Source organism: Melitaea cinxia, chromosome 7, assembly GCF_905220565.1.
Source record: "Melitaea cinxia chromosome 7, ilMelCinx1.1, whole genome shotgun sequence".
Classification (NCBI taxonomy): Eukaryota; Metazoa; Arthropoda; class Insecta; order Lepidoptera; family Nymphalidae; genus Melitaea; species Melitaea cinxia.
In genome coordinates this window covers 12,506,029-12,650,207 of record NC_059400.1, presented here as the reverse complement: position 1 = coordinate 12,650,207, position 144,179 = coordinate 12,506,029, and the positions used below count along the sequence as shown (strand labels likewise).

The 144,179-nt window shown below is 32.1% G+C and overlaps 4 protein-coding genes across 6 annotated transcripts; 2 read left to right on the top strand and 2 right to left on the bottom strand.

Annotated features, from left to right (window-relative positions):
• Positions 1-9,387: 9,387 nt before the first annotated feature.
• On the top strand, positions 9,388-26,898 carry LOC123655002 (corticotropin-releasing factor-binding protein). 2 transcript variants are annotated; one of them, XM_045590851.1, is made up of 5 exons: positions 9,388-9,483; positions 15,364-15,559; positions 17,281-17,459; positions 20,307-20,415; positions 25,949-26,898. In XM_045590851.1, exons 1-5 carry the CDS (start codon positions 9,403-9,405, stop codon positions 26,098-26,100), a joined length of 717 nt encoding a protein of 238 aa, XP_045446807.1. In that variant the 5' UTR covers positions 9,388-9,402; the 3' UTR covers positions 26,101-26,898. The 2 variants fall into 2 exon arrangements, 1 of the variants encoding a protein (XP_045446807.1); XR_006743301.1 differs by lacking the exons at positions 9,388-9,483; positions 15,364-15,559; positions 17,281-17,459; positions 20,307-20,415 and adding exons at positions 23,521-23,547; positions 25,640-25,695 and having other exon boundaries at positions 25,949-26,003.
• Positions 26,899-36,227: 9,329 nt separating this feature from the next.
• On the bottom strand, positions 36,228-97,455 carry LOC123655381 (acetylcholinesterase-like). Its single transcript, XM_045591195.1, has 7 exons — positions 97,279-97,455; positions 66,417-67,724; positions 54,925-55,067; positions 53,171-53,323; positions 39,662-39,825; positions 37,613-37,770; positions 36,228-36,436 (listed from the first exon to the last, which is right to left on the bottom strand). Exons 2-7 carry the CDS (start codon positions 67,594-67,596, stop codon positions 36,324-36,326), a joined length of 1,911 nt encoding a protein of 636 aa, XP_045447151.1. The 5' UTR covers positions 67,597-67,724; positions 97,279-97,455; the 3' UTR covers positions 36,228-36,323.
• Positions 79,392-106,961, top strand: LOC123654869. Its single transcript, XM_045590731.1, has 2 exons — positions 79,392-80,751; positions 106,852-106,961. Exons 1-2 carry the CDS (start codon positions 79,392-79,394, stop codon positions 106,959-106,961), a joined length of 1,470 nt encoding a protein of 489 aa, XP_045446687.1.
• An 8,572-nt stretch (positions 106,962-115,533) lies between these two features.
• LOC123655380 (zinc finger protein 37-like) lies at positions 115,534-131,350 on the bottom strand. 2 transcript variants are annotated; one of them, XM_045591194.1, is made up of 7 exons: positions 131,180-131,350; positions 129,236-129,427; positions 128,423-129,071; positions 126,856-127,046; positions 125,280-125,363; positions 123,497-123,926; positions 122,837-123,412 (listed from the first exon to the last, which is right to left on the bottom strand). In XM_045591194.1, exons 1-7 carry the CDS (start codon positions 131,318-131,320, stop codon positions 123,261-123,263), a joined length of 1,839 nt encoding a protein of 612 aa, XP_045447150.1. In that variant the 5' UTR covers positions 131,321-131,350; the 3' UTR covers positions 122,837-123,260. The 2 variants fall into 2 exon arrangements, with proteins under 2 accessions (XP_045447149.1, XP_045447150.1); XM_045591193.1 differs by lacking the exons at positions 122,837-123,412; positions 123,497-123,926 and adding an exon at positions 115,534-117,943.
• Between the last annotated feature and the right edge of the window lie 12,829 nt (positions 131,351-144,179).

Genomic DNA, 144,179 nt, shown 5'->3' with positions numbered 1-144,179 from the left:
TAAGTAATTATAAGTATTTTTTTAATAGTTCCTATAAATGTATATTTAGATATATATTTTATGTCCTTTTCTTTTAAATTCCCTATTATTTATATATTGTTAGTAATCAAATTTAAAACTTAACAATTAAAATGTGTTAATAATAGTGATGACCGCACAGAAGTGTTTTTATTTGTTATTGAACTTTGACCAGTATCTTCTTGGTGATAATAATAGATAGCTATGTAAGCTACAACAAAGAACCAAAAATTTTAGTTTATCAAGACCAAAATGTAGACTATATTATAAGATAAAACATATATTATATACATAACACTTGATTATAAATGTTTTATATACTTTTAAAGAACCAAAATGTAGTTTCACGTAGAAAATAATTGTTTTCCTTAAGTTAATTCGCCGATATATACCGATTAGTTGACCGAGTATTTGACAGGCGTTTGAACAATGATTATAGCTTAATTCGCGTTTCAGAAACCCAAAATGGCGGTTAACATACGATTCCAAATTCAAATTTGACAGCTATGTCAACTGACAGTATGATTAAATTAAGTAGTTAACCATGCTTTTAGCAACTCATTTCATGCTTAACAAGTGATTTGACAGATGATTTGTTAATTTCTGCATTGATCAGCCTTTCAGAAACCGGGCGTTAACGTTAATGACGAAGCGTGTTAGCAAAAGTTGAGTACTTTAGTCTGTTATATTGTATGCTAGATAAGTTTCAGCTTAACGTCTTAAAAGTTCTAAAGCAGTCAAACTTCAAACATTTTAATTTATTTTATTTTACTCTTAGCTCATCAAATAGGTATGCACTGCGTGGTGTCATCACCAATTCGCCTTTCTGAGTTGGTATGGTTGGTATATTATACCTAAATTTTTAACTGAGGTAGGGCACAGCAAGAAATTTCCTGCTCAAAATATGGAGCAGCCCGACTGGGGTAGTTCCTCGCCATTACAGAAGACCACAGCTAAATAATATTCTTTTCAAGCAGTATTGTGTTGTTGAGTAAGGTGACCGGAGCTCCTGGGAGGGATTTCGGATAGGGTCGGAAACGCGATGCTCTTTGTGTTGTAGACATTTGTAGGCTACGGTAATCGCTTACCATCTGGCGAACCGTACGCTTGTTTGTCAACACCGGGGTTGACGGCTTAACAGGCTCATCGAGGCATGGTGGGGAAACCTAGAAGGACTGCACAAACACCTAAACCACGGCAAACATCTGTATGGCCAATACTAATGTTTGTCATGTGCGGGGATCGAACCCGTAGCCGCTAGAGCAACAGCCAAAACTAGTGCTGTGACCGTTGCGCCAACGGTCACAGCCCTAGTTTTGGCTGTTGCTCTAGCGGCTATATGACCATATAGATTAACATTTTTTTTGCATCAGACAATGGCGCTACTAATACGAGTACATACAAAAAAACACCCTCACCGTATATATCTATATTAAAAATTGAAAGAAAACTTTCGTTTCTTTTTCAAAATTCGAGATTATTGAAATATTTTTATAATTCCTTAAAGTAGTAGCGACTAGCCCGTTGGCGCAGTTTGTAGTGACCCTGCTTTCTGCTCCGAGGGTTGTGGGTTCGATTCCCACCCCGAGTCTGGGTGTAATATAAATATTTATTTATATATTTATATATGTATTATTTATAAGCATGTTTATCGAAAAAAAAAAATATGTAGCTATATACCAGTCGGCTGTTACCTATAACACAAGCATTAAGTTGCTTACTTTAGGAACAGACGACCGTGTGTGTGTTGTGTAGATATTTATTTATTTATTTATTTATTTATAATTCCTTAAAGTTACACATACATTTTAATGTATGTTTATCATTTAACACAGGCTATACAAATTGTCTCATACCATATGAGCGAAAGAAAAGCGAAAAAAGGCAAGTAACGTTAAAAGTTACGATAATGTCGGTTTTTGTTTCGTATATTTAAAGAAATAATTTGCCAAGAAATATTTTTCTGCCATAAATGTAATCTATCACTATATACATCACACGTCACAAAGTGGCTTTATCTAGTGTTCTACGAAATCAAACGAAGTATTTACGTTACTGTTTCTACGTGACATTGGCGGAAACAACCGTGCTCCTCTGGCACAACTGAAAGCCATTAAACCAATCAATCAATCAATTACGAAACCGTTGAAGACAGTTGTTGTTTTATTTGTGTTAAGTTATAAAAGTATTATTTTAGATTTACGGCTGCCGTGTAAGTTTTAATAAGAGTATAAAAGAAGAATAAAATAATTAAAATAAAACAAAATTTTAGTTTCTTTTTTCAATTACGAATACATATCACACATCCATAAATAATTTGAATCACAGTAAATTTTATTTGCGACATTTGAGGTTAGAGAGAGTGAGACTTTTGAGGCCAGTCTATCCAAATTCACATTTTTTGAGTTAGAATTTCTTATTGAATTTTGATATACATATATAACATCCCCAAAGATTTAGCAAAGAGGTAGTTCATCATGGAAACGGTCGAAACGAGGCAGATATTTTTGAATAAAATAAACTTATTTATATTCATGGCTTTTTAGTTAAAAGTACAATGTGTACTAATGATAAAACCTTCTTTATAATTCTACACGATTTTGATTAGACAGACAACAATAAATAATATATAGTTTTAGTTTATCATGATTCAGCCTGTACTATCCAGCTGTTGGGTATAAGCCTCTTTCTCCATATACGAGAAGAATGGGAGCTTGATAAACCACGCTGCTGCTCTGCGGCTTGACGGATATATTTTCTACTGTGATAAACGATTGCTATCAGGAGTAAAATATATACATATTAAGAACCGGGGCGGACAGTTTAACGTCCTCTCCGAGGCACGGTGAGGGACAAGGATAGACATCGAAGCTGGAGAGGAATATTTTTACAAATAGAAATATCCATATTATATAAAGTTTTAATTTGTGTAATAGTAAAATAATGCCATCCAATTGTATTTATTTTTTCATATCAATGACGTTCTGTATATTTGAAACTTAACAATTTTACTATAAGCATAGATAAACTATGTCTGATATAACAATTACTTTAAATATTAAGCGACTACTATTTTATTCAGATCCCATTGCCTCTTGCAAAATGTTTGTCCATTTTATATGTGAAAAGGTTCACAGAAATACGGGAATGTTGAAGGTCATTACTAAATTCCTATTTTGGAATAATTTTTATCTGACAAATATGTCTCGCGGTGTTCACCCACATCAAATATTTGTAACCACTTCGATTAGTAGCATGATATTTAAGAGCCTTAGTTTTGAAAGTACTACATTTTGGTTACAAACGTTTATTTTAAATGTAAAGTTATATCATATTTTTACGTAACACATAATCTGGTATTCTTAATTGAATACAAAAGTATTGAATAAATTTTTTAACCGTATGCCAAAAAGGAGGAGTTCCTCAATTCGATTGTAAAACCCGCTAAATATTATGGGTAGAAGTTTTTGATTGATTTACTTTCACATGTTAGAACAAATTTTAAAAACATTCTTAAAATTAGATTAAAAAAATAGGATAACCTGATTTATTATTATTATTTTTTAATTTATTATATTTTATTTTATTATATTAAGACATTATAATTTTATAGCGAAACTCTTTCGACTATAAAAAAAAACCAAGGCATTTATTTATTTATTTAGGATCACCGTTCACAGTAATTGTTAACACTAATTACACAATAACGTAAACCTAAACTTAATAAATTCTTTAGAGCTAAGTGTTATAATTTATTAAGGTGAACACCACATGCAAAAAGAATCGTTACATTCCAATATATATAAAAAAAAACATATTTAAAATGTATAAAAATCAACAGTCACCAATCATACATAAGAAGTAGCGATCTTAACAACAATTCGTCCATGTCTCGCACAATTCCCGTCTGAGCTTGATAAATGAGTCGGCAAAGACGTCGATTTTAGTTTCGTTAAGGAGTCTGGATAACCTCGGTACCAATGAGTTGGCACCCAGAATTGTTTTGTGAAAGGGCGGGCACAGCGGAGTAATAGGAGTACGAGGATAAGTTCTCGGCACATGGAGTTGGAACCTCTCAAGCAGCTGTGGACAATTTATGGCGTTTTGTAAAATTTTGAAAAGAAAAGAACAATCAAGTAAAATTCTGCGGTTTTCCAATGAGATCATTTTAAAAAAAATTAATCGTTTTTTATAGGACAGCGTTTCCCTTGAAAGTTTGTTCCAAAATGCCAAGTATGAGACAAATCGCTTTTGTATGCGCTCCAATTTCAAACTATGAACTGCAAAATGAGGCCTTCAAACAACACTACAAGTACTCAGTCAAACTTCGAACTAAACTATTGTAAAGAATAATTCTTGTAATATTATTTTTTAATACTCTTACATTACGAATCAAAAAACCTAACATGCGATTAGCTCTTTTGGAGATATACTCAATCCGTGATCCGTGAAGGTTAACTTCCTGTCAAACAAAACACCCAAGTCCTTAATAATATTTGTCTTTTGTATCATATTCCCCCCAATATAATACTCCGATTCGACTGTATTAATTTTCCTTGAGAACCTCATATGATAACACTTTTTAGTATTTATTTCCATATAATTAAGCTGGCACCACACGACCAAACGGTCTATGTCGCTTTGTAACAATTCATCGTCATCGTCATCGATGGAGTCAATAGTTTTAAGGATCTTCAGATCGTCGGTATACATAAATGGAGTGGAGTGAAGGAAGCAACCTGGAATGTCATTAACAAAGATGTCAAACAGAAGCGGACCAAGATGAGAGCCCTGTGGTACTCCTGAAGTTATCTCGTAGGAAGATGAGTGGTAGCCATTGACAACTACATAGAAGCTACGATGTTGTAAATACGACTTGATCCAAGGAAGAAGCGATCCACGAATTCCATAGGCAGATAATTTGCGTATAAGTATGTCATGCGAAACTCTGTCAAATGCCTTACTGAAATCAGTATATAGGACATCAATTTCCCTATTTCTGTCCATTGCCTCAACAAGGGTGTCAGTGAATAGAGCTAGGCTTGTGCACGTCGACCTTGATTTTACGAAGCCATTCTGATGGTCGAAAAGATGGTGACTTAAATTATTAAATAAGAAAGGGTACACAAGTAAGGCATTTGCAATAAGAAACACGAAATTTATTAATTTTTTTGAGGATTCATTTTTTTAATATTTAATATTTAAACAGATTTACGTCAGGTAAGTAAACATTAATTTTCTTACATTAATATGAAACATGCAAATATTTAATAATAGAGTAAACAGTAATATCGAAGATTCCTTTGATGTATCGAAAATGAGACGTTTACACTAAGACTAACAAGTTTGCCAATAAAACTTCTGTTTGCCTAATTGTTTTGTTGACAAATTTAGTTCTCATTTAGCAAACGTTACGTTACCTATCGCTTGTACAAATATTATAAACATTTGATTATATAAGACATGTAGTACAGATAAGAATTAAAATTTAAGTTGCTTTTGAATGTACGTATTAACTCATACATACAAGTACACACTTGACTTCCTATCAGAACGTATAAGTTTTGCGGGAAAATAATTATTTTTTTAGTAAACGCGCAGCAAGCTAGCGTAGAATCCGTTTGATGGAAAGCGATTACCGTAGCCTATGAATGCCTGCAACCGTAACACCGGTGCATCTAACTTACTTATTTAAATCACGACCATTATATTAGAATGGTTAACCGTTTAATGGAAATTACCGTTCAATTATAATATAACAACGTTTATGCAGATATAACCATAAGAATTAAATTGTTATGTAAAGTGTAGTTCGATTAAAAAGTTAACACAAACATGCTGTAAATTCCAAAAGTTATTTTAGATCAACAATAATTTTTAGTCGGCATTTCTCTGTGAAAGGCAAGAAAAGACTTTATTCTATCTTAATCTCCAGGAAAGAAGTACAATATAAATAAATGTTTAAGTGAGTCCTTTCATAATATAATATAAAAGAGTATTTCTTATATTCTCCCCACATGCCTTTCGCCTACTTTACCCTTACTATAAAAGTGACTTATAAAAATCCTATTTTGCTGGTTTTCACAAAGGAGCTTTTAAACAAGAATGACCAGCGAAAAAATTCGTTATTGTCTATTCAACAAATATTTTAGATCCTTAGAATATTATTTAAATAACACATTTTCTGATCACGTTTTCGCATTAACTTTAGCTGCTACCAAAGTGTTTAAAGATAAATCGAATAAGCTTTGAAAATTAATTTTTAATAAATCCATTAAATTTAGTTTTAAGCATTTAAGAAGTCTTATTTTTCAAAATGTGCACAAAAAAAAAACAAAAACTGAATAAAAAAAGAAAAACATCATTGTTGTTTTATTAAAATATTAAGGGTATAATTGTAACTAATGATATACTAATTTCAAAATTTAAAAAAATCTATTAAGTAAAAGTAAAAACGTCCCACGACATTTAAGTACACACGCATAATAAACGATAGTTGACAGCTCTAATTGACTGGAAGAATATTAGACACATTTAGAAGCTAAATCATATTTTCCAAAGTCTTTCTAGTACTTTGCAGAAGGTTCTCAATGAACGAAAATTAAGAAAATTTGCGCAGAAAATTGTATATTTCATAAATGTAACGATTGTTTCAAATGTACTGAGACAAGACAGGCGAATGTTGCTATATAATATAGTACTCGTAGTATTAAATAATATTTTATCCGCCATATATGCTATTGTAAGAAGATAATTCTCTATCTATGTTTCCGAATCATATTCTTATATTCTACTAGCTGTGCTCGCGACTTTGTTCGCGTGGAAATGTGACTTTACATATTCAACGTGATTCTTTAAATTGGCATAATTCTTTTTAATTTATGAACCGATTGACATAAAATAAACACCAAATGTTAATCTAAACTTGCCACAATGTATTAGTAAAAACGACATCTAAATCGAATTAGCCATTTCTGAGATTAGCGTACACAAACGCACAGACAAACAGACAAAAATTCTGACAATCATTGTTTTGGGTGCTATCTTCGTTGATAAAGGTCCCAATAATATTTTTTCTCATATATCTTAAATGTATATACAGCGTTTTTATTATATTTATTGTATTGATTTCCGAACGCCATAATGTATGACCGTCAGATCAGTTGTCAAATACACTTCTTTGCTGAGAGATCGAATTATAGTCAAGCGTAACACTGATGAGTACATTGTGTCTGTTCTATTATTCACAGAACAGAAATTAATAAAAGTCTTCATTATTCATTCTAATTCCTTATCTAAAAATCGTACAAATCTGTTTCGTTTTGTTTGCATTATAAATATTAAAACTACTGACTTTTTTTATTTTTTTTATTTTTTTATTAATGATATTATTTTTACTTTCCTTAAGTTTGTGTATCATCTTATGGCAAAATAAATGTTTTCACTTAATACTAATAAGCGAAAAATAAATAAAAACTTAACGAATAAGTAAAAGAAGTATGATGACATAAACTCGAGTAGATAAATTTTATTATCTTATATGGGACGTGTCGAGAGGGTTTCTGTAGGGATCCCCTTCTTAAGGGTCCTAATAGATACTGCTTGAAGATTCCAGAGATAGGATGACCTTTCATACTTGTTTTTACGAAGTGTCTACTACAAATAATTTGAAAAGAAAAGACAGATCGCAAGATTATAGAAGTTTTAATTACCCGCTTATCTACCTTAATTTTATAAAATACTATGCAATTTGAACGGCTTTACGCACTTTGAGTATAATTGATATACCATATGACTTAGCTTATTTATAAAAAATAACAAAAATTCTCCCAGCATACGCGTTTCAGAAGTTGAAGTGTCCAAAATAATACAAAAATAAAAAATTCAACATCTAAAATTTAATAGGTATCTACTTCTTTTAATGTCTCTGGTTCAGAAAATTATTTTCTGCTGACGATGATTGCATCACAACGATTGACGTTCTGGTTTTTTTTTCTACAGTGTTTTGCTTGATTTTTTCTTGCATGAATAACCGCACTGAACATGGAATAGAACTAAAATAGCCTAGTACTGTATTTTTTTAATAAAACAAGGTCGGCAAACAAGGCTCATTTAAAGGTAAGCGATAACCGTAGCCTAAAGACGCCTATAACACCCGAAGCAATACAAGTGTGTTTCTGACAACCCCCCCTCAGGAGCTCTGGTCACCGTACTCACCACAGGAACGACATTGCTTGAAAGAAGTATTATTTAAAATGTAAGATTTTATTTTTGTGTCACCCACACATTAGGAATTCTAAACATTTTTGAATATCATATCAAAAATTGACCGCTCCAGCGGGGTTCGAACCCGCGTCTCCGACTGACCGTGTCGGCGCTCTAGCCAATTAAGCTATGGCACGATCTACCCGCTAGATCAAAATTTTTGATATGATGATTTTATTTCGGTTCGCTTAAAACGCGGAGACGCGGTATAAGCGAACCGAATATATATATATATATATATATATATATATATATATATATATATATATATATATATATATATATATATATATATATATATATATATATGTGTGTGTGTGTAATATTTACGACTGAATACTGTGTGTACGTCAATGATACTTAAAAAACCTCTATATTAATTTATTTATTTATCTGAACCATATTTGGTGCTTAAAAACAATTATTTAGACCTTCATGTTATATTTTAGCAAAGAATGTTTTGTTCAAAACGAACTAACATAATAATTTTGATTTCGTACCCAGGCATGGAGAGGATTACGGAACCCAGGACAAGCACCAGCTTGGTTTTCCAGAGTTCGTCGCTACCCCGTGCCCGCACACCGCATCATTGATCCCAGCGAAGGTACTTTAAATTTAATTATTTTCAAATTTTAAATATGTCACGAAATATTATTGCAAATATATGGTATTTCTGCAAATATATACAGGTGTGACATAATCATATAAAACACATTTCAAAGAAAGGTCTTTAAATTATTCTAACGATATTTCGGGGTTCGAATAATCGATAAATAGTATTTTAAGAAATAGAGTCAGTTAGAGTTGCTAGTTTTGAGTTAAAAACTACAAAAGAATGTTCTGGAGTATACTACCGCTGTGAGCTATATACTTACTTACAATTACAGAATTTTAGTATATGTACATAAGTTAAAATTTTATTTAACCGTACTGATTATAAACAAAAAAAAATATATCAAGCGTAAAAGTTTATTAGTAGGACTAAAAAAAATCGCATGAATTTAGATATTTAAAGATAAATATCTGTATCTTTAAATAGATTGCTTCCTCGTGACGTCCGAAGAAGGGGAGCTATTTTTCAAGTCGCCGTCTGACGAGCCAACGGTGTGCGGTATATACATGATAGCAGAGCCTGATAAGCGAATTCAGGTCATATTTAACTATCTAGATGTACCATGCGACAACGGCGGCTTAGTAGCGGTAAGTTGCACGCTAAACTGGTGTAAAAATAAATTTAAACATTATTGAGGGTAAAGTCAGGTTTTTATCCGAATTGTTTTGCTGTTTTGAAAAAAAAAGAAATGAACGAGGAAAACGTTAAAATAGAGATTAGTATTTTAAAGTGAATTTAGAGCAGTAGAGAGTTGATATAAGTAACAACTAATTTAAAATAGCTGATAAACAATACGAGTAAATCGTTAAAAACAGCTGCCATTATAAAATAAATATTCTTGATAAATTAAAGTAAAAAGCTTTTTAAAAAACAAGCTTTTATTATTTATTTATTATTAAGTTTTCCTTTAAAACTTTTACTGTCTACAAATTATACCTAACATCATTACACAATTTATATGTTATAAAAAGTTCATCATGTGATTTAAGTACTCGTATTTATTTAGTTTGAAAATTATAAAAATTAAAATCACTTCGATAAAGTTATTTAATTTACTTTTTTTATCTACGTAAGCTAATTTTGCGTATTTTTTTTTTTTTTTTTTGTTATCATCAAGCATAAAAAATATTAGTTCGCCATCTTTACAACTATGTCATATTGGATTCAGAGTTACGTCACTTTACTCAATTTACTCTACACAAGCCCTTTCGTTTGGTATCAATGTTGTAGAAGTGCATTAAAAATAATTATTATTATTATATTCTTTATTGCACACCATTAAAAGATACAAACAATAGTAGTACAATTAGAGGAAGATGTACAAAGGCGGTCTTATCGCTAAAAGAGCAATTTCTTCCAGACAACCTTTGGGTACAGGACAGGGCATAGAAAAGCAGTTTGGAAGTGTACAAATAATTGTTATATAAATTAGAATAAATTACAATAGAATATAAAATTATACGTATACATATACATATACACACATACATACTCACATACACACATACAACACATATATCTAATATATAAAATTCTCGTGTCGCGGTGTTAGTAGTTAAACTCCTCCGAAACGGCTTGACCAATTCTCATGAAATTTTGTGTGCGTATTGGGTAGGTTTGAGAATCGAACAACATCTATTTTTCATCCCCCTAAATGTTAAGGGTAGTCCACCCCTAAATTTTATTTTTATTTTTATGATACAACATTAAAAAATACACACAACACTAAATTTTCAACCCCTATATTTTATTTATTAACTACAAACTTTAATTTTCTTGGCAAGGTTTTTATTTTTATTTGTCATGACTTAGAATTAAAAAAAAATTATATTACTCTTAATTTTCCACCTACGATCTACGATCAACCCTTATTTTTTTCCATCGCAATTTTTATTTTTCATTGTTTTTAATAATATCCTTTAATTATTATTTTTTCTCTATTCAATTTGATCTGCCTTCGCCGGTCGATAACTGATCAACTATCAATCGATCAGTTATCCCCGCTAGATGTCTACCGTTGTCACCTCTCATACAGCAAAATTCACGGAGTAGGGATGAGAATGATACTTTCATTGTCTACAACGCTTTCGATTTTAAGTAAATCCCCGCACACTTAAAGTAGATAGTTTATTGGCAAAACAACGTTTGCCGGGTCAGCTAGTATAAATATAAACAATCCATAGACATTTATATCATCAGGGTGAAAGACGAAAAAGACAATCATGGCGAATTTAGCGACAAATAGTGAGCCTTAAGATACTTTTTGAAGCTAAAGAGTGATTGAGCTTGTCTTATAGAGAGATGAAGAGAATTCCAGAGCTTAATAGTTGTTACGGAAAAGGAGTTGGAGTAGAACGAAGAAGTGTGATGTGGAATCTTAAGAACCAGATTTGAGTTAGATCGACGGGACCGATCATGGGTGTCGCAAAGAAACGCAAAGCGTTCTTTGAGGTAGTGAGGTATGTCAGGATGGAATAATACACAATATAACAACGAGAGGATATGAGTTACCTGCAAAGATGGATTGGGAGCCACTTGATGTGCTTACGAAAGTTAGACATGGTCATATTTGCGGAGACCAAATATGAACCGTATGCAAAGGTTCTGGAGGTGCTCAAGCTTATTTAATTGCTGCTCATTGAGGTCAAGATAACAGGTATCAGCATAGACAAGAATTGGTAGAAGGAGTGACTGAAAATAACTAGTCCGCCATGTTTAGAAGTCCACCATATTGGATTTAGAGTAACGTTAATTTGTTTTCCGAGTTAATCTCAACAAACCCTTTAATTTGATACCTAGAGTATAGAAGTACATTAAGGAGGCAGTCACAGGGCTGTCAATTTGTAATTTGAATAATAAAATACCTGTAGGATTATAATGCATGATGTTCAACAAAAGGCATGGGCATTTTAGAGCCCACGGATGTTAATTTTAAATAAAAAATATGGGTCTCAAATTGACAATTTTTTTTTTAATACTACGTTGTATTACTTGACGATGAAAATTGAGCACAATACGTACGTTATTATATCCAGAACAATACTTTATTTTTAGTGGATTATATGCTTGTCGTGTTTGTGATGTAGCTTAACATTATAGTCTCTCATAAAACTGGTCATAAGTTAGACTGTAAAGCAACACGTTATGGCTTACAAAATAATTATTCAAACCATGCATTTGACTAGTTGTTACTAATTACGCATTTCACTTATAAGTTTACATTATACTTTTTGGAGAATGATTGATATTCATAATAATTAGATCATAATTTTAAAAATATATAAAATACTTAATAATCATAATAAATTTATTATTTATTTATTTTATACTTTATTGTACACCACAAATATATTACAAACAAAGCACAAAGATAGTTACAGACAGTGAAGTACAATGGGCGGACTTATGGCTAATTAGCCATTTCTTCCAGACAACCCATAATTTACTTAATAATTACTTAATAATCTTGAAATGAAAATCGAGTTTACCAAGCCCAGGATGCTAGCAATTTGACTTTCATTTCATTTTCAAATATTTTTATTGTAAACATAATTAGTTTCCTCATTTATATTCATGAAAATACAAAGAAAATAAACTCAGGACGTACGTTAAACCAAAAAAAAAATCTATTAAATATTTTTTCCAAAATCTTACAAGGGATTTCTTTATTAAATAAACCTAACATTTGCGGCGGTAATCTGTGTAAGGAAGAATTTTCATGAGTAAAAGTAGCTTATGGAAAATATATAAAATACGTCAAAAAGTAAGCGACGTTCTTCATTATCAATATTGTTACCTTTGATTCTGAAACATACACTCGTTATTAGTTTTTTATTTGAACGGCATCATTCACTTTGCTATAAAAATAATTTTAACTTGCACTAACATGCACACACCTACACGAACACACATTCACATCTTCATGTCATGCACTCACCTCTAACTGCAGTGGATAAGACGGAACATAGCCGTTTACTTTTTTAAATATAGTGTCTAGTGTATACATTATATTGAAACATACTATTGTATCATAACGCTGTTGGATTGCCTAATAAAATAAATAAATAAATAAACTTTTCTATGGACCAAACGCTCTTGTTACAAATTAAACAAAACGCTGATAAAAATATTTTTAACACGATGAAAAAATGTTTGAAAAGCATAAGTAAAAAATGATAAATTTCTTATATTGTTATAAAAAATATAATCATTTTATTAATAAACGAGATTTATTAATTTTCGTTATTAGTTTACTTTAATAGGTGTTATGTTACTCCTGATCAAGCGTTTCCAATAAAGGCGCTCTTTTTTTTTTTTTTTTTATTGATAGTCAAACGTTACTTCGCTACATGCATTGGCTGCCAAAAAATTAAGTACGAGGCGCACAATAACTGTGTTGAAAATTTTTCATCTCACCCGGTTTAAGTTAAATGAGGAGTATAGTTAAAGAGTACTTACTTGATCTTTTTGAAGTTTTCGACTTCAATAACAGTTTTACAAAAATTTTGTCCGTATATATTTACTACAATTTTTAACTTAAACGTATTAAAGTTCAAATACACACTATTTTCACAGAGAAAGAGTAGTATAACTAATTTCTTTCTTTTTCTTTTTTTTAAAAAGATGTTAGTGCTTTTTTTTCAGAACATTACGAGAAGTATAAATATGTAATTGCTATAATTTTTCCCATTAACGAGAACGATATAGTATGCTTGCTCCAATACGCTGTCAAACTGTAGTTTGGTAAATTTTATTCTGCTAGATACATGTATCTCACAATATTTTTACAACAAACGCATGATGATGTTAAAAATGAAGTAGAGCCTAGATTCGTATGATTTATTTTTGTGTTACCCACACACGAGGAGATCGATCGGGTCGCTTAGACCGAATATAAAATCATCATATCAAAAATTTCGATCTAGCGGTTACATCGTTTCATAGCTTAATTAGCTAAAGCACCGACACCGTAAGTCGGAGATGCAGGTTCGATCCCCGCTGGAACGGTCGATTTTTGATATGATATTAAAAATTGTTTAGAGCCTAGATCTTGAGATCAAATCCATTTGGCAAAAGATTAACCCTACTCCCACATTATCACGGCTCAGCAATTATTACCTACAACATAAATAAAATTAGTCTCAAGTTGTCATTTATATGATTGACAAAGTCAGAAAGTCGTTACAGACGATAATATAATTTATTTAGTTGTAATTCAATTGAAGGAAGTGAGATAATGGAATGTTACTTTAAGGTAACAAGATTGCAGTAGCTGACTTGATAACTTGACACTACAAAAGAAGTTAAAAGTTTTTAATTATATCTCAAGGAATAGAATCTGCATTAACTTAGCTAATTATTTGTTTCTTAGAAATCCTGAACAGTTAGTTATAACAATTTTACGCTCAAAGTTGCATAACTTTTTTTTAATATTGTAAGTGTTGAACTGTATTAATGTAGTATAATATCTAAAGTTTAAATATTTTAACTATTTATAATTTTTTGTGCTTTTAATCATTGTATTCGAAAGTGTTATGTACACTTGTGACATGCATATCAGATACTTTGTTATTGTATATTGTTTAATTTTGAATTTTTTAAATTTATGTTGTAAGTGTGCTTGTGAAATAAATAAATAACTAGTATTGGAGTTGAGTCAAACTCAACACACACACACACACACACTCACACACACACACACAAATGGAAAATCTATTCAAATAAGTAAAGTCGAAATAATAAAGAGTGTTACGGGTTGTCTTATACAATAATTAAAACATTAAACATTATATATAAATAGCAGTGATAAATCCGCAACTTTATTTCGCAACTTTATTTTTAAGAACAGTTACTATCTGTCACGTCTGTCTGTCAGTTCTTTGTTTCGCCCCGCTACCAACTTGATTATTCTCATACTAGCTACCCAGATAATTTTTTAATCTTATACTACCCACCAGACACCCCTTTTACAAGTAGCCTGGACATAGGTAATTAACGACAAGTAAAGAAAAATACTCATAGCTTAAGGGGAAGGAAACAGAAGGAGATTGATTGCTCAGCCGTTAAATCATACACCTCTTAACTATGAACCGTTGTATTGGTACGCGTGACTTTGTACTGAGCTATCTGACTAAGTCAATATTTTTTGATTAAATAAAAATGTGTTCTTTACACCATATGGTACAAAAATAGAAAATATATTTTTTTTTAATTGTTCTTTCAGATAATTACTAAGACTAGCTAAGACTTTACAAAAGTGATTATAAATATATCTCAGTCAATAATAAAATAGGTGATAAATAATAAAACTTAAAATAAATTTTCTTTCTTTGCACTTTAAATTAAACCTTTCATTAATTTTATGTATTGAGATGATCAAAGCAGTTACTTAACGCTAACAATGTATGTAGGTATATACTAACCGAAATGATTAAAAGGTTTATATATGAAATCAATCTTTTTCATAGTGGATTGATGGCTGGGAGCTGAATGGGCAAGTCTGGCCAGCTGATTCGTGGGATGATGACAGAGTTGTCGAGTCTTGTGACAGTCGACCCCAACGCAAATTGGTCTCCCGACAGAACGCTGCCTTAGTACAATATCGTGTACCGGCTCGCGGCAAAGGATTCGCGATCACTATAAGACATTTAAGGAATGCAAGGCGTAAGTACTTCTTATCACAAATTCTTTACGTAATGATTAAAAAATATATTATATATAACATAAAATAGAATAAAGTAAAAAAAGCAACAAAGAATACTTTTTTATTATTAAAAATAATCCATTGTGAATCTTTACCAATTAAAGTTCATGCATAATTAAATATTTAATTACTGTAAATTTCAGCTGTGCGCTCACCTCTTCTATTTTTTATTACGTCTCGAGAATTATTTGAAGCCCATGTAAATTGGAATTATTGGCTAAAATAAATTAAAAAAAAAATGTTACTGCTCTGAAATACAGTTTTGTAAAGATGAGTTTAACGTAACGTTTTCATCAAAACAAAAAATATTTGCAACGCTTATAGAAGGGTAGATTTAAACAATCACGTAAACTTTTACATCTCAATATAATTATTGTGTGTATAATATGTAATTTTAAATGGGATTATTTAAATTTCGTGGAGTTTTTACGAGTACTTTTTGAATTATCACTAATAATTCGATAGAACTAAGATTCGAGAAATAGTCGATGTAAATTATAGTGTTTTTTTTTTCGTTTGCGAGCAAATAAAATTATCAATCTAAATAATTCAAATCGAGAAAGGAGTATATGACATTTTATGATGCATGCGAATATTTGGCATCAAGTTTTAGTTTTAATTAAGAGTATCTTTATGTGACGTACAAATATTAGTTTTTTAAATAACAAACTTCAAATCACTATACATATTATTAGATAAATAAATGAGTATTATAAAACCCGCTTCGTTGTTTTAAAAATACATTGTATATTAAAAAAGATTTTATAATTTTTAAAATATGTTAATATTATTTGACGTCTCTTGTACAAATATAAATTTAAAAAATAAGTTTTTTTTTGTTTTTTTTTTTTTATACGTTTTCTTTCATTTTACGGAAAACAGGAAACAAAAATAAATAAAATAATGCTTTATTTTCTTCTTTGTTTGGCGTTGCTGAGGATTATCTTTTAATTAAAAGATTATACTGATTAGTAATTGTTCGCCCTTAAGTGGCTTAAGAGGGTCAGTACCAAGTAATTTCAATATATCTATACGAATTTTATAATAGGGAAAATTTGTCCGTGTTGCTATAATTAAACAATTAAGGCAATATTAAAAATATTGAGGCATTTATTAAGTCGTGCTATTTAGAAGCATCACAAACTCTAAGGAATTGTGATTTAAATAAAATAATTATTTGAGTCACGTTTGATACTACGTTATTGTGTCAATATTAAAATTGCAAGAAATATCATTCAAAATCATTCAAAATTATATCGCTACTAAAATCCTCATTGTTCGATACAAGACAGTGTAGTAAGCAGAGAAAGCTCTAAGAAAATAAAGAACTGGCGATGCTCCGCCCAACCACCATTTTAAGTTTTATATTACGCGAACTAATCCAAGCTTAAAGCCAAAATTGGTTTATTTATTATAAAAGCTAATATAACCTTAGCTCATAAAACCGTATTCATACTTAAATTAGAACCCTCCATAAAGTACTGATTCTTGTAATATCATAAATTTTTTCCTGTTTATCTTAATTCATAAAACACTGTTTAAAAAGCGACAAGGGGTTTATATTATTTTTGTTTACAATGACAAAATCAACATTTTAAATTTAAATGGAACACTTTTTCTAGATAACTTTAACAAGTGGTATTAATTACAAAATTTACTTATAAATGTCTTATTTTACTAGCATGCAACTTGATGCTGTTCGGATCTGAAGGTGTATACACGTTGCGTAACCACGGCGAAACTGGGAACTGCTCCATGCTTGCTGTTTCTCCAACCGCGGTCCGCGTTCTGGACCTTAACATCGGGCAGTCTATTAAAAAAGGAACGCTATTGAATGTGGAAACTGGAACCATTTCTCGTGTAAGAACGAAATTTTAGTAAATTTGAAAACTTATTTCCTTGAACCTGCACTGATATAAAATCTTTTTACGTTATTTTGTTTACGTTCTAGAGTATATTACTTAAAATTATATAAAAGACCTAAACTCAACTGTTAAGATCTGATCAGTAATAATAAAAGCGCGTGGATCATCCATTATTCTAATATATTCCGTTTTTACTTTCGGAATACATAAGTGCCTACAAATTTGTCGCTTCTTCGTTTTACTCCCGAGAATTTAAAAGAGGGAAAACTGAAAATATTTATATTTCTATAATTACGGTAGAAAATTTTAAATAATAATTATTCAAAATAAAACCTTAATATCTGATCTATATGTTATCTGGATGAATACATGTAATCTGAACCAAATAGCTTGTACTGAAATAAACATAAATATATAAAATATATATCTACAATACACATTTTAAGGTGTCAATAAATAAATCAATTTCCTTCCTTAATAATTTTATTATATACATTAAGATGTGAAGAAAAATTGTCATTCCTATCAGTGTAGGAACAAAATACAATCTAAGATGTAAATTAATCATTTTGAGCAGCGTGGTGGATTAAGCCCTTCCCTTCTCCAACATAGAGAAAACGGCGTATGTCCAGCTGTGGGGTGTTACAGGCTAAATCGTGATAATAGTTTTTACTACAAATTTGATATTTATCGAATAAGTAAAAATATGTAATCTTTTTCGGTGAAAATTACATTTGACACCTTTTACGGACCTTTTTTTATTGACTGTAATATGAATCAAATTGATTTTGTTATTTCCAAATGCATGAGAAATTATTCGTTATTAAATATTGGTAGATAAATATTTATTAAAACTTGTAACTATAAATAATTTATGTAAATACCTATGTACTTAAATAAATCAATCAATCATTACAGCCTATACAGTCCACTGCTGGACATAGGCCTCCACAAGTTTACGCCAAAAATAACGTGAACTCATGTGTTTTGCCCATAGTCACCACGCTGGGCAGGCGGGTTGGTGACCGCAGTACTGGTTTTGTCGCACCGAAGACGCTGCTGCCCGTCTTCGGGCAGCAGCGTATAAAAATCAAGCGGTAATAAATATATAATAATAATCAGCGTAAATAAATCAAGTATTTTACTAAAGTCGTAAATTTGAAAGTTTGTTAATGTGACTGGATTTTACTGAAATAATCCGTATTATTGAATGTTCCCAAAAAAGTCCACGGATCTATAACTGAATTAAATTTAACTAAATCAGCTTGTAACGTTTGCTCGTAACGTTTTAAAGGTCTCTTTCGCCAGATGTGTATATAGATCGGACAGAGATTAAATTGTTAGCCACACTGGTAAAAAAAAACTTAAATTAATTTGTATTTTATTCATACATAAATATTTATAACTCTCTATTTCCTTTTCTAAATTATATATCAAACGTGCAAGAGTAGATTTTTTGTGGTGTAATGAAAGTTCCTTTCAGCTTCCACTTGCATTATATTGTTTGAGAAGATTATCTTATTTGCAAAAGAAAATTTAATCATCCCGGTTCCCTCATCCCTACTCTTTATAGAAGCGCTTAGCAGCCCATATTTAATAATTATTTGTAAAAGTTAGAAAGACGCTTATAATGTATGTTGTAAACCAAAAAAAAAATTGTAAAAATGTTTTCGATAAAGAAAGTATCAAGATCTTGATCGGTTATCTAAACAGGGTACATTAAATGTCATCACAACTGAGTGAAGCGCTAGTAATTTGAACCTCTCACCTGATTATTATAATATGTATAATATAACTGATGTTTTTCTCTAACTCTTGAAATTTATTGTTTTATTGTGTTTTATTTGTCTCGGTTATTATCCCCCAATAATATTTGTCCTCATAATAATATCTTTCACACAAAACATGACAGACAGCGATCCGTTACATTTTTATTATATGTATTGATGAGGATGCGTTGGCGCAACGGTTACAGCACTGGTTTGTGGCTGTTGCGCTGGTGGTTGCGAGTTCGATAGCCGACATGAAAAACTATTGGCCATACAGATGTTTGCCGTGGTCTGGGTGTTTGTGCAGTCCTTGTGGGTTTTCTTACCCGTGCCTTGGAGAGCACGTTAAGCCGTTGGTCCCGGTTGTTATCATGTTCAGCCGATAGCGATCTTTACTCATAGTAGGGAATATATCCGCTAACCATGGTGGTGGATTAAGCTCTGATCCTTCTCCTACATGGGGAAAGAGCCATGCCCAGCAGTGGGATATTACAGGCCGAAGCGATTGTGTGGTCTTCTGAATTAAAATGACTTATTGATGCAGGTCTTTTAGATTATTTAGTGCTTAAAGTATGTACCTTTGTGTACCTTTTTTATAATATAAAACCTATTTGTGTATTTAATTAATTTTTTGAAAACTTAATGACTAAAACAACGGCTTGTTGGTTCTCATTCTCAGCATAAAATTCTTTACTTAAATATACTTTAAAATCACTTCACTATACAAAGCAGACAATATTTTTTAATAAATATAGTCAATCTGAAAAAATAACCACTAATTCAGAACGAACAGACGGTGAGAAGAACGGGCAAGAAAAACCCGAGTCTTTTTTTTTCTTTTTTTTTATCCTAAGATCCTCAGGTTATAGTTTTAGGGAAACAGAACTTTCAGAATTATTTTTTAAAAAACAGCCAATACAACTAACAAATAATAATATACCTCATCTCCACATCTTTGCTGCATTAGTATACCTATTTTTGTAGGTACTATATTCTAAATTTCTATACAGGTACAGATTACATCTGCCTGCTTGAATAAATTAACCCTTGTTTACATACGTTCGTTTGTCCAGTGCACAAAGCGTGGCCTTGTGGACTACGCGGATATTGGGGGAGCCAGCGGCCTTGACCACACCAAAATGGAAATCTACGACAGTATATGTGGTCTAGACTCGAACGAAGGTAATATTGAAAAACGATAATATTTAGACTATTTAGTTTGGGGTATTTATATTCCTCATGTTACAGTTTAATTGTTCTCGTTTTATTTGCGTAAAGATAATGAGAGGTTTGCTTCATGTTGGTCGTATATATATATATATCATGTCTATTTACATTCTTCTGTTTACGATATATAATAAGTAAGTATTTTAAACTCATTAGGGATTATAGTTAAGTTTTACAAGTGTTCATTAAATAATAATAGTTATAAGTAGGTAATTGTTTCGGCATGTTCATCCCGATAAATACAAGTAATACTATATAAAAAAATAAATATTGAAATATTGAAAATAATATTTAGTCAAGCACAACGAAAACGTGAATTATTTGTTGCTCTACGTATACCTAAACCACATCGACAACTCTACGTTTTAGAGAACTAAGAACAAGGATAATTGTGTGTTAACTTGTTAAGTAATGATAAAAATTATTATCACTTAATTATTACATATATTGTATATATATCTAATTATAAATACATTTTGAACAACAACGCACTCGCTTGAATCTGCTTCTAGACTGCGATGTAAATTATCTGTTGTGGCGTAGCAAAGATGTCGTGCCGTTATAGTGTAAAGTTACACTACGTTCGTGACACTACGAAGTGTATGTTTTAACAAGCATAAAGTACGCACTACGCTTGACATATAACAAAGACTGACTGATGGTTCACGTCTAAATGGAAGTAAACGAATAAAATAGCTTGAACAAAGGGAATTCTTATACTTTTAACTGAGATCGTTATACATTTTTTACACATTATTTTGAAAAAGTAAAACAATTTTAATTTCAATCTAAAAATAAAAGGAATGAAGATTTTATTTTCATTTTATAAGTAATTATTTAAATTCAAAATTATTTGTCGAATGTATTCTACATGCACTCGCGGCTTAAGTCCAATATAATTATATTAATTTAAACTGTTTTTGTTATCCCAGTTTTTGAATCAATAATTTTCTGATAAATTTTTCTCTCACCCAAATGAAAATGGCAATAACAAAATGAAATCATGACTTATGCACCTCTCGTAAAAGTATAATTAACCTCTCATCTTTCAATAAAAAAAAAAAAATAACCAATTCCTTCACAAAGGAGATCCTCACGACATCCTTTTGATTGATGTACCTTTGTGACCGCTTCGATAAGAAGTTATTGACTTTCTGAAACATGATTGATGTCACATGTGCTTTCCCTTTGATCTACCCACGCTGGGCAGTCCGATTTATCGATGGCCCAATAACAACAGGTCGAGAGAATTTAAATTTTCAGAGAGATTAGTATTAGATTAGTGTTCGTTTTTTTTTTTTTCATAATAGGAAATTGTCTCAGTTCGTATAATTTAAGCCATTTTTGTCACTGCATTTCATCGTTATAGTAAATTTATGCACCGATGTACAATGGGTTGATGTTCCGCTGAAGCACGTGTCATAATTTCTTCTAATAATTAGATTAAAGATTCTGTTCTATGTATCCAGTTGCTTTTAACACTTCTGTAAAAAATAATGCATGATGATATGCAATAATGTATATATTTTTTAATAAGAACAGTATAATCAGATTTTTTTAATTTATATATATATAAATAAATTTCGTGTCGCGATGTATGTGTGCGATAAGCTCCGAAACTACTAAACCAATTATTATTTTTATTAATTTTTGTAAGCATCTGTAATTTGGTCCAACTTGTTGTCAAATTGGACTTCTTAGATGGCGCTGCTATCGGCATGTAAGCAATCAAATTTGGTAGCTGTTTTTCGGGCAGGACAACGTTTGCCAGGTCCGCTAGTCATTATATAGTTTTCATTCGAATCCAATAGACATTTACCAATAATTGCTATGATGATACAACATTAGAATTAATGCCTAATGTCGCGTTATGTAGTCAAAAAAATACTTTCGTAATTTGTCAACGTCAACACAAACAAGAAATAATAAATATTTAAGTTATACAATAAAATACAACAAACTGTCTTATCTTTTAACAGCGATCTCTTCCTAACAACCAAGTTGAAGGAGCAGGCAAAAGGTGAAGAGAGTATATAGATTACAGAGTAAAAAAACTATATACACACAACTAAACAACCACTCATCGTATCACAAAGACTTAACACGTCTTTAGCGGTGCAAAAATTGTTTGGGCTATATGCAAAAAAATTGTTTGGGCTATATGTGGGCACACTGACAAGACCCTTAATATTTCGACGTCATTTCATTATTTAAAATCAGTCTTTAGTAGCCTGTCAGAATATCTTACTTTTATTTTATTATAGAAGAAAACGTGATCGCTTTATTATTTCATAATTTTCATTGTTAACGTCAACTTCAAGCTTTGCGAGACCTAAAAGCTTGTAAATTGAATCAACTCAAATAAAATTATGTTGCTATGCACATTATTCCAAAGTCAATATGTTATTATGTATTGGTAATTTTTGGGGTGTCACGTCTTCTTAAAATTAATAAAGATCTTTCCTTTAAGCAAAATTTTCAGGAAATATTCCATTAGTAAATATTAAACTACAAAAAATGATATTAATATATAAACATGACTTAGACGCGTTAAGCTACATTATTTATATACTTAGTAGTAAATCTATACAAATAAATAAAATGAGTGTCTGTTTGTAATATTAAAATAACTGCTTTTACTCAATGCAAGTGGATACACGGTACATATACCAAAATAACATTTTTTATAAATTTTGTCTGTCTGTCTGTCTGTTTGTTCTAGCTAATCTCTGAAACAGCTGGACCAATTTTAATGGCACTTTCACTAGTAGACAGCTGATTTAATAACGAGTAACCTGTATTTTAGAAATGTTTCTTAATGCTATGTTGTGTGAACAATAGCTTTTTTTGTTGAATTCCACGTGGATGAAGTCGCGGGCACAGCTAGCTTATGAATAATATATAACATTCTTGTTTGAGAAATGAGGTCGGACAAATGCCTTTTACGTCTGATGCCTCTTCGTAGTAAATTCTCTTTGTCTAAAGACAATATCATTGTCAAAGGTATTGACCATTTCTATTAGGTATTTCTAAGACGAGTGTAACTATAGGATCCATTTATTATTTTCCGTGTGCGCATCAACATTTGTAGGCACTATTTATTTTTAACCGACTTCAAAAAAGGAGGAGGTTACTCAAAAATATTGTATATATATATATATATATATATATATATATATATACACAGTCCGATGTACCGGTACGGGTACCGGGTACCGATTTTGATAATTCTTTTTTGTTGGAAAGGAGATATCCCTGGTGTGGTACCATGATAAGGAAACCAGGATCTGATGACGGAATCCCAGAGAAATCGAGGGAAACTCAAAATCCGCATAACTTTTTACTGGGTGTACCGATTTTGATAATTTTTAATTTAATCGAAAGCCGATGTTTATCATGTGGTCACATTTAAATTGCATCGAGATCTGATTAGAACTTTTGGAGTAATCTTTGATAATGCGTATTTACTTGACTAATTTTTCATCTACCAACGTTGTATTACTTGTAGATATAATTTGAAGTCGATTTTTTTTCGTTTGCGTGCAAACACAATTATATTTGTTTAAGTTAGAATCCACGATTTTATTCATTAGGTTATTTAAAAAATTTGTTTAGGTGATGTAAACTTCTTACACGCGAAGAACAAAAACAAAAAAATATAAAATTTTACAATTAATGCTCACAACGGTACAAACTCGTAAACTTTATTATACTTTTAATAATTACTGTTTAGTATTATAACAGAATTCTATTAAAATACTCTATTTAATATTTTGAATTTTATTTCTATTCCTCAATTGTATCTATCTATATGTTCGTAGTCTACTCTTTTTAATTTTACGATATTGTCAAGACAATGTTTTTATAGATGACAATTAAAAAAAATTGATACGTGCACAATAGAAAATATTGCAGTGCCAAGTTTGTCTGGGTCATTATAGTAGTCACCATAAAATTGTGTCCAAATTTTGTACGTCACTCAAGAGCTACATTCACAATAGTAATACAATTTGGGAAACTATTTTGGAATGATACGTGGACGAAAATACAATCAGAATTCTGTATGAAGGCGTTTATTTCACATTTCCAAAACACGGTGAATGAATACGGTATGCGTGAAAATGCGTTTCAAACAACGTTTTGAATTAACATTCGGGTATCTCTGTAGCGGAAATGTACTGTTTCACACAACAATTGTCAGTTTTAATTGAATTTAGTTACTAACATAGTCTTACATTAATAAATTAGTGAGAAATCTAATTTTTATAAGTATATCTCTCAAATTGTATTACAAACAAAGAATGGTGTAAAAAATGAGTTTATCTTAAGAGGAGTGATTAATTTTCTGTATATTTTTAACTATCAAATGTACTTTTTAACCGACTTCCAAAAAAGGAGGAGGTTCTCAATTCGACTGTATTTTTTTTTAATGTATGTTACATCAGAACTTTTGCCCGTGTGGACCGATTTCGACAAATTTTCTTTTAATCGAAAGGTGGTGCGTGCCAATTGGTCCCATTTAAATTTATTTGAGATCTAACAACTACTTTTCGAGCTATATCTCATAATGCATTTTTACTTGACGCTTTTTTCGTCGACCTACGTTGTATTATACCGCATAACTTTCTACTGGATGTACCGATTTTGATAATTCTTTTTTTGTTGGAAAGGAGATATCCCAAGTTTAGTACCATGATAAGGAAACCAGGATCTAATGATGGAATCTTAGAGAAATCGAGGGAAACTCTTGAAAATCCGCAATAACTTTTTACTAGGTGTACCGATTTTGATAATTCTTTTTTTGTTGGAAAGGAGATATCCCTAGTTTAGTACCTTGATAAGAAAACCAGGATCTGATGATGGGATCTCAGAGAAATCGAGGGAACTTCTTGAAAATCCGCAATAACTTTTTATTAGGTGTACCGATTTTAATGATTTTTAATTTAATCGAAAGCCGATGTTTATCATGTGGTCACATTTAAATTTCATCGAGATCTGATAACTACTTTTAGAGTAATCTTTGATATTGCGTTGTTACTTGACTATTTTTTCGTCGATCTACGTTGTATTACTCGTCGATGTAATTGAAGTCGGTTTTTTTTTCGTTTGAGAGCAAACACAATTATACGAGTAACGTGTTTATTTTATCAGAATATAAATGTTTTAATTTTCTATTTAGTAGAAGGGTCTCATTTAAAAAAAGAAGAAAGACAGAATAAGAACTGAATCTACCAGGTGAACTAATACGGATCGACTTATTCTAAAACATTTAAATTTTGCTCTCGACCGACAAGATTGGATTTTTTACAGAATTTAAATTAAAAAAAATATCTTTACTTAATTCCTGTCAATGATTTACCTAAACTATTGATGCAAGTGTGATCCTATTATCACGGGTAGTAATTAAATTCGCGATACTTTTTACCAAAACATATATTTAACGTCAATAATCATTTTTATGATGAAATGTATATTTCTCTTTTTTCAGCGCATCGTCCAATACTAATCGCGTGCGAGGACACAGTCGTCCGACTGGTCTCCAGCGGGAGATACCAGAATTCGATCACCGTGGCATTCTCTTCACTTCCCTTCGAACACTATGAACACGCTGATTTGATCTGCGGAATTAATGATATTTAAACGCACAGTCATTAACCTGGACATCGCTTTGACTCTGGCGACTTAAGATGTTCTCGCCTTTGATCCCTTGTAAATCCTAAGTACGAATTGTTTATTGAACATATAAAAAAAATCTTATATAAAATGCTAAATTTTATTTTATATTGTTAAAAAAATATAAAAGAATGACGTAAATTGCATGTTTCCGGAATTCAAAACTTGTCTCATATTTAAAATAAAATATGGATGTTAAAAAAATTATATTTTATGCTATTAGACTGAATTATGTATATGTTATTAGTTTATCTCATCACTAAATATTCGATAAGTGGCAAATTTTCCTTAACTATCTATACTGTATAAGATTAATATAGTGATTTAAAATAATTTTCAAAGTAGAAATAGCATACTTACAAAATTACTTTGTAATTCTAAATGTATTCTCACGTAACGTACTTCAGAAATAAACGTAGAAACTGTATGTATCTAGTCAATCGGTTAAGACGGGTAGATATTTCCCAGCCGCCAAATAAATAAGGTAGTTTATATCGAAGCATTTGTTTAATTTTATCTTTGGATGATATATTTATTGAATTATTATGTTTTCAACGAGAATTTGTTTTTTATTTCTCCCTTTTAAAAGTAAAATTTTATGTGAAAAAGAAATAGTGCTTGTAAAAATTTGTATCTACACTATACTGATCTTTGTAGTGATCTGAGCATGTGTGTTGCATTATGTATACATTCGTGTCTTTGTATATAGTTAGAGCGCACATTTTAACCCTTAGAGAGTGATGTTTAATAAAATGTGTCACTATATGAAATTATTTCAAATAACAAAACCCTTCAACAACTTTTCATTCCTATGTGTAAGTATTACAATTTTATTGAAATATTTAAAGTAATATTTAAGTTGATGTGTGTGTATAATAAGTAAATAACTAAACATTTTTTAATATCATATCAAAAATCGACCGTTGATATTAAAAACATATTTAGAATTTCCTAATGTGTGGGTGACACAAAAATAAAATCGTACAAAGTAAATAACTGTTCTTCCATGGGTTTATGGTTAAATGAAATTATGTTACACGGAACGTATTAAAGTTAATAATTACTTCTAACTTTTATCTGAGCAAGAACTGACTCAAAGTTTTTTAATATCATTAACAAGATGGGGAACGATTTAGCGTCTTTAAAAAAGAAGAAATTTTGTTAATACGAGTGTGTATATGCCTCATTATATTTTTTATCTTTTAAGAATCGATTTTAATTTTCGTGGCCAAAACAATAAAAGTATTGAATAATATTGGCAAATACGAATTCCCGGGGATTGAAAATATTAATAGGCATAACGACATATATGTAGGTCTATCTTGCAAAAATCAAACGTTATCCTCAAAAATTAATGCCAATTTTTTTACTGCTGCGTTGATACTGGCTGCACGAAATCAAAAATTACTAAACTTCAAAGGCACTATGGAATCGTCGTATTAAACTTATAGCAGCGGGAGGCAGATATGAACGGAAGAATCGTTAACACACCAGCAAGGGTACCTTTTAACTTCGGTTTGTGAATGATATAGCTATAATGACATGAAATGTACGAGACATCAACACTCAATGATTTAAAAATTAAAATTTGAGTGTATGTATGCATGACATTAAATCCAACGAGGTAAGTCCATTATAGAAAATAAGGTCAACTGCCGAAATCAGCTCGCGTTTGAGAAGTTTCGCGAATTTTTCGCGAAGTTTTCTTAAGCATTCATTTCGCTATTGATCTGTGACTATGATAGAGTTGTGTTGAATGTTCCTCAGACTTATCAGGTATTTTTATTATTATACGTGTTATTCATTACGTTACAGGGTACGTTGTAGTAGTAAAGCAATAAGCAATACTAAATACTGTTTTAAATTCAAGAGAATTATACATACTATGCAGGGGAAAAGTGTACGAGATGATCCTATGAGGCACAAATATCATAAAATATATATAATTCTCATGTCACAATGTTAGTTAAAATACTCCTTTGAAACGGCTGGACCGATGTTTATGAAATTTTGTGTGCATATCGGGTAGGTCTGAAAATCGGCCAACATCTATTTTTCATACTCCTAAGTTATAAGGCGGGGAGGATTAAGGTGGTTAAATAGCATATATGGCAAAACAAGGTTTGTGTGTGTGTGTGTGTGTGTGTGTGTGTGTGTGTGTGTCTGTGTCTGTGTGTGTATTATGGGTTCTAAAATGTTACCTGAAATAAAGATTTACTATTTTTTTTTTTTGATAAAGTTGATTTAAAGCTTATAAGTATTTATAGGCAAAAATCTCGCTGCAAAATTATTACTTTCATCACGTCGATAATCAAACTCCGATATCTAAAAACCTTTACAAATCGGCAAATACTTCGATAATCGGGTGCCAGTCAAAAAGTGCCCACAAATACTTTTAACTAAAATGATTTTAGTTAATTTGCCGAAAAATTTTATTCACTTCTTAACTTAGATCAACTAGAGATCAACTCGTACATCTTTCCCCCAATTAAAGTAATTATAAATATTCCATTCAAAAGTGTTATAATTTCACAGAAAATTAACAAAGCAGCTAAGTTTTGCAGTACTATAGATATATAGTACAATTCAAAAAAAAGCTATGCCTAAAGTAAGTTCATCACGTAAGAGGCCAAGATCTAAAGAGCTCTAGGACTGTTAAGTAAAATTTATGTTTTTTTTTTAATCTTTTATTTAATGGGAGTTTAATCACTTAGTGATTATGTCACCCCCGTAACATAAATTATACAAAGTGACAACAACAAAAACATAGGCATATAAAAATAAGTAACATTATACTTAGTTAAAAAAAAAGATAATAATAATAAGCCACGGACCAAGAACAAAGCCGCAGTTATGTGTGATTTGTTCTTGGTCCCCCGCATATCCTAACTTTTGACACAATATGATTGATCTAACCTTAATTATTCTCTTAGATATACAGCAAATAACATCCTGCACAGCACCCTAGCATCCTCCGAAAAGGGAGAGGCCAAGGCACTGTTGCAAGCCCCTACATCTGATCCCCAGCCTAGCCTTGTTTCTCCGACTCGTTCCGGTCACACTACATCAACACATGATAAACATCCTCAATGACATCACAAACTGGACAATTTGAAGAATCAGTTTTTCCCATTAAATGTATGAACTTGTTGGATGGAATGTGACCAGTACGCATTCTCAACAAAGCGGCTCAGACTGTACTGTTTTATACCAAATAACTTTCAATCGCGAACGCTCGTCAAAATACTCGCGCCATTTGGATCTACAGAGTGTTTTTAAGTTACTAAACCAATCTGAGTGTAACGGCAAAATTTTTGTTATAATTGGAAATTTCAAATTATAGCAGTTACAACTTTTTAACTGTTTGAATGAATTGCAAATTACCTTTAATTACTTTAGAACCTTTACAGCTCAAAGGTGTAAGTGGTGTTTATTAACGAATAAAGTTGAATGTAGTTTTGAATTTCGTTCGCGGTGAAATTTATACTTACACTACATGTTTCCCGCAACGTCATCTGCATTTCATGATTAGTTAATAAACGTTTATCTTTTTAAATTCATCAGTCTACGTTTAATTATAAAGCAAAGAATAATTTATAGTTTTTGGAGTTACTCCAGCCCATCTGAATAACATACTGTGTACGTCAATTGCCGTGTACCTAGAGAAGAACTCCAACCATACTTGAACCTCCTATAGTGTCGAACGTCTAGGGCAACCCAACAGATTAGTAAAAATTTCTTCATCTTGATGTTCTCGTCGTACTGACACGACTACGTACGTACTACACGCCAAAAATGGCGTGAACTCATGTGTTTTGCCCATAGTCACCACGCTGGGCAGGCGGTTTGGTGACCGCAGGATTGGTTTTGTCGCACCGAAGACGTTGCTGCCCGTCTTCGGCTTGTGTATTTCAAAACCAAAGAATTACTTAGGTAAGGTGAAATAAAACTAGGTTAGTTTTAATTAAAATTTATTGAATAATTGTCTGAGTAAGGTTGTTATTTGATATTTAAACCAAACCATTATGACTATATTCTAAAATATTCCGATAAAAATATTTGCCTTTACTACAGTGAAATAAATTATCGTGTCAATGTACAGTAATCTACGCGTTACTGGACTTTTTTAAGTTTATATTTTCTTAATAATTTCTACAACAAAGGTAAAATGAATTAAATAGTGGTATACATATTTATTTATAATTAAATATAATAATACCTTTATATACAAATTAATAATGCAGTACGTATAATTATATTTTTAGCAAAATTATTTTAAACAAATTAAAACTTTCATAACTTTTACTGTAGATCACTGTACATTCTATTTAAGAATAGTCTTATTTATTCAAAATTTTATTTCTCTATTTCAAAATTATATATAGATGAGACTAAGATAAACGGATAGATCTAAAGCGTCATAGCACACAATTTTGAAATCCAAAGTTATTAACATATATTGTCAATGTCATTTGCATTTCAGTTTTTATATGTTATTTATATGAATAAGTGCACACCTATATGTATACGTTACATAGCACCTATTTTTAAGCAATACCTACCAGATTCTGAAACATTTATATTTTGTTTCTTAACATTAAATTATAGATATAACGATATCTATAATATTATGGTTGATAGACGAAAGTGTACATTCAACAATGGGTTTTATTACAAAACATAAAAGAATAAATGAAAGACGCTACTTATATAATATATAATTAAAAATAACTGATTTATCGTAGGTATAACAGGTCACAATGTCTCTTCCTGTTGTTGTCAATTTGGTCTTGCTTTAACGGGTAGTGGAACATTTTTTTAAATGAAAGATACGTTATTGTCGAAATGTAGAATGCGTTTTAAAAATCCTGTTACTATTCATTTAGTAACGGTTACATTTCTTGGCCATATTATATTGCATGAAACAAAATAATAAAAATACATCTTTCTTTGTATTACTAGACACAGAAATCAGACTATTGTATTTAAACATAAATGCAACTAGTTTGGTCTTCTGATATCGCAATTATAAATTTATAGTTCAGATATAAAGTTTAATACAGACACACTAAATAAGAATAAATACGAATAAAAAGTCAAAAAAGAGGTCATCAACCATAACATCAACATCAACCATAACATCATATTTAAGAAAATATTTACATTTACGTTACATTTTATATATTTACGTAAAAATGATTAGAAATTAAGTGCATTTGTATTATCGAAAGTAACATTTACATAAAATTATATTCTTATATAATTTGCTTCGAAAAATATATTTAAATTATTTTTATTCATAATTTCATCAAAAAAATCTTTTCGGGCCCGACTGTTTCACTTCAAAAAACAGTTTAGCAGTGTTATTAGGTGAACAGAAATAAACGTCACGCTTTTACCAAACACTTTCGTGATTAGAAATTAATGTTATATTCCGTAATGTAAATTGACATACAAATCAGTATGCGTGATTTATAGCAGAGGGTTCATTAAATTTAATCAAACTGCAATCGCACGAGCAATTACGCGATAAATATTAATTCATCATACGGTCGTCAATCGAAATCAATGATCTCTTGCGTATGTTCAAATACATTTTCCGATAACGCCCAAATCAGTCCAGTAGCAATTACTGGTATTAGTATCTTAGGTAGCAGATTGTAATTTGAAAACATATGAGTCCATTATTCTTATTTTCAGGCTAATTAAAGTTATTAAAAAGCGATTACAAATCTTACCGTAACGATAGCAATCCTCAACCCACCGATACAAAGTTGGCATTGATTTATAATATCAATGGGACTAGTCTGCATGTTAGAACACTAAATTTTGAAACAATATACTCGTAAAGCAAACCTGAAGTGATCGATTGCAATTGTCAATCGTATTACGTCATTGACAATTCTGATTGAAGAATGTCGATGCAATTTTCAAGCGATTAGTCAATATAAATATTGTTCTCAGTTTGATTTCACTTACTCGAGTATTGACAATAAATTGGAACTTTAAAAATTAATCGTTAATCATTATATAATTTCTCATCAATACCGTTTTATTTGACAATCACAACTATTTGCAATTAATTGTCAATCACGTACAATCGGCAACAGCAATCGAAAGTCACCGGTATGCTTATTTTTTATTACAAATGTATTGTTTTGATTTGTTTTATTGTTGTCTGTTTTACACATATTGCAGTGTGGTTACGGCAATGAAGAATATAACCACCCTCTCTCTTCCCGTGGGTGTCGTAAGAGGCGACTAAGGGATAGCACAGTTTCGCTACAACCTTGGAACTCAAAAAGCCGACCGATGGCGGGATAACCATCCAACTGCTGGCTTTGAATTACACAGGCCGAAGACGGGCAGCAGTGTCTTCGGTGCAAAAAGCCAGCCCTGCGGTCACCAACCCGCCTGCCCAGCGTGGTGACTATGGGCAAAACACATGAGTTCACGCCATTTTTGGCGCGAACTTGTGGAGGCCTATGTCCAGCAGTGGACTGTGATAGGCTGAAATGACGATGATGATGATGATGATGATGATGATGATATTATACATTTATACGAATATGAACGTAGTCTCGCTGTAAATTACTGGCTTTAATTACGTTTTACTTTGATGACTTTCTATATAAATACTTCATTAGTTAATATAAGTTAGAAATTGAAATTAAAAAAAAATATTTCATATTGTTACTATATTTATTAACAATGTTTTCAACAGTGTTAGAATACGAAAAACAACAACCAAAACATTTTTATGTTATATTTGAGTTTAAGCCAAGTAAATTAATCTCCTTTTTATAGTCTTTTTTATCAATTTTGTTATATATGTGCCGTCTGCCTTTTAGGATTTCCATACCAATAAGACTAAATATATACTTCTAAAGTTTTTAACACACTTTGATGTAACAAATCAGTAAAAAAAATGCAACGAGGAGAATATTATATTGACGCTTTTGAAATTGTAATTCATGTGAACAGTATAACGAAAGTAACCGACATAGCCCACAGAATCAGCAAGTTAAAGTGGCAGTGGTCATCTGTGTCGCAGGACCGATGCCCGTTGGAGCAGACGGGTCTTGGAGTGGAGACTGCGTCTTAGCAAACGAATTAGGTAAGACTGCCTGTGTAGGTTGGATGAGGATTGCGAAAACTTGGGATGTCTGGCGCGAACTTGGGGACGCCTATGTCCAGCAGTAGACTGCAATAGGTTGAACTGACTGACTGACTGTGAATTTGTATACTTGTGTATGGGTGGTTAGTAAGTGGTTACGTTATGAAAATGACATGTCTGTATCAAACTATCTTGTTAAAAAAATAAATAGTCCTACATCGATAAGATCATATGTATGGAACCTTCCATGCGAGTCTTATCGATATTGTTTGTTTTTATTGAACACCCAATTGTTCTTTACCATACAAATACATTTTAATATATATTTTAATGTAACAAATTCTTTAAAAGAGAAACCATAAAGTAACACCAGTGATTACATATAAAAATAAATGTTATTTAAATTTCTAGATCGCATAGTAGTCGCCTATTTAGTAGATATATCATCAAGCCGATCTAACACAAACATCAATATCGCGTAACACATAAAAGCTTATACAAATAACATCAAACATTTAATCTCTAACAAAGAATACTTTTTCTAAGGAACTACACATTCATTTAGTGAGGATTATGTTTTGAGTAATTAAGAAGGAATGCCTTAATTCTTACAATAATAATTATATATAATCGATTAAATAGTAACTTTGTAGCTATTATAAAAAAAAGTTCCATAAAAATAAATATTTAAATCAATTTTTTAAGATGAAATCAGTTACTTTATTTGAGTTGTTTATTACCTACTACTACCTTAATAATCATCATTTAATAATTTTACATTTACGTAATAAACACTAAATAAATTACTAAACTATACACCGAAGTGGAACTGCCGCTAAAATGTGCGAACATATATATTAAATAAACTATATTTAATAATATTCTATCAATAACATATAATACAAACGAGTTAAAAATTATAATACGAGATTCTAATAAAAATCCCGTTTATTTCTAGTACATATATTTCTTAAAATATCAACGAAGATTAATTTATAATTATTATTCACAAATTTAATATAATTAGCTTGACGATTATTTTAATGTAGGTTAGTGATGTAGTTTTAGGCCAGTAAATAAAACTATTAAGAAACAGACAACTCTATATATATATTTATTTTTTAATATTAATCAAGGAATATGTATATTTTAATGTAGATCGAAATAAAATAAAGATAGTCTATGAATACTTTTTTGACGTTCTACGGCAAAGTCATCATTGCTGGTATGTTACGTATATATATATTTTTTTCTGTTTTATGATATTTTTTTGAAGTCTTAACTTTTAAATACTGAGTAACAATGTATACAGTGAGTAATTTAATGACAAATAACTAATTACGGGATGATGCTGATAGTAGTAATACGCTACCATTATATTTGTTTTATCACTTTACATCTTATATTTAACTAATTAAAGCTATCCCATACAACTTCTCAAATTGTGCTCAATTCGACGAAAAAGCGAGGTGGTGCGTCTTTTATCAGAACCGTGTACTAATCGAAAAGGAATACTTCCTTTGAAACATCTATGTAGTGTCAGACAGATTAACAGATGTGTGTGTGAATTTACATAACGTGCTTATAAAAGCTTAGTTTACAACTTTCTAATGTGATAACTACCAAATATTCATTATTTTACAGCGACATTTTACATGACCAACATTACAGTGTCGAACTAATCAATGACAATAGTTTGAGCACACATAGACGATTTTCCAAAAAATATTTGAGTAATACACTAATCATTTTAAATATAATACTTTCATTGATCAGCAATATACGGATAAGATGAATGGCACAATATTTTTGTAAACCTTTTTGTTATGTTTTAAACTCTTCCAAGATAGTAATTGACAATTACATATAAATATTTATTTATCGCTAATGTTTTTTATATTATAAATACCATGTTTAATTTTTTTTAATAAATTCATAAGATTATTTCCTTTATAGCATTGTTATGCTTCTGATTATGTCGGTTCAAGAGCGCTACTTCTTAAGGGTTAACTGCCTGTATTTTATATCAACACAGGTATAAAATAAAGTTAAAACTATTAAAACAAGTATTCATAGTATGTCCGAGAAATAATTTTGTTTATTTATAAAATTAATACTATAAATAAAAAAGCAGATTTTTTTATTTTATTTTGAATATTTTTTCGAAATGAAAATTAAACAAATAATTTAAAACTTTATTGTACTCTAATCTAAACATTACTACGTTATTTCCACATATTACTATGGAAATATTACGCACGGCAGTGCTTTTTCAACCAATTTATTTACGTACGTAGCTTGGTTATAATATTAAGGTACAACATATATGTCCCATACACATACATAGAAAAGTTTATATTATCGGAATATCGCGTCCTAATCGTAAGAAGTGTGATTTACAAAATATAGTTTTATATATATATGAAGTCATAAGAATTGGATTTCATAAGATAATCGAGTGGTACGTGTTGATAGCATCCTAAATAGTAAAAAATATATTGCTAAAAATTCGTCGCACACCGTACATACTCCTTTCTATACACATATAATATAAAATTCTAAAATTTCGCTCTAATTAAGATATGTATTGTTTGCTATTCAAGCAGAGGCACACATTGATATGTATAGTGATATAGTCAATGTTACGTTAAAGCTCAGCGACGCTTCAACGATTAAAGCCGATGTGTTAATTTTTTTTTCTAATAAAACTAACACACACATAAACGGTGTCAGTAATCAAACCGACCACGAACTAAATATTACACCCAACGATACCTACAATTCTACTAGGTAGAGGAACATTGTGAAAACTAACCACTTAAGCATCTACTCCGTTCTCTTATGCAAGTAAATATAGATATTATAAAATATCATTTATCTTATAATATAATTTACGCATTTTCAACTGGACCGTCAAAGAAAACTAACTGTAAGAATAAGGGGTACGTAAATATTTTCAAGAATGTCGATTGGCTTCTTGCATTACGAATAAATTAATATTTGATCTGAATTATTAGAATAATTGTGATCATCAATATTTGTTTGTAAATTAAATTTTTAAGTTTGGAATAATTTATAGTGCCACCGTAGTCGCCAGCGCTGTGAGAAGAATGATAGGTAGAGTGGTACCAGCAACGCTTGAATAGGGCCCTGTGACAGCTCCATCGCACGGGGCGTGCTCCAATTCTGGAAAATTACGTTTAATATTATGAGTTAAGTCATATAACCTTGTATTAAGGAAATCAACGGTAAGTATTGGTTTACCTATTGGTGCCATAAATGTAAAAAAAAATCCTATTGGATCATATTAATTTAAAGCAATATTTGATGAGTCTGATGAATAAACATAAAGTATTAAAAAAAAACATCTATAGTAGATGTGTTCACAATAATAAAAAATAAGCACGTTAAATAAATAATATTCAAATAAAGTGAACGAAATAGTCGTGCTACTTGTGGGACTATTTTTCAATTCATTTATATGTTATAAAGTTGGGTAATATATCATCACGATGATACTATGCCCTGTCCCATACCCAAAGGTTGTCTGGAAGAAATCGCTCTTTTAGCGATAAGACCGCCTTTGTACATCTTCCTCTAATTGTACTACTTTTGTTTGTAACTTTTAATGGTGTGCAATAAAGAAGTTTTGTTTGTTTCTTTTAATGGTGTGCAATATTATTATTATTATTATTACATAGTAATGGAGCAGTAAACTAAAAAACGGGTACACATCAAAAATACGCTGCTTGTATATTTATGTCAGTTCAGTGTCAGTCAGTTAGATTTAAAACAAGTCAAGTTTAAGTCAGTCAATATTTTGGAAAATTTACGAATAAAAATATAAAAAGTGAAGGTCAAAATGATTTCCACGAACATGAGTAATCACCTGAACACGACAGAACCCGACCTTAAACCGGTTTCGCGAACCGACTATAGCATCTGTTTCTTATCAAAATTCGCATTCTTGATAATTTGGATATTGTAAAAAACTAGTTAAAGTATTGGAAGTCACCGCCCAGTTCTGAGTTTTATAAGAAATCAAAGTTATATCTATTTAAGAATATGTTTTTATACTGTTTTCAGTAAACCTATAAAATAAAATTTTATTCTAGATAAGAATAAAGCGTAATTTTATATATAAGTGGAAAAGATTTTAAAATAACGACAAGTATAACATAATTTTTACGCATATATTACACGAAAATCGCAATACATGTTTAAAAATTTCCTTTCCATTTCTTAAAAGAATTTTTAATAAATAGAAAATTAAACTTTTTATTTTTATAATGCACTATACATCATATTATAAACTAAAACTCTGCTATATATTTACTATTAAGATAAAAAATACTTTATTACCACTAAGCTTGTTCAGGAAATCGTTCCAGAAAGCACAGGCAGACGCTCGTGGGCCGCGCGGTCCCGCTGGACCGCTTGTACCGTCAGCTGTATATGTGTAGTAGTGGGGCGATGACCGCGAATACAGCGGCCATTTCTCATCGGGCTTGTGCGGTTTCCTGCAATAACAGAATAATACACTAGTGCAATTGAAGCAGAAACTAGTTATATAAACCACGTGTAATACAAATTCTTGTCACGAGAAATGAAATAAACAATCTCTCGCTAATCTAAACTTATCTATTTAATAATTTATTTATTTGTATGTTGGCACCTGTGCTGTTGTAGGCAATTGGCAAAAGATTTATAAGCAACAGATGCACCGATCGTTTTATACACGTTAGAACGAATCGAGTAACAGAATGAGTGAGGGTGGGTGACTATCGAACGATGTGCTAGGTGGCGTGATCGGTGCATCTGTTGTTTATAAATCTCTTGCTAATTGCTTACGACAGCACAGATGCCAACATATACATTACTAAAAATATATAAAAATTGATAATATGCATTTCTAAAAAATTAACCAAGCTTATTTTAAGGATGTCGCACTTGCTAAGCACATAACATCGGTGTATTTACAGACTGCTCCGAATCAAATGATACTTTTATTTTCTTTAACCTTTACAAAAAACAGTTCCCAATGATTTATTGACATATAATAAAATAGTAATAGGCCCAAACGCAATTGACAAAGAAATTAATTTTTATCAAAGCTTAATATATATTAAGGAGAGAAATAAAGTGATACAAATGATAAATTTATACAAAAGTTAAAACGATATTCAATTACCAATTAAATTTAAAAAATGAAATAGAAAGGCGATTATATCAATAAAAATAATATTGCGTTACCAATTAATAAATTATATACTAGTCATTATACGGTATATAATAGGACGAGGAAAAAGTATTTTCGTCTTTTCTAGTAAAAAGTTTCAATAAAATCTCTTTGGTTGTATTGTGTGTAACTAGCTGGTTTTGAGACCATAAAAGGTGACATAAAAAATGAAATTTAAAAGTAAACAACTGTTTCCCGCCTTTTTCACATGTTTTTCTGTCCACCAAAATGGGTGAATACCCTTTTCGCACTTTTCGCACTTTTTCCCTTTTTTAAAGTAAAAAGTCCGATATAGGTCCCAAAAATAATTGTGACTTTTATGGACCTAATGTTGTGTCAGTAAGAGTAGCCAAAATTAGTTTCAAAGTTTTCAATCAGGAAATTTTGATGTCAAAGATGCATTTCGGTCTGGTCGCCCAGTTACGGATAAACGTGACGACATTTTTTTAAAAGTGAGTAAAAAGTTAAAGTGAGTTTGAGTAATTATGATATAGCTGGAGATCTGAGAATTGACTGTTAAGCAGTTTTGACCCATTCGCAAAAGGCTGGCTATACAAAAAAAACTCGATATATGGGTGAACTCACTGAATGAAACGCAATGAACCGTATATTCATTTGCGATTCTTTCTTAAGACGTAATGAAAAACTCTTCTTTTAGCAAATTAAGATTTGTTAAATCGTGTTTTGTAGCACTTTTCAAAAACTAAAGACCGTTTTCTGCTCAGGTAATATTTTTTTTGATTATATTATTGTTTTGAAAATTATTTTTTTGTAATTTAAGTACTTTATCTAAATATGACTGAAAGATACAACCAAGACTTGTGAAATCGTAAAAAATACAATTGAATTGAGAACTTCCTCCTTTTTTGAAGTCGGTTAAAAATAGCACTAAGGAAACTCTACATACATTTAATATTTTATACTAGCTTCCGCCGCTTCACCCGTGAGGACTTTATCTGATCTATTTTCACTATTTAAAACATAGCTTTAATCACTCAGTGATAACGTAACGTAACGTAACTATTTGTGTAGAAATTTTTAAAATTAATCAAGGATTACAAATTTTTAGTAAGGTTCAAGTATTTGTCAAGTTGTTTTCTGCTTCGAAATACCCAGTATGCTACTACTACCGTATATACAACTACAATAAATAAATGAAGTGATATACTTACCCAGTCAAAGCGAATCTTGTAAAAGATTGCATGATGTGAGAAGCCAGATCACGCTCTCGAGTGTGGTACTGTAATGACATATTCAAAGGATGTCCGAAAACGTATTCCATTTCATCACCGTGCATCACGCCCATCCATTCGCCCCAAAGACTGGTGCTTGTACGCTGAAATATGAAAAATTAAGGTCATAACACTTTTTTGGAACTTATTAGTTAATGGAGTAATTTTATAAGTAGGTAGATTTAGGGGTTTTTCCCACGGAAGTCGCAATCCTCTCAAAATGTGTATACCATGTGTTTGTAGCGTGTGTGCTACCTTCGAAAATCCATTCATAATGACAGTGTTCAGCATTTACTATGTTAGAGTTACAGACATTATAGTAAAAAAAGCAAACAAAAAATTAAAGAAGAATACTATCACAAAAGTTACTGCAGAACTACATTTTTCTAAGTTTGAGCTTCTTCGATAAATCATTAAGAAATTATGTAATAAGTTAATGATTATTGAAGCGTAATTTTGAATTAATTGTACAAAAATAATGTTTAAATGTAGAGGTTAATAATTAATTTTGAAATGTAAAGAAAACAAAGCATGTGACTGAAATCTATTAGTAAATTTACTTAACAATTGAAAGTCAATTTCGTCCGGGGATTAAAGTTGGATTAAGCTAAAATAATAGAATCACCGACTCTCTTGGTGAAATCAAAACACGGTACACCTACGTAGCAAAGTTTGTAGGATTCGAACAGGTAAAGTTAATATTATATAATAAGCATCAAAAGTTTCTCTGACAATGAGATTAATAATAATTTCATAACATTTAGGGATTTATTTCATTGGAATTTACATGATCTGTTTTTCCGTTCAGTTGAATTACTGTCAGCTAAAATCAAGTAACGGAAATAATAAAAATCAATTTTCAAGTAAATGACGGAAAACATGTAACTAAAATAAGTTAAGTTTTTACGTAACACAAGTCATTTTTTTTGCAAAATGTACTCCTTCAAGTAGAAAGGTAACATAACACAAAAAATAACAAAATTACGATTACATTTACATCAGCCCAAAGTTTTGTGACACAAATTATTATTAACCAAAAAGAATCTGGGCCCTTGGGAGAGGCGTGGCTCAAAAGCTCGCCTGGCGTTAAAATTGTTAACTAGTGATTGTACGATTACAGTGACACGTCGTTTTAAAAAAAGAATTAATCTATAGAAATTAAATTAAATTTGAGTGTCTGTTTGTAATATTAAAATAACCGCTTTTTACTAAATGAATATGGATGTACTGATACACTGTACATATACCAAAATAACATTTTGTTCCGGCTAATCTCTGAAACGGTTGGACCGATTTTGACGGGACTTTCACTAGCGGATTGCTGATGTATTAGGGAGTAACTTAGCTACTTTTATTTTAAAAATTTATTTATTTTATAGCTCTGAGAACTGAACAAAATTTTTTTTATTAAATTTCATGCGGACGAAGTCGCAGGCAAAGCTAGTTACGAAATAAAAATTAATGGAGCTTTCAAAAAAAAATGACTCTCTAATAGTAGAATTTTTTCGGGTGGAGAAAATATAATTCTGTGCCCTCTGTGACAAGTGATACAAGTCGAAAATCAACATTTTATAGAAAATCAAAGACAAGTTTATTCTTCTAGTTAAATTCTTTATCGATTACATTTATGCCTTGTATTTTATTATATCTCTGATCCTTCTCCTACATGGGGAAAGAGGCCTATGTAAAGTAGTGGGATATTACAGGCTGAAGCGAAGATTTTATTATATGTTAACTAGTTGACCCCGCAAACGTTATTTTGCCATATATGTTATTAACCCCCCTTAATCACCCCTCCTTATAACTTAGGGGTGTGAAAAATAGATTTTGGCCGATTCTCAGACCTACCTGATATGCACACAAAATTTCATAAAAATCGGTCCAGCCGTTTCGGAGGAGTATTGTAACTAACATCGTCAGACAAAATTTTTATATATAAGGCTAACTGACCCCGCAAACGTTTTTTGCCATATATGTCATTAACCCTCTTAACCTCCTTCCCCTTATAAGTTAGGGGTATGAAAAATAGATGCTGGCCGGTTCTCAGACCTACCCGATATGCACACAAAATTTCATAAAAATCGGTCCAGCCGTTTCGAAGGAGTATTTTAACTAACACTGTGACACGAGAATTTTATATACATTGGAAAAATAAACCATTGGGTACTGTTTTTTTTTGTGAAGATTAAAGAAAAATAAAAATATCATTTGATACCTACCATGTTATGTTATACTTACAAGAAAGAAGGTAATCGAATAGATGTGATAGTGATGTTATTTTCCGCATTCGAAGAACTTATACACAAGCATTATGTCTATCGATTAATTCTTTTTCATTATAAGTATTCGTAATTTTCATTACGCATTTTTTTTTTAATAAATTTAAGCGAACTGTTTGATCTTTGGAAGCGTGACTTTCATACCAGTAAATACAAGTGTACACATGACTCTTATTTTTATGAAAATAAAATTACATGTTAATAAATATTTATTTAGTTCGTATTATGTTTATAAATCAAAGTTATTGTTTATATTTTTTAAGGCCATCGTTCTTCAAAATTCGAATTAAAACTGATTTAAAACGTTATTGTCACTGAGACTATAGTAACCAAAGATATATTAATGTAAATATTAAATACATAATTATAAATTTATTAATTTATATTTAATACATAATTATTATAAATTTATTAATTTATTTCAATAATGTAATATTTATCTTACAATCGCTAGTTTAAACTTTGATATCGTAATGTTTAGTAATAGCATTTTAATAATATTAATTTTGAAATTATACTTCCTTAAATCCCTGCTATGTACTGGTACATATATGTATATAAGAGTTCCTGCGTCACATTAGCAACAACGTTGAACTTTTTCGTAAGATATAACGAAAAATCAAAAATGTCTGTTTCATGTATATATATAATAAAATTAATGAAATGTACAAAACTCTATATTCAAACAATTTCATCAAATACAAATAACAATTCATCAAATTTAAATTATGTTTTATTTTACCAGCACAGATCTAGTTCAATAGCACTAGTAAAACGAGGTTCACTGAAATACATAAACACAAAAGGTAACAGGTCACATCCTAAAATAGACCTCGTTTATCTGTGACCTTTGAGCCGCAGATATGTCTGACAAAGCACAAATTATTAGGGTCATGTAGTAAGAACAAACGGATTTAAATTTTTGCTCGAAAGAAATAATTCGTTACGGGTTTTTATGTTTATTATAGTTTATTTTGAAAATAAAAATACGAACTATAAAATTTGTTTATTATATTTAATCCAATTAATAACGCTTCCTTATTTAAAACTTTTAATTTCGAACAATAAAATTGTCAAATTTAAGTTTATTTTTGTTAAATATGTTTGTTTATACAAAAAAAACACAATATACTTTATTGTGTTTTTTTTTGTATGTAAACCATATTTTTAATAATTTGCATAAAGTCGTTACAATAATATGACACATTAAGTTTGTCTTTTGTGACTATTCAAGTCTATACAACGGTACGTAGCGATGGAGTCATGTTAATTAATGTAATATTAAGGTTAGCTGGCTTCATGAAGTCCTTCGTTGCGTATTCACCGCTACCATCGCATGGAGTCGACAACAACTACCTGTCCATAGCACGGTTTGGAAGCGAGATATTATCATTTGAAAGTAAATTATAGTAGAATCCTTTAATTATAACTTATTTTAACGACATCTTAGGTAAGTGAGCTAAGTAGAAAGCCTAGAGTACAGAATACTTGATTGTGCTTCAATTACTCAGTTACAGTTAGATTTCCTTTATTTTATAATTTTGATAAAAAAAGTTATGATTTTTGGAATTAATGCTGCGATACTTTTGCTATAAAATTTGTTGTTCATTATTCCAAAAATAAAATTATTAAAATTGATCCGCGTTATCTTCTTTACGTACTAAAAAAATTAATAAAAGAAAGAATATCATACTATATTCGTTTTCTTCGTTATACCTTATTCTATTAGATTTTATTTGAAATAAAAAATTTACTCAAACTTATTAAAATATTCCACTCTCCAATAGTTTGACCTACTTCAGTTCCGCTAGTATGTATATCAAATCGTGAGTCGACAAATCGGTGCGCTTAAACTTCCCAATTTATAGCATACAATTTATCTCATTTACTATAATTTAGGTTAACATTTTTCTAGCAAAAGCGGTAAGTTTGAAATAATTTTATCAAGAAGTAACTCGTTTTTACTAACTATTAAAAGATAATTTAAGCAGTTTACTTCAAATAAATATTAAGAAGTTTTTAAAATAGTATATGCAGATATATATTCCAGTATATTAATAATAATATACTCACATTTTGCAGGCGTTACTCGGCAAATAACAATTACACAATTTTATAGAAAATCAGAGTTTTATAATTTGGCGAACAGATCAATGTGTATGGATAAATCTATTGACATTAACAATTAAAGTAATTAAACACTCAATATGTTCGTAAAATTCAGCTATCGTTTACCGACTATCACACCTGTCAATGTTTGTGTAAGTCTGATGCCTATGCTAGGTATGAAAATGCCTGTAGGTCATAGGTCATCAGGCTCGCACCATCCCGGACGACTTAGCATGCTGTGACAAAAGCTAGGGATCAATATAAAGGTCTACAAAAAAATTAATACTAATAATCTAGTAACGTATTTTCTTGTATTGTATGTGTTTGAGTGTGTGTGTGTGATGAGTATTTAGGGCTTATAGCGGATAGCCCTTACCAACGATCAGCACAACTAAACATAATAATTCAAAATAGAATCCAATATTGAAATATGATGAGAGCCGATCAAAATACTGTGACTGTTTACTGTTAATGTAATCTGATATCCTTGTAAATACTTATATACAAGTCGGGGGAGATGTCATCACGTATAGAAGCATGAACGACTACGAAATCAATCACATTTACTGTAAAGGAAAATGAGTGAATTTCATACAATAATTGTAAGAGTTGTGGGTATCTACGTATATTAAATTTAACTTTATGCATTAAACAAATGCAATAATTTTCTACTTCCATTGTAAAATGCACATCAACACGCTTCTCCAGGTGGTAATAGCTTTTGGTAGTTTTAAGCCTTTAAATAAACACTGAAACCTCAGTTGACTGTTCAATACAATTTGTAACACGAAATACCAATTGAAAGATAAAGCGATATAAAGTTCAATACACTGTACCATTATTTATCCAACTCTCCAATAATTTGATCTAAAGATTGTATGCAAATGACAGCTATTGAAGTTTAAAATTAGTATTGAAGTATAAAATTCTCCAGTGACATTCAATTTTAGCGAATTAATAATTTTTTAGTAAAGGGGACTTTTGCGATTATATTTCCGATTATTAGTAAATGGTTTCCTAGTAAACAGATTTCATTTAACATAAGCAGTACCTACAGTAAAAAAATATACAGACCTATCACGGACCTGGTGATGTTTTTTTTCCCAGTCAAACATTTGGCCAACCAAAAGAAATTATTTCGGGTATCAATTAACGCTACACAAGATGTCTTAAATACATATAAACACAAATACAGTCAAACTATGTAAAAATAATTTATATGGTGTCATGGGACACCAGGTAGGAACGAATTCTTTCGGATAGTATAGAAGCAACGCAATTTGAAAAAAAAAATGTTGAATTTTATATAGGTAGGTATATTTTTTAGTTCTTGATTTTTTTTATTTTGTTGATTGGTTTTTAATTAAGTACATAAAAGTATTTAGGAAATTTAGTATTTTAGAAAATAACAAATACATTAAAATAAAATAAATCAAAGAAAATAATAATAATTCAAAGTATTAAGTGAAATAAAAAAAACATGTCTTTATTGATTTTTGTCGACTGTATAAAATTACATAAATAATTTAATTAGTAATATTTAGTTTTACAAACGTTATACAGTCGTGTGACTGATTCACTTCTGTTTTATATTTTTCTTACGGTTTTAGTATCACATTTTTTTCAGTTCGGTCGCCCAGCCAAATGTCAAGCCTGCCGTAAGAAACTTCGTTCCAATAAACATTATCTATAAACGAAGATCTCGAAGGTACGAACGTCTCGGAAGTTTAATGTGAATGCTACAATCAATTACAAAAATAAAAAGACATAGAAAGAAATCAAAAGCCAAGATTTACCTAAGTAATAAAAATTCTATATACTACTACTACTAACATGTGTTACCTACCATTTTCATAATTAATTTACCTATTATCTTACATAATAATCTACTCAATTTACTTTACCGTTACCACAATAATAATATCTAACTAGCCGAATGAAAAGAATTTAAGGTCAAAAATTCCCTGTGAATAGAATGATTAAACAACAAAAGACGCAAGTATACCTAAGAGGAATGATTTGCGAACAATATGAAGACAGTGCTTGACTTGCAATTGGATGACGCAAAGACTTAATAAACTTCGACGATAATAAACACAGCACGTGTCTACCTCTCCTTATACGATCAAGGAAATTGAATGAAGCATTTTCAAGGTGGCAATGGTACTGTTATCATACAGTTATAAAATTACAAAGTACGTGTTTTTTAACAGATTAGATTAGATATTTTTATCTAATCATCATCCCAAAAGTGCTAAGATTGTCTGTCTATAAACATTAATATGTTTAAAAGTAATATACGAAAGTAACTGACATAGCCAAGATAATTAATACGTTGAAATGGCTGGTCATCTGTTGTAGGACCGATGGCCGTTAGAGCAGACGTGTTCAGGAGTAGAGATCGTGTTTGGGTAAACGCATTATGGGACGTCCTCCGGTCCGTTGGGCCGACGATCTACGTAAGATTTTCGGTGTAGACTGGATGAGGTTTGCGGAAAACTGGCATGAATTTGGGAAGCCCTATGTCTATTTGTGGACTACAATAAACTGAACTGATGACTGATTAATGTGTGTAATAAAAGATTAAAAGAAGAAAAGCAAGCAAGGAAAAAAGAAAGCTTTTTTATGCAATCACTGTTATAGAATATAAAACAACATGCGGTAACTCGTAAGACAAGAGTAGTAATCAAAAACTGTAATACTAGTCAATACAAAAAAAAGTCGTCGGTATTAAAAACTGCGTCGAATATCTTAATCTATATAATCTTTATCTAAAACCCAACTGTGTTTCCAAAAAACTGAATGAATACTTAAAACAACGTCGGAAAACGCTTTTTATTTACTTCATTATCCCTTATAAAAAAATGAACGAACAGAGATTAAATAATTTTGCAAAGGTATGAAGCATTTTTCACTCGGTAATTGAATGTTCAGTCTGCTCTATCCTTTGTGCTGCAGCACAATGAGGAACAATAAACTATTTTGTAGCATCATTACGTTTTAATGAAGTGTTTGTGTTACACATTTTTCTGTAGAAATTTTTAATTTTACACAAGAAAGCGACATAGCCGAGGTGAGGCTGCTGTTGACAATTTAATACACAGTTTGTTAGTATAGTTTTAATTATTAAATAGTAGTTAAGAGAAAAAGTTTGCCTCGTTTTCTCGCCTCGTTTAATTCTTTTGCATTTATAACAAAGGCGACTAAGTGATCAATATTGTTTTTTTTTGTTTGAAAAATATTTATTCATCAGCTTTTAATGCGCAAATATTTAAACTCTGCTTACAATACTTATTGAACAAATTAAATTACCTAACTGGTATTTTATTTTTCGATACCATATTGTAATAAGTTGAAACTTAGCAAAAAAAAATCCTTAGTAGTGACTCGAAAACACGTTAAGTCGTCGGTCCCGGTTGGTTATCATGTACATCTGATATCGATCATTACTCATAGTAGGGAATATATCCGCCAACCCACATTAGAGCAGCGTGGTGGATTAAGCTCTGCTCCATAATTGAATGTATTTACGTTTATAAAACTCTGCAAATTTATTTTAAATATAAAAAATCCATATATAGGCATGTAGTACTATAAGGCTAGTACATTAATGCAAGTACGAATACGATTTCTTTTATTTTTATCAAACGTAGGTTTAAGGAAGCATTCATCCACCTACACGTTTCCTGCAACAGTAATTAACGACGAGATCCTGTTCTACTTATGAAGAAAAGTACTGGGGCATGGCTCTACAAGAAATACGACAGATTGTAAGAAAGATAAATTCTTTCACGTGTACGTATGGTCTTATCTTTGTAGGTGGGGATTATGTTTGTTTTTTCTTGATACGTCTTTAAAGTTTCATAATAAATTAACGCGGGAATTTTATTATATTTTATTTGACCAGCTACTAGCTTTGTTCGCGGATAAAATCACACATATTACTTTAGTATCATCTATTAATATGATATTTATAAATCGTATTGATTATTAGCTGTACCTGCGACTTCGTCTGCGTGAAATTTACCAAAAAAGTTGAGTTCGCAGCTATAAAATAAATACATCTTCGAAAATAAAAGTAGCCTAATTTACTCCTTATTACATTAGCAATGTGCCAGTAGAGGTTTCGTCAAAATCGGCCCAGCCGTTTCAGAGATTAGCCGGAACAAACAGACAGAAAGACAGACAGACAGACAGGCAAAAATTGTAAAAAAAAATTTATTAGTATAATTATGTACCGTGTACACGTCCATATGCATTTAGTAAAAAGTGGTTCTTTTAATATTACAAAAAGATACTCCAATTTTATTTATTTGTATAGATTACGCTGCTGCACACCAATCTTTTCTGAGCATATTTTCCTCTATCTAAAGATTTTCTAAAAGAGATTGCTACATACGATAAGATAGGACTTAGATAATATCACAAGAACGCTTTTGTATATTACAACCTGTATCTGTATGTTTAATTGACTATTTACTGTAATTAATAATCTTTTGTGGTTTGTAATAAAGTATATTATATTATTTAGTATGTACTTATTTGATTTAAGCTGCTACGTAAAATAAATTCAGAATGTGAAACAAAGACAAAAAGACAGCACCGTCTACTATAAAAATATTGTATATCATAGACTTAAAAACCATGACACATGAATCTTACGAGTTTATTATATGTATCAGTAGACAGATAGATAATAGCAGTTTCAATATTAACTAAAAAAATGCTATACTCGTTCCTAATATATGTGTGGTAAGCGGTTTTAGTACTCTAAAAATAATTTTTAACAAAAACAAAAACCGACTTCAAAAAGGAAACTAAAAAGTGAAAAATAAATTTACTTAGTACAAAGTAATTCGTATTTTGATTTAGTTAATCAGAAATGATTAAATAAATATTTTATAATTTTGAAGTCGGTGCCAAGTAAAACAATAACTACTCTAGTATCTACTCGTAAGTTGTATTCAGTTTTCTTTCATAATTTGTTTCATTGACTATTAGGTTGAATACTGTGATTATTCTGTTATTGTTTTGACATATCTAATAATATTTTTTGTACTTGTTTGTTGTGTGTGTGTTGTTTGTATCTGTTATTGTAGCCAGGTTGTTGTAGTATTTACTTGGCACCAACTTCAAAATTATAAAATATTTATTTAATCATTTCTGATTAACTAAATCAAAATACGAATTACTTTGTACTAAGTAAATTTATTTTTCACTTTTTAGTTTCCTTTTTGAAGTCGGTTTTTGTTTTTGTTAAAAATTATTTTATTTTACAATTTTTAGTGATGGGTAGACCTAACAAGGATGCTTTTTCTCTTATGTCGGGGGTTCGGAAACATACACAATACACAAGCACAAACACCCAGATCATGACAAAAATCTATATGGCCAATACAAATGTCTGTCATGCGCGGGGATTGAACCCATTAACGCCAGCGCAACAGCCGGTGCTGTGACCGCTGCGCTAACGCGTCGACATACTATGAGTAAAGTTCGCTATCAGGTGTACGTAATAACAACCGGGACTGACAGCCTAGCGTGTAGCGAGGCTAGGTTGGGAGAACCACAAGGATTAACAACTAGACTGAAAATAAATATTTGTATAAACATAAATATCCACTCCGAGCGGGAATAGAACCCGCGACCGTCGGTGTCGGTGGACCGGAGGCGCCGCCGACACGGCACATGCACCATTATATCAAAGCGGTCGTCAAACAGCAAAAGGTAACTGCTGTAAATTGTTGAGAAATTCCCTCGAGTGTTTATGGGCTCCATCATCAAACCTGGTCCTGCGACACAGATGATCACACAGCAGGTAATTGCTATAAATCTTTGAAAAGTTCCCTCGACTATCTTTCGTCTCCGTCATCAGACTTTAATGGCACTTGTAACTCATATAGGTGCAAAGTTCTCATCAATAGAAACGAATTAAGTTCAAACAGCAGGTAATTGCTATAAATCGTTCAAAAGTTCCCTCGAATATCTTTCGTCTCCATCATCAGACTGTAATGGCACTTGTAACTCATATAGGTGCAAAGTTCTAATCAATAGAAACGAATTGAGTTCAAACAGCAGGTAATTGCTATAAATCGTTGAAAAGTACCCTCGACTATCTTTCGTCTCCATCATCAGACTTTAATGGCACTTGTAACTCATATAGGTGCAAAGTTCTAATCAGTAGAAACGAATTAAGTTCAAACAGCAGGTAATTTCTATAAGTCGTTGAAGAGTACCCTCGACTATCTTTCGTCTCCATCATCAGACTGAAATGGCACTTATAACTCATATATATGCAAAGTTCTCATCAATAGAAACGAATTAAGTTCAAACAGCAGGTAATTGCTATAAATCGTTAAAGAGTTCCCTCGACTAATTTTTGTCTCCATCATCAGACTGTAATGGCACTTATAACTCTTACGGGTGCAAAGTTCTTATCAATAGAAACGAATTAAGTTCAAAAAGAAGGTAATTGCTATAAATTGTTGAAGAGTTCCCTCGACTACCTTTCTTCTCCATCATCAGATTGACTCCAGACCTTTATTAAATAGTAGTGCTTTATAGTGCTTAATGAAAACATGATTAAATTTACTAGTCACCCTTACGATTTTTGAAAGTTTCCCTCGATTTCTCTGGGATCCCATCATCAGATCCTGGTTTCCTTATCATGGTACCAAACTATGAATATCTCCTTTCGAACAAAAAAAGAATTATCAAAATCGGTTCATAAACGAAGAAGTTATCTCCGAACATACATAAAAAAAAAAAAAAAAATATACGGTCGAATTGAGTAACCTCCTCCTTTTTTTGAAGTCGGTTAAAAATAGAAATAAATATGCTAATATTACGGATTTTATTAACAGTACGAATGCATCATTAAAGACTGTTTGATTAAATACCTGACATTACTCGCAGTTTCTACCACGATTACTTTTATTTCTTTTTTTACGACTAGGTCAGCAAATAAGCGTACCATCCACCTGATGGTAAGTGGTTACCCTAGCTTATTAGACGCCAGTAACACCAGAAGCATCGCAAGCGCGTTGCCGACCCTACCTGAGCCCAGTGGCGTAGCGTGGTTTTTTGCCACATGACACCCTATGTTCATTAACCGATTTCAATAAAGGATGAAGTTCTCAATTGTACTAAAATTTGTTTTATCAATTTTAAAAAATCGTGGTGGTTTTGCGCCTCCCTTTGTGCCTCCCCTTGTCCTCCCGTGTGCTGCCCGGGGTCATGGCCCTCTGGCACCCTCCACGCTACTCTACTGCCTCATTTACCCCTAGAGCTCTGTCCACTTTAATTACCACAAAAACACACCAATACTTGTGTATTATTTTCTGTCAGATTTCTGTACTCACCCAGACTGACTGCGTCAGATTTTGATCAAGGTATTTCTTGCTGTACCCTACCTCAATTATTCTTAATAGATGGTTGATTAACATTTAAGCTTACTACTTTCTTCCAGTAGGTTTTTTTTTGATATCGCAAGGTAACCCATTTACGGTTGATATCCAGGATGCCCGGGTAGGCATTCCTAGACCGTATGTCGGCTTCAGCACTTGGAGGTGCACTACCGACCAAAACTCCTGCGGGAGCCTTCAGCCGCTTTAATTCCAGTAGGTTATGACGTTACATGTAAGCAACGCGATCTATTAACGTTTATTAAATAAATAACCTCGTTTTATAAACATATGTAACCCGCCTGCCCAGCGTGGTGACTATGGGCAAAACACATGAGTCCACGCCATTTTTGGCGTGAACTTGTGGAGGCCTATGTCCAGCAGTGGACTGTGATAGGCTAAAATGATGATGATGATGATGACCTGAAATAAATATTTTTTGATCGGTCTGACAACTCCTGGGATTAACACATTCATATAAATAATTCTTTTAGCTTTATAACCTCCAAAATAAACTTCACTAAGAATTAATATGATGAAATGACATATCACAAGTTTATCACTTAGCAAATGTTCATTTCAATAATTCAAACAATAATTAGACATTTCTGATCGTGTATATACAGTGACTACGTATACTAAAAGGGGTGAATTTTACTCGATCTCTCTTTGAGGTTCAGTTTCAATTGCAGAAATAGTTTTCCCACTACTCTAGCCTTAAAGGCTACATATCTGTTTTCGCTGTCAGGCCAAAAAAAATAAATGTTGCTGGCAGCCCCTTTGCAAGAGCCCTCGCGTTTGGTTCGTTAGCTAAATTAACGTGTTAGCTCAAACGGGTCTACAGTTTCAAGTGCTTCTCCTGCACGGAATCTTTTTAGCATTTTCGTGTGTAAGTATTTCACTGGTTTATTTAAATGTATAAATCTGTAGCTAGCGTATTATATAACTTTCCCAAGGTCACCATATTGGAAGAAATTTTCTTTCATGTTAAAATTTTGAAATGCGTTATAGGATTATTGTAAGCTTTATATTGAAATAAGTTATCAACAAATTCTATAAGGTTATAAGCGGAAAATTCTAGCGCCGCACGCTCAAAGTCCACAGGAATGTTGACGCTAAAATAATAAAAAGATATTATGACAGCGAGGGCTTTTCTACTTTGACAGGTTGATTTGGAGCGTGAGTCAGGTTCGGAAAAATTCTCGAGAAAATAAGCATTTATTAAGATTATTTTCTTTCCATCGTCGTACTGTTAAACAGCTTAATTAAAATAATAGCTAAGATGTAAAGTTATATCGTAAATTTGCTACTAAATTATTTCATATATGAAGGTTCGTAATTTTTTTTATTTGAATTAAATAAAATTACAATAATACGGTCACCAACCCGCCTGCCCAGCGTAGTGACTTTTGGCAACACACATGAGACCTTCTGGAGGCCTATGTCCAACAGTGGATTGCAATAGGCTGAAATGATGATGAGTGATGATAATGAGAAGAACATGGTCAGAGATTTTAGCGTTCAAGTATTTCCTTTAAGATATTGCTGACATTAGAATGTACGAGAATGTAGATACAAATATGCTTTTTTTCTTAAATATTAAAAATGACTATCGAGAATCAAATTTTCTTATTAAACAAGGAAAAAATGCTACTTACGTGTGTAAAATAGTAATAATATACGTCGACTCCGGAATCTGCCAACACCTCAGCAAAGTAGTTCGTGGGACATACGAAGAAATAGTCGCCTACGACGTCCGCAATCATCTTCTGGTTCAAGTATCCATCCGTGATCTCCTCCCAGTCCGTGTACTAAAAAAAAATATGACAGAAAATGGAATAAAATTCCGTTATCGATAAGAGTTAGAACGAAACATTTTTGAACCTTTATTTCTATAGTATAATATTATGTTTTAAACTTTACGGTCACTATCAAAACTTCTACTACTTCTTCTTGGACTACGGCGTCTGTAACGTCGCGGAATTTTAATAATTGGGAGGTTTAAAATGAGAATTGCGATAAGTCTTGTGTTAGTAAAATTATAAATATTATGATTCTTCATAACGTTTAACAAAATACATTTTTAAAATGTTATAGCTTTAAAACATTAAAACACAATGTCAATCAACGAACAAAACCAAATACATATTCAAACAAGTTAAGCGTATTACGAACATGTTCGAAAAAGTATTCTAAAAATTTCTATGATAAAGTGGGTCTCGTTTAGACCTCGTTATGATGTCATACAATTTAATTCGTTCCGGTCTACTGAAATAGAGGATCGGGATCTGAATAAAACCGGTGACATAAATTATAGAAATTCTTTTTAGGGGACAATATTCTATATTACTAAATATGTGATTGTTCATGTAAAAGAAAACATGAGTCGTAATTGGCTACCACAAATTCAAGCAGCACTAAAGTATTAAATTTCTATAAAAATAGATCTGCGTTGTTGATAAAAATTTTGCTAGGAATGCTGCATGATTATAGAGGAAGAAAAAAAAAGAGAAGCTCCCAGACAAATATACATTTATTATTTATTATAGGTAAATAGAACTTCGTCCAACAGTGAACTACATAAAAAATTTAATACAAAAAGTATCGTACTCCGTACATTATACTACGAATTGATATGAATGCCGATTTTTACATAAACATAGGTGACTGTAAATATGTCACTTAAAACTTTTAACATTTTGAAAAAACTCAATCTTCATGCCAGATATAAAATTATTTGCACAAATGATACACGCATCGTAGCATTTTCTATGGTCGGAGGCAATTTCAAATGGGAAGTCCTCATTAGTCGTTTCCACGAATCTAACTGAAGATGATGTTTGTCACCGGTTATTCATAAGATAATCATAAAGTTGCAAGGACATTGTACTAAAGGCGAATCTTTAAAAAAATACAAACTATATTACCAAGGTTTTCTATTGAATAGAATAGGATTTGGATCTAAAATAAACTGATCATAGATCTACGATGTGGCAAAAACAGCCAAAATTTAATTTTGCTGTTTTTTTATGATGACCTTGACCTGTGACCTTGGTTGATACCAAGGTCACAGAATAAAAATAAAGTTTAAAGTACTTATCAGAATTTGATAAAGTATAAATGCATTCTCTAAGCTCTGACCAAAACGCATAATACCGTTACTACCCAAAAAATATTGTCGGAAGTGTTACTGTTTGGCAAACTGTCTATCTTATCAAAATAGGAGAAAAAAAGAAAACAATATTATGCACTAATTCTTTAAGTTATAGCGCAACATTCTAAAACCTATGGATTATATGCAATATATGTACGAGTATACGTTGTGGGAATACTATTTACTATAATCAAGAAATAAAATTCTGAACATTTAATAATATATTAAGCACGTATATTTTTTCTTTTCATAGCTCACCTGAAAGACTATCGCCTCTCGCTTGATTTTAGAGAACTCTTTGAATATCGTGTCTATAATTTCCAAGAATTTTTCTCTTTGCAGAAAACTCGGTCCATCCTTTTCAAAGTAATCGAGGAAGTCGTAAAGCAGAAAATACGTTCCTGTAAAAAAATATTAAGGTTATTGATACAGCATTTTATGAAATATTAATATTTTATACACCGATTTATGTGAAATATACAATTTACGTTCAGGCATATAAATTGTGTGTAACAAAGCAATTAAACCTACGTAATTAATTTTATTTATTTGCTTTTTTTTATTGTGCTGTGTGGCTACGGCACTAAAGAATTTAGCCACCCCCTCTCTTCCCGTGGGTGTCGTAAGAGGCGACTAAGGGATAACAAGGTTCCACTACCACCTTGGAACTTAAGAAGCCGACCGATGGCGGGATAACCATCCAACTGCTGGCTTTGAAATAAACAGGCCGAAGACGGGCAGCAGCGTCTTTGGTGCGACAAAGCCAGTACTGCGGTCACCAACCCGCCTGCCCAGCGTGGTGACTATGGGCAAAACACATGAGTTCACGTTATTTTTGACGTAAACTTGTGGAGGCCTATGTCCAGCAGTGGACTGTATAGGCTGTAATGAATTAATTTTATTTATTTTCAATGTAGCACTTTATTTTACATCACAGGATAATATAACTAATATTAGACTTATAATATAGAGAATAGAAGTAATTGCATATACCTATTGACTTCGCTACAATTTACTTTTTAAGTTAGGAATGTACTCATTACAATAATTGAACTAGAATTAAATAAAATAAATTTTTGGTTACTTAATTTTTGATAGCTATTAAACAAAACATCCAAATACACAAATTAGACGTCTACAATGGCTTCGAAAAGGGTTAATGTACGCGTAGCTTTTAAACGAACCTTTAAAAAATACTTATTGTTTAAAAATACGATACTCTTTTCATTAAAAAAATATCGCAATGTCGTTACAAGGCTAAGTACTGCTTTATAATTTTAAGGACCATATACACTTATTATAAAGAAAGTTTAGAGATGTTTTCGACACAATATAACACAGACGCAGTAAAGACTGATTCTTTATCTTTTTTTTTTACTAAATGTATATGTCGGATGAGGTAGATCTCTCTCACTCATCGTCTCTGAATACTCGGTACTGTGTGCTTCAGTGGTCAATGTTGGCACAAGTAAAGACAATTTATGATATCACTAATTTCTTATAACACAAGAATCACTTTGCAGAAAGGTTAAATTATTTTAAGTTATTTTAGTAGAAAGGTACGCAGCACGGAACGTGGGATGGTTATTAGTTAACGGGGGCGGAGACTAACTTCTTAACATTCGATGGATTCACCATGCGGGTGCCGAGTCCATCGTATGACAGACTGACAGAAGGAGTAACTCAGAGCAGTGCCTAGGACTTGCGACCTAGGTGTAGGTTTGAGGAGATCCCCTTTGAGATGTACAACAACGCTCACCTTCACTGCTCGAATTGTCCGCCCTGCCTAGCCAAATTATAGATCGTTATGTAACAATTAATTCGTTTGGACAAATTAATTATTGAAAGAATCTAGGTTAACCTACTAGCAGGATACAACAAGTGCACAGTGCCAAGCCAGAGCCAAGACTGCCTTAGCCGCGGTTTTATAAACATCAGAATAACTCTAGTAATATAATGAGTGAAGGTAGGTGACTATCGAACGATGTGCTAGTTGGCGTGCTCGGTGCATCTGTTGTTTATAAATTCCTTGCTAATTGCGTACGACAGTGCTAGTGCCAACATATATATAAACAAAAGATACATTAGCTTACACCCAGGCCCGGTTTGGAAATTGAACCCACAACTCTAGAAGTGAAAGAAGGGTCAAAGTCAACCGCGCCTAACGGCCAGTCGACACACGATTCAGCCTGTTACATCCCATTGGTAGTTCATCCCATAGGACTCTTTCTCCGTGTGGGAGAATTATCAGAGCTTAATCCACCACGTTGCTCTACTGCGAGTTGGTGGATATATTCCCTACTATGAGTAATGATCGCTTTCAGGTGTACATGATAACAAATGGGACAGACAGCTTAATATGCTCCCTGAGGCACGATCGGAAGACTCACAAGGACAAACATTCAAAGCGAAAAGAAATATTTGTACGAAAACAAATATTCATCCTAAGCGGGAACCAAACCTGCAACTCGCCAGAGCGCGTTCAGTTGCTTAGATAATAAATTAAATAGGAAATTTTGTTTAATTTAACGCGCCACAGAATTGTTTATAACGCACGCTTAACATGTAAAAAAGCTTACCCGTACCATATAAGAGGCTCAAATTCATAATTAAATAATCTGCGCCTACTATGACTTAGCCTAAATAATGTACACTACTTAAGTCATTGACCTATTTTATTTTATTTTTAATGAACCACGTTAGAGTCAGGTAATGGTGCTGGTTTTGTAATACCCATTTCATATTGCTTTCAAATTATATTTAGAAAATAACATACTATGTATCACAAAAAAATTTAATGACTTGTAGACCCGCTCGGTTTCACTTGCGTTGATGTTATTAGATAATGAGGGAATAAATTTCGGCACGTCAAAAATTACTAATTTTTAGTAGCTACTAAAAATAACTCCTAAAAAGATGTTTCGTTAACCCGATAGAACATTAATTTGAAAAAAAAATTAATTGAATATTTTTTTCTTTAAGGATCAACGTATACATAACATTTAAAAATGATTTCGGGCATTATGTCGCCGCAGCAGTAACATTGTCTTGTAATAAACAAGGAAAATAAGTAAAAAATAGAGATAAAATTCTATATGTTGATTTCAATAACAGCTTCAAATACCTAAGTATATAAAATAAAGTCAAGATAAAAAATAAATTCAACTCTATACTATCATTTTCCAATAGGAACTAAGTGAAAAAAAAACAAAGTACGTTTTATTATCAATTTCTTATTGCACATTATATTATGATTTGTGCAAAAGGTATTGTTAAAGGCATTCTTTACCAGCCAACCTTAGGACATAAAAGAGCGGACGTTTGGTGTGAGTGAGGTGTGCAAAATCGGAAACTGGGCAAATTTTTATTAATGGTACCTACTATCGAAATTGTTTCATAACGAATCTTTCAAACGTGTTTACTGTAAGTTATTTAAAACATGTGCCATAAGATACAAATGTTAATTTGATACTAACACCTATAAATCACTTAGTAAAATGTGAGTTTTTAAATTAACCTATTCACAAAGACAAAAGAAATTTGAGTCAGAAATTTCAGTCCCATTAACCGAATACAATAGATGAAGTTCTATGTCCTACGTGCTTTTTTCTTACACGCGTTTATCAATTATGAACCTATTTGAATTCAGAGGGAAACCAGCATGAGTAGGCCACCCAAAAAAAAGATGTCAGCCATGCATTGCAATCATACACAACATATTTCTATGGGAGTATGTGTGTCTATGAACACAAACATAAATATTATTAGCACTTCTGTGAACTATAATATTTCATAAAACGATTCTCTGTACATTTCAAAGCATTTTAACGATTATTTTACAATTTGTAGATCCTGGGGGGAATTGGGGTAGGGTCGGCAACGTGCTTGCAATGCTTCTGGTGTTGCAGACGTCTATATACTACGGTTATCGCTTATTAACAGGTAAACCGTACGCTTTTTTGCCGACCTTATTGTATAAAAAAAGATCCAGTAGCTTATATTTATAATATATTAGCGGACCCAGCAGATGACTGACCGTAATAACAGCTACGAAATTCGATTGCTCACATTTCGACAGGTTCCAAGTGTTTTTCGAATCACTCATGAACCCATTAAAATGTACACACCAAACTTCAATCAATTAGGCCCAGCCGTTTAGGAGTAGCTAGGTGATACATACACATACAGAAGGGTTATATATTAAGATTCATACTGTGTTAAACTACTAATTGCTGTTGTAAAGTCGTTTCGATATCCCGAAGGAGTAATTATGCGATACGAAACTAACTTATGTCCTTCTCGAGGTTCTAATAAACAAAGGACAATCCAAATTTGAAATTTGGTGATCGGTCAAGCGGCTTAGCCGTGAAAGTGGATCTTACGAGCTAACTTTCTAACTGATGACACTTGTAACGATATCATGACAAGTTAATACATATTTTAACTCTGTATATAGTGATCTAAATTTTTAAAGATATAACGAACTTCTAACCACAAATACTATACGCAATTTAGCCTAGTAATATTTGGTAAAGTAGTGCTAAAACTTCATTAACTATAGATCCGTTTTCTCGTAATTCAGAACAAAAGCGAACTAAAGTAGTGTGTACATGGAAATGTTACTATTATATGCTTTGGAAGCACTCATTTATTCGAATGTTTGTACCAGTTATCCCCAACTATAAGGACGAAGTTACTCAAAAAGTTTTTAACTACCCTTGTTAGCGAATAGGAAATATTTCAGCAAACCTTGAATTATTAAAGTTCCAAAGAATATTTCGTATCGTTTTGTCGTATTTTCCATTTAACTCGAGTGTACATTATAATATTAATGATACTTAAAAAAGTTAGGTATCGATAAAAATATTATATGCTACCTATTTACATGCTTGTTACATAAAGATCAACAAAGAAAATCTAATTTGAATATGAAAATTACTTCTTTGAATGCCATATCGCATGTATAAAATTTATTTTAACGTCAGATGTATACTGGTAGAAATATTTCATAGAAATATCGCATTAAAATTGTTTTAATGCATATATAATAATGTATATTATAATTTGCAAAAATTATGATTCACGTAAATTATTTGTTTTCTTTTTAGGCAAAAGAAAAGTTGGCGTATCTTTTTCAATTTTTTTTTATTACCTGCTTATATTTTAAGTGCACATTAAAACAAGATATTTTTTGAGTATTCTAATATTTTGTAAGAAAATTCTTACAAAATGATAATTTATGGAAAACGTCCAGAAAATTTGAAAATTTCATAAAATATAAAAATTATTTCAACTTTGACAGTGACGTTTGACAGTTCGGAAGATTGGACAACATCCATCAGTTGGACTAGTTACTAACAAAAAAGTACGTGAATAAAAAAAATTAAAATACATCTCTTAATAAAAGAATGTTATGTAAACATTAATTTAATAGTATATACTAGCAATACCCATGCAAATAATTCGCACTAAATAAGTAAAAAATATACCGACCGTCAATCCTGTTGACGTTGTTTCCAAATTAAAGCCGTCATATATATAATTTTAATAATTAATTAATTTATAAAAACGAAAGCAATATTTTTTTTTTGTTATAGATGCCGGTAGAGCAAGCAATTATTAATTAAATGATATATAATTTATATTGATTAATTGTGAGGTTTTTTCTAAAAAGGGAAGCAAACATCTTAACTTTAGCGTATTAATATATATGATTAATTGAAACAGCTATTACGTAATATTAGACCTATACTGACCGTAGGTCTAACGATATAGGTCACGTGAAAGTCACCCAATTGCTTTACAAATTAAATTCTATTTGAGTAATTTGCACGTGGAAGATGTGCTGAACGAGGTAGCTACGAGTGTCTTCATTAAAACATACTCACACACGCTTGCCAAGCCGGAGCGCGCTTTTCGTTGCATTATAAAATGTTACTTTTCCAGAAATTTTTAACTAACCAATATGTAAAATGTAAAAAATAAAAGAAATATTTTACATTTCTGTATCATCAAACCGCTTGGTTTAACACCAAAAAAAAAATTGGAAAAAGGAACATTAGAATGAATAACATAATTATTATTATTAAAACATAATGCACGTTATTGAAATTTTAAGTAATCGATTCGGAAAAGTTAGTAATAATAAAAATGAAATATTTCCATAACTGCAAATATAAAAATAAGGCAAACCCAGGTAAAAGCAAATAATGTTGCTATATCTATACAAATAAATAAAATTAGAGTGTTTGTTTGTAATATTAAAATAGCCGCTTTTTACTAAATGCATATGGATGTATACACGGTACATATAGCAAAATAGCATTTTAACAATTTTTGTCTGTCTGTCTGTTCGTTCAAGCTAATCTCTGAAACGGCTGGACCGATTCCCGATTTCACGGGACTTTTACTGGCAGATAGCTGATGTAGTAAGGAGTAACTTAGGCTACATTTATTTAAGAAATTTACTTATTTTATCACTCTGCAAACTGATCAATAACTTTTTTGTTAAATTCCACGCGGACGAAGTCGCGGGCACAGCTAGTTATGTAAGTAAAATTAAGTTTGTGAAGTTACTATCACGATATTAGATTACAAATTCAAAAGATTTTAATAAAAAATCTAAAGTAAATTAACTGTTATATATGCACAATATATATCAGTTCATTTACTTTAGATATATAAGAGTACTAGCTGTGCCCGCGACTTCGTCCGCGTTGAAATCAGTGTGACACAAAGTTTTTCCGGCAAACTTCCAGTGAAACTCTCATCATAATCGGCTTAGCCGTTCCATAAGCCTTCCTCTTGAAGCCCTCTCTCCATTGATGAAACCGCATGAAAATCCGTTCCGTAGATTTTGAGGGAATCGATCACATACACTTTTGGGGACTTTATTTTATAATACACTAACTGTTGCCCGCGACTACGTGCGCGTGAAGCGCGCGTCGCGTTTAACAAAATGGTTCGTTGAATTCGTCAGAATTGTGGTATGAAATAATGTAGTAATAATGTAGTATTGTAGTGTAAATATGTTTAACTATACTGCATGCAATTCAGTTTTTAATATGGTTCTACGTAACTATATGACACAGAATAGCGTAACGCACGCTACTCCGTGACTCCGTGAAGACAGGGGTAAATAAAAAGTATTCTAGTAACGTAAAGATTGGATATTGTAAAAAATATATTTTTTTGTACTACTTATAAGTGATCAATATAAATGTTTCTTGAACACGAGACTTGAGGGTTGCAACGCGGTTATTTTGCTTTAAACCGACCCTGCTGTATAAGTTTCATACAAACTATCAACCCCAATTAAACCCCCTTAGCGGTGGAATATCGCAAAATCCGTTCTTAGTGGACGTCTAATAATTATAATCTACCTCCCTGCCAAATTTCATCTTTGTCCATCCTGGATGAATGGACCATCCAGCAGTTTTTGAGTTCTCGTGATGAGTGAGTCAGTGATCTTTCTCTTTTACATATATAGATTACAATGCATTATTTGAACACCTTCTCACCATGTATAGAGCATACATTTTAAATTTCAAGTCTCTTACTTTAAAAACATAGGACTTTTATATAAACTCCCAAGCCCCGTTTTACCCTTTTAAGGATCGAGTTTCGTAAAATTAGTTCTTAGCAGAAAACGCCTTATAAGAAACCTACCTGACAAATTTTAAGTTTATAACTGTTATAGTTTCGGAGATTTCGTGATGAATGACCTTTCGCGTTTATATATATTATAGATAGATAGATATAGATAGATTAAAATTAAATAGGACTTGACTAGCCTAGTGACTCTGCTTTTGATCGGTATTACACCCCCAAGTGCCGAAGCCGACATACGGTCTAGGAATGCCTACCCGGGCATCCCCGTATATGGGATCCCCTCCGGGATATAACCCGTAAATGGGTTCCCCTGCGATACCAAAAAAAAGTGACTCTGCTTTCCGCTTCGGAGGTTATGGGCTCAACTCCCGCCCTGAGTCTGGGTGTAATATACATATTTATTTATTTATCTATTATTTCTATGTATGTTTATCGAAAAAAATATGTAGCTATATCAATCGGCTGTAACCTATAACACAAACATTAAATTGCTTACTTTAGGAACAGATGACGTGTGTGTATGTTGTAAATATTTATTTATTTATTTATTTATATATTTATTTATTTATTTATTTATTTATTTATTTATTTATTTATTTATTTATTTATTTATTTATTTATTTATTTATTTATTTATTGTGTTGTTAGGTATGATGTAATGCTGGAAGTTGTATTTAGGTATAACAATTTTATATCGCTAAAAGCCATACATTATAACCGTGATAGGGGCTAGGCCAATTCCAAAGTAATGTCTGTGACGGTTTAAAATAATCATATATTTATAATATCTTATCATTAAAAATGAATATGATTTAAAAAGCGGACCTTGTGATTTTTAGTCCAGTACACCAAGTTTAGTGGAAGATTCAGTTAATTGAGTGAAATTCAATGCAACTTTACTTATACGACGATATATGACGATAGTCAGTGACTTGTCAAGTTATAATCATTATATATATTAATAAGCTAAGGTTAAGATGGTTGCCTTCCTTTTAAAAACAAAATCTTAGAAAAAAAACCCTTAGAAAACACCTCACAATTACTAAACCCTTAGAAAACAGCTCACAATTACTCCCCATAAATTATATATTATTTTATAGATAATTGCTTGATCTTCCGGCATCAATAACTAAAAAAAAATATCATTGCTTTTGTTTTTTAAATTAGTTAATAATTAAAATTATATATATGACGGCTGTCATTTTGAAATAACGTCAACATGATGGATGATCGGTAAATTTTTTTTTCAATTTCAAATCAACTCACGTATAAATGCTTTTTTGTAATTTTGTAAAATGATAATTATTATACGTATTTAGTGCAAATTATTCGCAAGAGTATAGCTAGTTTTTATTTATTAAAACAATGATATGGTCGAAGCTAATTTTGAGCTTTATACTTTTAACTGAGGTAGGGCACAGCAGGAATTTCCTGCTCAAAATATGGAGCAGCCCGACTGGGGTAGTATCTCGACCTTACAGAAGACCACAGCTAAATAATACTGTTTTCAAGCAGTATTGTGTTCCTGTTGGTGAGTAAGGTGACCAGAGCTCCTGGGGGGATTGGGAATACGGTCGGTAAAGCGCTTGCGATGCTTCTGGTGTTGCAGACGTCTATAAGCTACGGTAATCGCTTACCATCAGGTGAGCCGTACGCTTGTTTGCCGACCTAGTGACATAAAAAAAAAAAAACATAAAAACTAAAATATATAAATTAAACGTGAAATTTTTTATTAAATTATAAAAAAGTTCTATTAGATACTACAAACTCTGTAAAGTCCGGAGTAGGTCCTGTTAGATGTACATGGCAACAGGGGGGGACGACCTTCTCCCCTGGAAAGGGGGTCGCCTAGATACGTGGGCGAGTCTGTAGTACTTAGTAGTACGGGCTCAGTCCACGGCGTGATATTGTGTTTACGTAGCAGAGCGCACGCGTACAATCCCCTCTCCCCTATCAGGTGTGTGCCACGCAGACGACCTCGAACTCTATGCCCGATATTGATATGTCACGCTTTACAATAATAACAAGGTCGCTAAGGTCAATTTTGGGGAAAATATGATATTAAATGTTAGGCTCTATTATTGATATAATATCCTTACATGCTCAATAAATCTATTTGAAGGTTAAATTTTTGTTTAAATATAAAAAAAAAAACAAGAACTTGCCAATTTAGTGTTTAAAATAACTATTAAATACGAATTATACCATTACTTTTGACTAGCCCGTTGGCGCAGTTTGTAGTGACCCTGCTTTCTGCTCCGAGGGTTGTGGGTTCGATTCCCACCCCGAGTCTGGGTGTAATATACATATTTATTTATATATTTATATATGTATTATTTATAAGTATGTTTATCGGAAAAAAAATATGTAGCTGTATACCAGTCGGCTGTAACCTATAACACAAGCATTAGGTTGCTTACTTTAGGAACAGACGACCGTGTGTGTATTGTGTAAATATTTATTTATTTATTATTATTATTATTATTACCTAAATACGAATTGTAACGCTGTTGGTTTTCAAATAAATAATTACAAAATTAAAAAACCACAATTTTTAAAGCACATAGCAAAATTTAGTCCCTCAGTTTTTAGGCTTTTGGCATTCTGCCTGGAATTGGAGTATTAGAAAGTTGAACTTATATTTTTGCGTGTTATGTAAACATATTGTCGCTATGATACCCATTGGGTAGTATAATTTATAATATATTCAGCTTGTCACATCTCTCAAGTCTTTGTGTCTTGTGCTAGATTTAACGTACACTTAGCATACAATAAAAGCTTAGCACAAATCTCGTAAAAAATAAAATATGTCACGAAATATACCAGTTCTTATTATAAAAGCATTTTACTCTGAAAATAAACATTTGCGGTCAATTTTCGAGTAAAATACAAACTTTGAATATTACTTAGCTCTACTTTCATGTAATTAGTTACTTAGAATACAGGAATTTATAATAAATAAACAACATTTAAGTATTTTCTTTATGCATATAATATATTTATTGCATCTTATTTTAAAAAGCCTATAATTTCATTTTAAGGACGGTATATATAAGTTTCATATACGTGCATTCTCTGCGATTATCGTTAAGTTTTGTAGCTGTCATAAACTTTTTCTCGTGTTAGACTGATAATATTGCAACCACAATTATTTAAATACATTCAGATCGTGACTTTGAAACAAGGCACGTAGGTATATTAAAATACACACAATAACAATTCAAGACAAGACAGTAAAATATCAAAATATATTATTGACTGTGGTTTTATAGCTTGAAGATATTATGTTAAATAAGTTGTTAAAGAATAAAAAAACTGTATAGAATCAATCCGACGCCGCGTTGGCGCAACGGTTACAGCCATGGATTGTACCTGTTGCGTTGGCGGTTGCGGGTTCGATCCCCGCTCATGACAAACATTTGTATTGGCCATACAGGTGTTTGCCGTGGTCTGGGTGTTTGTGCAGTCCTTGTGGGTTTCCCCACCGTGCCTCGGAGAGCACGTTAAGCCGTCGGTCCCGGTTGTTATCATGTACACCTGATAGCGATCGTTACTCGTAGTAGGGAATATATCCGCCAACCCGCATTGGAGCAGCGTGGTGGATTAAGCTCTGATCCTTCTCTTACATGGGGAAAGAGGCCTTTGCCCAGTAGTGGGATATTACAGGCTGAAGCGTATAGAATCAATAAGTTCACCAACAATATATTTTTTATATGCTTCATACTATCATTCAAAACACTTGTATAAAATTCTACTCCCTGTAATTATATAATAAATATTTATATTTGACAAACAATTAAGTGTTTACTGACTGTGTTAACAATCAAACTTAACCACAAAACACAATATTTTGTTTTAATCGTGACCTCGAACAAAATATCAACGCTACAAAACAATCCATTTATATAATAATATTTAAAAGTTATGTATAGAAGTTACTCTTGACAGTAAAAAGAAAACGTTTTAATATTAAATAAATAATAGTAATAATAATGATAAATAAATATCTTACACATACATACACGGTCGTCTGTTCCTATAGTAAACAACTTAATTGTTGTGTTATAGGTAACAGCATTACAAGTACAATGTAGAATGCTTATAACAATATAGAAATTATAAATTATTCATATACATACCCTCGTCTTGGTTGCTTCCTAGGAGAACTTCTGTATTGTGAAAATGTCCCTCCTTCATCATAGTATCAGGGTCCTTTGGCAGAAATATACCGTCAACAGTTGGAGCTGAGGGGAAACCAAGGATGCCAGTATAAGAGTTCCACTGTTGTACGGAGATCGTTTTTGCGTCAACACCCCTCATGCAATCCATTACTAAGCTTGGATCAACACCTAAAAGGCTGCTATTACAGTTGCAATCATCTACTAAAACTTTTCCAATATCTTGCGCCCTCTCTCCTGTCATCCAACTCCATGGTGCGTTCAAAGTACCTGACTGTAATATTCCTCTTTTAAATAATCCTTTCATTTCCGGTGACAGCATATGCAAGCTTACGCTTCCTCCACCAGCTGACTCACCAAATAAGGTAATTAATTCAGGATCTCCTCCAAAAGCTCGCGCATTATCTTTTATCCAACGAATTGCTAGCTGCTGATCCCAAAGACCCATGTTACCAGGAGCTTCTTCACTTCCAGGAGAAAAATATTTATTTAAATACAAAAATCCAAATGCTCCTACCCTATATTGCATCGACGCTACTATAACATCACTTGATGAAGCCATTATGTCTGCTTTATACAGGTCAAGTGTAGCCGTTCCACTCATGTAACCTCCACCATAAATCCATACTAGTATAGGCACTTTAGGCCTTTCTGTAAGAGACTTATCTTGATGATGTCGGACCCTTAAATGTTGTGGAACCCATATGTTTAGGTAAAGGCAGTCTTCTGATATATTAGTATTTGGATTCCACATTTCTTCACCCTCAAATCCAGGGAAATATTCATATCTTTCTTGATAACAACTATTTGGCATAGCTGTAGCTTCAAGTACACCATGCCAGGGATCAATAGGAACAGGCTTTCTAAATCTCAAGGGGCCCAAAGGAGGCTTTGCAAAAGGAATTCCTGTAAAAATATGTACTTCACGGCCCATCACAGTCTTGGCATAACCTTTAACGAGACCACTCTTTGTCTCAACGATAAGAGGATCATTGTGAAAGTTCTTCGGTAAAGGGCTAGTCGTAGGTGTAGTTTGCGTAGTGGATGTGGTTGTATCGTGATGATTCGCCCATGATCGGCATGACACGGCCGATATACAAAAACATAAAAACAAATTTGTAATTAATGTTTTGAAAGTCATTTCGATTTATTTAACCTTCAATATATTTAACGAGATGTATGTAATCGAAAGTAGTCTGCCAGCTTTATCAAATATTTGTTAAAATACATTTCTATTTTACTCGAACTCAATACCGTAGTTTCACATGCCTGAAACAAAAGAAAATACATTTTAAAATTTTATTTTAAAATAATCTGCATCGCAAACAAAAAATAGTGACCTCAATTTATATCGACAAGTAAAATCTACAACGTAGGTATTCGAAAAAAAAGTCAATTAAATACGCTTTAATTTAATTAGTACCACAAGAAAAACACCAGCTATAGATTAAAAGGGAATCATCAAAATCAGTATAAGCAGTAAAAATAAATCAGGTAACTGATATTAAAAAAATTCTCCTTTTTTAAGTCGGTCAATAAATTAAACTATTTAAATTGGTTTGCGTAGGTTTTATATTTCGAAGTTTAAATAACATTTGTAATTTATTTATATTTATTTTCAAAACAAAACAAACCGTTCGTGAGTTCTAGATGTGGATCCATTAGATAGGCTTAAAACCGAAGGAGTTTTATTGCCGCTAAAATGGTAAATCAATCACAATGAAATCCTCCAACTGCAAGCGCTTCGTTTCTTTAATGGCTATCGGTGAAATTGGACTTTGAGCTATAAAGACGATCAAACATAAATCGGCACTATCTTATATGAAACCCATCGAATATTACGATAAGCTATATTTCTACTACAAATTGAAGAAGAACAAGAACTTGAAGTCCACTACATTATTGGGACCTTTTTTTTGAGCAGACCAATCTATCATGTGATGCCAACAAATCCCTCTCACATTCAACAGATTGCCGATCGGAATCTATTAATATGTATGACCCAGTGAGAATCTTTGGACCTACAGCCAGGAACCAATCATTATTTCATCGGACGTCCTAATCGCTCACCTGGGAGACATTACATTGTTACAATATTCGATATAGAGTTACAAATGAATATTGAATTGATATCGCAAGGTCTTCGTAAATTTGTTTCATGATGTGACAATTTTGTATGTTTTCGTCAGTTATGTAAAGCTAGTTTTAGTGAAATGTATTTTTAATCGTTTCCACCCATGTACATTATCATTTATAGTTGATAAAATATAATTAAGTACTACACAAATAATGTTAATATAGTTCTAATATTTTTTTTACTGTCGGCAAGTGTACGTGGTGGTCTTAACACTGATGGTCACAGGTTAGTGACAAACATTTGTATTTCTACAAAAAAATAAATTGTGATCTGATTATATATCCTTGTGAGCCTCCCCATCGTGATTACCTTCGTCTCGCTTGTTATCATAGACTGAGGTACTGAAGGAATTTCCTGCTCAAAATATGGAGCAGCCCGACTTGGGTAGTAACTCGACCTTACAAAAGACCACAGCTAAATAATACTATTTTTAAGCAGTATTGTGTTTCTGTGATAAGTAAAGTGACCAGAGCTCCTGGGGGGATTAGGGATTGGGTCGGTAACGCGCTTGAGATGCTTCTGGTGTTTCAGGCATCTATAAGCTATGGTAATCGCTTACCATTAGACGAGCCGTACGCTTGTTTGCCGACCTAGTTACATAAAAAAAGTCTCGGTTGTTGTCATAGACATCTGATTGTAATCGTTACTCATTGTATCGGAAATTATCCGCTAATTTGTATCGAGCAGCGTAGTGCTCGATACAAATTAGCGGATAAAGTGCTTTAAGCATCAATCGTTTTCTTGTATAGAATATAAACTTATGCTCTGCATGTTGAAACGCTTAAAGGCTGAATAAGTTATTCCTTAAATAATTTGATTGGTTAATATTAATACTTTCAGAGTTCATCGGGTCGATTTTACGCCAACTAGAACAAAACGTGTCGAAATTAAAAAAAATCTATTTCAAAATTGACAGTCAAGAAGCATACGAAAGTTCGTGTAAATAAATAATTTTGTTTAACCCAAATATTCGAACTTCAACGAGAGCGAGAGTAATTAAAACAATGTATTATGCAATAGCTAGTAAACAGTTCCCTTAAGTTGACTAAATTCTGGCTGTGTATGGAATGGCAGAGCATATCAAAGCACCGTTTGCCGAGTTCACCGATCCCTAGAGAACGTCGTCTGTAAATTAACTTAAGACACTCTGTATGCAGACGATCGTGCTTTGTAACGAGATTCAGACCCCACGGAACCCAATACGTAATGTCGTCCCAAACTTTCTTCACTCTATTACATTGTCTCCCCGTAAATCCGTAACGACCTTCTGTCTGTGAATTTTAAATATCAAAAAATAGTAATTAGTAAACACTTGAGTCCTATCTAAAGGATAATTACTTACAAGTTTATAAATTGTTTAATATTATCGAATTGTAAAGCTAAATACTATTTATTTTAACACATACATATATCTACATTGAAGTAAAATTAAAATATAAAAATATTAAAACAAGCGGATTTTATATTTTAAATCAAATAAATGTATTTTTTTATTATTTTATGTAAATTATTATATATATATAGTATTATTACGGCACTAAATATCTTGGAAGCTCATACGATATTTTTACTTCAGTAAACGGTGACAAAAAAAAACTTTCTCTTTAGACATAAAAAAAGAATAACAAAATATCAAGTTTTTTATTTGCGTTCTATTTGACTTTTTAAAGAATACAATTCTCCTAAAGCAATATACATTTGCAAGGAAAGGTAATAGAATCTTATGTGAAGAAATAAGCTGTAGGTAAGGCTCTCATTCCGCGACTCACGGGAGTGGGGGGAGGCAGGGTAGAGTGGGGCGGCGCGCGCCGTTCGATAAATCGATGTGGATAATACAATGCTATGCGGCGCGACGGCCTTGGACGCTTGCAGCCAAGACACACCTCCGTCCTCTCAAGTTCAATGCCAACTCGTATATCCTGACATAAATTATTAATCGTGACCCTATCAAATAACTCTGTGATATAACTATAACACTTTTACGTATAATTATTTTAATCTAATTTTTAATTACGAAAGTTTACTCAACTGTAAGCAATGTACAATAACTATGTCTAATTATAATCAATCACTTCGCACAAAATAAATTATTCCCAAATACTGATATATTAGTAACCTTGTTTAGTAATTGTTAAGTTCTCTTTATTCTAAGATTATGATAAACATATTATAAGCAAAATGAAATTGAACCCATTGCACCTTTGTTGGCATGACGTATAGATAGCACATAATGGTATTTTCTGTTGAATATTTATTGTATCGAAACAGTAGGGATGAACGTGAATAACGATGATCATTTCCTACGACGACACTTTTTGTGATTTGTTCTTTCGATCCTAAATAAAAAATGAGACGCTTAACGTGCTTAATATTTCAAGCTCTGCGTATAATATTCGACACCGTAGCAACAGATACATATATCAATACAAATTACATAACATGTAGTTTTTGAATAATTTAAAATGTATGCGAAATTAATATTTCACTAAGATAGAAAGAAGGCTTAAACGGTTCGAAGACGTGGACTTATCCGTCTTATATATCAAAATCTTCCTCCTGTGTAAATGTAGGTCAAATGTTGTTTACTAGAGTATGATTACAGAAGTATCTTCAGAGTATATATAAAAAAAATTGAAACAAAATATAAAGCTCACTCGGCCCTCTGATCAGTATCTGTCTGATTTTAAAGTCACTTTTCCTGTTTTATCCTTAAACTCTTGTGTAAATGTAAGAATTATTGAAGAGAAAATAAACCAGACCCAATGATATCGTCCAAGAAGGCTCTCATCAAAACTTCATCACGACTTCAAATCGCCATCAGGGAGTTTCAATCTCTACATCGTGCCTGTATATCGTATTTGATCAACGATACATAATTATCATTATATAGCATTGTCAACAAATTGGTTTTTTGTGGTGTATTTTGTTTATACTCATGTATTTTTTTTACATTAGTAGTACTATTTTTCTTGTAGAGTTTTTACATGTTTTTAATTATTAACTCTTAGTTAGGTATAAGTGTTTGGCAGCTCAAACTATTTCTAAAATAATAATAGAGTTAATAGATTTACATATTGTAATTGTAAGTGATAATCAACGTTAATTTTTTTTTTTTTTTTCCTATTTTTAATAATTCTTTCCTTTTAAGATCTCATTTTACTCGATTTATAACTATTAAAGCAAAATAATAATTAATAATGATATATAAATGAATATCTTAGACCTATATGTACACTTTCGTCTGTTTTTAAGATAAGACACTGCCTGCATTGGCAGGGTTATAGGTAACAGCCGATTGATATGCTAATTTTTTTTTTTTTTTTATTAAATATTCATATAAATAATACATTACACACAGTATCGGGTCGGAAATCGGATCCACAACCTCCGGAGCAGAAAACAAGGTCAGTACATACTGTGCCAACGTGCCAGTCAAAGAGTAGTTGCTAATTGACCACATACCTTAGATGAGGAATCGATTGAAAATCTTCTATGTAATATTAAATTATACTTTGTTTCATGAATGCTTAATGTCATAACTCTCACGTGCCTTCAGCCAAGAAAGTGGTGTACCAACCTAAGGTTGAATGCCGCTTGCAGATTCATAGGTGAAAAGATTAGTTTCGCTTGCAGATCGATCTGACAACTACTATTGCCGTCTTTATCGATTATTGATAACGATATTATTTATACGTAATAGAGTTTAAAATGTCATGTATAATAATGACGTATGAATACTTATCAATTAAGTTTACGTCATTATTATACGTCTCTTTCAATAATATCTTCTAATAACGAACCTTGTTGTAATTTTCGAGGACCAGGAAACTTAATCAAAACTGGTACACCACTTTCTTGGCCGACCGTATATGTGAATAAAACGCAGCGACGTATATACACTGTGTAAACGCATGTAAAACGTGTATAAGCGCATCTGTTATATGGTCGCCAAGACACCACCACACATTTTAACTGAATTATTTTGGCACGATATGCGGTACATAACAAGATTATACTTTTTTTAGCCATGCGGAAAAAGTTTAGTAATCTATGCAACAGGCTAACCCTGTTTCATAATACAAACTCTCACAAAGATATTTTATATTTCTCTATCTACCTTTTTATAGTTGAGGAGATGTATCGTTTTTTTTAATTCGAAATTAGTACGTTACAATTATTTTAAACATAAAATTATTATTTCTCCTTAAAACTACATGCATCGTCTAAATTTCATTAAATTGTGTTTAAAGTACACTCTTACAAAAGCTCGTAGATTACTAATGAGCAAACAGAGCTTAAATTTTATAATATTATTACAACAAATGCATTTTGAGTGCTATCAGAACTCTACGGTGGAAAATATTTCTATTTTAATTATTTTATGAATTTAAGCAGTTCAATACGCAATAAAAACTTTATAATTCATCTTTATCATCCTTATCCGAGGGTTTTAGACGTAACTACAATTAATAAAAATTTCATCTGTAAAAAGAAAAAAATTGTATCTCAAAGAATTTCTTTAAGAATCCTTAAAGCCCGGAAATATAAATGAATATTTTAAGGCAACCTTTTATCTTTCTCTTTGTTATAAACGAGAAAAAGTACTTCAATTAAACTATTATTTACTTTAAATTATTAAATACATGAACATTTGATTAGACTTTTATAGGAAACAGAATTGTTGAATTAATAAATTCACTGAAACGAAGCCTTAACTGAAATTTCGATAATATCTTCGAATATGTACTTGACCTAAATCTACGTAATTGATCTGGTTTGCATCGATTAGAATAGCCTAAGAAAATGGCGGCTAATTGGATGCTTTAGTTGTTCAGACTTCCGATAATTAAACGTTAAGCCTTTTGAATACTTTGTGAAAATCGTAAAAAAAAAAAAAAACGATTTGATACAAACTTTGTATTAATTTTTTGAGAAGTATTTTTTTTACTGATCATAATGATGTTACAATGCTTAAATCAATTTTCCTACGTAATCTAAATACGTCGAAATAAATATCAAGTTGTCTTGTCCTCGTGTTACGCATGTCAAGGTTTCGTGACAGCGTATTAATGATATGATTTTTTGTCTTATTAAATAAATAAAAAAAAACAAATATATGTCAAATAAAATATAAAAAAAATATTTATTAAGTAAGTAAGTGTTTTTTTTAACTATAAAATGTCTGCTCACTGAAATGATAAACATATTGCAGTACTTTGAGAATATACCAACTTTACCTTATTGTCCCATCATTAAAATCTGATCAGAATATGATATATGATATATATCAGGATACTGAGAGGCAGTCACGCCATAACAACTAAGTTTATACTATCAGTGACATTCAGAGCTCTCCAAAGAGACATTGTTTTGCATGGAGCGAACTACACGATTTATAAAACGTAGCAGATAGTGGCCCTAGGGGGCTCGTAACACTGAGAATTGTCTATCGATCCATCTGGGGTTAAGTTCTGAATCACGCGAGAAGTATGTAATGAATACAATATGTTTAATGACAAAATAAATAGTGTTTCCTACAACATTTAGAAAAGGATATTTCAAAATAATAGTAATTGTCTTTGTTCTAAAAAAATTGACTTAAATTCACTTCGAAAATGATAAAACGTGAACATCATCGACGTAGGCGAAGTTAACTTAGTACGCAATATTAGAAATAACCCATTATACCTATCAGATCTTACCATAATCAAATTTAAACTGGACCACACAACAAGCGCTAGCTTTCGAGATAAAAAAAAATCATCACCATCATCATCATTTCAGCCTATCACAGTCCACTGCTGGACACAGACTACTACAAGTTCACGCCAAAAATAGCGCGAACTTATGTGTGTACACACATAAGTAAGATAAAAAAAATACATACATACAAATACATACGTACATTCAATAAAAAGTTATGGGAAAAATATACATAAAAAAGTGGAATTTAGAAACTCTTCCTACTTTGCAGTCGCTTAAAAATGTTTTTCAATATTTTTTAAACCAACCTACTAAAATTGTATCCTCAATTTTCTAAAACTTAATTATCAATTCGATTATTAACTCTGTTACAATTTACTGTGTTACATTATTTCTTTGTAAAAAAATTATGAGATATTTTTTTTAATTCACATTCGTGGATGAACAATGAATTTTAAGAAGGAAAGAAATAAGAAACGTGGCATCGGGTTTCAATGACTTCTTTCAGGGGTTTTCCGGTGTGAGAAACACGCGTGCCACGTGAAAATGTCGAATATCTGTAGATGCGTAAGAGGTAACGACAAACGAAACATTTGCAGTACTTGCATCTAAACGAATACCTATATAATAATAGTTAAAAAAAAAACTAAATAACATGCTTTATATAAATAAAATAAAATAAAAAGGTATAATCTTATCAAATTAGTATATTGTCATTGGTCCTCGATAAGTCTACTTAGTTTAAATAAAATCTGAACCTTTGAAATGGGTCAAAATGAAGTCTAAAGGAGTCGGTTACAAATGTCTCAAAAATCAAATATCACACATGTAAATTATTTTCATAAGATTTTAATGTGAGTAAAGTAAAATTTATATCGTGTGAATATTTATTTAGGGCCTGTTTAACCGGTTGCCGTTATTGCTATTTGTCAGACGACGGTATGCAACAAATAAAAATGTTTGATATATTATTCTTTTTTACTATCGACTTTCACTCCATTTATGACATATATCTATTCACAAATATTAATCTAATCGTTGTAGTTTATTAATTAAGAAGAAACAGGTCCTATGACCTATTCAACCTTCTTTTGTTAAAGTCTATTTGCAACTTATTTGCAGGTTAATCTTTATCCATAATCTATGAGACAGGCCCCAGATATTTTACTCGTTTACAAAGTTGAAACTTCTCGAGATGTCGAAGCTTAGAATATTTTAAATTTACACTGAAAGCTTTATGCCGTAAAGGTCGTTTTCTCTACCAGAGGTCTCAAGACGACTCAATTTTGATTGAATTTTCCAGTGCTTAGTGATCTTAGGAGTCATTTCTTTTATTTATGAAGAAATGGTGAGACTGTGAAACATCATGCACCATAGTAGTGGCTTCACGAAACATATTTAAAAATGGTAAGGAAAACGCAGAGTAACTCTAGTATCAAATTACACATTTTGCCGTTAAATAGGGAAATAGTCTAAAATGAAAATATTATTGAAGTATGGTTATAATACAACCCCACTTTTTTCAGAGTATAAACATTAAGATACCTTCATTTTTAAATTGATAAGTCACGCAATACCTTACGATTTAAGAGATCCTTCAAATTTCCCTTCGTAAGCAAATAATTAATTAATTCTATGGCAATACTTTCTTTTGTTTTGCACTGTGGCTACGGCAGAATAGTATATATTCACCCCATCTCTTCCCGTGGGTGTCGAAAGATTCGACTAAGTGATAACAAAATTCCACTACGAACTTGGAACTGTGAGAGCCGACTAATTGAGGTGATAACCATCAGTAGATGGTTATCATCCCAAGAACTGGATGAGAACTGCGGAGAACCGGGAAGTTTGGCCTAAACTTGGGGAGGCCTATGTCTGCGATAGGTAGAAGTGAAACAAAGCAAATACTTTTTCTGTTGTTAATGAAAGCTATTAATTATCTGCTTTTTACTGCATCTAAGAATATTTTTAAACATGGCTTTCTGATGTGTACATAATGATTTCCCTGCTTTTAGAACAGGTATTTTAAGCTACGTACCCCTTACAGCCGACTGGAAATAGAAACAAGGCCGTGTGACTATATGAGGTCACAACGTCATATAAATTTCATAACAAGCGAAGCTGGTATGTTATAAAACTTGCAAATCTATTGTAAAATATTTTAAGAATCACAAAGAAGTTTATAAAGTACTTCGAATGTTCCGAAGATTCGTGGAACTTGTTACAATTGGCTTGTTAGCAGTTTCAACGTACCAAGATTTTTATGTAAAACGTCGCTTCGTAATGAAGGATGAAAATATTTCAACGGAATAAGGAACAGTGTTGAGGTGACCCGTGGGATGAAACACGTACGCTATAACTAGGTCACTCATTCGAATTCAGTAGGGGCACCTGAAGTTTTCACTTATTTTGGTTTATCATTCATATCGCGCATGGTTGAAAAGGAAATCACTGTTTGAATAGCATGTGCCAGTTCTGACATAGGTGTGCATGTATATCCTCGAACTCACAGAGGAATACTGTTTTATAAACAATTATATGATTTATATTTATTTATTTTAAAGGGAGACATAAAAGAGCTATCCTTTTATGAGAATTCATAAAATGTTTTGAAGCTATTCTCTGAAACTATACATGAAAATACATTTAAAAAAAATACAACAAAGTTATACGTTTGATAAAAAATGTAAGTGTCAAAAAGTATGACAAATATTTAACTTCAACAAAGATGACATCGCAAAGGACACACAATGTAGAATTAAACAACCCTACTAATATAATGAGTTTAAAAGTGTGTAATAGTAACAAGTTTCATTTCTTTGCTATTGTTGCTTCTTTTAAGGCTTAATATATGATCAGAACAAAACTATATTAGGTATTTGATTAAATACTCATTAATAATTGTATTTGCTCACAAACGAAAAAAAAAACCAGAAGAAAACGAAAAATACGTCGACCAGTTATAATAAAAGTAAATACGCATTATTAGAAATAACTTAAAAAGTACTCGTCAGATCTTAATCAAATTAAATGGGACCATATGACAAGCACCACCTTTCGATTAGAAAAAAAAAATAGAATCCATCCACCCAGTAAAAAGTTATAAGGTAATACAAATAAAAAATACAGTTGAATTAAGAACCTTCTCTTTTTTTAGTCTGTTAAAAAGAAAACATAAACGTTATAAAATATGTAAAACAATATTATGTTGTTCGCATTGTTAAAGTAAATAAATGCATAAAAATGTATTTTAAATTGATCGCTAATAATTTATCCGCCAACCCGCATTGGAGCAGCGTGATGGATTAAGCTCTGATCCTTCTCCTACACGGGGAAAGATTTATGTCCAGCAGTGGGAGAATACAGGCTGAAGCGCGAAGCGCTAATAATTTATCACTCTTGTGTATATTCTTACATCAAACCGATTAATGTAAAAATACACACAAAGGTCGCTTTATCTCAGTCACAATTTTTTTACACATGATCTATATAAATAAAAAGAAATGTTGCTAAGCACATAACTCAAGAATGGCTCGATTAATTTGGCTAATTTATTTTTTGTATGTTCTTTAAGGCCCATGGAAGGTATTAATACTAAAAAAAAAAATTTTTTTTACTAATAACCTTTGACAGAATTAAGTCTGTCTGGACAGCTAGTTTACAATAAATATTTATGTCTTTCTAAATGTTCTTATATGCCGCATCACCATAATTTAATAAACTATTAAACATAAATAATTACTTTAGTACTGTTTGATTATCAGCTTATTTTAAATTTAAAATATTAATTCCTAGACAATACCCTACATAGTTTTACGGCTTAAGAGCCATTTCACAAAAATCGGTAACAATCCGCGAAATTGTAATATTTTGACGTCGTTAATCTCAGTGTTGGATGCAATAATGTAATTTATATTCTTGAAATATAATAGAGCAACCTTTGTTGTAGTCCATAGTCAGATCGGAATTTTGATTTACATTGTGTGTATAAAATTATTAACCTTTTCATCAGCCTCCTCCCTGGGTAAACGGTCGCAATGTATATTTTGAAGTCCTACTTTTCAATAACCTCTACGTTGAAACCATTTTAAAAAAATACGTAATATGTGGAATATAATTTTGTTGCGCACTATCGCAGATTTTTATTCAATTTGTATTTCTATTAAACGATAAAAAAATTTAAAGTTACGAATATTTTCCAAATAAGTACAATTTTAAAGGCGATATTTTTCTTAGAAAACTAAGAAATTTTAACGAACTATCTGCATCAAAGTAAACTTACATCATTAAGGAATACAAAAAAAAAAAAATTAAAAGATGTAATCATTTTTAATACATTTTATATTAAATAATAAAAAGATAGTATATATTACCACGCATCAAGCCCAGTAAATCAGTCGAGCGCTAGCGCTCTTAGAGGTAAGGTCCACGCCAAATTCTGCGGAGCCGTCTCTTTCGCTCACACGCGGCAAGCGCCTGTTGTTATAGCGGATAAACCGCATTTGATACTTTTATAATAAAATATAAATAAGTCCGTAGGTGTATACCCCGTTGCGAAACCCTACACGTGGTCCCTGGGTGGTGCTAATCAGGTGACATACTGGTGGTAGGCTCTGGCCGACGGCTCGCGACCACCCACTGAACAAAGTCGTACCGTCAAGCGGTTTCGTGTTTCGGTACGTTGATCGGTGTAGCCGACTGAGAATTTGGGTCGAAAAAGTTGCTCCGCGCGAATTGGCCAGTCTGACTAGCATTGGTGCCGCTGCGTTGTGGTGATTGGTTCTGGAGGGTAGCGGGATCCGAGGCACGGTGCACCGCTGGCCGACCGCAGGTAGTTGGGGGCCCAATTAATGTGCCAGCCACACACGAAAGGCTGCCCCGCCAACTGTCGAAAAATTCCGGGATGCGCCATCGTGCCGGTTGGCGACCGGATGAGAGGGCCCGGTGGACATCTCCGGGGGGGGGGGGGGCTCGGGCGTCCCCGCAGTCTCCAGTCCAATCGCCTTTTCCATCGCAGTGATTCGGTGAAAGTCTGAGGGTTAGTAGTGTGGAGCCTCGTTTCACTGCCTTCTTCTCACCTTCCTTCACTCGCCATTATGAATAGGAGTAACAGTAAAAACAAGACAGCACAGCGGTTGCACTCCCTCTCACTCTCAGTGCACCTCTCTAACATTCGAGGTTTGCACTCCAATCTCGTTGCAGTCCACCACCATCTTGAGACTGAGAAACCGGCCCTACTGTTCCTCTCGGAGACGCAGATCGGCAGCCCGTCTGACACAGCATACTTGTGTTACCCGGGTTATACCTTGGAGCATAATTTTAAACCACATGCGGGTGTTTGCTTATATGCCCGCGACGACATATGCTGCCGGCGTCTTCGTAATCTTGAAGATCCTAGCTTCTCTAACTTATGGGTTTTAGTGGACACAGGAGTGGAGAAAATTCTTTATGTCTGTGTTTACCGTTCGCACAGCGGAGATCTGGAGACAACCAGGCTTATTCAACACCTTAGTGAGGCGGCTGATGCGGCTCAGCACCGGTATCCTACTGCTCAATTGGTAATGCTGGGGGACTTTAACGCCCACCACCAAGAGTGGCAATTCCCATACCAGCACACTGACCACGCTGGTAGAGAGATTCGCAATCTCGCTTTAGCGCTCAATCTCACCCAGCTGGTCCGGGAAGCAACCAGGGTACCCGATGTTGACTCGCATACTGCCAACTGTTTGGACCTTTTCCTGACAACAGATCCTGACCGCTATTCGGTTTCGGTCTCATCGCCTTTAGGCAGCTCCGACCACTGTCTGGTGAAGTCCATATCCGTCCATTCACCGCCCTTACCCTGCTCCAAAGGCACCCGTAGAATATGGCGATACAAGTCAGCAAACTGGGAGGAGATGCGTTCTTTCTTTGCATCGTACCCATGGCGACAGATTTGCTTCTCCTCCGATGATCCCTCATCTTGTGCGAATGCTGTGGCTGATGTTCTGCGTCAGGGAATGGAGTATTACATACCATTCACTGACGCATCAGCATCCGTGGCAGCTCGACCCTGGTTTAATTCTGACTGTTCTCGTGCTGAAGCAGAAAAGAACACTGCTTACTTGGCCTGGGTCGACGCTCGTAACCGCAAGACAACAGACGTGGGTCAGAGGAAGAAAGCCTATAACAGAGCCGCTAAGTCCTGCAAGAAGGCTCTGCGGAAGGCTCGATTTGACCACATTGGCAGAATTGGGACTAGACTTGCGTCATACCCACCTGGTAGTAAAGCCTTTTGGTCCCTGGCTAAATCGGTCGAATCGAACTTCTGTCGCCCCTCACTACCTCCACTGATAAAACCCGATGGATCACTAGCCCACACCGCTGAGGAGAAGGCAAACTTGTTTGCAAATCTCTTTGCGGAATCCTCGCGTCTTGACTTAGGAAGCGCCACACCTCCAACTTCTTCGATTCGATGCGAGACGTCTATGTCTGAAGTCCGAATCCGTCAAAAAGAGGTCCTTAAAACCTTGCGCAATCTGGACGTAAATAAAGCTAGTGGTCCTGACGGAATACCTGCCATAGTACTTAAAACTTGTGCGCCTGAGTTGTCTCCAATCCTGACACGTCTGTTTCGTCTCTCTCTAGCGACAGGACAAGTGCCGAAAGCCTGGAAGCAAGCTAACGTGCAGCCTGTGCCCAAAAAGGGCAGTCGAGCTGACCCTGTCAATTACAGACCTATTTCCATAACGTCCATACTCTGTAAGAGTATGGAGCGTATACTGAATAACCGGCTCCTGGCACACCTTGAGAAGAACGATCTCCTTAGCGACCGACAGTTTGGTTTTCGCCGTAATCGGTCCACGGGTGATCTTCTGGCGTATGCCACTCACATTTGGAGTGAGGCTATCGAGAAACACGGGGAAGCCATTGCGGTCTCGCTCGATATTTCGAAGGCATTTGACAGGGTCTGGCATGACGGCCTTATTAGCAAACTTCCTTCATACGGCCTACCCGCTTCTCTCTGTGTTTGGATATCTGACTTCCTGAGGGATCGATCGATCCGCGTAGTCATAGACGGTTGCGATTCCGATCGTTTGGCCATCAATGCCGGGGTTCCTCAGGGGTCTGTACTCTCGGCAACGCTATTCTTGCTGCATATCAACGACCTGCTCAAACCCGGAACCTTTGGGTATGCAGGTGACAGCACCGTTGTCGAGCGTTACGTGTCCAACGCACGAGCGAGTGGGTCTGAGATCCAATCGCTGAGGGAAGCTATGATTCAGCGTCTGAACTTGTCCCTTAAAGCTATCTCCGATTGGAGTGACGCAAACCTGGTCAAGTTCAACGCCTCTAAGACCCAGGCGTGTCTTTTTTCGGCAATGCGGAGTCCTTTCCATCTGACTCCCTCTTTCCGAGGTGTACCCGTGCCCATAACCGGCCGCCTGGAGCTTCTTGGCGTTACTTTATCATCCACCCTCAATTTCGGCTCATACATAGAGACAAAGGCTCAAACAGCTGCCAGAAAACTAGGCGTCCTCTCGAAGGTGAGACAGTACTTCACTCCGGAACAGCTTCTAAATTTATATCAAGCGCAAGTTCGATCATGCATGGAGTACTGCTCTCATCTTTGGGATGGCTCAGCCAAGTACCAGCTGGAGCTTCTCGAGTCGATTGAGAGACGAGCCAGGAGGCTCATCGGTGATGATGCACTGGTCGCTGCAAAGCTGCAAAGCTTGCATCATCGACGGAGAGTGGCCGGCCTGTCGGTATTTTATCGGATACACTTCGAAGAGTGTGCGCAGGAACTCCATAACCTGATTCCCCCTACCCCCTTCCATCATCGTACAACCAGACGCTCTGCGTTACGCCACCCTTATATGGTTGACATTCCCCTTATACGCACTAAGCGATTCGCTAATACATTCTTGATCCGTACAGCCAAAGAATGGAACTCTCTACCAGCGTCTGTGTTTCCGGAAAATTATAACCTGGGGATCTTTAAGTCGCGAGTGAATAGGTTACTTCTAGGTAAGCGTGCTCCATCTTAGACCGCATTTTCACTTATCATCAGGTGAAATAGTGGTCAAACGCAAGCCTATCATTGTATAAAAAAAAAAAACATATTACGAAAATGACTGTAAAATAATATAATGATAATTTCTGTAAACAAATGTATGATTTAATTTTCTTTTCTCACATTATCAATACAAATAGGCATTTCAATCTGTTTGTCTTGTTATTTGTTAATTAATATGTTTGTCGGTGTCGATGTCATAAAATGCTTCAAGATTCATTCGTAAACTGAAAAAACTAAATCAATTTAAAAAAAATTGTTTCATAAAATTGATTTTTTATTTTTATTTTAAATTTATTGACTGTTGTTATATAACATACTTGAAATTTTTAACAAATTAATTATGTAAAAAACATTTTATACCATAGTTATAATTTTTATTATACATCAGAAAATGATCAAGATGGTCTTTTGGTTGTCACACTATACTTACTAGCCAAAGATCGCGCGGCTCGTACGACTCGCCCGATGCGACCAAATTTACCTAAAGTTGCAGAGCGTAAAATTGTGAAATGGCTCTTAAGCGTTATTTGCTTGAACTTTGTGCTTTACTCTGAAATTCTGATAAAAACACAACGCCATTATTGTCATATAAAAATTAATCGTATTGCATCTAAGTCAGTATCTCAATTACTTTTTACATTTCATAACAAAAAGTTTTAAAATTAACTACTTTTATATTTTTTTGAAAATACAACAGTGGTCAACAATAGTAAACAATAATATTTTTTTAAATATTTAAAAATCAGATCTTAAATCTTTATATTATCATCAGACTTTCTAGGTTAGACATATATATTATAAAAAAGTGATACATATGTACTTATATATACAAAAATTCCTGATTAAAATATAATTTACATAATCAAAACAAATTATAATTTGTATTTAGTTCATATTAGTTATACATTTATGTTTTAATTGGAGAGTTATTAAACGTTTTACTAAACGTTTTATGACATCCTTTGCAATAAAAAAGTTAGCATTCTCATTATTAGAGGCGGCACGTTGTAAATTATGTAAATGAAAGTATATATTCAGACATCAAAAATATCCGACATTCGGAAGGGAAATTAGAACAATTCGTCCGCGTAATATTGATTATGGAAATTACCTGAGAAATTTTTCGCGTTCTCCAATAAAACAATAATTTAAATTATGCCTTACAGGATGATGATGTCTATGGTGCTTTTAATATACATACATTTTAATGTGTTATCATAATATCTCTAAGTTTCAGAGATTACTATAAAAGATATAGCACTCTCCGAGGCACGGTGGGGATACCCACAAGGACTGCACAAACACCCACACCACGGCAAACACCTGTATGGCCAATACAAATGTTTGTCATGTGCGGGGATCGAACCCGCAACCGCCAGCGCAAGAGGTACAATCCATGACTGTGACCAATGCGCCAACGCGGCGTCGGTTAAGCCGTCGGTCCCGGTTGTTATCATGTACACCTAGCGATCGTTACTCATAGTAGGAAATATATCCACTTACCCGCATTAGAGCAGCGTGGTGGATTAAGGTCTGATCCTTCTCCTACATGGGGAAAGAAGCCTATGCCCAGTAGTGGGATATTACAGGCTGAAGCGTAAGCGTATATAGACACTTGTATGATTGAAATAAATTAATAGTAATATGTGTTTAATTTTCAGTTTCATTTTACTAAAATTGTAATTAAATAATCATTTAACTCAAATTAAAATAAAATGTAAAGTAATACGATTTAGCCTTTTAAATATACGCAAATATGCAATCGTATAACATAAGAAAAAATAAGTATTATATAAGTATTCCACCTTTATAATTTTTCCTTTTTTCGAGAATAAAAAGCAAAATAAGATAAAAGGTACTTAGCCTACATAAGACTTAGATGAGATATGTTACATATCAGTTTATTATGCGCACTACCTTACTTTAGGACACTACACCCACAGACGTATTTTTCCGCACATAATAAAGTTGGCTAGTAAAATATACGGTAGCTTCAAGCTTGCCTTTTCTTAATACTTTATTGAACACGATATTTTAACAAAATAAATAAATAATGTACATAATGTGTATGTCCCTAAAAGGGCATTTAGTCTTACAGGCACCCACATGTTGCCATTATGAGTAAAAAGAACTCATCAGATAAACGAAATCATCTCAAAGGAAACCGTAAGTATAATATCATAACAAATATGATGCGAGAAACAGAGGTTATAGTATAATAAACCTGTGACATTTTGGTAATTTCATATTAATTCTAAAATTAGGTTATCATGACTAATTTATATTATAGCAAAGAAAGCATTCTGTTGATTACATTTAACCATGTTTGCAATAAATTCTATATACCGTAATAAAGATAAGCAATCAAATCTCTCATAAATATAATTACTATTTCATTAGCCTCATTTTATCAACAGTACAAAACAAAAGACGAAAAAAAAATAAGCTTTAATACCCTTTAAAATGATTGTAATCTACATTCTTTATAATTTAAGACGCTTATAAAATTGCGACTGTCGAATCACGCAACAAAAGAAAAATATAAAGTAGCCTTCAAATTCAGCTAAGACTTATAAAAAGTATATTAAGATTGAGCGTGTAGTTATTGTACCTACTTCAAATAACTAATAAAATAGAACTGAAATAAAATAATATGAAAAGTTCAGGTAGTTTTGTTCGATCGTTAAGAATGTCCTAGTAATTTACATATTTCAGTTTAACAACCTATTAGCAGTCTCACTGAAATAATTTTGATCGATAGTTCGTATCCTCTAGTATCTTTATCAATTACACTTAGAAAAATATTATACTACTTTTAGAAAGATGGAAAAAAAACGTCAATATACAAAAGCTAAATAACAAACAAGTAATTTAAAAAAACACACTACCTACGACATTTTCATATCTTAATCGACTTCAAAAAAAGAGGAGGTGCTCAATTCAATTGAATTTTTTTTAAACCAAAACTAAAATTTAAAAATGAATACCACATTTAATTTTGTTACTTGCTAAATTCCATTTTTTACAAATTCCATTTAATACAGAAACCGCTCTTTTATCGATAAAATCGCGTTTGCAGATCTTTTTTGGTATTTTTTGTATATGTCTGTAGTTTGGTATACAATGTTAAATAAATAAATTTATAAAATAAATAAGTATAGCTGACCTTGTTATGTTTGATCCTTGACTTGTGTAAGTGGAAACAGTGTGGATCGAAGTGAGTGGTGACGCTCAGTCACGCTAAGGTAATGTATGGTCTAATTCCGATACACGAAATGCCGCACGACAACAAATAACGGGACATACTAATGTCATCATTATTAGTTTTTTCATTTCATCAATTGCTAATTTTATAACATTTGCATTCTGCTCAAAACCTTTGACAGTCCATCTGGGGAAGGACCTCAATCTCACAGTTGTAAGTAAATATAATTGTAATTTGTAAAATGACGATTCAAAGGTGCTTTCGAAGTCAATTTGAATAAAGTTGTATTTGATTTGATTTATAAAGTTATTTGTTACGGTCGACCAGCAAAATAATATAGTAATAAATAAAAAATAGAAACAAAAATAGCATTTAAAAAATAAACGGTATAACTTTAATGTAATCAAAAACCTTTCGAATTATTATAACTTGGACGGTACTGCCGTTGGCATGGAAAATGAAACCCATCGTTTTGAACTATGTCGTCCTAGAACATCTAGGACCGTAGATAATATTCAGTGAAGATCCATGATTATATAACACTGGTAACTCTGGTAACACTAACTGGTGGTATATATAGCTGGTCTAGCTGAAAGAATGGGAGTGGTGCTAAATTCTAACGCCGGACACCATACGGCAATATATATATATGGTATCCTAAATAAATACTCTACACAGTATGCAAATTGGCAACAGGGTGAGTAAATAACAAAATGTGACAATGTTATCAAGCGGAATTTTACGAGACCTCAAAGCTTTTAGACGACTGTATACTTTACCGCTGCGATTTATTATAAATAAATGCACAAGGCCGTCTGTTCCTATGGCAGGGAAATTAACGTCCGTGTTTAAGTTACCCACCAATTAATACACAAATCTATATTACTATAGCCAGGGTCAGGGCTAGGATCGGAGGTCGCTGGGAACTGCGTCCACTGGCCAGCCACTGTGATAGTACAGCGTAATGGTGACCTTGTTTTATAAAGTAGATCATTAATCTCGATAAGACTGCCCCATTAATATAAATATTTGTTTGTTCGCAAACGAAAAAAAAACCGACTTCAATTACATCGACAAGTAATACAACGTAAATGATGAAAAAAGTAACACTAACGTACTAGTCGTCATTACGGTTTTAGAGGGTTTCCCTCGACGTCTCTGGGATTCCATCATCAGATCCTAGTTTCCTTATCATGGTACCACACTTGAGATATAACCTTTCCAACAAAAAAAGAATTATCTAAATCGGTTCATAAACGAAGTTATCCCCGAACATACATAAATATATATATATATATATATATATATATATATATATATATATATATATATATATACGGTCGATTTGAGTAACCTCCTCCTTTTTTGAAGTCGGCTAAATAGTATTTGTTTTGCATAATTATAGTAGTCTTTACCGGGTAGCCGGTTTTTTCTTGTCCCAAACATGATGGTATCCTAATGGCGTGTTTCTAAATTATTCAATTTCAATTTCTGTTTTTGGTAATTCAATAACATTTTATTTTTTACAAGAAGTATTATTAGACCAAAATTTAAATTGGCCATATAAATATTTATCGTGGTCTGGACGTTCTGGATCCCTAACATACAAATAAAACCTAGTGGAAGCTGTTGAGTATGAGACGTTAATTAATTTAATTTCAAATCCGGTTTCAAAATTAAGAGTGTGGCATAACTTTTTACTGAGAACTATCAGATTTGGAGCCACTTACTCAGCTAATTGTACTAATTTTTAAACAAATTGACCTTAAAACTCCACGAACCAAAAACAGTTTGTATTTTTTTGTAATTTGAATTATAGTCATGAGAGTTATATTAAAGGAGTTTAGAAGCACTTTTATGTCTAAAACAACTGCATAGTCCCTTTTTAAAAAAAAAGCTATATTGATAGAAAATATGTAGTCTTTACACAAAACAGAGAGGTCCTAATAACTTTACTCGCATTTGGCATTTTACGATTATAAGGGAAATGTACCAGCTTTTTCTTCTTGACTGCACAGTGAAATGGGAAATGGCGTATCCTTACTAACCTTATTTATATCGTATCTTTTACATTTTACTTTTTACTTTTTTTAGGCTTTTCACTTTGTCAAACAAGTAACGTAGTTACTCTGTCCTACTAATGATACGTTATTACATTTTGAACCGCTTCGCCTAGTTGTTATAATATAAATAAATTATAGTTATAAGACCTGGTTTTCATAGTACGTTTAATATTTTTAGTCAGTTTAGTCATTAAGAATTTATCAACCTCTCATAATGGATAAACTCTCAATATATGTATTTTTGTATGTATGTATGTATGAATGTATGTAGTTAGTATACATGTATTTTATATTAATAATTTTGAATAAGTTTATAAGCTTATAATTATTATTAATCACTCTATATATAATATAATATATATATATATATATATATTGCACTTTAAAAAAAGAAACAAGTAAAAATTATATTTACAAAGACATTTGGCAAGGACGAATTTTTCTCTATAAGTAGGTAGTGAGAATATTGATGTCACTCACTCATTGATGTATTTATATATAAGAAACGCTTTAAGGCCCGCGATACTAACATGCAAAACATGGGGTCGTAGTGCGAAACAACTGACGCTGACGCTTACTGACACTTTTAGCTGTTTATTTAAAACATAAGTATGTAGGTATAATAAATATACCATCATTTACTGTACCTATATGAATAGTCATCAAATTATGTTTTGATTTTTATTATATCAATTAATAAAATTATACTATGATTAATTTAATAGAATTTTTTTTTATCGCGTTAATCATTGCTTCATTCAGCTGACACACTTTTTATGTAAAATTCTTTGATTTGGTAAAAATACAAAACTGTATTGTTTCAATTTATAGTAGGTACCCCATATAGAGCAATTCCTTTACTAGTAATCTACTGATGTACGAACAGTTCGTTAACCTATGAACTTTAAAATTAAATCAGCCTCAAACTAACCGTTAAACCAGCAGTACATATATATAAGTAAATATGTTGAAGTATATTTTCTACGCATTGTCAAAAAAGGTTTTTATAAAATAAATGTAAATAGATGTAGTTTATTTAGCACATTTTTTATGGTTTGTCACTTGACAGTTCAATCCATTTTGTTAATTTTTGTATAAATCAGTAGTCAGTAGTGTATTAGTCAGTTAAGTAAACCCACCATGTTAAAAGAAAATCAACTTAGCTTACGAAAGACCCTACTATGCTTTTGAAGTAAGTAATTGTACCAACTTTTCCAAATTATTTTTGATTATATTTTTAATGAAATGAAAACAAATGAAAAGTTTACTCTTGAGCTACGCATCCCGCATTTTTACTCAGCAGACATTTAGTCCAGCATGAGTAGATTAATTGACGAATTAACATGGTAGCGGCACAGCTATTAAAAGTCGCTCAGTAAGTGAGCTAATTAGATTAAATATATGCCTCAAATACCGTTTAAAAGGTAATTTAGATATAGACGTACAGAGATTAACTTTGTATAGCCGACGAACGGGGATGCGTAGAAGGCGCTACTTAATGCGCCTCCAGTAACGCCCATGTGCCCGTGTCGTGCTGGGATGGGAAGCTGATTCTGTTAGACACAGCGTCGTCAGGATTGTTTAGAGGTGAACCGGACAGTCCCCATGGAGGAGAAGTCTGGCCTTTTCGCTGAGGCCAGCCAGTCGCTGGAGGGATCCTGTTGCGTGCAGAGCCGGGACCCTCAAACTAAAGCGGCTGAAGGCTCCCGCAGGGGTTTGGTCGGTATTGCACCCCCAAGTACTGAAGCCGACACATGGTCTAAGACTACCTACCCGGGCGTCCTGGATATGACCCGTAAATGTACTCCCCTGCGATACCAAAAAAAAACTTTATATAGCAATGACGCGGATGTAACATACAAAAATTCACTTCATATAGATGTTTATACGAGTTCCTAAAATCTCTACATAAATATATATGCCTTCTTCTACCTATAGCACTCGTCAATTATATAAAAATATATTTATTGTTTTACTCTCCAGAGATGGTTCGAAAATAATAATACTTAAATCTTATGTTTCTCTATTTTCATCATATTATTTTAAAACTCAATTAAAACTTTCGTCAATCAAAAAGTCAAGGGCTTTTCACTACGGAATAAAACTGAATCGGTGAAACGGCGCCAATATTCGACACCTCAATTAAATCAAACGTAAGTGTCGTTTTCAGCTGAAACAATGGGAATATGGAGTACAAGGGTTCTTTATTTACACATAGAATATAATCATTAATATTATTTTGATTACGAATTAATAATTATCTACAAGTAATAATTTACCCCATGTAGGAGAAGAATCAGAGCTTAATTATTCATTTGTCGGTTTCAAAATAAACTTTAGCTGTCAGTATTTTGTTTAGCTAAAAAATCATATTTGCTTTAACTATTTCAGTGATAAATTATTAATATGATGTTTTATTGAGGTTCCATATTTTCATTCTATAACTGCATCTATGAATTCATAAATTTTAACATAACATCAAATGTTTCATTATATTTACAAACGTATTAAATGTATCGTAATCCTATTTACATTTTTGATTAACATTATTGTCGAATAGAATAATAGTTTTACAGTACATCAAAAACCATGCTTCAATATACACTGATTCCTTTTATAGATGCAGCAGAGAAAAGTGTTCTATCATATTAGAGTCACGCAAATAATGCCACTTGAGGCCGGAGGGCTCATAAAAGTCATAAATCATACTTAATTCTCTGTCAGAGACACACTTGCTACTCCGCGTCCGTGAGCAGAATACCTACACTATTTCTCCGTTAAATTTCTTTTAGTGTCGAAAATAGGACGCTTTATGTCATCAAAGATTTTGTCAAAACTTTACGGCTCGGTGTCTCCATAAAATATTTCGCTTCTAACGTTTAAATAGTTTTACCGTAATAGTAATAATATAGTTTACTGTAATAGTAAAAATGTATTAGTAATAATGTGTTTTACTGTTTTTTACTTTACATTTGTAAAAAAAATGAGTTCAATCAAGTGTAAGTTCTATAAGCTTTTAACGAGCATCTGTGATAACGTTAAGTATATATCCATTATCATCATCATCATCATTCCAGCCTATTGCAGTCCACTGCTGGACATAGGCCTCCACAAGTTCACGCCAAAAATGCGTGAACTCTTGTGTGTTGCCCATAGTCAACACGCTTGGCAGGCGGTTTGGTGACCACAGGGCTGGCTTTGTCCAGGATATATCCATAAGATTTAAAATAAAATATTTTCGCATTCTCATGTTATCTTAAGTGAATTATTTCAATCCTTTGCATAATAAATACTGTAAAGACAGTTTGAAAGAATATTATAGTTTTATTTGCCAGAGTCAACTTATCAGTACCCTAGACTAGTTTAATATGTTAAATTTTACATAATGTATAACAATGCAAATAATTAAATAATTTCCTTAAGGCCTAATATATACCCTTACAATTTTTCTAACAAGAGTAACGATCATTTTAATTTGTCAATGGTTACAGACGGGCTAAACAATTTGTTAAAATGTACTGTGTGGCTACGGTACTAAAGAATATAGCCACCCCCTCTCTTCCCGTGGGTGTCGTAAGAGGCGACTAAGGGATAAGACAGTTCCGCTACCACCTTGGAACTTAAAAAGCCGACCGGTGGCGGGATAACCATCCAACTGCTGGCTTTGAAATACACAGGCCGAAGACGGGCAGCAGCGTCTTCGGTGCGACAAAGCCAGTACTGCGGTCACCAACCCGCCTGCCCAGCGTGGTGACTATGGGCAAAACACATAAGTTCACGTTATTTTTGGCGTAAACTTGTTGAGGCCTATGTCCAGCAGTGGACTGTTAAGGCTGTAATGATGATGATGATGATGAAAAAATGATGAAACAATTTGCGATAATTGAGTACTTATCACGCTATTGGCTATTAACTTTTTATTAATATACCGGGTACATAACCACAAAAAATGTGTCATTTCTCCACATTACACCTGAAAACGAAATAGAAAACACGGCGCCGTACAAAAAGTTATTTAAAATATATGTATTTTACTGTATAAGCAAAAGGCTTTTGAATAATTAATGGTATAAAATTATACATGCATTGATCACATGATTCAGCTTTTAACAGTTCAGCAATTGTTACATACTATTGACACGGGAAACAATGAGTAATGTTTTGTTGTATTTACGTTACATTTTGAATTGAATTGTTTTACTTGCTCTATGAAATAACGATTAGCTTAATATTAAATTATTCAACAAGAATTTTTATACTCGCAATTTATTGAATTAATTTACCCACTGACGAAAGCTAAGTGTAAAAAAGCGTTTATTTATTATTAATTTTAAATATTATAATTGTAACGTATTTTTTTTTCCAATACACTAGAAATTCACGATTACGGGATTTGATATCTCATGTTATCCTGTTGTGTAAAATTAATTGTTTAATAAATAAATTTAATTAATTAAATAAAGATTTGTATACACCATAAGATCAATAGTAACGCTTTGCAGCCTTGGCGCCCCGTTGGCGCAGCGGTCACAGACATGGATTGTGCCTGTTGCGCTGGCGGTTGCGGGTTCGATCCCCGCACATGACAAACAATTGTATTAGCCATACAGGTATTTGCCGTAGTCTGGGTGTTTGTGCAGTCCTTGTGGGAGACCCACCATGCCCCGGAGAGCACGTGAAGTCGTCGGTCCTGGTTGTTATCATGTCTACCTCATAGCGATCGTTACTCATAGTAAGGAATATATCTGCGAACCCGTATTGGAGCAGCGTGGTGGATTAAGCTCTGATCCTTCTCATACATGGGGAAAGAGGCCTATGCCCAGGAGTGGGGTATTACAGGCTGAAGCTGGGTCACAGAAAATTATCAGTGGCGCAGCATAACTGAGGAAGTACCTCAACCTTATAAAAGACACAGATAAATAATACTGCTTCCAAGTAGTGTTGTTTCCCTGTGCTGTGAGTAAGGTAGTCTAATCTCTATGTGTGTTGTAGATAGTCTTCAATCGTGTTTCGATCATAATCGTATTAATATTGCTTTTATTATATTAATACTAAATATAATAAATATAATCTTTGATATAAATCTCAACGATATCAAAGAAAGTTGAGTTTTATCCAATTATAATACCCTTTTTATTTTAATGGAAGTGATGCTACACAGAGATTTTATCTCTTATCCCTCCATCCATTGACAAATAAATAATCCAATATTGTGAAATACAATAGTCTCCTCAAATGAGGTTAATATAATAAACACTATAATTAAATATATTTATAGGATTGTAGGACACCAAATTAACCTCAACGTACTCTTAAAGACTGTTTGTAACGCGTGACCTTTACCTATTATTATATACTTTATTGCACTCAAAAATAGATATAAAACATACAATAATAGAAAGGTTTATGGCAAAGGTGGACAACCTAAAGAAAATGTTTCGTGGTAATAATTATTTTAATTTTTTTTTAATTTATATAACTAGGTCAGCAAACAAGCGTACAGCTCACCTGATTGTAAGCTAATACCGTAGCTTATAGATTTCTGCGACACCAGAAGCATCGCAAGCGCATTGCTGACCCTATCCCCAATTCTCCCTAGGAATTCTGGTCACGTTACTCGCCAACAGGAACACAAAACTGCTTCAAACCAGTATTATTTAGCTGTGATCTTTTGACCCAGTTGGTCTGCTCCATATTTTGAGCAGGAAATATCTTTCTTTTAAGTTTTAAGTTAATTTAATTTTATTCAATGGTTTATGACTGTTTGTTACGTGACGGTGACTTACCTAGTAAAGAGGTTTCGTATTAAGAACTAACTTTTACCCGCGGCTTCGCGTGCATTCATTTTTTTAAAATAAAAATTATCCTATGCTACTTAGTAGTTAGTTTTCGCATGAAAGCGTAACAAACAAACTTACATTCAAATTTATAATATCAGTAGGGATTATTTTCATTATTCATTTTTTGAAATTGTTTCAGAAAAATAATATGCAATATTTTTCCCAAAGACCAATGTTTGATCTTTGGTTTGTACCGGACAATGTATACGTTTTTAAGAGATATCCATTGAACTACACATACCACGTCAATTTGAGGACCACAATGCAAAGCCTGAGTGTTGTATGTGTAGAATTATAGCATGTGTTTAGTTGTGGCCAATAATTGGCTCTTAAGATATTTTTATACACCAATTACTCAATGAAATGTATTTCAAATTCATTTTCTCATGTTATCTGAACAAGTACGATAACTGTATTTCAGAATTCTCATTAACAATAATAATAATTCTCATAATTTCAGGCTTCTCCCCTCTAGAAATCTTTATTTAATTACAAATTAAACAACAAACATATAAACATTTTAAAAAGTTTCGATCGATTTTTGCATTTATGTTACGGTCAATATTTTTGACGTCAGTTGTTGAAAATCATCCAAGAGAATTTTAATTGAGTCTAATATAGGGAATCTATAATTGTTTTGTAGAGGTCGCATGGCAGTCACTGCGAAAAACAAGTGACCTGAAATAATTTCTATTTATAGAAAGGACCAAACTTTATTTCACGAAACAAAATGAGTTTGATACACCCACGCTGTTATCCCAAAATGTCTTCAATCGATAATCCTTTGTAGAGCTAAAATCGTCATTTTTCAGATGATAAATATTAAAGGTATCAGATAATATACACTTTCGATATTTTTAGAAAATTCACTTAATAGAGATATTCAAAGTTCACTGGTTTTAAGTTCACTGGTTAAAAGTAAATATGTGAGAAGATCGCAAATATCCAAAGAATTCATGTATAACTAACTATCAATAGAATAAAATTATATCTTCTTCCTCTACAACAACGAGATATCACATTTACTACAAGTAAGCATCATTTAACGCACCGTGTGTGTGTTTAAATATGTTGGGCAAAAGCCTCTTCAACTTATCAAGGGCAAGGAGCCTAACGCTGCGCCATTATAAGTATTTACACACTTGAGCCACTATCCGCCAAACCACGGAGCCCAGTGGAGCAGCGAGCATGGTGGATAATAGCTCCGTCTCTCTCCCACAAGGAGAAAGAGTCCTATGCCATACATATAATCCATCCATCCATATATATATTGTATATATAATCTATCGATAATAGAAATGTGCGCATGTCGTCATCTGATATCAAAATATAAGTCGGCGCTAGACTCTCCCTGTTCTAGCCGGTGAAACCTGAGCTTTGATTCGCGCAAGGGCAGTTCACCATATCTGGAATTACAAGTGACGCTACCAAATTTTATTATGTAGTTTGCCAAATCGACAATGAATTTTCAGAAAGGTAAAAGACTAAGACCGAGCTGATTAAATGTTTAATCAAAGCCATCAAAGGAGAAGAAGATCAACTTTCATCCTCAGTGAAAGTCGTTAGTTGTAGTAATATAGCCTCTGTCAAAATCTCGACTGGTGAGTCTCAGTATAACAAAATCCTTGAGGAGTTTCCTGAAATCACCCGTCCAACTGGTACACATCGCGACATTAGACACAGTAGTGTCCTTCTCTAGTGTAGTGTACCTTATTCGCACGACACCAGACCCTCCGGTTTCTTATACTTCACGGAACATCTTAACATCATAATTAACATCGGACAAACTCAAAATTGCTCAACAGGAGTTCTAGGCTATACTCGCTAACAGGACGGCTCGGGTTTCACAGTCTTGAGGCATCTCCTCTTCACCTAGCAAACAATGGTTGGCCCCTATATATGCTAGCGGATCCCTATGAGGACTACCGTATGCTAAAGTTCGCTTTTTTTTAAGAAGAAAAGTTTGTTAGTGACCTAGATATCAAAATGCTCCTTTAAAATTACCTCACGCATTTACGAACTTCGAAAAAACTAATTAGTAATTAATTCAGATGATTGAAACATAAAGAAGAACCCAAGAAATTGAATTGATATGAAATTACATTAATTATAACAACTATACTCGATCGTGTTTATTTAGATTAAAACCTTTTTTTTAGGTTATTATTAGCGGTCTATAAAGGAAAACGCGCTTAGAATATTAATGAAGAGAAAATATGATTACGCTTATATTTTTTTATTTGAATTTTAATCGTCTTAACGATTTCCACGGAGATATGAATAATTAAGAGGAAGCGCATTGACACATCGGCTAATTTTGTAGCCAGCTTTAGCTTAGTTATATTATTGTTCGTTTTGTATTATATAAATATTTCATTAACAAATAAGTGAATGACGTATTACAAAGATTAAGACCGATGTAAAGGACTGGATGATGGTGATGATCATTATCATCATAATATCTCAGCCTGTAAAATCCCACTGCTGGGCACAGACCTCTTTCTCCATGTAAAAGAAGGCTCGAAACTTAATCCACCACTCAACTTTACTGCGGGTCGACAGATATATTCCTATATCCTGCTACAAATAAGTACGATCGTAATTATCGCTATAAGGTGTGTATGAAAACAACCGAGAACGACAACTTATCGTGAGCACGTTAAGCGGTCGTTCTCGGTGCCTTGGAGAGTTTCAAGGCACGGTGAGCAGAGCCACAAGGACAGACACCCGGATCGAAATCGGATATAATATAGAAAATAATTATAACTAAGTCTAACAAATCAATAACAATTTCTTCATACACAAATATTTTTAAAACATATATGAAAACTTTTGTTTTATATGTCTTTATTATTTGGACAATTTTTACAAATTTTAGTTTAAAATAGTCTGGTTAAATTGGTAGAGTGCATCCCTATTTTGATTTGCAGCTGTGAAACTGGGCAGGCCCTCTGCTCAGCGTGAGATTTAATTAAATTATTTGAATGAATCCGACGCTTCCGCCGCCCCGTAGCGAACCGACTGTGCAGGATATATCAATTGCTGCTACCAAACAATATATGTATATTTCTGTTTGTTGATAATTCGTGCGGTTGTTACTGGTTACTTCAAACAAATTAAAACAAATATTTCGTAATATTTATATAATATTATGTATTTCGTAATATTTATATAATTGACGCCGCGTTGGTGTAACGGCCACAGCACTGGTTAGTGACTGTTGCGCTGACGGTTGCGGGTTCGATCCCCGCAAATGACAAACATTTGTATTGGCTATACATATGTTTGCCGTGGTCTGGGTGTTTGTGCAGTCCTTGTGAGCCGGCCTCCCCACCGTGACTCGGACAGCAAGTTAAGCCGTCGGTCCTGTTTGTTATCATGTACACCTGATAGCGATCGTTACTCATAGTAAGGAATATATCCGCTAACCTAACCCAACCATTGGAGCAGCGTGATGGATTAAGATCTGATCCTTCTCGTACACAGGCACTTCATATTATTTATATAAATAATTAAATAAACTCTATTCAATAATCATCTGCGACCATTCAATAAAGCGCGAGGCAAATTAATATGAAATAAAAGTTTTTATTTAACGAACTTTCGTAACTCAATCTAACTTTGTAAGGCCTAGCGCTGAACACTAATGATTAGGCACTACGTCCGTAACAAAATCGAGACATTTTACCTTAACGTATAGAAATAATTAATGATATAAAAACAAATAGGCCTTGAACTATAAGTGCACCCGTAATAAGTCATGATAAACGTTCGCGACGTGCATAATTAGAAGTTGTAATTTATTAGATTACATACATACGTATGATGAATACAACAGGTGGCGGGCTCCTGATTACCAGGTCTTTTCTACAGGGTTGCACACAGTTAATATAAAGTTCACATACACTCACTCGCGTTTAGCATGCAATGTCATGTATGAGGGGTATAGTCTGTGGAATACGACGTTGATCTGTCAACGTCCCTGAGTAGACTAACCGTTGAAGTCGCCGGAGCTCGCTGCTAGGGTTGCCATGTAGACGTTTTATTATTCCCCGGTTGAATTAAATATTACGTTATACGTGTACTCTAATTCATTATATATGTATTTGTCTGGATCTCTCCGGATAAGCGACGTTTATGATGAAATATTTGGTCGAAACTGGATACCAGTTTTGTAACTACTATACTGGCTATAATATAGCAGTAAAAGTAAGGCGAGACATAATTTTATCTCCAGATTATTTGTATTTTAAAACTTATTTAGTAGACTAAGATAAGCAAAATTACAAAAAAAAAAAAAAATAGTAGTAAAAATAAAATAACATAATAATACAATAATATGTTGTATAAAATATTTACTGTGCGTATACGTTACATGTAATCTAGTTATCAAATATGTTATCACACAATACAACTATGTATATTATTTTAATAAATTTACACTTTAGTTTGGGGAAATAGCTTTAAGCTGTCGTCACGAGGTATTAGATGATCACTCCTCCCGACTGTCGGGCCCGGGGCACCCTATACGGTGACCTGTTACTAATAAATTTTAAACGAACTGAAATTTTATTCTATTTACAATACAATGCGGCTTTTCTTAATAAACTTGGTTATACTATTGAGTTTAGTCAGCAATGGTATTGTAACAAGTCAATGATATTTATATTTGTCAATATATTCCAAGCCAACTGAGGTAGGGCACAGCAGGAATTTCCTGCTCAAAATCTGGAGCAGCCCGACTGGGGTAGTACCTCGACCTTACAGAAGATCACAGCAAAATAATACTGTTTTCAAGCAGTGTTGTGTTCCTGTTGGTGAGTAAGGTGACCAGAGCTCCTGGGGGGTTGGGGATTGGGTCGGCAACGCGCTTGCGATGCCTCTGGTGTTGCAGGCGTCTATAAGCTACGGTAATCGCTTACCATCAGGTGAGCCGTACGCTTGTTTGCCGACCTAGTGACATAAAAAAAAAAAAAAAAAAAAAAAAAAAAAAAGCCAAGCAATTTATTAATAAGGTTTAAAAAAAATTTGAAATACATATAAGTATAATAACTTTCTGATGAGTATATCTGTACGCTAAACGTCTCAGCTGGGCAAAGACCTGTTTATTTATTAATTTACACTTGTATGCACACAGAAACAAAAGTTCGGAAAAATGGAGTTAAGTAAAGAAAAATCATCAAGTTGAATTAGTAATTCCCTGCAATTAAAAAGAAAAAAATGAGCTTAATCCTTTACGATTGGAAACTCATCTCGAGTCATCTCAACAGCATAAACTGCTGAAAAACAACTTAACATTAAAATAAATATTACTTTCAACTTCCGCAACATAGTCAGTCAAGTTTAGTTTTTCTGATATATGAATTATTGGAAAATATTTTTTGTAACAAAAAATGTCTAACAATTATATATATATATATATATATATATATATATATATATAATTCAAATTTGCGCGTTAAAGGTGTTATAGTAATTATCTTTGTCTATTGATTGACAAAGGCAAATAGATAAATATCTATCTACCTATATATAAACCAATAACAACTATAACACACGACTTAATAATTATTATGCACATAACTATATTTTTTTTACACTTTACCCAAAACCTTTGTTATCAATGTAAACTAAAGGATTAAACTCATACTTACAAAATAGTTTTTTTTTGTGATGACGATAGTTTTAAACAATCATCCCTCAGATTTTAACACAGATGCTCCTAAAGAGGAATATACATAGGTATATGACACTTTAAAGTTTCGTGATTTATCTCTTTTAAAATTAAAGAGACCTGAATAATCAATGCGCTGTCAGAATGAGATGATATTGATGGGTCAAATTCGACTTTGTGAGTCTCATACCGTGTATCGATTACACATCACACAGTTTAACAGACAAACAGTCAAAGAGATGTGCAGATAAGAGGTGAAATTAGTTTTGAATTTGGTCATTCACTATTATTCGGGAAATGATCGCGATCATTTTGACAAAGGTAATCACGATGAAGCTCGTATGATACAAATATGAGTGATAGAATATTGGCGAAAACCAATTAAGAATTGAAATAAAAATCTTAATAATTCATAATCCTATAGGATACACTGAACCCGTATGTTATAAGAAAAGAGTACGACTGTACTAAAATAATTTTAAACTTATTCAGTAAAATTATTGAATATAAGTAGTATCGTTTATATTGACTAGCTTTAACTTGAGAATATAAAGATATTAGGGACGTTTTCTGTTTAGTGTTTAAAACAGATCACGTTCGCTTTCCAACTATGTACAAATGCATACACAGGTATTAGTTTACAGCAAACGAGCAATAAATATATCTTTCACGATAAAGTAAATTATGTACTTGTTACTCCCTTGTCTAGTCTTGAACGTAAATTTTAATGATTTTTACGTTTTATTTTATAGCTTTTGTTCTTAGACTCGTTTCATTGTGATAACAAAGTAGTTAGTAAGAAGTGCTTAATACCTTGTTCTCTAGTATGGCGTGTGGTTGTACCACGATTTATCGTATATTATTTATAATACTCCTGCCGATTACCTATCTGTGGGTAACTACTGTAAGCTCTGTTAAAATAATCAAATAAAGTGCTAGTTTAAGTGTGAGTAGAAAAAAATTAAGCAGCAATTGTTTCTTGAGGGGCAAAGATCACATGATAATATGATACGTAGCAACAAACAATAATCACAAAAGTTACAATTTTTATCACGACATCGCAGGAAGCCGATCTGACAAATATATAATTTAACAGTTTGAACAGTTTAAATTACGATTCATAATTTAATTTTAACTTATCTTAAAAAACATCCATAGAAAACCTTCACTAGCGTCAAAAACCGACGTCCATCAACAATACGTTCGCTGTTGGCTTTTTGTGTTTGACAAGACTTTCCACAAAGGTTGCTTGTCGGATTTTAAAAATTGTTTGTGTTTCTGATACACTGTTTATTAAGATAAATTAAAATTTCCACATTAAATAACCTTAATAATTCATAGTTAATATGACAGACAACCAAACCGTAACAGTTAGCCGACGTATCTGATAAGGGCACTCCGATGTTGTATGGGTTTAATTTCTTTCATTATATTTCACGGAGTAAAAAGAACTATGCTGCGTTTAAATAGAAATTAATATTAAAAATCATTAATACCCTTTTGTATATGAATACTTATTTTATGTACCTATACTTCTAATAAATATGATTGAGGAAAACCGGGATCTGGCGCGAACTTGGGGAGGCCTATGTCCAGCAGTGGACTGCAATAGGCTGAGCTGATGATGATGATGATGATGATACCTCTAAAAAGTCTGATCTGTTTTTACTTTTTGGTATAGCCTTATGACTTACTCTAGGTACTGAATTGATACTGAAAATCGTGCCTAACATTGTGTAGCATGCAAAATGAAATCATAATTTTTCTTTAAATATAATTTTACTTATTTTATTACAATTTTTAGGGTTCTATACGTAAAAAGGAAAACACGGAATCCTTATAGGATTACTTTATTGTCAATCTGTCTGTCAAGACCCTTTTTCTCAGGAATGCGTGGAGGTGTCAAGCTGAAATTCATATCAAATACTCAAGCCTACTGTCCCTTGGAACTGTGGAAGAATCAAACTTATAAGCCAACGCAATCAAAAAATACAGCCGTTTATGCTGCAAATTTTTGACACTCGCAAGGGAATCAAAACCTCACTGAGGGTACTCAGAATCTTGAAATTTGGTTCGGAGCAACGTATTATAACACAAATAAAGGAAAAAATTGCGAAATGTATAAATTTTTAGATATATCATACAATATAAATATTAAATAATTTTGTTTGTACGGAACCCTCGGTACTCGAGTCCGACTCGCACTTGGCTGATATATTTTTTGAAATTTGAAATAATTTAAGAATTTCGCTCAAACTGACACATCAAAAGAAACTTGAAGGAAACAAAAAAAAATTGTTGAAAGAAACATGACATTATCAAAATTTTATAGGATGTACGTATATTTTCTTGTTACTTTTGAAGTCCTGTATACCATTCTATTTAATTTTTATGTACATTTTCTTCAAAGGTTTGTGAAGACTACTTGTCATATATTAATTAGCTTCAAATCTTACGAAAAAAAAAAATCTACTAAAACGTTTCCTACAGAAATTCACATACAGAATTATTTTTTATAAAAATAGCATCGCATTCAGGCTGTACCATCCCACTGCTGGACATAGAACTTTATCTCCATATAGAAGGAGGATTGGAGCTTAATCCACCACGCTGCTCCACTGCAGGTTGGATATGTTCCCTACTATGAGTAACGGTATTTATTATAACAATCGGTATATCAGGTATTTATTATAGCAATCGCGACCGACTGCTTAACTTGTTCTCCGAGACAAGGAGACCGACAAGGACTGCACAAACACCCAGACCACGGCTCGGTCGGTTTCGTTTATTTATAAAGTTATGGGTCTTAATGTAAAAACTATTTCAACCCTGCTCGGTCTCAATTATTGTTGTAAAGATATTATATAACTTTTTATATTCATTAATTCCTTTGGCCATTAGGCATTGGCCATTGTACCAAAATTACACAACCAATTTTTCCAATTTTACGTCGTCGTTAAGTCAAGGTAAAAACCTTCTGCAATAAAAAAGTAATGTAAGAAATAAAAAAAACCCCCTTTTCCTATTTCAACATAGACAATGTTGCTAGAAATATACTATAACAACAGTTGTTGTGCTGAAACAATACAACATACATAAGGACAAATATTGGCATATTAGCAGCTTAATTTCATTACACTTAATCTGTTTACATAGAAAGTAACAGAAGGGATTGAACGCAAGCATCAATAAACATTTAATATTTACAGGACGGTTGATTTTGCAAAGAAGGATATCGTACAAATACACATACGAGTATAGACAAGGAAGTTTAGGAAAATTGAATAGGATACGGATGCCGATCACTCGTCGAAGCCACATTCACCGAGAATGGTCTCATATCCTAATTTTTGCTAAATAAATTGGATTATTAGCGTGATAATGACTTAAGCAACCGAGTATTTTTTATTATACATAAAATGGATATACCTACTCTACGGCACCCGTCAAATCAAGTAATTTACCAAAAACTGGCACTTACCCAATGTTCAGATCCTACTGGTAGTGTAGGTACCCAATGAAATGCCACAAAACAAAACAAAAAATTTCTAAAGTACTTAGAATAAATATTTTAAAACCTATTTATTATGTTCAATTATTATCAGACTAGTATCACTATAAGATTTTGGTTTTAATTTCAAATTTATTTCCAAGTATAAAACTTAAATTAAAGCGTTTGTTTTTTTTTTTTGTCATTGTTACTCGATGCATGGGTCACATACGACTTCGTCAAGCGCGTAATGCGCATTTGCCAAGTTTTTAAGTTTTGTCACATATTATTATTATTTATTATATTATTTTTTTAATGTCAATTATTTACAATGCACTAAAATTGAATCAATTATCATTACAAAAATAAAACTTTTTAGTTAATTTTAGTAGAACTTTTTAGTTAAGTTCAACTTTTTTCGACTTCATAGGGCACTTTCTTACTAGCGAAGATAAATGTGGTAAACAAAAAACTTCGTTCCATAAATGGATGTAACGGCGTCGTAAAATGAATAAGTAAATAGCGAGGATCTGGTTGTCCTAAATTAGTGGCAATCTAGTTTGTAGTAGACTCATTTGTTTGAATTGCCCAATGTTTGGTAGATTACTGAAAATTATCTTAACATAAATGCTTATTTCTGGCTAATATAAAAATATTGATTTCTAATGATATCTAATGTCGCTGTTATTACAGCTATTTTTTCTTTATCGACTTAAAAAAATGGTAGTTCTCAATTTTGCTTATTTTTTTATGTTAACACAACATTTTAGTGAAATAACTGATCCTTCTCTTATTGTCAGACTGTCATTCAAATTATAATAACTTTCATTATGACGAACTGTTACGAAATATGACACTACTCGTAAAATGTTTTACAATTCAAGCATGTACCTAATTATTTAAAATATTATCATGTACCTAATATGAATATTAGATATTCAAAATTAAGATACAATCATATCGGTAATATGATTAGTGCAATAAAAGCACCTTTAAGATAGTAAAGAAGTTTGAAAAGATACCTATATAATAATTATGATAGCATGATTAAGAAAGCACCTTATTAGCGTCCTCTAAAAGTAGGTATTATATATGATCAAACGAACTTACCTTAAGTGAAGTTCGATCATTATTATATGAAACGCTTCATTCGAAGATATAATAACAGAGTAGTACCCCCAACCTACAAGGCAGCGTTCGCTATTTTTAGAGATATTCATTTTGAAGGTATTTGTAAAATAAAACTGTGCGGTAACTTATTTTGATTCCCCACCTTTACACCTTTCCTCTCTACGAATATTCACATTTTACTTCATTTATTTCAGAGATTATGCAAAACTTTTAATAGATAAAGGTTTGTGGGAGGGAGGGTGATTATATCTTCGAATGAAGCGTTTCATATAATAATGATCGAACTTCACTTAAGGTAAGTTCGTTTGATCATATATTATATTACAACGCTTCATTCTTCAGATATAATAACAGAGTAGTTATTTAGAGATATAAAAGTTTTGCAAGAACAAATCATTCATTTCGAAATAAGGTTCGATATAAACATTATAATATATATAATAGCATTAGAGTCACAATCGTTTAATTTTACTACTATTTTGTATATATTTATAACAAAATATTTATAAAATTGTATTATCATAATCATGAATTATTCTTATCTTTAAAGCATACAGATTGTGCAAAGTTTGAATTACTATTAATAATAGGTAGCTGATAAAACTTTGCAAAAATAGTAGAATTAGAGGTACAGCCAGCTGTCCTTCTAATCAACTCTATATCAACCCCTGCAGCTCTAGCTGTTGAGGTTGCTATGTCGCAGACTATGGGCCCCGATCACAGAAATATCAATGCCACTTGCAGAAAGCACCTGTTTTATCCAACGACTAATGCTTTGAGATGAAGCAGGTTTATTATACGGGTTTTTACTAGTTAAAATTAAATTGTCAGCATTAATAGTTTTTCTTAAGCTTTTCGTACGAGAAATATAAACTATAATAGCAGTAGCTGGACAAATAGATAGATTGCTTTTAAAGTACGGCAACCAAAGAACTGGTTGTGGTCTATTTACTGCAGAAGTTTTAATGTGGTCGGTAATCATTATTTTTATTCCATTCGAATAAAAGTTGATGTTATTCAACTTTATTAATGATAATGTTTGTACTCTTTGTGCCGTGCAAAGAGCAAGTAGAGTAACAAGTTTTTTGTTAAGTAATTCTACTGATAATTCTGTGTTCGCACCTAACTTTGATATCCATTGCAAGACAATTTGCGGGTCCCATGTATTAGAATATTTAGCTTTAATCGGTTTTTGCCTATACACACCTTTTAAAATCGTTTTATGTATTCATTTTTTCCGATACTGCTACCTAATAATAAAGACAGTGCGGATCGGTGACTATTAATTGTGCCATACGAAGCACCTTTATTAAATTGACACGTTAAAATGGACAAAACTTTACTAACGGAACCGTCTAAAGGACATACATTAAAACCATAACAATATTCCCACCAGAGCTTATAACAAACGTTAAATTGCTTTTTTTTTTGTATTGTCAGCTAATGAACATAACATTAAGTCAAAGGATTCTGGAGGGATACCTTGCCGGGAAAAGGTTAACCTGAGAGCTTCGCTGCAGCCAGGGTAAGCTGCTGGTGTAATGGGTGAATCTCGCTATAACAAGACATTAAAAGATTATTATCCTTTTTAAAATATAGAACTTCAGACACTATCATACTTTGTAATAGAGGAAACCACGGTTGCGATAACCAATAAGGAAAAACCAATATACCAGTTGCCTTATTATCTAAAAAATTTTGTAAGCATTTCATTATCATTGAGAATGGTGGGAAAGCGTAAAAAGAATAACTTCTCCAGTTTACTTTTTTCAGTTTTTGTTGAATGCATCTACCGCTATGGATGCGTCTGGATCCTGTTTCCATGACATGAAGATGTTACATTTGGCGTTGGTGCGAGAGGCGAATTAATCAATTTCCGGTTACCCAAATTTTTATAATAATTTTCTGAAAGGCTTTATCTGACAATTCCCATTCTGTATCAGGATTTGTTTTTCTAGATTCAAAATCAGCTTCTTTATTATCGCGAGTATTAATGTAAGATGCATATAACCATATATTACGCGCCTCGCACCATTGCCAAATGTTTCTTGCTAAATCATTCAAATGAGGATGTTGTATAGGTACTCCCCATACGATTGATATAGCTAAGAGCCGTGGTATTGTCAATACGTAAAAGAATATTACAATTATAATGTGAATGTGTAACTCAAGGTAATTAATATGTTTCTCTTTTACTTTATTCGTCCATCCGCCATTTGCACGCATATTATTACACTATGGGTCCCAACCGGATCTTGACACATCGGTAAAAATTTCTAAAAGATAATTTTGATTACTTTGAATATTGTTATATGTGATATAAATATTAGAAATACACCATTTTAAATCTTTTTGAATTATCTTAGGTAATTTAACTTTTACGTCGTAATTTTTATATTTGCAAAGAAAAAGATATTTTTGTCTTTCTAAAAGTTTTGTGTACATCCATCCGTATTTTACGGCTGGACAAGCAGCTATTAAAACTCCTATTAGTTTAGCAAAATCACGTATAGTACACATAGGTAGCTTATAAAATCTATTAACTAACTTATAAATATTATCGCGTTTGTCTATAGGTAGTGATAATGACATATTAATAGTATTATATATGAAACCTAAGAATTTACAAAACTTGCTTAGGTTTTAGTGAACTTTTTTCATAATTAATGATAAATCCTAGGCAAGATAACAATTTTAGTGTTTCCTTTACATTATTCTGATAATTTATATAGCTTTCGCCTATACATAAAATATCATCTAAATATAACACTGATTTAAAACCTTAGGATCTTAATCATTCATTATTTTTGTAAAAACAAGAGGAGCTGAACACAGACCATATGGCATGGCGTTGAATTCATATGTTACTATATTTCTATTATCATGAAGGAATTGAAAACGTAAATATTTCGCAATTTTGTGAGCTATGTATAGGCACTAATAGATATGCTTCTTTAAGGTCAATTGTAGCCAAATAATTATTTTTAATTAATTTTAACGCCGTTCTATAGTCTTCCATTTTAAAATGACTTTTTGATATAAATTTATTAAGAGGTTTTAGGTTAAGTACCTATAAATCTTTTATCTCCATTAGGTTTTGGAGCTAAAAAGGTCTTAGATAAAAACTGGCCGGTTTTAAATGAGCATTGCGAAATTGCTCCTAAATCAATTAGTTTAGATATCGATTTGTTCATAAGAAAATAATCTTTATCATTTAATACTGAAAGCTTAGTAACATTTAATTGTGTTACTTCTTTATCTAACGGTATTTTGTAACCATGTCTAATCCAAGATTATTCGATTTGATGTAATATTACACCAACAATTGTAAAAAGTTTGAACTCGGCCTGCATGTACCTGGATTATCGCCGCGTTGGGGCACGACTCCTGCTCGTGCTCTGGTACGAAGACCTCGCCGTTGACGCTGGTTGTTGCCGCTGTGGAGCTGGGGCAGATCTCTTCTGGCCGCCTCGCCCACCTCCCCGACTCGTTGAGGGACGAGGTCTGAAGGCATTTCCCTGACCGGTTGTTACTGGTCGGGTGTATGTTTGAGTAGGAAAAGGTTTAGGTAGCTGTGTTTTCTTAAATTGTGAACTTAGTTTTTCAGAATACTTTGAATTTTTAATTTTTTCAGATAGATCATTTCCAAATAATGTATCATCTCTTTCAGAGTCTTGAACAATTTGTTGAAATGATTTGTCTAGTGACATCGTAACCAGTATTACACACCATTTTGTTTCGAGTGTATGAAGGTCTAAGAAAATTCGACAGCAGTTACTAAGATGTTTTACTGCCTCCAGTTTGTCACCATTCGACAGTAACAAGTGTAAGGCTTTATTTGCAGCTATTATGCCCATAGCTAGCTGCTGTTGATTGTTTTTTAATTTTTTATCACGGAATTTTACAGTCTCCGCTAGAGCTGAAGTAATCTCGGTATTTAAAGTTGGTGGCCTGAGGAACTTAAAATTTTCAGGAACAAGGTATTCCTTGTTCAACTTTTCTTTCGTTTCCTTGGACAAACCTTTTTTAATAATAGGCAACCAACGCTTGGACAAATCCTCATGAATGCTTTCTCCAAACTCGGGTTCTTCTATAATGTCATCTCCTAGTGCTTGAAGCAATTCTGGTTCTAATTCAAGATTTGATACTTATATATCCGTATCATTGTTAGGTAGCTCCAATGCTTCCTCATTTTCTATTTCCGGTAAATCTACCGGAACCGACAAACTGACTCCACAGTCGGAGAGTGTTCATCTGATAAGAATAAACAAATATGTGAATTCTTATTTCAATCATGAGCCATCGTATTGGACATAGCCAATCCCCAGGCATAATACGTGTTAATACGTATTTTTAATATCGAGTGATAATACAATGGTATTAGGTGGGTAGGTATAGAAATTATAAATATAAAATGTAAAAGAAAAAACTTTTTATCACGGTTGTTTTATAAAAACTAAAAACTAGTCATTACTACCTTCGTGTTAGACAATGCCAACCCCCAGGTATGACTATGTGCTAAAAGATATAGCCTTCGTGTAGGACAAGCCTACCCCCAGGCTTAAAGTGACAATCACTTTATGTTTAAAATTATTTCGTACCATTATTTTCTCCGACGATTCTGACGACGACATCACTATTCTTCTAACACGTTTATTTAACTTTCTAATTTTTTTCATGTATTTATCAATTTTTTCTTCAGCCGTACGTTTCGGCATTATGACGACTAGCAAGTACACTCACTATCAACTAGGCGTCTTGACGCTGCCTCGCAAGAAAAAGGAATGAAGTAAAATGTGAATATTCGTAGAGAGGAAAGGTGTAAAGGTGGGGAATCAAAATAAGTTACCGCACAGTTTTATTTTACAAATACCTTCAAAATGAATATCTCTAAAAATAGCGAACGCTGCCTTGTAGGTTGGGGGTACTACTCTGTTATTATATCTGAAGAATGAAGCGTTGTAATATAATGATAGTGTCTTCATTTTAAATTCTTTGTGTAAAAATAAATCGAATTCTACCAATTTGACGATTTTTTTTATCTTTTTTTTCTAAACAGTGTTTTTTATTTGAATATTAACGACAACAATATGCTTGTTTTAGTCAAAATAACCATATAATTATAATTTACTCGATTCTACTACAATCACTCGGACTAGGAAACTGTCTAACTTACAGTGACAACGTGTCTTGTGGTAAATTTTAAATTTGGCTCTTCAAATATGTATGTTCCGTAATTCCGTTAGAAGTGGTAGTTTATGTATATTTAAGTGGTAGATTAATTTTGTACTGACACAGTAAGTACCCTATTCACAGCACTGTAAATTACTTTTATTTGTTTACTGTGTTTTAGCTTTTAAAATCTTTACTTGGCTTACTTGGGCTTTGATATATATATATATATATATATATATATATATATATATATATATATATATATATACAATCACAAAACAGTGCGAGTTTGGGGATATAAAGTAGGTACTATGAAATTTACTACAATGATATAAAGGATAACTTCAAGAGCTACAGATATATTATAAAAAATGCTTATTATAACTCGACAACAATAAGACAGGCGTTGGCGCCATACAGATGTTTGTCGTTGTTTGAGAGTTTGTGCTTGTGTATTGTGTGTGTTTCAGGACCCCCGACACAGGAGATTATCGTACTGGTGACTGTTGAATATGAAGCTTTTATTTATCATTATTAATATTTAATCTTACAATACCGGTACTTTAAAAAAATCCAAGTGTAGAGCAAACTTTAATGGGTGTTTTTAAATGAAAGGATAATATGTCTGGAATTAAACTTCAAGAATATTATAAAGTTCGTTTCGAATAAGGAACGTCAAATAAGCTGTAAAATAAATGTGAAGTGAATTTATTTTAGAAGGAAAATTATTATTTACATCAAGCGTCCGAAAGTATTTCTTGAATCATCAAAATGAATCGCAATAAGTTTTCCGAGAGTTACTTGATCGCATTGGTAACAGTGAGAGTCACTAAATTATGAAATGTTAGTGACACTGAGTATTCACGTACTATGACAAACTTATAGTATTCCTTTTAACGATACAATCAGACTCTACTGCTGACTGTTGAAAATAGGAAATGTCCAAGAAACATTCTATAAAAACTGCTTCAAATTTTTAGTATTGTTTAAGTTAAAATAATCGCGCGAGACTTTGTAAAGCTGTGCGTTTTCTAACATAAATATTAGTTTCATAAATTAAGTAAGACCACTTTCATAACAAACACGAGCTGCACCCCCTTTTTTTAATGTTGGCCACAGGTATTGTGCAATCCTATAATTATAATAGTCAGACGATAACCGATAAATTTTTTAAAAGTTATACGATTGTTCTCAAATCTTCAAACTTCTGTGCCAAATTTTATTAAGTATTCATACAACACTATTTACTTTATTAAGGACCTACTAAAGACTTACTCGTCACCAAATTCGTCAATCGTAAGAGTGCTTTTGGAAGTTACAAGAAGACTGAAGTTAAAATTTATAAGACGTATAACAAAACAAGAACTTCGTCTGTCTACGTACAACTAATATGGTATCTTATTTAGAATACTAGAAAGGGAAATTAGGATTAAATAAAAGATCTTTTAATGAAACAAATATATTTCATTACGAAATTAATTACCCAACAAATCCATTTTCAACACGTTTTCAAACCATTTTTATAATAGGAAAATGTGCTTTTAAGTGCCAAATTTTCATTTAACACACTAAAAAGTATGGTTACTTGTATTGAGATCATCGCAATGTTCAGAAACATTAAAAAACGAAAGGTGTACGAACCTTTTCGTCATTAGTAATAACCATATTTTTTAGTAAAATTTTTTTACGCCTAATGGTAACACTACAACACACACATTTATTGCACATTTAGAAATTTCGTGAAGTGTTTTTGTCTTTTTTTTTTTTCTTAATTTTTAGAGATCCAAGACATTTACTATAATTTTGCACATCGATATTAATTGAAACAATATACACAATAGCAATTTTAAGTGACTTAATACATATCCAAAATATTGAACTATCCTAAGTTAGTTGGAAAATGGACAAGAGATTTAAAACCAATGGACTGCTTCGTAGATAAAAATTTGACATAATATTGCCAAATAAAAATCTTATAATCCCTATTAAAATGTTTGTCGTGTTAAAACTATAAAACAGGTCTATCTGTTTAACAGTAATAATTATCTGAAATATACCAGTAAAAAAAATATATTATATCATATAACAGTATGTATTATTACACTAGCGTTGGCTTAAAATTAGGAAATTTATCTACCAAACGTTTACTGTGCATGTATATTGTCTTGTGCTTTTATATACCTCGATTTCAAAAATAAAAATGAAAAAGAAACGATTACTTGCCCAAAATTATAACAAATATTTTTAATTAAGCAGACAGCGCTATTACGTAATATCCTTGTGCTGCTACACATAAAAACCGTCTAGTAGATAAATCCCTATGAATAGAAATATTAAATTAAAACATTTTACAACAAAACCTTTGTTTTAACTATCTATCAGAAGTGATACTAAGATTAAAATTCACCTCAAGAATCTTCCCGTAGATTACTTAGCATTGAACTTGTACCCCACGAAGAAATTACTTCATCGTATTTGTATAAATTACTTCATCGTATAATAAAAATACCATAAAACAAGTTAACACACATTATTAGCGAACATTAACAAGGCGAAACCAAATTAACATTAACTATTATCTAGCTGTTCCTGTCTCATTATATTAAATACATAATAAATTAAAATAAGTAACGTAAAAAAACTAAACGCTATTTAACAAAAAAAAAATAGAAATAAATAAAAACGATCCAGCAAAATATTAAATAATTATGTACTTATAATCCATTTTTATATTCCTACTTGAATTCTTTTTACAAACCAAAGTTTTGAACGGTAGTGTTAAAAATATATTTGGTGAAGACGCCCATTAAGTCCAACGAAAACGTCATATATAAATATATAAAATACTGAAAAAATAACCTTAGGTATCATAAGTTCTTAAACCAAATTATTGCTGTTGCTGTTTGTATATCAAAATGTAATGTGATTATATTTTAATAACTATGGAAGCATCAATAAATAAAATGTCTCTGAAGAACAATTTCTATCACATATCATTACACATTGTAGCACCACGCAGTTAATAGACCCATCTACGATATCTACACTTACCTCTATTCATTGTTTGTATATGGACATGTATAAAAATCAATACATCTGAAAAATAATTTAAGGTCCGTATATAAAACATTCTGTATAAGTTATGTTTAAAATTAAATAAACTCTCTTATTGTTTTACATCATAAACTATTGAGACTGCGATTTGGCTTTAAAAAAGTTCAAAATCAATAATTATTTCATAATTAAATTACTTATTGACTGCAAAATTTCTGGCCTACTTTACGTCTACCCGAAAATCAGTCTACATTCGATCGTTGGCTAGGCTGTGGAGAGACTTCAGCTGTCAGACATGGCGCGGTTACAACTAATAGTAATATCACAACATTAGCAACCACCACGCGATCGTTCGTTGTCTTTATGCCGTTCTACAATTAGTTTAATACGTCAACTACACTTAAATAGTAAGTAGTTAAATAGTTCTTAATTTACTTTTCATGCCCTGGTGATTGCTTTTTGAAAAACTTACAAAACATTGAAATGACTTATATCGATTATAAAGTCTAGTCTATCGTTGTTATTCGATGTAATTTGAAAAAGAGAAGACACATTCTTACTATTTAAAAAAAGAATAAAATTTAATATACAAAAATTAACACAGTTGCAGTTAAAATTATTCCATTAAAAATAATATATATAAATTATAAAAAAACGCGATTTGACGATAATTGGACGGAGATAATTATATAATGTTAAACATTCTTAAATTGTGCGCAATTCAAAATTAACACGTGTCATTATGGAGAACTTATATGAATCTGATGCTTTAAAATCCTCTCTCACACCTTGTGTTAGTTAAAAAAAAATGACAGAATATAATTATTAATGCCCATTGGCTCACAGTACGCGGTAAAATTATTACATTCATAAAATTTGACTCTAATCTGTGGTATAACACAGATAAAATAAATTCTAACTCCGAAGAAAAGGACAATATGTTTTTAGTGGTTAATCATTATCAATTTGAACAGAATATTCACTTAATCTATATATCACAATTGTCCTGGTTGTAGCACATATTTACAAAACATTTGCTGTGCTCGATATATATTTAGAATCTGATTTAAAATTATACATTTTAAATTACAGTAATAAGTTATATGAACATGTATTATATAGAAGACCACACCAATATTAAAGACTACTAGAATTCAAAATAATCACTCAAAGATACCTCTCTGTCGGGCTGATTATTATTTTTTTTTTTCTTTACTCAATAATTGCTATGTGTAAAAAATATATATTCCAAAACTATAGTTATAGGAGTACATCTGTTTAAGAAACATAACGTTTGTTTAGGTTACTTTGAGTGATTTTTACCTTATATAATAAGACACTAATTTACACCACAACATCAAGTAACTACGGCTGATATAATTATAAAAACAGTCAACATCAATTTTGAATGAATATTTTTATATATAAATTTGAAGTAATGGCAAATATCTACTGACACAAAGTTTAATGCGTTTACATTAATTTCGATGGTATCATCATACCTTGATTTACAATGTAGAATTCGAAAGAAACGACAATACTTCAGACTTTAATTTAGCATGTTCTTGGAGCCAAATTCAATCAATATATTGTAATTAGAGTATTTCGGTAGTAAAAATTATAAAATTCAGAGTATTGCTTCTCGTTTTATACTAGAAGTTTTCTACTACCTAAAAATTACTTATTATAATATCCCTCTGGCATTATCAAATATAACATAATAAATATGTTTTATTTTTCTGTACTATTATGTATAAAACTGAAAAAACGAAAAGGAAAACAACCTTTCCCTGGTTATAAAGGTCAAACGCTCACGTTATCATAACAAGGCGAATATCAATGCAGTTCTTACTTTACTTATTATCCTTGTACTAAAAGGAAAACCCAGTAGATCATAACTGCTTGTTGGAGTCCAGACTAGCACTGTTAAGTTTTAAGTAAGTATCAAATTTGGCTTTAGAAAGAAAATTTAAAGCAAACATATATGTCGTACCTACATTAAAGAACCATGATCACTCCAAGATAAACGCCTCACAAAACTGATAGTTTTATGTCATGGCCTAAACCGTATTATGAAATGGTTACAAAGAAAAAAAATACAGTTTTTATATCACTACGTTGGCAAACAAGTGTACGGCCCGGTTAACGGTAAGCGGTTATCGTGGCTGTAGACGCCTGCAACACCAGTACCATTAAAAGTTCTTTACTCCTTGTAGACTATTCCAACCAATTTATTGGCAAAAAAAAAATGTGGCTGTAGACGCCTGCAACACCAGTACCATTAAAAGTTCTTTACTCCTTGTAGACTATTCCAACCAATTTATTGGCAAAAAAAAATAACTTCATTGAAAAAAAGCCTTGAAATTACGTGATCGTTCGCACTTTAACTAGACTCATTTAAAAGACAGAAAATCTTGCATCTCGATCGATCACATTGTTAATTGATATTTTCCTCTCGTTCTTTCACGCAAAACTGTCTATCGAAATTGAATATCAGCGATGATCTAACTCTTTCATAATGACAACAGCACTAACTAAATAAATTAGACTATTATATAACCCTAACTTCAATAAAAACGGGTACCAAACAGCTTTTTCGTTGCATTGACTATTAGCTTACAAGAAATACGAACAAACATTTTATTTATATATTATTATCTATTTATACTGAGAGTTATCGTTACTTTATGTAACTAATGCCCGACGGATTGTTCTTGTTTAAAAAATACTGGCCCGCTTACTGGAACAATGATTAACATTTGCTACACAATACATAATATATTCCCTTAAGTATAATAATTTAATTGACAATGAGTTGCACTCAGACGTGACATGTAGAAAAAAAAATCTAAAACTATTGTTGAATATATATGTATAGAATCGAACATATGAAATGGCCCATTGCGTACATTTAAAATAATGGATATTTTTATTATTTAAATTCACCTGTTTTAAAATATTCGTTTATAATATAATAATAATATTAGGCTTAAAATTATCATTTTTTTTTTAATCTGTATATAAAGATTCTATTTAGTTGTATAAAAATATAATATTGTAGAGGTAAGTGGTAAGAGAAGTTCGGCTTTTAACCATATTGGAAAACCCAACATTTGTCAATGCTAAAAATAATCGTTTTTAGAAATTACTTTATTGGTTCTTACTTTCGCCGAAAACTATTGGACTTGATACTTATGTTGCTGTGTATAAAAGTATGTCAGTATTTTAGAATAAAATTGAGAAACAAGCCAACTAGCACAGACCAAGTTATCTAAGACTCGAATATTCCCATACTGAAACCATTTCCATGTGAAATAATAATGCAGTCACATTTAAACTTATCAATAAACTAACCAAAAAATTAATAGATTACATATATATATTAATTTATAAAGAACTAAGTATGACTACAAATATAAACTCAATATCGTCCTAAACAAAATGCTTACATATGTTATATACACTAAATATTGTATGGAGACCAACTGATGGAGGCAGCAGGAGGCATATTTCTCGTTTAAATAATAGGAAAAAAATCATGATAATATTTTTTTTTTATTAAACTTAACATTTAATTTAAATGATTAATTTTAAAAATATAAGTAACGGAAGGTCGTTTTGATTTAAGGCGTATATTTACGTCGAAAATCTCTACTCAATATTGCTTACGTATTGTTGTTGTTACTAAAAGTAAAAAGATCTAGGTATATACTCTAGTTCTAAATGATTTATTTTATTGCCATTGGAACACTTGGAGTTTCTAGTTGAAATATAAAATATGCACGGTCTGTAATCTATAAAGAAATATCACAATATCGGCAGTTTGTTTTGGTCTCGAAAAGACGAAATCAGCGACTTACGTCGAATTTATATTTCAAAACATTCCAGAATAGCGAAGTGATTGCGGGCGAGTATTTTTTCTGTTTAGATGATCGATTTGATCGTAACAGAAACGTACGAGTATAAGACGCATACCATTAATATGAACCTGCATACAACATTATATGTGAAAAAATGTGTAAACAATCTTGACAATTAGTTTATCTACTTCAATGTTTACTTTTATGAGGTACATATTTTGGCACAGAGAGATTACTTAAATCTAAAATGAATTTTAATCTAGACATTTAAAATTACTTTAAATTACATAAAACATTTTCGATGTTTTAAAACTTGGTGACTGGTCTTAATCATATTAATCACAGCTTTTTTTGCATTCTCTTACCTACCTATCGTCAACACTACAATTTTCTACTTTCCTTTCAATGGAATGAGTTTTCAATCTTATTCAAACTTGTTGGCAAAATTAAATAATCCTAAATTAACTCTTTCTTGATCATTACTTATCCATCTTGTACACGCCTAATAAATATAATTTATACAATAAAAAAAAAAAAAAAAACGAAATTACAACCAAATCGTACCCTATTCAGACTCTTAGTCAGTTCGAATAATCGTAAAAATACTTAAAATTTTAAATATAAGTAATTTAGCCTTCCTACACGCGAAGAATGTAGTGTGACGCATGATAAAGTTATCCTCTTCAGCAGAAATCGTTACTATTCATTCCATTCTTTAAACTTTATAGAATAAATATAGAAAATCATTTATTAAACTATAGGCACCGCTCCGAAAAAAAAAAGTAATATGGTAAAATTCTATTTAGACCTGCTTAAATATATCCACAATAAAGTTGTAAAGATTCAAAATATTTTAAAAATATTCCGATTTGCTGTTATAAAACGACTCGGTCATTAACTATAAGAGGTATGAGAAGATCGAAAACCGGACGGCGCAGACGATCAGCGGGCGTTGTGAACGTGAGTCGTGAGGTGCTTGGACAAGTAGTCGGCCCGGGCGAAACACTTACCGCAGGCTTCGCAGTGGTAGGGCCGCTCGCCGGTGTGGATGCGGAGGTGGCGTGTGAGGTCACTCTTACCACCGAATGCTCTGCCGCAGAACAGACACACAAATGGACGTTCCCCGGTATGTTTCCTAACGTGCAGCTTCAAATTCTCTTTAGATCTCACGCATTTACCACAGAATGGGCACGCGAATCTTCTTTCTCTGTCTCTTTGTCTGTCATCGTTTTGTAGAAATCCCAAAATTCCGGAATGTGTAGTAGAACTTTCAATTTTACTGTCGCCACGTGACTCGCTCTCAGAACTATCCGCCATAGAACTCACGCTTGCAAATGATACGGGGACGCGTCTCCTTTCATTTGGAGCGTCATCTCGTTTAGTTTCGCTTTCAGCACTTGAATTTTTGCAATCGTTTGAATCATCGACGGTAACGATAGAATCAGTGGCACCATTCGAATCTACGGTACTATCTTGTTCGCCATCAACGACCACGTCTATTGGTGGGGTCCTGATAACGTCATTTCGGTTCTTTTTCTTCATAGACAAATCCATTTCCCCACATTGACCAATTAATACTTCATTAGTGCTTGTTACTTGGTCTATACCCTCCGGTGGATCAGTATTTTTTGTATGTAGTCTCTCTAAAGTATGATTGAGACGATGTTTCTTAAAAGATTTTAGATACCGAAATTGCATGCCACATACGTCACACGTAAATAATTTATCAGCTGGTAATCTTGCTCGGTGGTTTTGTTCTCTGTGTTTCACGTAAGCGGATCTATAGCGGTAGCTCTGTCCGCATTGTTCACAGACAAAGGGCTTATCATCGGTAGACGACTGCGACGCGTGTTGAAGGGCAGCATGGCGTTCTAAAAGCCAGGTCGAAGGGAATGAGGCAAGACAGACGCCACACCGTCGCCTTTCAGAGTGAAGTAAATGACGACTTTGGTACGCCATACAATCATCGCTAAGATATCTGCGGAGACGGCAAGCTTGAAGCGCGAGAAGAGGCGACCAGAGCGGAAGCGCTGTTGGACTGCTGGGAGGTATTGGACTTGCAATATTCGGAGACACGCATGTCATGTCCAAGCACATCTGAAAGGAAATTACATTTATTATATGATGCCTTTATGATCGTTTTAATAAATGTCAAATGTTGTACGTACCTGTCAATCTGGAAATGAGAAAAAATTTAAATAAAAGAGTAGTTCTGTAATGATTGTAGAGCTTTTATTTGTCAAAATTGTATTTTTACAGCTATGATATGCTTATATTTGTTTCAAAAGTTACAATGATCAACAGCGATGGATTTGTGTACTGTTGCATTTTCAATTGACGAAATACCAATTCGATCCTCGACCATCATGATATACTGTAACTATATTTCAACAAAATCGTACTGCTCTCTGTTACAACATTATGACCTAATATTAATGTTAAGGCAAAACAGATTTTACTAATCTAAAATGTCAACAATGAAAGTTAAATAAAACAGCTTAAGGTAAAAATAATCATTGATGCTTCTATGGAGTAACAATGATTTAAGCTATATAATAATATAAATAAGTGGACCTACGTTATTTGAACTTGTGCTGATTACAAAATTTACAGCATAATATACAGAATTCGAACGTAAGTCTACAACTGGGCACTGGCGTGTTAAATGTAGAAACTTCAAACGAGCCGCGACCCAGCGGCGACTGACGTAACTCAAACAAATTTCATATGTATATCATGCTTATTCACGAAACTTAGTCTAAATAAATTATATTAAAAATCATAATTAAAACAAATTGTACCAATATATAATAATCAATACACCTACAGGAACTTAGAAAAATTGCAATATAAGTAATATATTTATGTATGCCACTTAAAAACAGTAACACAATCACAAGTGACCGATGAACGTTCGTCGCAGACAGGCTTCAACCTAGCGGTCGGTGAAACTTAACAGTATTACCTAAGACTATACAAATAAAACTATTGTCCTAGTATTGGTCAATAAAATAATTTTGCACTGGGTAAAGTTCAACATCACAAGATTGGAATGCGCTAACTACGGAGATGTTATCTCGCGTATGCGAATGTCAGGCGTGGCGACTTTGTCCACGCGCATACGTGTAGGGATGTGTACATTGCGACACATCGAACTATTAGGCTCACGTTGTCGCTTCTGTTAAAAAATGTCGCCTGTTGCAAGTCACATATCATAACGCAACTTACAATTTTCACCATAAAATTACACATATTTCTCTATAATTCATTCCCTACATAAACTATGTATATTCCGTGATTTGCAGCCTTTATATAAGTCTTATATAGGCAAGAGGCACTCTAAATATAAAACTGTGGTCACAATTTATGTTATAAAAATGAATCTAAGTTGTATCTATTCAAACGTTTTAAACAACTCGTGCTAATCTCGACTTACATGCTTGATAGGTACTCAGAGAAAATATATCTACATAAATTTCACATAAATATCATATATAACTATTTATTTTATTTTGTGCTAACGGCGTGTGAACTTCGCAGGGACGTGGCAACAACTGGCGAATGTTAAAATTTGAATAACTGCACTTAGGGGCCATATAATATATACTATTGTATGTAACAATCATCTTCTTCAACAACCTCACCCTGCCTATATACATGTCAATACATAGAAATATGTATAATTATAATAATAATAATATCATTTCATTAATAAATAGTGCCTCTGAAAGTTAGGAAACAAAAATATTATTTAAATTGCATTCAGTTCTATTATAAAAACTATTTCGATAAAAAATCGTACTTTGTTTAATTGCATCTTTACTAACCATTTAATTATTGCTATTAATTTATTATGTATATTGTAAATATTCAATCTTTCTTAAAACAAGAAGAGGAACATTAATCAAGGTTACAATATTGCTATAAGTTTGGTAACGTTTGACTCCGAAAAATAAGACGAGTGCAGCTTTTCAAATAGCAACATTATGTGTTTCTAATTTTTTTTTTTTTCATTTTACTCCTTTTCACCATTCTAAACTCCGGAAAGTAGCGCATCTACCAATCTATATTCTAAATATGCATTTACACGTGCCTTTTAACAGCAGATCAAAATAAATTTTCAGAGCGAATAAATTCATGGTAAACTCTATAGAAATGTACGCAGATATATAAAAATCACCTCTATTTCAATTATATAATTATAACATATTTACGAATGGGTGTGAAATTTTACAAATTTTGAATTTAGAAATATTCCAAAAACTATTATCGAAAAATCTAATTACACGTAAATTTCAACATCCATTCTTCTATCTGGAATGTTTGATAGTGTTAGTACTTAAATGACCAGTTAGACTATGTTAAACGATATTTATGAAATTAAGTGCGTACAAATACTGCATAGTCAACGCCTAACTTATTTTGTGGCTTTGAAAGAGCCTCCTACAAACTACAAATGACAAAATTTTCAGTACGCCACAACATTTTGAAATCAAAGTAATCCTTGATATGCTACGGTACTCATCGCTATAACTTTAAAACATTGCTACATACATTTATCTTAACTTATATAAAAAATTATTCATTCGCAATATCATGGGGAAATAAGGAAGGGAATGTAGGATTATGTAACCAAACAATATTTTCAAAGAAATCATCTCAAATTGTTGCTTTAAGTCGCAAATCAAACAAAAAAAACGAATTAAGAACAAATTTATAAAACAGAAAGTATCAGACTACCAGACTATAGATGATATGATTTTGTATTTAATTTTATTTAAATAAATTTAAAAACAATCATGAAAAAAAATTGTTTATTGTATCAAATTTAGATTTTAATGATTAATATTATTTCAAAATGTAAATTTATTTTCTTTTATTTAAGACACGTAAAAGTAGACTAATTTGTTTAAAAAAAGATCTGCCCAGCAGTGAGTTACATGCTGAATCATTAAATCAATTGTATAAACATGTCTGACTTTTGACCAAAAACATTATGTGTCTAAAATAAAACTTGCTGGAACTTTGACAATTTTAAGTTAAATGCCATTTTTGGCAACATGAATTCTGTCAGAAGACTAATATTATAAATGTGAATGTAAGTTTGTTTGTTACGCTAAAACGCGCGACTACACGAAAACTACTGAACCGATCGTCATGAAATTTTGTACACATATTCTTGGAGGTATTAGAAGTAACATAGGATACCTCTTATACAAAAAAAAAAAAAATCAATTCGAGCGAAGCCGCGGGTTAAAACTAGTTATTACATAAATTAAAAACTTGCCTTAAAATAAACTGTAATTATTTCAATTAAATTAGCTACAAAAAAAGAATACCTAGGTATGTAATTTGTTGCGACCACAGAAAATATGCTTTAAATTTTTTTTATCGTCTGTATTGCTTATGATGAAATAATCTTTGCATTCTGAGATCATAAATGTTAATCCCAGTTGTAATTCCTTACATATATATCACAGACCATTTCTTAAATTACCATAATACTTTAAATGGTTTATCCAAATATTATATGACAAAAAGAGAAATACTTCTCTATAATTTAAAAGGAATTTAAATCAATATATTCTTTTCCTATAATTTATTTTAAATACATGTCCATACAATTTATGCTCCAATTGTTAAAAATGATATGCACGATTTCGAAATGATAAGGTACAATCCTATTCTAATAATTAAAAAATTTAATTTATTTTCTATTTTCATCTACCCTCACATTCTCAAATCACATAAAGCCTTGAGTACCGTACACATATCGAAGTTAAACTAAATATAAATAAACATAATAATCAGTCGTCCAAACGTAATCTAAGCTTATTAGCGCGGCATAACATATAATTTTATTAATTAGTGAAATTCCTTATAATTTAACAATTTTTAGGCAAAAATAATTTCTATTCCAACCGTCTATAAAGCACATATCATGACCCAAAGCCATTACGAATTGCCGCGCTCAATAGAGCCACCATTCAATCAAGAACAAATCAAAGCTTTAGTAATATCTTTTTGGTTGTGACGTCGATGACAGTTCGTGTTTTAGCTATACATATTTATGACAAAAAATTTCATTTATAATGAACACTGTCGTCCTAAACATGTACCAATTCAAAATAACGTGTTATCTATGTGAAATGAACATTTATAATCCATAAAATATCCCTGTATTTGACTCTGTTTAATTTCTTGAACACAGCAATTGTGAGATGACTTTCAAATGCTTTTTACCATTTTTATTTTATAAAATGTTGTATATATGTATAATATAACATGGAATACATATAGCATTTGAAACTTCGTATAAAAATAATAATGAGACAGTTAATCTGTATGAAAATAGATAAAAAATTTCTACGTGTGGTTACCATGCCTCTGAGTTCCGATATCCTGACAACGGTAAAACTATTTAGCTTTTAAGTGTAGATGTCAAGATCATTGTTTTACGGCATGTATGAAACGGATCGGGACCTAGAGGTATAGTGTTCTGTTCGAACTGAAACGGCGCTTAAAGCTTTGATTCCCATGATCACACATCCACAACCCTCCCCATTTAATGACCTACTGAAGCATTACACTCTAATAAATTTCCTAAAAATCCGATATTACGTATCAAACTATATGTATTTACATTTATATGTCGTAATATTGCTTTTGAATTACCTCGGGGAGCGTGCGTCATTTACTTCGAAAGACAGATAAAATCACTAAAAACCTCAAATTTCTAATTTATACATATGAACTATCCTGAGTGCGTTTTCCATAAACTCTAATAATGTTATAGCACTCATCGTTAATTTTCAATATGGTTAACAAAACATCTGAGACAAACGCTATAATAAATTTGAAACAAATCTCCAAAGATTACTTCAGCTCTAAATTATTATTTTATATTAAGTGAACTTAGAGTCCAAAAATTTTATAAATCACTAAATAATTAGTAATAGACTTATAATCATCTAAAATAAAAAGCAAAGCAAACGAGATCTAGATCATCTTATTTTAATTTTGACAAAAGTTTTACTTTCTATTCATCTTTGGCTATGCCAATTAAGGGATTTTCGCTAATAAAATTACTTATTTAGTATGATAAGTAAAGCACCTAAAATGTTAAAATTTCATAAAAGCAAAAATTAAGAAATTATTTAATAACACGCTCTTTATCGAACGAAATCAAGAACGTAATACACTAACAAATTTTGTGAGTCAATTATCTATAAGTGAATATCAAATATTTATTCATATCATTCAGATCACAGTTACGGCGTTTAAATCACATTCTTAACTAATAACATATTGTCCTCCGTTTGTTCATTCAACTCGCACCATTGACTACTTCCAATAAAAACTTACATTATTGGCTAATATATTCAGAAATTTGTGCACTATAGCCATCCCATACTCATTGATGTGGACTCTCCTCCTCGGTGTCGACGGGACTGGGTGATAGAAATTTTCTAGCATATTTTGGATAATGGGTCTTTTCGTGCGCTTTCAATATCGTCGAACGCGAAAACGTTTTCCCGCACAGAACACACCGAAATGGTCGCTCACCTAAAAATCAAGACACAAAAATTAAAACTTCACCTCTCCAATAAATATTAGCAAATATTAACTGCAGTTTCCAAATGAATTTACCTGTATGCACTCTGCAATGGTCCTTCATATGATGCCTCAATTTAAACGCCTTTCCACAAAATTCACATTTAAAAGGTCGGTCTCCCGTGTGCACCGGTAAATGTGCTATTAACGATGACACATCAGGAAAACTCTTGCCGCAAAATTTACACAACACCACATTCCCAGGCTCTACAGGACCGATGTCCAATTCGAGAGGCGATTCTTCTGTCGGCATGCTCATATAAGTCGGTTCGCTAAACTGCCCAATCATCGGTAGTCCCATAGGCCTCCCCATTAAAGCATCGCGATACTTCAGAGTGTCTAGTGTGTGTGTCGTCAGTATATGCCTGGTCAGTTTGCTCTGGTGCGGGAACGCCGCTCCGCAATGTATGCAAGGATAGGGCCTCTCCCCTTCATCAATTCTCCCCCTACCGGACCCTTCGTACTCCTGCAACCACAAAAAGAACATCAACTTCTTTTTTTCTTGTTCGTTCTTAACAAGGACCAAAATGTGTGCAAAATCTCTACCACTACTTTCTAAATCGAGATGCAGTCTCTGTATATCTTTAGTTTCACTATCTAAGTAAGAAGTTGACGCTCATTTTTGCCCAAAAAATGTGCAGGAGTGACCCCGGGAGCCGGCTACGCGTAATGCCTTGTTGTATAGCAACGCGCGCGCGTACTGAATCTAAGATTCGTACATATATCGTATGCAATAATATGGCCATAATTTAAAACAAAACTGCTCAAAATATATGAAACAAAATGAATGTATGTAAAAAAAATGATGGCCAACAAAATGAAGGTCAACTTCTTGACAGCAAGGCATAGTACTCGTTGTTAAAATAGCGCAGCACATCAAATAAGCATGCAATTAAATATAAATCAACTTTCACAATAAATCAACCAACAACAATAGATGATGACAAACTTTCTTACTCATTTAATGCTGAATGTTGCATAAATCATGTGCTTATAAAGCAATGTAACTTTATTTTACAAGAATACAACATAACAATTTATCGTGATATTTTCTCAGGCAGATGCATTATAATTAATTTATTAATCTTTAAAATATTTTATCAAATGACATAAAGAAGTATTCAGTGTTGCTGGTGAAGTTTCATATTTTGCTATTCATTTCAAAATAAAATATCAAATCAACAATTTAATACTGAGATTTAGCAATCTAGATTTAGTAACATTTTATTTTAGGAACAAATGTAATTTATATTTAAAGTTAAAAATTAGATTAGGTATTTATTTTATGTCAGTCAGTATATGGACAACAAAAATCTTTTTTATGTAGAAATAGTCATCTTCCATTTATTAAATTTTTTATAAATTATTAGTTAAGTGATTCAAGATAAAAATATACATGTAAGTACATATACTTAATAAAAGAAACAAAAGTACATGCAATATTGTCCAAAATTACATGCATTAATTTATAGTTATATTAATAATAGTATTACATTGTACTCTTGTTTTTGAAAATAATAATGGGCAAAATTTGGCAGACTGTAATGTTATATTTCTTGATAAATTTTTAGACCAATTTTTTAAATACGCAACAATTATCCAAGTTATAGCAACATCGCTGATAAAACGATTGCAAAAATTGCTTAAACATTACACTTAAATAAATATAAAAAATAGTTTTATCAGCAAATTAATAAACAGTCAATAAATAACATAAAATTAAGCAGCTACTCTGAGTGTGTGAACTTCGAATAAATTTACAAATCTACCACAACCATATAGGATACATAAGAACACAAAAATATATATATATACTTACAGATTCATGCTGCATCCGATACTCTGACGCCTCTACATTTTTTTCTTCATTACTCCTATCCCAGTCGGCTTCTTTCTTCAAGGACTGAAATAACATAAAATCATTTTTGTAAAAGGCTTAATGACGCCAATCCCAAATGATGTTAAATGACCATTCATATATATAATAAAGCTATTTTAATTCATAACATCTTGATTTTTTTTTTTTTTTTTTTGTAAATGTTTATAGAATACATTATAGAAACAACGTAATTATATTTGATACTAGTATTTATACAATAAAAGTGCAGAGATACCTTAGTATGAAAATACTAATGATTAAAAGAACCTTCACTTTTATAAATTTTGTTTCATAATTAAAAACTGTGTACAGGCCAATTAGAATGATACAATTAACTGACTTAATACAATATTATAAGTTGACATCATTATAAGACAACCAAAGGTGTTTTATATATAGATCCCATCACTATTCTACTTTTTTTTTTGTTCTATGTTTTGGTTCTTTTTTTTTAAACTTTTGGACTTATTTTTCTGTTATGTTTATAATATTGTTCACATATCATCCATATACATGGGTGTACCTACACTGGGGTAAAAAAGGCAGAATAATATAAGGGTAGATAAGGCATTTACCCCACCTTGACTCAAAGCTAATAACAGAATTTTCATATTTATAATTTAAATTTTATATAAGCCAAAACATCTGCATGATATTATTGTAATAATTTAGATAGCGAAGGTAAACAGAAAACAGCATTTTAAATTTTACCACATACATAATTGAATTTATAAATTTATTTGCTTATACCCCACCCTTTACAAGTCTGAATATGCTCATATCCATATATTTTATTTTTATTCCATCAGTTCAAGATGATGTGTTGGCGTAACAGTCACAGCACTCATCTGTGGCTGTTTTGCTGGCGATTGCGGGTTCGATTATAGCCCCCGTACATGACAAACATTTCGACACCAAAAATTTATACTACGCCAACTTGAATTTTAGATAAGCTGGTTTTTTTATGTGAACCTGATAAAATGTGTTTTATACGTAATAAAAAATTGTGAAATTGCAATGAATAAATTAACTATTAAAGATACCAAATTACAAATAAGTTTCTTAATTAATACAAAAGGTATCATGTTTTTCCCATTTATAAGCCTCTATTGTAACATTAAATTTTATGAGTTGGCTTGGAATAAATTGCTGTTGTTGATAATTGGCCATATAGATGTTTACCATGGTCTGGATGTTTGTGCAGTACTTGTGGGTCTCCCCACCGTGCCTTGGAGAGTATGTTAAGCCACAGGTCCTGGTTATTATCATGTACACCTGATAGTGATCATTGGAGCAGTTTGGTGGATTAAGCTCTGATCCGTCTCCTACATGAGGAAAGAAGCCTATGCCTAGCAGTAGTATATTACAGGCTGAAGCGAGCATGCAAGCGCAAAAAGCACTATCAACCAATATTAACTTTCAAACAAAGTCAATACTTTTATTTAAGACAGAATATTAGTAGATAGTGTATATTATTAATTTGCATTAAATACTTTGTATAAAAATTATCAATTACCAGTGGAACTTGTTGCACAGGAGGCAAACCAGATGGACCCGCTATAGGCTCATTTCTTGGACTGGACAGTGAAGTATGAGAGGGATGTGGCAAACCAGGATGTGGTAATGTGTTCAGTACACTTAGCCTTTGATCTACAGGTGAGTACCGGGGCCCCAGTACGCCATGACTGTTTATAGTCATGTTTATACCTGAAATTTTAAAAATGTTAAATAAATATTAGACCCATATGAATGTAATAAATAAATAATTTAATAATACTAAAATGTTAGACGATAAAACATTGAAAATACATCAGTATTAATTTTATTCAAAGTAAAAATACAAACATTTTAAAATGAATCATTGACTTCTCTTTGCACGTTACTTGTTTAGTAATTGAATTTGAACATTTAGTAAGAAACATTTTGTTAAATACAATAAAACACATTGAACGTTAAGTTATTAACGCACAATAAACAAATGAATCAAAATAATTATTGATTGATTGATTGGTTTAATGGCTTATTATTTCAAAAACTGTGACAAACAAATGACATTTGAAGAATTGACAATAACAACCATCACGCAGTAGGGATGTGTTAGTATTCATTCTTTGATAAACATATTCGTTTCGCGATTATTACTCGAATAGAAATTTGAATTAATAGATGCATGGCAGTGCTGTGAAGAAGATTCAAATACAAAACATTTTTATAGTCATCATGATAATTCTTAATTGTAATTTGTAGATCTTTTAAAATTATGATTACAAAATATTTCTATTTTTTTTTCAGTTAAAATCAGAATAGTAATGATACTTGACGCTTTTTAATACCAACAAAAATTTTAACATTTACAAAACAAAAGTAACGTAATAAATTAATTGTTATTTTTAAAATATTCGATTATCTTATTTCAAAAATAATTTTTGACGTTCAGTGAGTTTCCATAATATACGTATTACCTTACTTTACCTTTACTGGTAGTTTTATCAAATGTTACTGTGATTATAAGATTTTAAATTAACATGGCTATTTTCGTTACTAAAATTATTAAAAACAGAATTTTTACCATGCCTTTTTTTGTGGAGCGCGATATTTCGACGCTATCTACGAATGTTTTGTTCACAAGACTGAAGTTTGCGGGTAGATGTAGACGGTATTAGAGTCCATATCGGACTACCTCCTTTCTCGATAATAATAGTGGTGTTTACGCAGCAAACGTACTTGTCTTGTAGGCTTATTTAAATTCTATCGAGATCTGATGACTACTTTTTGAGTAAGCTTTGATAACGCGTATTTCGTTGGCCATTTTTTAGTCATTAAAGTCGTTTTTTTTTTTTTTCGTTTGCGAGCAAACACAATTATAGATTGAAAATGTCACAGTACCAAACCTAGTTTATAATTTGTCTATTGTAAATCATTAAATTATTTGTCTATGTAGTCACCTTAACTCACAAATAATGACATTACCATTAGAAATCTTAATTACAATCAAGATAAAAACAATGGTTGTTTAAAAGCAATATCTGAGCTGATTAGATGATATATATATTTAATAATGATGAGATACAATAGTAACATACCCACGTTGTCATTCGCACCATTCGACCTAATGGAAACTGAGTCATCTTCTGGCGATGAAGGACGTACTGGCTCGTCAGGTGGCTCATCTTTAGGTATAGGTGGATGTGTTAATGTCGGTGTCTCAATCGAAGTTTCAGGCCTAAACCGTCGCACAGATAGTAAAGGAGATATTCTAGGTGGAGACGCTTCAGCGGCTTCTCTCTGATCGCGAGCGTCTCGTAGATCTCTCGGGTCTCTTATTTCGCGTAGGTCTCTTGGTTCCCTATTGTCTTTAACATCACGTAATTCTCTATGATCTCTGGAGTCTCTGTGATCCCTCGGATCCCGTGAATCTCGGGTTTCCCTAATTATATCACGTGATTCTCTCTCACGATCTCTGTCTCTTTCCCTAAGCCCACTTAAATCTCTAGATTCGCGAGAATCTCTGCGACTTTCTCGTAAATCTTTGCAGTCCCTTTCACGGATCTCACGGGCTTCTTTAACTTCCCTCCGTTCTTCTTTTTCCCGTCCGTCTCGCTCTTCTAACCTTTCATGCGATTCCGTAGACTCCCTAACATCTTGGGGTTGGCACTCCTCCATCGGTTCTGGAACGTTTCTAGTATCGATGCCAGCTGCGCTAAGCGTAGTCATTTCAGCTAATCCTTTGACCTTAAATATAATTATAGGTATAATTTTATATTATTATCTACTTGGGTTACTGTAAAGACAAGTAAACAAAAAAAAGTATTGCACATTCATTTATTATTTTATATTTATTAGGCATAAAAAAAGATAATTATCTCAGTTAGAGCATTACCAGATTTTTCATTTACCTGAAGGCTCTCAGCAGTTTTAAGGAGAGCAGGCAGTTGGCAATATTGGACGTTAACCTCGCCCTTGTACATGAAGTCGACGAGCGTTCGGAGCTCCTCCAAGCCCACGTCTTTGAGGATCACAATTGGATGCCGTGAAGGATGGTCCACGAAGAGCGAACGAAAGTAAGATGAGCACGCTGACAGTACTACCTGGAACATAAAAAATACAACTTTTATAAAATGTATTGACAGCAGAGTATTAATAAAGATCAATATAACGATACTTCTAGTCGGTACATCTAATATTCTTTAATTTTTTTGCTTTTTACATTAAACTGTCAAATCAATGTGGCATTAGTCAATATCTGATAGGTTTTTCCACTTCAAACGGTTCCCGCGATATATAATCACGGCATGAATCATAGATCTGTCATAATTTGACCCTTTATGGTTATGTAAAAAATAGGGATTCTTCGCTGATTTTATTGAGTATTACAAAAGCTGAGAGAATAAGTTAAAATAAAGCTTACCGTTTCTTTTACATTAAAGTTTTGCTAATGTGTAGGCAATTACGTTATAATGAAAATCAATATTTGTTACGTCAATTAAATCTATTAACATAAATTATGATATTTTTGTTTCCTTAAAATCAACGGTTTTTCAATAATTTTAGATTATTGCCTTAAGTACGTATATACATAAGGTTATTTTTTTTATTATCTAAATTTGAAATAATTGCTTAGTTTGAAATAAAAAATTATATAAAAATATCACTAACAATAATTTCATTACTAATAAGGCTTTTTAAAATTTAAATGCATGTATCATTTGAAAAAAAAATTGTACTCAGCTCTTACGAATCAAAACGTGTGGGAAATACCCTGTCTTTCCCGCACAATACCAGATAATTATATAATAATTGTGTTTGCTCGCAAACGAAAAAAAAAAACCGACTTCAATTACATTGACGAGTAATACAACGTAGATCGACGAAAAAATAATCAAGTAACGACGCGTTATCAAAGACTACTCAAAAAGTAGTTATCAGATCTCAATAAAATTTATATGTGACCACATGACAAACATCAGCTTTCGATTAAATTAAAAATTATTAAAATCGGTACACTCAGTCAAAAGTTATTGCGGATTTTCAAGAAGTTCCCTCGATTTCTCTGGGATTCCATCATCAGATCCTGGTTTCCTTATCACGGTACTAAACTAAGGATATCTTCTTTCCAACAAAAAAAGAATTATCAAAATCGGTACACCCATCAAAAAGTTATTGCGGATTTTCAAGAATTTTCATCAATTTCTCTGGGATCCCATAATCAGATCCTGGTTTCCTTATCATGGTACTAAACTTGGGATATCTTCTTTCCAACAGAAAAAGAATTATCAAAATCGGTACATCCAGTAGAAAGTTATGCGGTATAATACAACGTAGGTCGATGAAAAAATCGTCAAGTAAAAACGCATTATTAGATATAGCTCGAAAAGTAGTTGTTAGATCTCAAATAAATTTAAATGGGACCAATTTGCACACACCACCTTTCGATTAAAAGAAAATTTGTCGAAATCGCTCCACCCAGTCAAAAGTTCTGATGTAACATACATTTAAAAAAAATACAGTCGAATTGAGAACCTCCTCCTTTTTTGGAAGTCGGTTAAAAATTGTTACTACAGTTTAGATTATTACGGACAGTATAATTCCATATGAGAGATTTATTTTATATATTTGTCTCCTTGAAATTAAAATAAAAAAAGTATCTTTTTAAATGTAAAAAGATGCGGGCAACAGTTTCTAGTAAATCTTCACTATTTCCTTAACACTTATTGATTTTACGTTCATAGACCATCTTTGGATTAGCAGTCTTTTATATTGATGGTATAATACGATAATTTAAAAATTGATTGTTTTATGACTTTATAATTTAGAAGTTTGTTTTCATTACTATTTTATACCTTGTGAGCCCGGATGGAGGCACCTTCGGAACAGGCGAGCGTGACGTCCACCAAGCTCTCGTCGTGTAGCAGTTGGCTGAAAACGCCGAGCAGGTTGCTCTGATGATTGTTCCACCTCAGGCAATAGTGCTCACTTCCCATGTCGGAGTTAGCTCCCGCCGCTGTCAAGAAAACATGTTATTTAATATTGTAATTTAAAAATTAAATTAAAATGCTCATATAACATGTAAATAAAACTATAAAGCGTGGTTTGCTTGTTGTTGGTGGTGGGTGAGGATTGGGGAAAACCGTGGTCCAACAGTGGACTGCGATAAGCTGAAGTGATCATGATAAGTGGTTTTCTTGTCGACGTGCTGATTTTCTATCTATACTTGACAAAGTTTAAAAGTTTCCCATTTAGCACAAAAGGCTTATATTTATTGTATGTCCTTTATAGAACTATGCATTTGATCATGTCATGATCTTCAGCAAAGTGTTGTGCATGAGCACACAAAGGTTTCTGAGTTGGTACGACCAAAAAAAAATATAAAAAAGCGCAGCAACAAAACAGCAGAAAAATACTCATAACGTTAAAATGACGATTAGCGCGTGTTGTTTATACTACAATAAAGACAGCTATTTATCTTTTTAACCCCCGACGCAAAAAGAGGGGGCTCCGTAGCTCGCGAACGGATGTAGCGATTTCAATTTAGTTTCTTTTGTATGAAAGTTGAGTTACGGGCGAGTGTTTTTAGATATGTTTGATGAAAATCGGTTGAGTTGTTTAAAAGTTGTGGGCGTGAAAGTGGGGAAGAATAACCGGATGTCTGCAAATATAATCTAGTGGGGTTTCAAATGAAAGCGCATCACGTGCACATTACAAAATAATGTGTTCAATGAAAATCGGTTGAGCCCTGAAAAAACTCTGGGGTAAAAGTGGGGAAAATACCTAATATCTGCAAATATATGTAGTGGGGAGGAACAAAATCTAAATTATAATAAGTGTAGGGGAGAGAGGGGCTTGTTGTAACATTTTTCATGAAAACTAATATATCTTGAAATCTATTGATTATATTGCTACTAAATAAAGATGGATGGATGCTGCAACTATTCCTCTACCCAATAAAGTAAAAATAATACCATAACTATTAGTCATTATTTTACAATCAATTATTTTCTTGAAGAAGTGCGGTGTTACAACTTACCTCGTGCTTGGGGCAAGTTGTAACATCTACCGGGGCAAGTAGTAACGACAAAAAAAAAAACGACACTAATACCTGTAATCATTTATTCTTTGTTTATTTTTAACAAAATTGACACCTTTTTAAAGTAGGTATTATGTAATTCTTATCAAAAATCAACTCAAATAGACTTTTAAGTAACCAACGCCTAAAAATTAAATAATTAACTGTTTTATGTACTTAAACACTACTTATAATCATCATTGCACTTTTATATCACAGTAAGTAATTAAATTATTTATATGTAAGGTATGCTTCGTAATTATCTCTTTTTAATATCTATCTAACAAAGTATTGTACTTATATAAGAATCAACATTTGGTAGGTTTCATTATAATTAAATTCAGTCTTCATCTGAGCAACAATTAATACAAATAAAAGAAATAGTGTCTCTCGTAACACATCCTACATGTGCCCAAATCTTACAAATGATACACTCTACCCAATTTTCTTTATTTGAATCTGTGTAAGCTTCACCACATACCAGACAATATGTATCTATAAAGAGATACGTGACATAATCCGAAAGTCTGACTAGCTTTCCGAATACTGCATTTTTTTTCTAAAACTTTAGCTGCCGCTAACTCGTACACTTCTTGGCTTTGTGTTGCCCGCTCTGACTTTCTTTTATACACCCTCATTCTGGAAGAACATAACTTGGGGCATATTGTAACACGTTACATCAAGCCTGGAATTTTGTTACAACTAGCCCCGGGTTTTTGTTACAACTAACCCCATGGTATGATTTTTAACATTTATCAACATAACTATTTAAACAATTTAGCTACCTTAAAAACTGTTACACATTATCAAAGATAGATAAATTTGTATGTAAATAAGATATAGAAAGTCTGAAATTAGTCGATATTAATAATGCAAACCAAAATTTTACGACAGTACAATTTTATATTACCTGGCAAAAATGATGCGCGTGCACAATTTCGCTCATTGCGCCGGCTGGCGGGACACTGGCTATGGCAACATGATGCAGCGCGGTTTATAGGTTAAATCGAGTCAAAGAAATGCGTTAATTAAGTTTAAGATCCTAGTGAAAAGAGCCTGTCACTACTTACCCGTGTTACAACAAGCCCCTCTCTCCCCTACCCATAAAAAGTATAAAATAAAAATTAAATTAAAAATTTAAAAAAAAACCGACACAATAACCTAAGTTGCCTTTAAAAAGTAAAAAATAATTAAATAAACTCAATCTTACAGTACTTAAGTATTTTTTTAGAATTATTAATACTCGTACATGCTTTTTTTTTTAATTTTTGACTTAATTTTTTCCTATTATTAATAAGAGCTGTCAGTTTGATTTAAAAATATTCTTTTCGTTTTAATAGGATTCGCAAATGATTGAATACCTTAAAAGATAACGCTACGTCTCATGGAAGTAGAGCACAATACTAATCGCGGAAAACGCCAATAGTAAGCTGGTTGAAGCCTTGCTCATGAATGCTCATCGAGTATCATACAAATAAACAAAATAATACTACAATTGTTGTTATATATGGGCCTATACAATTCATATATGTATGTTTAAATTGTTTGATATCCCTAACGTGAAATAGTTGTTGTCGATTTTCAAAAGTTGATTAGACCGGAAATTACGTACGAAGGAACGGATTTAGATTAGTCTAACGTATTTTTTTACATTAAAAATATTTGTGGGTGCGCGTTTACATGGTGGGTACATATAAACTCATGAGAATCTTTAAAATGTTTGCTTTAAGGCCTATATTATTTGTTTTTGGTATAGCTATCTGATGTATAATGGTATCCAATAGATTTATAACATAATTTTTAACAATTTAATTCCGCTTTATTTATCAGATATTTCTATTCGGAACATGTGAATTAGAAAGTTTTAATTTATCAGTTATCACAAAACATGTGATGTCAGTATCTGTCGTCTTGCTGATAAAGCCTATCAGTATCTTCTGTACGAGATAAAAATAAATCAGTAATCTGTGAAACAGGTCATTAATCTTACAATTATTTCTCTAAATTAGATCAATGAATTAGTATTAACCTAAAAGCAAATACTTACCAGAGTCTACGTCTACTAACCTAGCCTACTTTATTAAAGGTTAGAAGTTTCTCATAGACCTATACATGAATAGGAACTTATAAATCAACCATCCCCTGTGTATGAGACTTAGGTTTATAAGGATAGTACACATTATTCCTTATAGAGGTCATAAAATAACCGGATGATGTAACAAGAAATTAATGCGAGTTTTCTTAGATCATTAAGTATCATAAAAAATTCAAAATTTGAAATCAAAACATAATCTATAGTAACGTTCATTACGCTAACACTAATAAAACAAATGTTAAATTCTTATAATTCATCAAAAGCGTTCATTAAAATTCAAACACATAACAAATTTTAGATTAGATTGGGATGTAACTAAACCCGGCTGACAGATAAAACAATTTTGCCAATAAGCCTATTGTTTGCCGTTAGTTTTCTATACTACTTGAATATTAATGAAATTTATTTGAAAGTGATTCATCATTCATTAAAACAGATATCCTATTTTCCATATTTTAATTGGTTTCCGTTTCCTGATACATATATAAAAGTTACAAAAAATCCTTCACGTTGTCCCTACATCAATAACCCACTGGTCATAGTTTTTCATTCGAATCTAGGAAGTTGAAACCGATTGACATACAACACATTCAAATAAAAGTTGATATTTAGTGAAACCTCATGTCAATTGCTTAAGCTATAAGCATTCGATGTCATTTCAATAAATGTCTAACAGAAGCGTATATTTGATTCGGTCAGATACTCCAAAGTATTTATTTTAATATTCAATATCTTTAATGTATTTCACCGAGATTATTTTAGAGAATATAAAATCATAAAGTCATTCACATAATATGGCAAACATTTTCATTAATATTTTTCTTATTATACATTACAGAATAAAAAATAGTACCCATATATACTTTTAAAACATATATTCTTTGTTTAATTAAAAAAACCGTTGATATAAGTGTTACAAATCAAAAATAAATAAATACTAGTTACGATATTAATAGCTTAAGATTGTATAATCCTTCGTCAAACGCTTCTACGTTTCATATTCACAATCAAAGACGGGTATCATACAACAGGATTTCGTGCCATTAAGCTGCCTACGCTTTGTATAATCTATAAATCCTTTATAATAAGAATCTGTGTCTATTTTAATATTATAAAATACAGCTGATAGCTAATAATAATACAGCAAAATAGTATATATATAAAATAATAAATATAATAAAACAATATTTTTATTTTTTAATCTGGATGAAGAAGATTTAACGATTGACAATAAGTAACTCGAGTTAATGAATTCAATTTCCAATTAGATAGATATCAATGCCTTATTAACTACCATACTATGGTAATGTAAAATCGAACCGTATGTAAATTTACGAATTTATGTCAATCAAAAGACGACGAGTAAATTACGAACATAACATAATTTATTTGAATGGCTCTACAACCGAGTATTATTTTGTATATGCAATAAAATAAAACTATATCCGTGTTTTAATTGGTAAACAATAAAAGGTATCTATTAATTGGCCATAATTTAATTCAATTGAAAATCGAAGCTGTAATGAACACTGTTAAATTTATTCGAAAGATTTTAAACAATGACGTTTTTAAACACGTAACATTAATACACAACGAGTATCTAAACATAAAAGATTATCTATGAATATAACGAAATAAATAAAATTGAAATTTTAAATAGATTGCGACTATTTTATAGACTTTAATGGTTCATATTTGCCAATAGAGCAGTCAACAAATGTTAAGACAAAAAATGATATAGAGAATTTAAACTCATTCATTAAATGCATTAGACTTAGTTGGTGAAGTTTTAATAGCACTATATTATGTTTTTGGAAATTTTAACATTTGCCTACAATTCGCTAAAAAATCAAAGACACGACGTTTGAAATGATATGAAACGAGTAACATTTCTTATAAAAACTTGTAAAACAAAGAACAAAGTAACAATTACTTTAACGATATCTGAATAAATATACACATTTTTTTCGATTTTCTGATAAGTTTTAGCCAAATTTTATCTAAGTCCTTTTTTGCTAGAGCTTCAACGACGTTTTGTATACTTATTGTAAAGCACTAAATATTTTATTGTTTTAAAGATTAGAATGACCATTTGATTTGTTTCTCTACGTTTCTGTTTTGTGACCAACGAAGAGTAAGGAGAGCAAATATGGAAATAAAACAATCCCCTTTTTCCTTATATTACCAACATTTACATTATGTAAATTTTACTACACAATATTTATACAGTTGTAGAAAAATGTCACATAATGAATGTACATTCAAAATAAATTATTAATTATAAAACTTTAATTGTATAATACAGCACAAAAAGTAATACAATCAATATGTACTTATTTTTTAAATAGTATCGTGCGCTCGCATATCCCTGAGTAGAAATTTTTCGTGTCCCCTAGCAGGACCGGACCGGGCATACCCGATCTGGACCGGATAAGGTATGTAACGCAGAAGATTTGTCTGGACCTGATCAGGAGGAGGTGAGATTTCCTGATCGGGTCCCAGATCAATCATCTGCGTTACATACCTTGCCTGGTCCGGGTCGAGTATGCCCGGTCCGGTTCTTTTAAAAAACCACGAATGTATATTCTTGAAAAAAATTGTTTAATTAAATATAAGTGAATTGATATTATAAATATGTTACTTAACATAATTATTATTATATTTATTTCCGTTAATTTTTTCCAATGTATTGTTTATTTTTGTTGTTTCTTTAAATATCAATTATTTTTATTTATTTTTATATTATTAATTCATTATTATTGTTAATTAAATTTTATTTATTAACTACTATTAATTAACTACTTCCTAGTACTTAAGACTGCTCCACTGTGTAGAAATGGACTCCCTGCTAGACTGTCCTGATAACTGTATATATACTAAGTGCGCTTAAAAATATCGATAGCGCGATTCATGCTCAGTTCGCGTAATTTCTTTCAGGCTATCCTGATCGGGGCCAGACCTGGTCCTGATGCAGTTATGCCTTACCATAATTTATTATACTTCACATCAGGCTATCCTTATCTGGACCGGACTGGATCCTGATCCAGTATGCCTTACCATACTTGATCATGTTTTACATCACAGGCTGTCCTTATCTGGACAGGAAGGGGTCCTGATCCACTATGCCTTACCATACTTGATTGTATTTTACATTTTTACATCCTTGTCTTGATCAGACCTGGTCCTGATAGCGCTTGCCGGATCTGGCATGCCTCATTCTATCCTGGTCCAGTCCAGATACATGATCTGGTTGAGCCTGACTTTTTTTCTAGTCGGGTCGTACACAAAAACAAAAGGTTGTTTTTAGCGTTTCTAATTTACACAAACGTAAAAATACAAAGAGAAAACATTTAAGCACTTATTGCCTTCCTAAATATAATCTACATTTTTAAATGTAATGTCTAGAAATAAGAAAGTAGACGCTATTTTAGTTGATATCTGCGTAAAAGGGGTTACACCTGAAAATTTCAAAACAAAATCATTTTATACATTCATTCTGTTTATAATAATAACGAGAATATAATAATCGGAATGAGAAGTAATTGTTGTCACATGTGTAACGACGAAAACAAGTACAGTATATCAATTGCTGAAAAACAGGCGCAAGAGACTACGAAAGAGGCTAAAATAGCTCGGAGGTTAAGATTTTCAGTAGCAGAATTCGCCGATTAACTACACAACAAGGTGAGCCATACATTTTCAATGTAACGTACCGTTACAATCAATATTCGAAACAAGATATTTTGGAGTTGTCGGAAACATAACTCAACAACAGCTATTCCGATTCGTTTAAAAATTTTACCATACCTACATTTGTCACACAATTATTTCAATCTCTGCGTAGGATTTCTTTTTTTTTTTATTGGAATATCCGTCTTTGTTTTGTCGATGTTTTTAAGTAGAAAATTGTCTAAAAACTAAAATACACTAATGATATCAGAAATCAAACTTTCCTTTTTTTAGATAATCCTATGTATCGCCTTTATTTAACCCAACTCTACGAAATATTTTAAATATTTTATGTTTCAAATGAACCGTGAGGCCTTAATGATTCCCACAGATTGAAGGCGAAAAAAAAATAACTTGACACACTCAGAGATGTGTATATCCGTCAATTATCAACATTTTTGAATTAAAAAAATACATCAAAGTAGCTAAAAAAACATGTATTAAAACTGTGTAAAGATCGAAATTAAAATATGCATTAGTTTCACTACAAACTATACACGATTACCTTCTCTTATTTAAGCTTCTCGGGATGGTGTAATCCCATAATAGAAGGACTATCAGAATAATATCCATATTATGCAGGTATTTTCACTCTTCGCATTAAAAAAAACTCGATCAAGCATAAATTAAGAACACGTTACTCTTTGCCTTAAATAAAGTGGTACACAAGTATAAATTAAACCGCGTGTATTCAGTTCTTATCAGCGCAGGCCTATTTCCTGCACGAGTAACGACTGATTAATATTGTGCTTGCATGTGAATATCTAACACGGTTTAGAGGCTCTACGCACAAGAAATTTCCTGTTAACAATGATTTAAAACCTCAAACGGAAAGATTCTATCAACTATAATTAAACTCTTTGGTTTTGATTACCAAAAAAATACTTTTGATATAAAATTCATACATATTGTGTCGTATCGCTAGTAAACAAAACAGAGATAGATTGAAGAAACCAGCCGTAAGTAGACATATACTAGATATAGATATATAGTAGATATAGATATAGATAGTTTCGTACAAAACAAGTTGTTTACGGTTAGGTATTAAAATCAGTACCCGGGTGACCGAGCTAAGCTCGGTATTTTTAGTAAATCGTGTTTTTTGGAAATCATAAAGTATAAATTCGAATTACATATTGATAAAATATGAATAATATTTTTCGATTTTACCGACATAATAAATAAAAAAGTAGGAACAGCCTATTTAGATAAAAAATAACCAGTGCAATTAGAAAAAGAAAAAGAAAAAATAATTGACCAGGGACATGGGGATTTGAACCATGATCTTCTCGGTTGGTCCCGACCGACCGATTTCCCACCGAGCTATTGCAACTAACTTGACAAATGTGAAATTTACTTTCGCATTCTAACGATATTTTTTTCACTCCCTAAAAACAGGGATAAAACGACATTTTCTGAAAATGAATCCTAGCTAGATAGATTTATCTCCCCCAAAACCCCCTATATACTAAATTTTATGAAAATCGTTGGAGCCGTTTCCGAGATCCAGATTCTATATATATATATACAAGAATTGCTCGTTTAATAGTATAAGATATGTCGTCATTGTTATGAAAGTGTAGTAAAAATATTAAGTAACTAATCGAATTATTCAATTGTTGAGTTCAAAATAATTATAATTACATTTACAATTTTAATTGTATTATTGTATAAACATCTTTCTTAAATTTTTTGTTATAAAAATATTCTTTGTCTAAATTATAGAGGCTTTTCGTATAGGAGTTTTCTGTAATAAAGATAAAACAACAACAACAACTTTACCTGCTCGCTAATCAACATTGACGTAGTAAAAATATTGTTAACTTACATTGCCATTATTAGTTACAATGTAACATTATGTAATGTTATAGTATATTTCTGCTAACTTTACAAGATATGAGATTCAATGCGATGTCATCTCAACGGAGATAAAGAAAAAGAGACTTCAAACACTTAAAGTATTATTACTTCAAAAACCTTCATTTTTTATCCAGTGTGACTTTTCTTTCCTTAAAAAGTCTTTATAAATAAAAGTTTTTCTTTAAGATAATAAAAATAATCAAAGTGCCACAATTTTTCACAGTTTAAAAAAAATGAATGTTAATCATTTTATTTGAAAAATTTGAGCTCATTGTTGTCATTTCTGACATTGGAAGTTCAACATTTAAAGAAACTTACATTATCTGTAACATAACTATTTAGAATACAATACGTTTTTAATAGTAAATAGAAAACGTTATGTTTTGTTGATTTTAAATATTTAACGTATAAATAACATATTGAAATTCATAATAGGTATATAATACAATCGAATGCAATAAAATAAAATATAAAACAGACAGACGCAAGTTCACAAAGTTCTCTTTGTGATATATTTCTTTGAATACCGTTTCGCACCTACATGCGGGAAGATAAATATAGTCGTGAGTGTATTTAAATGTAGTGTGCGCGTACGCGTGCGGGCGCGACGCAGTCAAGATCAAGGGCGTGCGATTGCGCAAGAGCTGGCTGTCGCACCGCACTGCAACCGTGTGATGTCATCGCGTCTGCTCCCCCCACACCTCTCATCACGTTCGTTTCAGAAAGGCCGTGGACGCGGAACGTTCTATTTTTATATTTTGTACCAACTAGGCAGACTTAGCACTATCAATGATTTTCATATTAGTTCTCGTCTAATTATAAGGACTAATTAAGTTTTAAATCAAATTTATAAAGCGAATATAATGATTGAAATTAATAGAATTTTAATAAGCTTAACCGGGTTATTTTATTTTAATTTGGATGAAATACATATATAGTAAGTAGGTCGATTGGTTCATTATATATATGCGAATCGTTAAGTAAAAATGACTCGAGTAAAACCATCGCATTTCCTGTTAAGTGTACGACCTTGTCTTGGGAAATCACCTTGTGTTTTTATAACCTATCATTTGTTATCGACAGATAATATTCAGTAACTAGGAACATACTTTGAAATAAATTATCTCAATATTATTCATATTAATTGATACAAAACACAAGAATAAAAATTAATTTGCAAAACAAAATGCTACAAATAGTAATTTGCAGCATTTTATTGTATAAATTTAATATTAAAAGGGCATAAGTTTGGCAACATTTTGTTTTTAATTGGTCATTAAATAACAGTTAATTTCCTTGTTTAAATTATCTTATTGTCGTTTTAAGATATTTCTTAGGTTTTTACTATTACAAATAGAATTATCTTTAGATTTTCTCAGATGAACATATCATCATGATAACAGATGACTATTAATGATTTGTGTTTTGACTATGCAAATAAAAAAAAACATATTTTTCAACCGTATCGATATTTGACGTTGTTTTGAAGTAAGAAAAACTAAGATTATTTTAACTTATATTGAAACCATATAGTATTATAGTACCATGCTAGGACTCCCGAAAGGCCAGTTTAAAGAAAATTTTAAATATTAGTATTATATAAAGACTAGCTGACTCGGCAAACGTTGTATTGCCGCTAAACGCTATTTAAAAATAGAGGTTGGTGGTAGAAGGGTGAAAATTTAGGGTGGTATGTATTTTTCAACGCCAAATCATAATAAAATAAAAAATAAATAATTTATCTAAAAATTAAAAAAAAAATAGGGGTGGACTACCCTCAACATTTAGGGAGATGAAAAACAGTTGTTCGATTCTCAGACCTACTCAATATGCACACAAAATTTCATGAGAATCGGTCAAGCCGTTTCGGAGGAGTTTACCTACAAACACCGCGACACGACAATTTTATATATAGATGTAGGGCTTAAAGTTGCAAATTCAAAGGCATACTTCAATCAATTTCAAATAAAAATACTGGAAATAGAGACAGTATGAAAAACCGTTTTCCCTGAAAGAAGTAGGTATATGAATGGCTAGTATGTTTTGTTCTGACCTTCGTCGTACAATAGAGGAGCTGGCGTGCGATGCGTTTAAGGATGAGGACATATTATCACAAAATGCATGTATGTATGCTTATCTTGTAACACCTACGCAATCGTTACGTAATTTCACATTCGTGATATAAAACAAATAATTTATATTTTAACCAAGAACCGTGACGAACAAAAATAGTCAATCTATTTATATATAAAATACCACTAAAATGTGTATAGCAATACTTTTGTACGTATACGTTTTATATTTATAGATAAACTGCTCTTAATTAAATATTAGGACAATAAAATACACTAATATTAAATAGCTTGTGATATTGGTTTATTTAAATCTGCGTGGATTACTGCAGTTCGCATGTCTAAGAATTATAGAGCGGTTTTCATAATTGTGCACTTCGCTGATTCTTTTGTTCGTCAAATTTGTCATATAGAAAATTTATTCTCAATGTCAAGCAGTCATATAACAAAGTACGTATTTTGTAGAGGTTCAAAAAAATAAAACCAATTTTATTTTTTATTCTTGTTGTCCATTGATTAAGATAAATGTGCATATCGATGCCTAGTGTACCTACTTGAATTCAACACTTTTCGATTAATCATACTCTAATCTATTTTATCGAGTGGCGATAGCGATTTTTATTACTAACAGTAATTGGCTCCGTCGTCTGTCTACAAACACGCAACGTAAATTAAAACGGCCTACAGCGTAAAGCAATGTTGTTTTTAAATTAAAGCATAAAAATAAGGATATAAGAGCCTTTCAAATTCAATAACAGGATTTCAGAATAAAAAATTTAAAAAGCTGTGAAAATAAATTTGTTTGAAACCTTTGATAGATCTTGCGTTTATTAGATAAAATAGCTTCATATGACACACCCCTATACTGTTACCATTATATCACCAATCCGTCAATAGCATTTGTACTTGACTTCTCCTAACAGTACTTATTAGTGTGTGTTAGTTTGTCTGCTCGATAAGTGTGGTAGGTGTACTACCTACCAACCCTTATATAATGGAAGAGGAGAGGGCATTTTCTCCTAAAGCTTCTGCTCAACTTAGAGAGATAATGAGGATGAAAATTTAAAAACAGAAATACTAAAGCGTTCGCAAAGCGATTTCTTCGCTTGTCAACTACGACATAAATTCTTAAACAAATTAAAGGTAGTACACACCGCATCTGTATGGAATTGGCCTTACTATACACGCGCAGCGCTGCGCGCGCTGCGTGGGGATCAAGGTCGTTTGAAATAACGCACACACTACATGCTAACAATATTACGTATCTCTAAACTTGCCTACCGATCGTAACTACGTAACCCGTCGGCTGGACATCCGGTCGCACCTAAAAGAGGTCTCGCATAGGATAAATGCCGAAATATGCTGAAAAATTCCAAGGTTACTCGCACCGTAATTGTTATCATAAATGATATTCATAATACAGAAATAAGGACATCGTTGTACAAACACGCATTTTTTTGCAACTTGTAAATAGGTATTCTATACGTAATATTTCAATTATGTGTACGGTTTTTTTTTATATTCCTATTTTTTATGGAAGCTAATTAAGTAATGTAACTTGCTTTAGATAAAGTGAATGTATGCAGTGATAAGACAGATTATTAAATCGATGTTGACAAATTTTGTATATTAAAATATATTCAGAATTAATCGTTATTATTCTTTAAACTGAATAACAAGTAAGAATGATCGGATATTTACAAAAAGTAGTCCTACCTACACCTATGAAAATAAAATTAAACTATATAAAAGTATAATGGTCCCAATCGAAAAACAAGTTGCTGTATATGACGATATTAATTAGTAATCATTTGATCATTTTTAATGAATTTTCGACAAGCGGACTCTTAATGCTTTGTAAGTAGTACTCATAGAGCATTTACAATTACTAACAACATACAAATAAAGGAATCACATAACAAGCGACGTGTTCGATGATATCGTTTTTTTTTTTTTTTTTTTCATCTACTATCGTGATCTAATCTTAATAAAAGCGGCGTAATTAGTCCAAACATATTATT

Bases quoted from the DNA above. Each gene is read 5' to 3' on its own strand.
- LOC123655380 (XM_045591193.1), bottom strand. From the start codon at position 131,320: ATGGGAAGTGAGCACTATTGCCTGAGGTGGAACAATCATCAGAGCAAC. The intron at 129,072-129,235 runs GTAAATGAAAAA...ATTATATTTAAG, and splicing joins AAACTGCTGAGAGCCTTCAG to GTCAAAGGATTAGCTGAAAT. The intron at 127,047-128,422 runs GTATGTTACTAT...TTAAAATTTCAG, and splicing joins TGGTGCGAATGACAACGTGG to GTATAAACATGACTATAAAC.
- LOC123654869 (XM_045590731.1), top strand. From the start codon at position 79,392: ATGAATAGGAGTAACAGTAAAAACAAGACAGCACAGCGGTTGCACTCC. The intron at 80,752-106,851 runs GCGAGACGTCTA...TATCTCCATTAG, and splicing joins TCCAACTTCTTCGATTCGAT to GTTTTGGAGCTAAAAAGGTC.
- LOC123655381 (XM_045591195.1), bottom strand. From the start codon at position 67,596: ATGACTTTCAAAACATTAATTACAAATTTGTTTTTATGTTTTTGTATA. The intron at 53,324-54,924 runs GTGAGCTATGAA...ATTTTTTTTTAG, and splicing joins GAGAGGCGATAGTCTTTCAG to TACACGGACTGGGAGGAGAT. The intron at 37,771-39,661 runs GTAAGTATATCA...CTGTTATTGCAG, and splicing joins ACAAGATTCGCTTTGACTGG to GAAACCGCACAAGCCCGATG.
- LOC123655002 (XM_045590851.1), top strand. From the start codon at position 9,403: ATGATAGCAGAGCCTGATAAGCGAATTCAGGTCATATTTAACTATCTA. The intron at 15,560-17,280 runs GTAAGTACTTCT...TTATTTTACTAG, and splicing joins ACATTTAAGGAATGCAAGGC to CATGCAACTTGATGCTGTTC. The intron at 20,416-25,948 runs GTAATATTGAAA...CTCTTTTTTCAG, and splicing joins TGGTCTAGACTCGAACGAAG to CGCATCGTCCAATACTAATC.